This window comes from Simochromis diagramma, unplaced genomic scaffold (assembly GCF_900408965.1).
Source record: "Simochromis diagramma unplaced genomic scaffold, fSimDia1.1 OVJJ01000596.1, whole genome shotgun sequence".
Lineage (NCBI taxonomy): Eukaryota > Metazoa > Chordata > Actinopteri > Cichliformes > Cichlidae > Simochromis > Simochromis diagramma.
This window is the reverse complement of record NW_024387245.1, coordinates 9033951-9157831: the sequence shown is the minus strand read 5'-3', so window position 1 is coordinate 9157831 and position 123881 is coordinate 9033951. Positions and strand designations below refer to the sequence as shown.

At 38.1% G+C, this 123881-nt stretch overlaps 1 protein-coding gene across 1 annotated transcript; it reads right to left on the bottom strand.

Moving 5' to 3' along the window:
* Positions 1 to 2294: 2294 nt before the first annotated feature.
* brinp1 (bone morphogenetic protein/retinoic acid inducible neural-specific 1) lies at positions 2295 to 105117 on the bottom strand. Its single transcript, XM_039999951.1, has 8 exons — positions 104681 to 105117; positions 77877 to 78144; positions 52333 to 52523; positions 44514 to 44683; positions 29566 to 29671; positions 12480 to 12716; positions 8399 to 8621; positions 2295 to 3301 (listed from the first exon to the last, which is right to left on the bottom strand). The coding sequence occupies exons 2-8, from the start codon at positions 78092 to 78094 to the stop codon at positions 3289 to 3291; spliced, it is 1158 nt and encodes a 385-aa protein (XP_039855885.1). The 5' UTR covers positions 78095 to 78144; positions 104681 to 105117; the 3' UTR covers positions 2295 to 3288.
* Between the last annotated feature and the right edge of the window lie 18764 nt (positions 105118 to 123881).

Below are 123881 nucleotides of genomic sequence, written 5' to 3'. Positions count from 1 at the left end.
CGGGCGGGGGAAGAATGTTAGTTATATAACAGAGGGAAAGGGGAAAGGTACCAGTTTTTAAGTGATGATGTATGAACCCTGCGCCCAGGTCCAAAGTACTTTGCATCTATTAAGGATGTTGTGTTTTTAACATGTTTTTAACATAATGCTTTGTATTTTGTTCTATTTAATCTGTACAAGCCCCTAAAAAAAGTCAGTGATCACTGTCGACCTCCCTCAGGTTTTATTACCACTGTTCATCGGCAGCACGTTTTAGAGCACAGTTTTTAAAACCTAATGATTTAACTACAGCCCAGCCCATGCAGCAGTATATTAATGACTAACCTCGTATTGTGGGTCGATTATCTCAGTTGTTTTCCTGACTGAAGTTTGGTCCGTTCAATTGCCATGCAATTGCATTTGTCCCTAACCATCAAGAACCATCCCGTTAAATTTTATTGAGTGGAAAAAAGTTAGCTTTCATCCTCCAGCTTCACTGTGCTAATGTTTTTTACTATGCTAACCATAGCTCTGTAGCTAGCCACCACGTAGCACATCATTATATAACAGCTAGCCCAACTTCAGTAATCCTACAAACATCACTACTGTTTAGATTTGTCTTTATTTATGTCGAAAGTGATAGCAGTGCTGTACGTTTTAATTTTTCTGAAATCCCTCAGTCAGAACATGGTATGTCATCTTTAGATGAAAACTAGCGAGCTAACTCCCTGTTAACTTCAAACACCATTAAACTCCATAAATTCTGTTTTGGTGGATTCCTGGATGTTAAACTTTATTGTTTCACCTGGTAGAGCAGCCACACTGATCAAAATAAAATAAAATGTCAGTAACTTAGGCTCTAGAAACTGCCAAACAAAGAATTACAGCTCTGCCTGGAAAGATAGAACAGAAAAGCAGAAGCCAAGACAATAGATGGCCTGTTATCCAAAGCCCATCCAGGATCTCAGCTGCAAGAGAACAATAGCAAAAAGACAGACCCAGAGCTGAGACTCATCAATACTAGAACAACACACAATATTAATGCCAAGTGTCTGGTAGACTTTGGAGCAGACCCCAGCAATTAACTAAGTACTATAGCCAACATGTATTAAAAGACACAACTTTTACTTTTAATGCAAACCTTCCCTGTTTCCAAGAGTTTTTCCAAGTTTCACTTCTATTCAAACCACAACTGCAGCAATATGGTAGCAACAATACAAATTGCATCTAGATTTTGCGAACAAGTTGGAGAATATCAATTTTTCCTTACCAATAGTTGGTTGCCAGCTGGTTGTGGACTAGGCCTTGAGTGTCAAAAGCTATATAAGATAACTTTTCAACATCATACACAATGCACACAAACACACACACAGATAGACTTGGATTACTGGTACAGCATTCAGTATTTTCAAGCACTTTTGGAGCATATGTCTTTCACATGTTCTGTAAAGCCACGGTTATCAAGTTGTTTCCTCTGTAGTCTTCTCATACCTTGTGTCAGACCCTATGACATTAATAGTCCTTTAAAAGCATAGGAGAGATGTGTTCCCTTTGCTCCCTGACAAAATTGAGTAACAGTGGTCAGGACCCATCTTGTCTCTCACTGGCCCTTCCCTCTTTCAAGAGTGCTATTTTAGGTGTGCTGATATAGAGTGTTTCTTGATTCACAGAGACATTATGCTGCTCAAAACGCTTCATGTCATGCTCTTAATCCAAAGGTCTGTAGTGAGCGATTGAGAATGTGCATCTTTTCTTCTCTATTTCCCCACTGTGTCCCAATTCCCAGAGCAGAGATGGATGAGGCAGATGCCATAAAGAGGTGACACAAAAAACGTATCTACCACCAGGTTTGACAATGGGAAATTAATTCAGTCCTATTACCTCACTCTCAAAAGGTTTATATCAAAATGATTTACGAATATTTGTTTTAAATCATGTACTGTGTATTATTCAATTTCCATATAAAGGTGAAATTAAAACTTTAGTTAAGTGGAATACGCTTGAAAAGTGTAAAATAAAGGTTTGTATATTTTTGTTCATTTTTTTAACTCGCACAATAAACCAGACTTGTGTTTGAAAACCTGTTTGCTATCAAAAAAGCACACAATCTCCAGTAAAATAAATAGCAGTGCTTCCCCTCTGCTAATCTACCAAACTATGCGCTGTACATCCCTTCCTCAGGACAGACTCTGAGATGGGTAAGGATTGACCCCTAACAGTTTCCCACAAGGTTAGCATGCCCTCCCTACCATGTTCATCCAGTACCCTCATATATCAGCAGTGACACTGGAAAATTAATGTCACTGAGAGATTTCAGAAAGTATTGCTGGTCAAGGTTAGTTTGACAAGTAAATTATTTTAAGTACTGACAATGATATGTGACATTGCCACAAGTGATACCATAACAAGAAAAGATCAACCAAAGATAACAATGGAAGCACATACTTTGATTTCTCTATAATGAGCTCCAAACTGAGATATGGATAGACAGACAGACAGACTTTATGGCAATCCCTCATCAACATACAATGACACATAACATTTCTTTCCTGAAGAATGCTGTAGAGGCATGAACACAAAAGTAGGTGAATGGGTTAGACAAAGGTGAAAAGGAATAACAATATCCGGTCAAAATGGCAGAGTAAAATAAAGAATACCAGATATAATAAAGAATACTTCTGACTAAAGTCAGAAAACAAACCCAACAAAGACCATGCAGGTGGAAAACCCAGGATCTTCTTCAAAGCAGTGAATAACCTTACTTGTCGTTGCAATTCATACAGCATACTACTTCCTTGATGATGTTTGGCTGAATTTTTTAAGCTCTCTTACTCACAAAATATTCTGCATGGTGCAAAAGGTTAGCTGAATCTGTGTTATTTTGATAAGAATGCCTTTGTTTTCCTAAAATACTATGCCTGTGTCAAAAATCTGTATAAACTCTACATTTGTATATCGGAAAAAGTCCTTAGTAACTCTTCGTTTCTTCACATTTTGCTTCCAAGAAAGCAGTCTTGAGCAACAGTTCTTCAGGCTTCCTGAAGGTCTTTCAAAGGTTTATCTGTAGACATTGCCTACTTTTTCGATCAATTTAGTACTTGGACCTTTATTTTATGTACCAATTTCAGAGAAATATTTCACTTTGTAACTGTCTACAGGAGATGAACAGCAGCTATAAGCCATGTCCCTAAGAAATAGGAAAAAATCCAGCAAAGACACAGGACCTGAGAGATGCATCTGGCCCTTCAGCTGATCCAGCTACTGGTCGCTGAAGCCTCATCAGAAATGGCCTCAGTGGAAGGGTGGCTGTCAAGAAGCCATTCTTCAGGAGGGAAACAGGGAGAAAAGGCTGAGGCATGCCAAATTACACAAGATCGGTGGCAACAGGTCTGATAGAGTAATAAATCAAAATTTAAAATGTTTGATTCAAAGTGGAAATATGTAGAATGGTGGTTGTCTACAGCCATATGTAAAACACAGTGAAGGCTATGTCATGGTTTGCACCTCCAGGCAGCTGTTGTGATTTGGTGCTATATAAATAAAATTCAATTGAATCAAACTGAATGGCTTGGGGCTGCATTTCAGTCAGTGGTGTTGGGAATCTTGTCAAAAATTCCCCAACACCACAGAACACAAAAAAGCACCATCAGATTTTAATTCACCATTTAATACCATCTGAAAACATCTGACTGGCAACAGCTTCATTTTTCAGCATGACATTGATCCCAAACATACTGCTCATGCAGTAAAAGCATACCTGGATAGATAAACACACAATAGAACAGTCAAGGATTGGCCTCTCCAGAGCCGGACCTCAGAATTAGCAGTGTGGGAACAGCTTGACAGAAAATGGAACAAAAGGTAGCTGACATTCAAAGAAGAGCCTTGGAATTTCCTTCAGGAAGCCTGGAGGACTATTTTTCAAAACTGCTTAAACATTAGAAAACTTGCCTAGTCCAGGTTGTGTTAAAAAAACTGTACAACAATACAAACTCTATTTTGCCTTGTTTACGGTATTTTTCATGTATACATATTTCAATAAATTGTTCCAGGTGTTTCTTGTTTTCCAACCAAAATATAAACAAATGAGCGTTGGGTCAAAACTTTAGTACAGTATTGTATACTGTATAAACTCGTCATCTCAAATAAAAATCCTATCAGATATTCAGGATATCTGTAAGTATATGTTAATAGGAAAACAGATGTGTTCATTTTCCTGTCTTTCTATGTATAAATGTGTTTATTGTTTGGGTTTATGTAGCAAGCACTAGTAAAGGGACAACGCAGATTAAAATGTATTAAATTGTTTGGTAAGTTAATATTAACAAGTTTTTATTATCATTACTTGGACTCAGAAATAAGTATACCTTCATCCTTTCAGACTGATTATCACCAGCTATAGATAAATATTCCCCTCTCCTTTAAGTTATATATGTATGTGTTATGTTTGCATTTCTGCACTATGAATGTTTGCATGATCCCAAATTAGATTACAGATTTTTACTTCACCTTTTCACATCTAATCTCCTTTTCTCTCACTCCACCATATTGCAAAAAACACGCAGCCACAGCCTTCTCATAAATTACTGATCTAATATCATCTTTGTATTACATATTGGTATTTGCAGCTAAGATCCTGATATTAGATTTGTCTTATTAGCGTTAACAAATCTAATGGAATGATTTCCCTTTCTCCCTTTCTAATCTTTGTTTCACTGAGATACTTGTAATTTAATAGCATTAACTCTGCTGTCACATTGTTGTATTTCTCCTTCCCAACAACAGGTAGCACCTCATAATGCTCAATATTAAAAAGTAGTTTATGAAACTTTTGTCAGTAGCGTGTCATTTGTTTTAATTGTTAACAGACAATAAAATGAGAATGAATGTTTAGTCATTTGTGATGTTCGAATTTATGCTTACTTGTTATATTTTATGATACAAATTTACATTATTAATTATATATTATCAGTTATAATCAGTGTTGGGCAAGTTACTTTGAAAAAGTAATTAATTATAGTTACTAGTAACTTCTTCAAAAAAGTAACTGAGTTACAAGATTCTAAAAGTAATTAATTACTTGAAAAGTAACTATTGCGTTACTTCAAGAAAAATGTTTAACCCTCTGGGGTCCAGAGTATAATTGGCCATTTTTAGGTACTTTTGATTTGACCTCTATATTTCACCTTTAAAAACTATTTACTTTGCCTTGTTTGGTATCATTCTTTTCAGCACAACCTCACGTGTCTGAATTTACAGTTATGTTTTCACTTTGACATACTGTATTAACACAATTGATCTAAAATCAGGCAAAAAACATAAAATCCGAGTAGAAAGTTATATTTTTGCTGTAACAACCACAAACATGTTTAATGAATCATATTTTATAACTTTAAATGTAAATATAAATTGTCAATTTTAAAATCCTATGCACAGGTTTTGCAAACAACAAAGTTGTTTGCAGCCATTTACCTTATCCCTTTTTAATAACCATTTCAAACTATTTACAGAACAATCAGCTGTTCTGCATTCAATAAGATGCCACACAAACTATTTGTGCCACTCCAAAAAATAATTTCTGTCCACTATAAAGGAGAACATCACAGCCTGATGCCTGCAAGTCTGACAGCAGCAGGTGTATCACTCCTGTTTCTACCTGGAGACAGCAGTCGCCTCATTGTTCTGACACACAACACAAAACTATCCACAACACTACACACTAACTACACAAGACAACACATTAACTACACACTCCAAACACGCTAAACTCACAAATCTCTCACATCTCCAAATTCACTCTCTCTCTTTTTCTGCTGTCTCTCTCTCTCTCTCTCTCTCTCTCTCGCCGTCACTCCTGAAACTTCCCCCTCTCCCTAAACAATGTCATGTTGCTATATAATTTTTTGATTGGTCGACATGGTGCATTTTTCCACCAACAGGAACGGGCTGTTTTTTGGTTCATTTGTTTTTTTAATTTTTTGCTCATAAGCAGAGAGTGTCTGCTAGCCCTGTCCATAGACAGTAAAAGTGATGAAACGATTGAGGAAAAAACGCCGCGTATATATTGTTTATCATGACTCTGGTTTTACGTGGCCTCTCAACACAATTTAAAAACTGGTATATATCACCTTGTTGCTTTGTCATCTTGAAGTGGTCATGTGATTGGCTTACCACGACTACTTTATTCTTCCTCAGTCAAACAGAAGCACTCATGCGATTGTTTTGCCCCCTAGCTCGAGGTGTTGTGCCAAAAAGTAATTGTCTGCCAGAAAGTGATAACTGCCCACGGGAGCGCGCGCAGCTGCTTAAAGCTGTAGCGTCCAGATTACTTACAGCTACTTCCGTGCAACTGATATAAGATGCGGTATGCTGAAGACAGCTTCAACCGTCTGCTTGTTGAAAAATAGTAACGGACCGCGTTTTCTTGTTAGTAACTGTAACCGCGTTGTAATGATAGAAATAGTAATTAGTTAGATTACTCGTTACTGAAAAAAAGTAACGTCGTTAGTAACGCCGTTACTTGTAACGCCATTATTCCCATCACTGGTTACAATGTATCAGGTATTGCTTCATAATCCTGATAAGCGACAGTAACAATTACCTGAAGTATATTTTTTGTCAATTTTATGCATTTCACTGTTATTAAGGCTTCCTAATGAAGATTTACATGGCATGACAAAGAACAAAAGTGAAGTCTGAATGCACTAGATAATCTTAAGCCATGCAGGGTTAAAAACCATTAACCATGATCTTTTCCTTAACCTAACCAAACAACTAAACTAAAGAAAAGCAAAAGTGAATCCTGTATATAAAAAAGAAATACAATAGTAGTGGAAAAAGCCGTTCCAGGTTTATTCAGGTTCACAGTCCAGCCACCCGCTCATATGCTTTTAAACAATTGTAAACTTTAACTTAATATCAGCTGAAATAATGTTTATAGGATTTGTTAACCTTTCGCAAACTATTAACTGTTAACCTTAATTTATCAGTTACATATTGATGATGGGTATTATCAAGGTTTACCTTCGTTACGCTGAATCATAGTTTGGTAAGGTTAAAAACATTCTGGGTTAAAAGCAAGCCTGTACAAATACAATTCTTTCTTCAGTAAAATATCTCGGAGGTTGATGAACACTACTCTCAAAGTAGAATAATGCAAAATAGCAAGTGGATCCTTCTCACTAGGGGTCTGATATACAGTATGAACTGGAGAGGGGCCAAATGATCTCTCACAAGGGATGTGTGTTGCTGTCATTTCGAATCCCGATGCACCAGTTTTTCATTTCTGGAACCAAGCAATATAGTTTTTTTTTCACATCTTCATCAACTCACAGCCTCACTGACATGAAGATGCGTTGGAACACATCTTAAACACACAGGCCTTCAACTTTGCCTCAGTCTCTTCATTGACTATCTGTTATAGTTTGACTGGAAAAAATGGAAGGACTGGAGTCCTTGTTGGTAATATCTTAACGGAAAGGAAAATCTTAATGTTGTACATATATATGTACTGCAAATGCACACGGTTATAATAAAACCAAATAATTCCTTCATCTGATGCAAAGTTGTCTTACACAAGCAAGCAAATAAACATGCAGCTCTTATTTCCAGTGCCATCAGGCACTCTTGATGCATACTCCATGGACGGGGAAGCGCATACTGCAGCTCTTTGATAACACTTCAGAACAAACCTTTGCCAACTCTCACGCACAAATGTGGGTGTGCTCTTTTTCTGTCAGTGACAGTTGACAGCGGCTCATTTTCAGACCACTTAAATGAATATTTTACGGATTCTGTTTCCATTTATGTGGTGACATCCCCTACACATAACAGTTTTGGGGGTGTTTCATGTGGAAGCCAGGAACTTTGCATATTTTGCATAGTGTTTTCTGATATTTGCTAGAGTGGATGGTTGAAAATTCCTGGCATTTCATGCAGCGCTGACACAATGGCACATCCGCAGCAAGGCTCTTAAGCTGCAACTGCAGTAGGTGGTGACAGATGTGTGCAATGACCTATCAAGAAAACTCCCACAGCTATTTTTTCCCCCCCTTTTAGATTGCAAAGTGAAATACAAGAGTGAGGTAGAGTGTTTTCGGCATGTGCAAGCCTCAGCACTAAGTTGACTTGATGGACAGAAACAACAGAACCATAAGTTAAAATGTATAATGGATGTCATCCTCACTGTGCACGCTTCAAGGAGCACCAAATAAAACAGAACCCATACATCAATCCAAAAGGGAAATTTCCCTGAACGATGTCACTCCTCTGCAAGATACATTTTAATATCTTCTTTTACTTTTAAAAAAGCAGATATCCCAAAAATATTAAGACCAGAAACAGCACATTAGGCTTGTCCGAGTAAATTCATAGCTAATTTTGAACAGAACATTGAATTACGTTTTTTTTTTTTACCCACCTCTCCCTAGGCATCTGGTGGTTGGGATTGTGGTGACAGCGGATACTGAGGCTGAAGAGCTTGCGGGCGGTGCGCTGGATCTTCAGTCGCTGCACCTCCAGGGAGCTCTGAAGAAGCCTGTAGCGGGCCTGCAAATCCCAGTCGCTGCCCCAGAGAAGATGCACACTGCTGATGGGGAGGAAATGAGTGGAGGGCAGCCTCTTCAGAAATGACTTGAACTCATCTAGGTGACAGAGAGGGAACCGTTAAAAGAGCAAAAATAAACAAAAAAACAGCTGGAGACAACTGTTGTTGTAATATTTGCAACAAAGTACGTTTTATAAGTTATAGTTTCCAAGTTTATATCTTCAAACGTGAGCTTTGACATGGTTTTTTTCATGTCTGTACTGTGCTTTTTGTACTTCGACTGCTGTGAGTATCTGAAGAGAAATGAGACTCTCAGCGCAGTAAACACCCTCTCACTCTGTGCTCCCCGACACCTTTTCAAGATTGCTGCCTCAACAAATTTGTTCCAACCAGTGGTGATGATTGTCCTTGTGTCCCTCTTTCTGCCTCTAAAAATTCTTGTTTGTCTCCTCCATAGACAACTGCTGTTTTCAATGATAGCTTCAATTTTTGGCAACAATGAGCATGAAGATGCTTGAAAAATACAAATGGACAAAAATACACATGGACAAAAAGGCTTTTATTTGGCGTGCTAATCAACTGAGTCGGTTAATTCAGATTAACTCATTGTTCATCCATCCTTAATACTAAGCTCATTAATTAAACATTTTAATTCCTACAGTTTAAACTGAATACAGTTCAAAAGTAGACGAACAACAAGAGCAATAATTTTGCATTTATAGTGTTTGTTATAAATGCAAAAAGTTTGTTAAAGCTATAAACTTGATGCAATAGTCTACCATGAAAAGTATGACATAAATATTATTGGACACAGTTAAAAACTGCTCCACTCTGTTCGTGAACAACAAATCCCATATTCAAGAGATGCAGTTGTACAGCCGAACCCTCCTGCAGTCCTCCTCAAGACAGTTTAACAGAATTAACCACAGTTGAGAACCCCTTTTCAACCATTGCTGTGAAATGTCAGAATTTCCTCCACCCTCCGCACAGGCATATCAGAGCTCCTTTCCTCTTCTTCTTCAAAGAAGCCAGATTTCTTCTCCTCCCCTGTTTTGAACTTGCCATATCCCTCCACCCAGCTTTCAGAAATGTCAGGTACCTCCCTTTTCCTAGAAAAGCCGGGTGTCTCCAGCACTCAGTATTCAGATATATCTGATTCTCCCACCAAAAAACATCGCTTTTATTGAGTCACTCCCAATGCCAGTTTAATAGTTGCCAAGTCCTTTTATACAGGCTTCAAAGCCGTCAAGGACTCCTTCCTTGAAAGTGCTTCCACATAGTCCTTATCTTAAGCCATCCAGCACACCTTATCTAGAGATTAAAGCTCTCACAATGTAACCATACTTCACCCATTGTGCCATTACATTTCACTTTGTTGTTTTGTATCACATGTATTTTTCACCAGATTGTACGGATATCCTATGCCATTTGTATAAAAAAGTGAAAATAAAAAATAAAAATCTGAGACAATCAAAGAAAATCAATTGATGTGGCATTAGATAAACTAAACTATGTAGCAGCAGCTTGTAGATTTTAAAAAATGACCTTAAATTATAGTCAGATGTAGCACTTTATGGTACTGTAAAAAAGTATTTCCCCTCTTGTTGATTTTGTAGTTTTAATATATTTGTCACACTTAACTGTTTCAGATCACTGGGTAAGTTTAATTATTATACACAGATAACCCAACTAAATTAAAATGTTTTTAATTCATGATTTTCATTTATCAAAAGGACCTAACAAGCCCTACATAAAAAAACAACAACAAAAAAAAAAACAAATGTCCCCCTTTCTAGCCAGATTCAGACCTGATTACTACCAGCACGTTGAATCAAAGAGTCAAATATAACCTGCCAGACAAAGTGAAGTAGATTTAAATGTCTCAAGAAGCAACACATCATGCCACAATTTAAAGAAACAGCTGAGAAGCAAAGTCATTGACATTGACATCTAACAATTTGAAAAGGGCTACAAGTCATTTCTAAGGTTTTTGGACTCAAGCAAACCATGATGACAGCCATTATCCACAAATGAAGAAAACAGTGGTGAAGCTTCCGAAGAGCAGCTGGCCTACTGAAAATATTCCAAGACTACATCAACAACTCATCCAGGAGGTCTTAACAGAAGCCAAAACAACAACTAAAGAACTGCAGGGCTCTCTTGCCTCAGTTAAGGTCAGTGTTCATGATTCAACAAGAAAGATAAGAAAGAGACTGCGGAAAAATGGCATCCATGGGAGAACTCCAAGGTGAAAACCAGAAGACAAAGGCTCATGTCACATTTGCCAAAAACTCATCTTTAGGATCCCCAAGGGTTTTCGGAAAACATACTTAATTTTGTAAAAAATCATTTTGCATTTACTTGGGTTGTCTTTGTGTATGTTAACATTTGTTTTGGATCCCACAGGACAAAGTTTACTTCACACTAAAATTGCACTTTGCAATAACTTGCGTATTGGCCCATTGCCTTCGTTTTATCTTCAGCCACAATAATGTCTGCATAGCCTATTTCATAAGGAACAGGTGTAACTTCGGGAATCACTGTAGCTAAATAAGTAGATAAACCAGTTTGGTCAGTGCTCTCACTCAGTGCTGAGGCAGTATATACCCAGATAAACTACCTACATACTAACCACATACAGGCATTGTTTGATAGCCTGACTGTTGTTTTATGTCTGAAAAAAAAAACTATTGTAAAATCCAAGCATGTATTGCATAATTATGTTTTTCTTGACTAAGTTTAATGAGAGAAATTCACTGAATACATTCAACTACAAATGTAGCTGAGTCTGAGCAATATCAACAAAGCAACAGTCACAGCTTCAATGAGCATAAGCAGAGCAGCTGCACCTTTTCTCACAGCCAGTAATGTTATACTGCCACAGCTCTGTCTTTTGAAAGGAATGCTAAGCAATAAATGAATCATGTAGTGTCACATCAGCTCTCTTTTCTATAGTACCTACAGAACATTTCCACAAACCAATGTTGGTGTACCATTTAGTTTAAGCAGCAGAATACTCCAGTGCTGCAAATATTAGCAGGCACTGAATGTGCCCTGTCATTACATTTACACATGCTGAATTATACAGATTGTCTATATCGTATGTCAATCTGATGCTTTGAGGTTTTTGAACCTGTTCTCAAGCATTTATTTTTCAAATGTTTAGCAGAGGCCGCACAACTCTTTGTGCTTTGGTCTGAAAAGAAGTTATGTTCTTTTATTTGGCTTCTTCCAGTGTTCTTTCTTTTCAAGTACTTCTTTGAAGATGTACTGCACTCAGTGACCTTCATGACTAACATTAACTTACCCCTATGGTGCATAAATATATTTATCTGTTGCTGGCAGGTTGTATCAAGACACTTTTATTTCATATTAATAATAGATATACGTGGTGCCTTGCTATAAAACAATAAGGCACAATATGTGTTTTTTCTCTGCTGTGTCCAAAATTCTACTGTCGCCTTTGTGCCTGCATTTGCACTCACTTCTACAGACACCTTTACATTGTGTAATTAGCATCTGGTTACGTGATCATTTTGCTATTTACTGTCATTAAAAAAAAGAAGTCACAGTCCCATGTGAGTGTTTTTCTGATCTCCTCCTAAATGTATGGATTTAGTTGAGGATGAAGACTGATCATCAAGATTGCCAAGGCTACTGACCCTTTGCAGCGGCATAATATAAATGTATGCTAGTTTTAAAGGTGCTCATTATTTTTCATTAATATGGGTTTGGGGGGGGGGGGGGGGTTGGAAAAAACACAGAGCTGCCTCAGCTCAAATTTTGATAAGCACTTCAGAATTAAAGGGGCTAAATGTATGACAGTTTGTCTCTCATAGAAAATTTTAAAACTGAACAAAACAAAAAAGAATAAATTTTAAAAAGATTAATTTTTAAATGCATGGACATGAGATCTGATGATTGTTATCATATTTAGAAGGATATTCAAGCTTACCAGAGCTTTCAAAGTCTTTGTAGGAGGCTGCCCATGACTCATACATCCCCAGCAGGGTGTTCTCCATGATCTGGATGTCGGTTATAGGACAGTTGCATTGGGGATACTCCTCGGCACACTGACAGATGCATTGGTTGTTATGGCACACATATTCCCCCTCTCCATTGCACATAATGTAGCTCAGAGCTGACTGGACAAATTTCTCTTGCAGGTATTCTGGGAAAATAACCTGCAGGCCTGAAAAACAGATAAATGTGAAACAGTGGTTTTTTTAAAAAACACAATGGGATAATAAATAAAATACAGAAGAAAATATAATAGAAGAAACCATCTTGAAAAAGACAATATCTAAAAATATGCTGAAAAATATGAGGTAAATGTTGTCTGTCATGCTGCTGTATCTTGAGATGTATACGGCATCTCTCCACAGACCAAGTTACCAGAAAAGAGGGAAAAAGCAATGAAATGACTGACTGCTCTACTAAGATTGCTTTGTGTCATAAGTACTCATTTATTTTTTCTAAAGGATGTGCTCCAGCAATCTTCTCTGTTCAGCTAGAACTGCTTGTTCTATGGTGGGTCGCTCATGATGACAATGTATAAATCCTTGATTTATGCCTGCTCTTGTGTGTCATATTGGTTCGCATATAGCAGTGAATCTATCTCCCACAGCATTCGTTTTCTAGCATGCATGCATGTACTTTACTGTGTCTTATCATTCATACTTGCTTGTGGTTTGCATACCCAAACTATGCAGCATTCTGCTAATTATAGAGAAATCTCAATAGCTGAATGCGTGTTCTTCAGCCCAATTTAGAGCTGAAGCTGAACCTCTTCAGCCTTCACTATCACTGACAAGGTATTTATAATTTCTAGACTCCAAGCCAATCCATATCTCACCCTGGGGATCTCACACAACTGAAGCCTGGACAACTAACAGTACAGGCTTTCTCTTCAGTCCAAGCCTGGGGAAAATAAATCCCTAGCTCTACAAGCCACTGGATTGGAAAAGAACTAAATAGATTTTTTTTCCTTCTTGTATGAAACAGAATCTTGGCGAGGCCATATTTTCTTAATGGCTTTTACTTGAGCACAAACAGCGCTTCAGCAGAAAATATGCAACCAGGAACCTGAACAAAACATGTTATTGAATGATGAATGATTGCATTATTTTTGCCACACGCATATTATTTTCACCTTTCGGTGAAAACTGAAATCCATTTATGCAAAGTCAACATAATGTTGCTAAAATGAAAGGGAAAGTAAGCATATAATTTCATACTGTGCTCATGAATCATTTTCAATATGTTGTCAGGGTGTCAAACAGTGTCCCTTATTATGTACGCACATGCAGCAATTAATCCTCCTTATTTCTACCTGCAACATACTCTACAATAAACGTATAACTGTGTGCAATTGAGAAACAGATTAAGGCCTTAATAAGTGGGATCTAAAACATAAGCTGATTTCAGGTAAAAGAATTAAAACTAATGCACGCTGTGTTTAGTTATTTCAATCTGCAGTGTTTTATAATTCGTATAAAGGTTGATATTCAGGGATATTTTTGTTTAGAAACATGATGCGAATGCAGTTAAATAAGATTATGTTACTTTAGATCAAATTTCAGGCTTCTGCAAGTAGTTTTACCTTTTGCAACAATTTAATTATTCGCATATTCTTTGTCCTAGAGTCTGTACTTGTAATATGTACCTATTTAATAATAAGTGCCTTTCTCCTGCACAGCTCATCAGAACCACTGCCTATCAGGGAAGAGGAGAACAGAAGGAAGAAGGGATGGTGGGAGTAAAGAGGATGAATAGATCATGTCTGACCACAAAAGAGCTGGGTTGCACAGGGCTTTTTCTCCATCAGGCCTGTCTGGATCCAATATTCATTTAGCTTGATGTATTCCTGGGCTTGAAACTTTAATGTGATTTGTGGGAAAATCCAGATGGCAAGTTCACGGATCAACGCTGCTCACTGACAGTGCTGGTGCCAGCGGCCGGGTGCACAATAACACCGAGTGCCTCAGCCCTCCCCCCTTCCCTCGTCTGTCTAACCATACCTCATACCTCAATCTCTGCATCAACATGTACATATTTTCTTTTTCCGATATCACTCTTGCAACAGGACAATTGCAGCAGGAACTATTTGTCTTACAGTTTCTTGTTTTCCAGTCTCTTCTTTCACTGTTTATGTCCCGTTCTCTCTGCCTCCCACAGATCTCCACTGTCTTACTTCATTACACTCACTCCTACTGGCCACACACATGCACATACCCTTTGACTCTTCTCCATCATCCTTTGGCTCGCATTCACTCCATCAATCACTCTCCTCATTCCCGTTTCTTCACCTCGTCTGCTCTCCTCTACATTCTCGCACTGAGCATACACTCAAGAATTGGAAATGTGGTGTCTTGTCCTTCTACTCATGTGCAGAATGATGTCATGAACAGAAAGTAAATCCATCAGCGTTTGTTAGTGCATTGCAGAATGAGAGAGAGAATTAAGACCCGCAGGCCAAAAATGAAATGAGAAACTAATCAGAGTAAAAACATTTATCTTTGTGACTTACTCGGCTTTGCTGTGTTAGTGCAACAACACGTGAATACACTCAAAATGAATGAGGTTTAAACCTTCTCTCTATGTGGCTCTGAGGCAGGTGCATGTCAAGGAAAACACTACATACTGGAGCTATACTTACCATGATTAAGGAGGAGATGCTGAAATGAAACTGTACTGTATTGGAATTCCTGTGCAGCTCTTTGATAACCCCCAACTTCATGCTCTGTCAGTGCAAATAATTCCCTGCAACCTATGTGCCTGGCTTGCTCTAAATAAATAAATAGCACCTCAAAATGGCAGTTAATCTCATTGCATACATCCGAGGCTGATATATTTTCTTCACGTAGTTTGGAAGATATAGGCCCGCTACCATTCCATGAATGCTAAAATCTGAGACTCTGCAAGTGTGACTTCGCCTTTTCATTGTGTCTTTTTCGAGAGTGCTCTATTTTTACATGGTGATAGATAGGGTGTGTAGGCCGCAACTGAGGCTTGTAACTGCTTTGGCAAGCAGTTGCCTGCTTATTGGAAAGCCACGCTCCGCCTCATAAGTTACAGTTTCATTAAAGATTAATTGACCATTGTGTGGCCACAATTTCACAAAATAATCATTACTTAATCCACTGGTGCAATAAAGTGCATTACTTCAATGGAGGCATTAAATTACCATTGGAGGTTATCGGTACAGCCATGATACAAAACCAAAGACCTCTGAACTGGATAAGAGTCTGTTTCTCCTCAGTATAGGCCTACCCAGCCATTCTTGCTGATCCTATATACTTAATACACCATATGAGATTTGCTGCGTTTGCCTATTTCTTAGCAAGCTATGAGGTAAAGGTGCAGCTGAAGTAGCTATTTATCCACTTTTCATTTCTTTGCATAAAGCGCTTTAGGTCTCTGCCTCTGTGTGTGTAGGTGTATGTGTGTGCTGGGCCTGACAGAGGATAACATGTTCCACTGGAGCTATTCTAAGCTCTCAGAATATGTTAGCATTTTTTAAAGTTCTGAATGAGGTGTACTTAGCATTCAAATGGATAATGTGTTGGTGTATCTTTGGTGAGTAGATTATCACAGATTATCGTAAGTGTTCTAAGCATTTTAGAAGGAAGCAGCTTGAGATGTCAAAATTTAGCGTTACAGTACGTTTTAAAAAAAAATGTTGTGGAAAATAATTGTTTGTGACAGTTTAATTAGTATTTACACATTTGAAATGTTTTTCCTCCCTTTCCTCCCCAGAAGTATACAATAAAATGTGTATATTTGAAATAGCAAAAAAAGATATTTCATGAAATGACAACATATCTTATGATGTACTGAGATGCAAGAGCCTGCAAATCCATGATATGTGTCCGTGAAAAGACCAAACATATGTCCCACATAATATCTCTATATAAGTTTAGCTTTGATGAAAAGCCACCTATTTAATTTTAACACAAAAAGCAGGCAAGGACGCAGGTGCAGCAATCATTGTAAAAGCATAAATTACTTATAAAAATGGTCTTGGCCTTCAGAGCTCGCTGTCCCTGCTATCTGAAAAAAGAGGAATTGCTGAAATTGCATGCTGAAGCAGTTGCTGAATTGAGCAGGGCAGGCGGTCTAGAGAGGTGGATGAGCTCGACATGATGCTGAATTATTGTCAGTTGTGCTGCACACAGAACACAGATATACATGATGGGTCAGAGTAAAAAGTAATTTGGTGATTGCTTTTCTCTGCCCACCTTTGACTTTGTAAACCATCACAACAGGACAATGCAGACTTGTAGTGTTTCTTTTTTTTTTTCACTTTAACACTTTAACAGTGTTCATCCATTTAAGTAGAATTTAGAAATGATTTTTAGTCCTAATACAAAATCGGCTTCAGCAAGTAATTAGATAGGTGGTTGCTGTTGGCTGCATGTGCACTTCAGCTGCGCTGTTCAAGCTGTTCTGTCATGTGCTGCCTTGTATCCCTGCACAGCAGTTGTAGTAGTAGGCTTCGGCTGGTGAGATATTGTATTAGTCACACAATCGTGCGCATGCACACAGAGAAACGCATACGCCCATGTACATGCGCACGTGCACACCCTTTGCAGCCTCTTGCAGAAATCACATGTTTTACAAGAACCCCAGAGAGGAGGGGGGGCAGACATATGACAAGCTCTGACATTCCCATTTCAGTTATAAAACATGCAACTGCCCTCAAAGTGTCACGGTGGGCTGTGTACACACATCAGATCAAAAGTCCAAATTTTACATCAAACGTCCCTAAACGCAGACATATTGTTCATCTATTTGTATTGAGAAATGCCTTTTTGCTTTACATTCTTCTTATTATAAATAAACCTGCTGAATTCTAGACAATCTACTGTACAATAACTTAAATGAGCCATGTGTTTTCAGGGCTGTATTTTAATTATTTCAAGACAGCTTTCAAGACAGCCGAGATAATATCAGGAAAATTACAGTTATATGTACTCCTAATAGTCTAACAGCATTAACACAAATGGACATTGCAGTTTCTGACTTCATAGGAAATCATTTAAAGTGTTCCTCATTATTATAAAGTAACTACTTTTCTGTAAATGCACATCAACATTTCTTTCCATTTGAGCAAATACAAAAAGTGTTTGCAAAAGCACTTCCCGTGCTGCATGGGTCTTTCCAAATGCAATAATAAATAAATAAATGAATAAATATATACATAAAATTCTAACTGAACTGATGAGAAAAATTCTTTTTAAAAGAATGACTGTGTGGAAAACCACAGCATTTTCAAAAGCGGCAGCTAGCAAGACTAAGCAGAAAAGAAAAAGAGATTTATGATCATGCTAGCCCAAATCGAAACTTTCTCCTGAATGGCCACTTCCAATTGAAAGCTGACCTCCAGGTCAACATGGAAAGATTTCATCAGGTTTGGGGTTTTAGCATGTTAGAGAGAAGTGAAAAACGTGTCCGCAGCCATCCACTTTTAAAATGATCCTATGTTATAGCTTGTCTTGCCAAGAAGCATGTGTGTTTTGACAAAGGAGAGAGTTGCCTCAGGAAAAATGCATGGGTCCTTCTGAGAGGCAATTCAACAGACATTCGTGACAAACCATGGGGTATAGCCAAAGTTACCCTGTAATTTCTAAACGTCGTCAAATAATTTTAGTTTTGCAGGACCCAGCGAGAAACAGATGAATGTAGCAGGACTACTATCTCTGTGCGTACAGAAAAAGAAGCAGAGCAAAGAGAGAGAGGCTGACTGAGTTGGGGGGGAAGATGATGAAAACGCCTCTGTAGATTTATTGTTGTGCTCCTCTCTCTTTATGATTTACATCAGATATTTTTCTTTAGTAAATTATTCACTGGTAACCAGAACAGTGTGTTTACTAATACACTTATAGTCCCCAAATCAATTTCTCAACAAGTCCATCATCATAGAAACTTAATTGATTTGTATGCTTGTTTGTCTTTCCCCGTTTGCAGCATTTTCACTTGAAAAGAGGGACAGGCATCGAGCGACAGAGCAATGAGTATCTAATTCATCACTCGGTGCACGACTTGCCTACAGGGCCAGTTTAATTTATTTTCACTTCACCACTTTGAAAACTGTTGGCTCAGGCTATTCTAACATATTCATAAATCTTCCAAGATAGGCTCATGGCTCTTCCAATTTAGGCTCTTGAGGAAACCGGAGAAAGAGAAAAGCATGCAGTGGGGACTGAAAGAAGCAAATTAGTTTGCTTTTGTTTTGGTGCTAATTTATGACAGCCATACTGGAGGTGATTGGATCCTTGCAGGGTAATGGGTTGTGGAGGTTGCTGGGCCTTTTATCGTTCGTTGATGCAGTTAATATACGTTACCAATTTGCAATTTTCAGCCCCAGTACATGTTTTGTCGCTCTGTGTAGGATATCACATTGCACAAACAATATTCTATGACTTTGCCCTAATGCATTTAAAGCTCCTACTGGTTTGCCACTTAAAAATACATTTTCTCAATTAATAAACTATAAATACTATCAGGTGGCAGGGAATAGATTTGTTATTCCTGTCTCGCTACCTGAAACACACTCTGCAAGAGTTTAAGAAAACCATTCAAATCTAGACTATTTACCTACCATGTGTTAATCCCCTCTTTCATTTAATTCTCATTCCTCAGTAAGCTATTTTTACTTCTAGGTCCCAGAGGAGGCTGAAAGTGAGAATTCAGCCAAAACCAATATCATCAGGTTTTTAAGCGTTAGCCTTAAGAGAGGACGAACAAATAAAAAACAAATTGATGAGGAAGAATAAAAGCATATTTAACTCCCAGCTGTAGTAAAACTAAATAGTGTGCATCTTTCAGTCAGATCTAAAATAAAAATAAAAAAAACAAGCCAATTCCTAAAAAGTGTATGTTCCAATCATTCAAAAGATTCATTAAAGGTGAAAGCCTTTGTAGGTTTTATGTTATAATATTATTATTAATTATAATTGATTAGGTTGTAACAAAAAATACAACTGTATCATGCCAAATATTATCACTGTCTGCAACTTAATACCATAATTTATGTTGAATCTATGATTTCATCATGGGTGTCTAGAAAAAACACTTTTTTTTATAACTCGTCCTCCAAGGCCAGTAAAATACTCTATATAGCATGCACTCAGATGCCAAACCAGGCAAAATGTAATACTGAAACCTTCACAGTGATATTACATTTAAGCAATGGGAGGGTACATATTTAACAGATAAAAGCTTTGCTAAGTCATGCATGAATTTTAATTCTGGTGATTGCTGAAAAGGAAAGTGAGAAAATAAGGAGAGTGAGTACAAGAGTTATTTGAAAAATATTGTACAAAGCAAAACTGTGGGAGAAAACTGAGTTTAGGCTTTGATAGGTAGCTGCCTTGATGTGAGATTACACTACAACATTCTAATCTAAATTTAAGTTAAAGCAAAGGGAATATCCAGGGAGTGTCATATCCGCAATGTGTTATCTTTGGCTCACAGCCCCACAGCTTACAAAGAGCAGACCACAGGGGTGGGAAGGAGGGGAAAAACATTCCCCCTTGAAAATTCTTTTATTTTGGAAAGGCAGTCTAGGTGTTTTTAGGAGAAATTTTGACCACAACTAGATTCACTAGCTTGTATATTACTTGCTTCCTTTTGTTTTTTAAACTTTTTTTTCCAAGTCAGAGTGTGGTTCTGGACCAATTTAAACCTAATCCTACCGAATAAAATTACTAAAAAAAAAACTGGAAAAAAAACAGATCACAGGTTTGTGATTGGTTATTTGTACATATGGCATGTATGCCTGTAACCTGATAAAGTACAGAGGTCTGGATTTAAAAAAAACAATAGTAAAACCAGAAAAAAGTCATGATTAAAAGTTTAATTAGAAGAATGAAATAGAGTGGGTTTTCTATTAATGCATCTGTGTTGTAACTCACGTGGCCCTGCATATTAATACGATCCCTTTATTTAATTCATAAGCAATTAAAATGGCTGGTCTAGATTACCCTTTTTTCATTTCCGTCTATTCATTCACATAAAATGAAGAAGACGTGGCATAAGCATCACACATAAATGCCCAGTGTACACAATATGGAATATGATTTGGATTGCTGAAGAGTTAAATTAAAAAATAGCATGAAAAACAATGGTAAAAAACACAGAGTGGAGAAACTGAGAAAAAAGGTGAGTTAAGACAAATGAACACAAATATAATAATAACACAAAAAAAAACACAAAACTGAGAACAAAATGTACTTGAAAAGTCTTATTTTGGATCATCACAAATGACTACAGTTTCATCACTTACATACTAAATAGACCGCAAACAGGAATTCTGGAGGTGTACCATCTAAAAGTGTCGTTCAGAATTGCTTTCTGTAGCCAGCTCCTTCAAAAGCACTTTCCCCATGCACTTCTAGTGCAGATAGTAGAGAAAATATATGTAAACAGGAGAAGCTACAAGGAAAAATCATAAAAACTTGAATAATGGAAATGAACCACTTTGCGTATGTTATCTTTCTTACCATCCAGACTTCATCAGGATGCAAAAAGATTCAGGCTGAGTCAGGCTCTTTTTTTTTATTTTTAGAGAGAAGAGATTTTCTCCTGGCATCTCAAACTAACAACTATGCTCTTTCAGTCTTTTTCTAACTGTACTGTTATGAACTTTTAAATTTAACATGCTAACTGAGGCCTGTAGAGTCTGAGAAGCAGCTCTTAGGTTTTTTGCAATTTCTCTGAGGATTGCAGGGTCTGACCTTGGGGTGAATTTGCTGGGATGTTTACTCCTGGGATGAATATTGTGTTAACACACACCTGAATGGTTTAGGCCAGCAAACTGTCAAAATGTCTGCTTTTATAGAGGTGCTCACACTTCCCGCTGATAAATGAATCAAGTACGTTTGATTAAGAGCACCTGTTTGCTACTTCCTCTGGAAGCAATACCGGTATACTTAGTGTCCCGTGTCCTTTGAAGACTTATTTTTTTAATGACTGTATGCATGTTCACATACTACTGTGATATTCTTATTTTACATCATACAAACGAATATTTTTCAACAAATGTACAATAACAAATACACTTTTTAACACTATATATATATATATATATATATATAAAAAAAACACCCAGCACGCCCCTGCGGGCGGTTTATCCTTCAAGCTCGGGTCCTCTACCAGAGGCCTGGGAGCTTGAGGGTCCTGCGCAGTATCTTAGCTGTTCCCAGGACTGCGCTCTTCTGGACAGAGATCTCCGATGTTATTCCCGGGATCTGCTGGAGCCACTCGCCTAGCTTGGGAGTCACCGCACCTAGTGCTCCGATTACCACGGGGACCACCGTTACCTTCACCCTCCACATCCTCTTGAGCTCTTCTCTGAGCCCTTGGTATTTCTCCAGCTTCTCGTGTTCCTTCTTCCTGATATTGCTGTCATTCGGAACCGCTACATCAATCACTACGGCCGTCTTCTTCTGTTTGTCTACCACCACTATGTCCGGTTGGTTAGCCACCACCATTTTGTCTGTCTGTATCTGGAAGTCCCACAGGATCTTAGCTCGGTCATTCTCCACCACCCTTGGGGGCATCTCCCATTTTGACCTCGGGACTTCCAGGTTATACTCGGCACAGATGTTCCTGTACACTATGCCGGCCACTTGGTTATGGCGTTCCATGTATGCCTTGCCTGCTAGCATCTTGCACCCTGCTGTTATGTGCTGGATTGTCTCTGGGGCATCTTTACACAGCCTGCACCTGGGGTCTTGCCTGGTGTGATAGACCCCAGCCTCTATGGATCTTGTACTCAGAGCTTGTTCTTGTGCTGCCATGATTAGTGCCTCTGTGCTGTCTTTCAGTCCAGCTTTGTCCAGCCACTGGTAGGATTTCTGGATATCAGCCACCTCCTCTATCTGCCGGTGGTACATACCGTGCAGGGGCCTGTCCTTCCATGATGGTTCCTCGTCTCCCTCCTCTTTCTTGGGTTTCTGCTGCCTGAGGTATTCACTGAGCACTCGGTCAGTTGGGGCCATCTTCCCAATGTATTCTTGGATGTTCGTTGTCTCATCCTGGACTGTGGTGCTGACACTCACCAGTCCCCGGCCCCCTTCCTTCCGCTTAGCGTACAGCCTCAGAGTGCTGGACTTGGGGTGAAACCCTCCATGCATGGTAAGGAGCTTTCTTGTCTTTATTTCAGTGGCTTCTATCTCCTCCTTTGGCCAGCCTATTACCCCAGCAGGGTACCTGATCACGGGCAGGGCGTACGTGTTGATGGCCCGGATCTTGTTCTTACCATTCAGCTGACTCCTCAGGACTTGCCTGACCCTCTGCCGGTACTTGGTGGTTGCAGCTTTTCTAGCGGCCTCTTCATGGTTCCCATTCGCCTGCGGGATCCCCAGGTACTTGTAACTGTCCTCTATGTCTGCAATGTTGCCTTCTGGTAGTTCAATCCCCTCAGTTCTGACTACCTTCCCTCTCTTTGTTACCATCCGACTACACTTCTCCAGTCCGAACGACATTCCAATGTCATTGCTGTATAGCCTGGTAGTGTGGATCAGTGAATCGATGTCTCGTTCACTCTTGGCATACAGCTTGATGTCATCCATGTACAGGAGGTGGCTGACAACTGCTCCGTTCCGTAGTCGGTATCCGTAGCCAGTTTTGTTAATGATCTCACTGAGGGGGTTCAGGCCTATGCAGAACAGCAGTGGGGACAGAGCATCTCCTTGGTAGATCCCGCATTTGATGGTGACATGTGCTATGGGCTTGGAGTTGGCCTCTAGTGTTGTACGCCACATCCCCATTGAGTTCCTGATGAAGGCTCTTAGGGTCCCATTGATCTTGTACAATTCTAGGCATTCCAGTATCCAGCTGTGGGGCATTGAGTCATAGGCCTTCTTGTAATCAATTCAGGCAGTGCACAGGTTGGTCAGTCTGGTCTTGCAGTCTCGGCTGACTGTTCTGTCTACCAGTAGCTGGTGTTTTGCGCCTCTGGTATTCTTGCTAATTCCTTTCTGTGTCCTGCTCATGTATTGACCCATGTGCCTGTTCATCTTAGCCAATATGATGCCTGACAGGAGCTTCCATGTAGTACTGAGGCAGGTTATTGGTCGGTAGTTGGAGGGGACCGGTCCCTTCTTGGGGTCCTTGGGGATCAGGACCGTCCGACCTTCGGTTAGCCATTCCGGGTGTCTCTCGTTAACTAGCAGCTGGTTCATTTGTGCTGCCAGACGCTCGTGGAGTGCAGTCAGCTTCTTTAGCCAGTAGGCGTGAACCATGTCGGGCCCTGGTGCTGTCCAACTCTTCATACTGGAGACCCTTTCTTGGATATCTGCCACTGTGATGGTTACTGGACCCTGTTCAGGGAGGTCGCTGTGGTCTGCCCTCAGATCCACTAGCCACTGAGCATTGCCGTTATGGGTTGCGTCCGTCTCCAGCCTTGGTGGTGCTGTTCTCTTATTATTATTGTTCCCTTGCCACTGAGAGTACACCTTTGCTGGTTCTGTGGAGAACAGCTGGTTTATTCTCCTGCCTTCTATCTCTCTGGTGTACCTCCTCAAGCGGCTGGCCAAGGCTGTGAGTCTTTGCTTGTCAGTTTCCAAGGCCTCAGGTTTGGACAGCTTGCTGTATTTCTTATGCACCTTCTTTGCCGCACCTTTCTGCAACTTCGTTAGTTGGCTAACCTCCCTCCGTGCTACTTTGATCTTGCCCTCTAGCCTCCTTCTCCATGGAGGGTACTGCCCCTTGTGGCTGTTCAACTTGTGGCCCACTGCTGCCGTATTGTAGATCAGCTTGTTAGTGTCGGTAATCGTGGTTGTAGGTATCGTCCGTAGTGCTGCATTAACATCATCTAGCAGCCCTTCTGAGGGTACTTCACGTAATCTTGGTAACCGGCTACGGGGGATCCAGGTTTCAAGCTTGGCCATGTTTTTCAGGTCAGTTCCTCTCGCACTCAACGATCCTTCTCCTATCGCACTTGGGGCTATGTACCCAATCTCAGGTAGGGGTGATGATATCTCCCCCCTGACCTGGCGTCTTGACTCCTCCTTGCCGTAGCATTTATGTTGTACCTCGTCTATCTCTAGCTGTGATAGCAGTCCCTTCTTTCGAATGTTGGAACACTGAGCTACTAGTTGTTTCGCCGTCACTGTGGATGTTGGGTATCGCAGAATCCATAGGTCCCTCATCCTATTCGTGTAGCCCCTTCCGCCAGGGTTACTTGCGTAGTAGCATTCCAACAACGCCCTGTTTTTGTGTCTTGCCCACCGATGCCTTCTTGTTCCAGTAGCCCACTTGTCGTCAGGTGTTGTTCCTCAACATATATAATATATATATATATATATATATATATATATATATATATATATATATATATATATATATATATAAGGATAAACCACCCGCAGGGGCGTGCTGGGTGTTTATATAGGTAGTTTACCATTTTGTTTGACCTTCAACTATTGTCACATCAGGCGACTAGGTATAGGCATGAATGCATTAAATTAAAAAGAAACTACACTGTTAATATTACTTGTTGAAAATACTTTTAGTAATAACTTTAGAAATAAGATCATTTCAAACTAGATGTTGCATGGTGATGTGTATTTTCATATTAGATAGCAGGCAGTGATCTGCGATCTTCCACATTAGCCACTTGTGACTCCTCCCCACAGTTTAAATGCCAAAAGTTAGCATTTTAGCTAATTGTCTGGTAAAAGGTCAATAGGCATTTGTAAATGAGACACATGGTGGGCGTTCATTAGATGTGCTGAGAGCTGCTAGTGCTTATTAGAGTAGCACTGGATCCAGCCAATGTCATCTTCCTCAAGGGACAGTCTGAGAAGTTCATTTATGGTGTATTGTAAAAAGAGGACAATGCTGTCAAAGCTGTTATTTTTTGGGCCACTCAATGTAAAGGCCAGTCTAGGGACACAGTAAATCTTGCAGAGAATTGAACTGTGTTTGTCTAAAGAGGAAAAAAATGCTTTTGGAGCCACCATGACACTTACAGTCCTCCCTCACAGTGGAGAAACAAGAAAAACATGCTGCTGAGATGACAATTTATATTTCGTGTGTTCTGATTATGTATGTCACTTCCACTTATCTAAATGTCATCAGTATCGGTTTAGCTGAAGGAACAGCAGAACAATGAAAGCAATTATCCCACTGAACCCATGGGGCTCCTGGATTTTATATGCATTGTCGTTTTTTTTCTGCTGAATATGTTGTTTGCTTGATGTGGGTGGTGGGATTAGGAGAATCCAGGATCATTTACACATTCATTACCCCTTCATTTATTAAGAGTTGGTCCGAGACAGGCTAAATCACGGCTACTCACTCAGCTCATCTCTTGAAAACCAGTGTTCTCCCCACCGTGTGGTACTTGAAACTAGATATAATTCATCACTTCCCACCTGCAGTTGAGACCAAAGCCAGTTCTAAGTGCCTACTCTCCTTCACAAATACTCTTTTGGTCATGATAATGATTTTGGTAATTTACACCAAGACCTTTCTTCTTTTTTTTTTTGATGAACCCTCCACCAAAGAGAGATGTCCATAAAGACTTCCCTTTATATTAATATAACCTAAACTGTTTGAGTTTTAAAGCAACACACTGGCATGGTTTTTGTTTCGTTTTTAATCTGACCATCATGTGACAAACATTTAAATGACATAAAACAATCCTCGCACTAGCAGCAATGTGAAATAACCTAAATAGCCGAACAATAAGTAGTATACCCTAGCAGCCATATATTAGTCACAAAAATATGTTCAGCCATTTATTTGCTCAACTATTAATCAGCTACAGAGCAACACTCCTGGTATTGTCTATTTCTAGCTATACATTTTTTGCTTATTGACTTCTTTTATAATTGAAAAAATAATTTTTTTTTTATTTAGAATCATACATGAGTTCTATTACAATTATGGATTGATTGTTTTAATCCCTACACTTTATTTCCACTGTAAAATTACTTTATAAATCCATAATTTTCCCCACATTAACTGTGCTATCCCTGCGTGTACAACAAGTTAAACATACAGTCACTGTGCATGCATCAAGCAAAGGGCACTGTGCAATGACATCAGAAGACCAGTTGCTGGACTTTTTAAAGAGGAATGCCGTCCCATTTATGTTTGATAATTCTAGAGGCGCTATAGTCCCGAGTCTTCTTTATCATATATATATATTTTTTTATGATGCATCGAATGTTTTGAGTCGATAAAAGTTCTGGATTGCGGACAGATCAGTTCAGCACCTGGACAAAGCTACAGTGGTGTAACAGCTGCACCATGTATTTAGCATTGTCTTGCTGAACTATGCAAGACCTTCCCTATATAAGACATTGTCTGGACGGAAGGAAGTGCTACTTTAAAACCTGCATACGCCTTTCAGCACTGATGTTGCCTTTCCAGATGTGCAACGCAACAGTACCATAAGCACTCACTTTTATCTTTGGGGTCATCTGAAGGCAATTGTCTATGGTGTGAAGATACGAGATGTGCAGCACCTGAAACTACGGATACTGGATGCCTGTGCTGGCATTTCTCCTGCGGTGTTGCTATCAGTGTGTGAAGAGTGGGAGAAGAGGGTTGCATTGACAATCCAACACAATGGGCAGCACATTGAACACATTTTATAAGTGGTCAGAAACTTGTAAATAACTCATGAAAGAATAAAGTTACGTTGAAACCAAGCACACCATTGTGTTTCTTGTGACATTAGCAATAAGTTTGATGTGTCACATGGCCCTCTTCCTATTGAAAAAACAAAAGTTGTATTCAAGATGGCCGACTTCTAAATGGCCACCATGGTCACCACCCATCTTCAGGAGTTTGCCCCCTCACGTATACTAATGTGCCGCAAACAAGACTTTAATATCACCAACCATTCCCATTTTATTACGGTGTATCCATATAAATGGCCCACCCTGTATTGTAGAAGACAATGGTGTTACTGGACAAACGGCATCTTCTTTGCATGAGAGAGCTTTAACCTGCATTTATGGATGGCACAGCAAACTCTGCTCACAGAGAGTGATTCCTGATAGTGTTTTCTAAGCCCATGCAGTGATTTCCATGATAGAATCATACATGTTTTAAATGCCATGCTGCTTGAGAGACTGCAGACCACAGACACCCAACACTAATTTTCCACTTCATCTCTCAGAAAGGCAAAACTCTCTTGCTGAATTTCTACATATTCTCAGCATCTTTTTATATTATGGACTATAGATGATGAAAGTCTTTGCAATTTTACACCGGGGAACATTATTCTGAAATTGTTCCACAATCTTTAAATGCAAATCATTGCATTCTGCATTTATTTGTATTTTCCTCCGAGTCCAAAGTTTTTCTGAATTAGGATGGCAAAGAGTCCAACTTTTTTGCAGCAGTGCCTCACAGATCAAGATAAAGACTACCTCGATGTTTGTGTTTATGTTGTTAATGACGGAAAACGGCATGTAGGCATGTAAAGTGAAGCCATACCGACTCTTAGACTGCAAACAAATGTTCTTTACAAAAATAGATGGCTACTCTAATCTGAGAAAAATATATTGTTTAATAAGAGACAAAAAAATAAATAAACTACAACTAAACTAAAAAAATAAAGTCATCTAAACTGAACCATTTTCTTGACAACTATAAGTTGTATTAAATGGTTGGGTCTCATTATTAACATATTTGATCAGCATAGACCTTAAAAGCTCTCTACTGGCTACATCCCTCTTCATGGGCTGAGTGAAGTGCCATCACTTTGAAGAGCACCACAGTTATTGAAGAAGTTACACCATCAGCTGTCCTCTAATTAAAAGCAGAAACAATGATTGCTCTCCAAAGAACACATTTTCAGACAAACTCTTAACACCCCCGCCTCCACCACCGCTCTCTGGTACACATAAGCATACACACTACACACACACACACACACACCAATATAATTTAGTTTAATAAAAATTGCTAAGCCTGTAACCAATCATAAAAGCATTCGCTTTCTAGTGGAGTTATTATCAAACCAAAAGAAAGAATCTTTTCCGGGCCTGTCATCTATCAATTCCGTGACAAAGCACTCTTCAAAGCACAAGGCTAATACATTTGGTGCATGACAATAAAGCTTTTCCCAAAACCTATAGAGTGCTTTGAGTAAGTGGCAGCCAAGGACTTAAAAGTGTTTCTTTGACAAACCACTTAGTTTTCTGACTTTGGAGAAGGAATAATGATCCCTTCTGAGAGGGAGATGGAGATGTGTGGATTAAAAATAGGCCTATGTGATTTTCAAACTAGTTCTAATAACCTGCATAAACTGAAATAAATCAAAGAAGCAATCACACTTCTCAAACACTTGACCACAGTTACAGAGTCTTTCATCATTCGTTTTCCCCTGGGTGACTGACACTGCATGTAATTCCTCTCTTAAGCTAATTGTTACTTCTGTTAGAAAGACAGACCTATTTTAATTTAAAAGAACATTCACCATTCATAGGGAAAATTTGCTGTGTGCACTGACCAACGTATGATCCATGAGCAAAGTAGATTCATTTTCGAATACTGACAAATCCTAATGAAAGAAACTCCTGTATAAATAGCGAGCTTGTTCCTATAAACCATAATATGGCTCTAGCACTGTCAAACATAAAAAACACTGTCTAAACACCTTGTTTCATTTGTCCTTTTACACATTGCAGCTACACAGAAAGTGCTACTTTGTACTCTCATGACTGATTAGTTTGCACTGTTCAAACAACTGTTTTGGAGACCTGTCTTTGATCAAAGCTTAGAAAGACTTAAGACACAATCACATTAGAACACAAGCGCACGTCTATAACCAGAACATTGTGCTGAAATCCCCAGATGGGAATGGGGAGCAATTCTATCCCCATCCCAGTGCCAATTAAAAAATGCATTGACTTTCAATTCTTCAGAAACCACAAGCCATTTCTTTAGTCCACCTCAGACTATTTCACCTAAGTGTATAGATGTCATTTCATTTTAGAGGTCAAGCGAGAGTTTGACCCTCCTTCTTTGTGACAGCCAGCATTCTGGGGATGAATGTGGGCAGTGTTTACCTTGTAGATGAAGCTTGCTCTCAGGGCTCTGCAGAAGGATTGAGCTAACTGAGTCCAGATTGTCATAGCTACTGCATCCCAGCGGGCCCGTCCGTGTCTCTGTCACCTGCAAGAGAATTAGGACTCAAATGAAAAACACATATCAGATTCACTTTCTCTACTTGTGTGCGTGCGGTCATGCAAACGTCTGCGTGCCCGTTGTGTTCAAGTATTACTACACTATTACACGACTACATATCTTTGTTTCATCTATTGTGCTTTCACTGTACTTTGCTCGATGAAGTATTCCTCATTTAAAAGCAGCCATCACACAACAAACCACCCTTTAACAATGTTTAGGTGTATTATTATGTTTGAGCTACTTAGACTCTCATATGTACAGACTGTACAGCATTCACACTATTGTTATTACACCAACAGGCAAATAATGTATTGAGAACTAACTGACTTAGTTATTTTTCCACGAGGCGATGTTCATCTTGCCACAAGGATGTGATTTTTTTTTTTGTGGGGAGGAGGGGGAATTAAGCTGTTTTGCAGGAGGAATATTTTTGAACTATGGGATTGTTCTGTTCCAAACAACAAAACAATAAAAATCTTTATCTATGACAAAAAAAAAAGAGAACGGAACAAAAATAAAACAATGTAAGCATAACAGAAAGTATTGAAATCAGAAATCTAACCAGGCTTAGTCAAACCTGTGTCAAGGATTTTGAAAGAATCTTTTTATCTCAGAGGCATAACAAATGAATCAATAAATATAAAGAAATTTAAACAAAGCAACAAAATTTGCAAACAATGATCCACATGTTGCAAGTCCTCAAATTAGTCATTTTTACACATTCCAACATCTGAAATGATTGAAGGGCTTCTGAAACTACCCATTTAAGCAAAAAAGATCCCTGAAATTCCTGACATAAAAGACTGTTTCCAGTTTTAAATAGTGCAATAATATTTGTTAGGAGCTATGTGGGGTAGAGGAGGCGCAGACAAACCTGCCTTTGAACAGTGAAAAATATTTGGATTGAGAATATATCACAGTTTGGATTGAAATGCAACTTTTTAGAATATTTTACATATTGTATCAATGCTTCATTTTTAGATTTGGTTTGAGATTATGCCAATTTAAAAAGCTTTGTGCCCTTACAAGATTATATACTGCAAACAAAAATGATTTAAAATTGAACTCATTAAAATGTGTGAAAAACAAGGTGAGCTTTTGTATCCACAGAGGGCTTTAGACAGGCTGGGGAGGCTGAGGGAACGTTGAAGACAGAACACAGAGACAAAGGCTACGAGATGACATGGCATGACAACAAGACTGACATCTACAGGACACACTGAGGACAAAACACAGGCAAAGGGAAACACTAATAGGAACTAAACCAAAACCACAGAGATAAACGCAATAATCGGAAAACTCATAAGTGCAAGAAAACTAAACGAGGAAACATAAGACACTCACACAATAATGATTAAACAAGATTCAAAACACTGGGTCAAGACGCAGAACCATGACATTCATATCTGTTGTGAGATGAATTTTCACCACAGACAGCTTCAGTAACTTATATTGCACATTTGTGTGTGTGTGTGATTGACAGTGTGATATCATTTTTTCCTGTCTTTAATTTTGATACCATACCAGATGGTGGGCTGACAAGCACGAAATTAGACAGATGTAAATCTACCCCTGGCATCAGGCGGCAAAATCAGAAGACAGACAGGGACAGACTGGAGGAGAACTATATAATCTTCATATTCAATCAATATGCTCTTGAATAAATCTTGCTATATTAGGGCACATGCTAGAGATGCAATAGCTTTTTGTTTTTGCTTTGTTTGTTCTTCATATTTGACGATAACGCTGACATTCTTTATCTGTAGATTACGGTATGCCACTGTTGCATATTATTTGTTAAAAATATACAACATTTTAATGACTGAAATTAAATGAATGGAGTGTGAAAGAAACATACAGAGATTGGAAATACTATTTAAAAATGTCACGCTAGCATTCTGGTATTGCTACCACCAAATGTTTTACTGGTCTTTTCCTTTAAGATACAAATGGGAAAAAGTGGTTGATCCACTGAAGCTTTACCATTTTAAATTAAAACGCATACAGTACCTGCTGTTTACAGCACTGTAAGTAACTGAACTCCTGCTTTCCAGATTAGAAATTCACATTTTACTGTCTTCATAATATAAGGGCTTATTCCAGTTTAATTTTAATCACATTCAAAGAAATTTCCTTTCAACAAAGGTTAGCATGTATGACTTTTAAAAACTATTAATGAGGTAATAATGATCACCTCCTTGCAGTTTTTAGCCACAATTCATTAGTTTGGTTAAAAGAAATAAAGAATTGAATGGCAAAGGTTTTGAAGTTTTGAGGTGCTGAGGTGCATTTGACTAATGTGTGCATCTGAACTGATAACAGAACGACGCAGTCACACTGTGCCATTCACATTTTTGCTGACCGAGCTCTTTTCCTCCCTTTTTGTTGTTCTTATTGTGAAATGAATGACCTCCTTCAAAAGGTTGTCTTGCACGACCCAGGGTGACTGAACAAAGGTGGATATCTGTCCCTTGTCACTTCGGGACATCTCCCATGTGACAAAATAGGTGATTTCATGGGCAAGCTAAGGCATATTTAGATCTTTACTTTCACACAAATTGTGTGCATATATATGAACACTTGCTTCTTGCCATTTTTCTTCACAGCCAGTTTTCTATGGAGTTATTTGCTCCAAGAATTATGGTTCCAAATTAAGAGCACACCCGGCTTTAAGGATTAGAGACTGACCCTTGTAATCTGGATGACCTTAGGAGAGCGTAGTGCATTACTTGTTAGGCTCTGTCTTTTCATTTTCTCCACCACACACCATAAGAATGCTCTGCACCAGATTATGAAAATGGAGTGTAACGTAATAAAAATACAAGGAGCAATCAAAGGACTGAAGTGGGCCAAGGGGGACTTAGAGGATTTGGATTATTAAGCAGAACACAACAGTGGAATCCCACTGGGCCCGGACTGTATAACAGTCCACAGACAGAAACCATAGTTCTGGAACAACCATCTAATTGTCATCTGTCACCAAGAAAATCATCTAACCAAGTAAATAAGAGATGATGCACAGGAGATCTAAAGTTGCAGGTTCTGTTGGTGACTTAATGCACATATATTATTCCCCGAGCCCCATATAGTTAAAAAAAAAAAAACTACGTTTTTCCTGTGCAAAGTTCTCTGTATTTCAAAATGCAAAATATAGCTTCATGATATACATACCAGGCAGCTGCAGTACATCAGGTGCATGTAGGAGTATGTGTGGGTACTTGTGGGTAACGTGTGTGTTTGCATACAGTGTGTCTGTGCATTCAGACTCAATCATGTTGCTTGTTTCTTAGGAACCAGTTGCATATGTAATGATCAGTGGCTAAGTAGCTACCCCATGAAACAATTTGACCTCAAGCACATCTGAAAATTTTGATTTGCACGTTTACATCTCAAGCTACGTATTTATAGTCCGTCATCTTTCTCACTTTATTTGATTTGAATTGGCCTAGTTAACTTGCTTTAATTGGGTATCTGCCTTTCCAGCACACAGGCCCATTCACTTCACATCTATAGCTGACCTTTCTAATGTACCTGCCTTTCATTAAGCGCCAATTGGAATTTCTTTAATACAAAGAGGAAGATTTGGCAGTTAACATCATAAGTAAAGGTCATTTCATGAAAACTGTGCAATGGAAAAAAAGAATCTCATATAAAATTATTATACAAAATAGACTCTAAAGCACTGTGAATTATTAGGGATAAAACACGGAAAAGGTAGCTGTAAAACTGCTATTATGTGAGCTTTGCTCATAGTTTGTGGACACATGTATCAAAAGGTAAATGCATCCATGAGTTTAGGCCAGTGTATACCTATCTTTTTATTAATACATCTCTCCAGATGTATCATAATACAGTCCCCTTATGCATTGTATTAGTACTTTGTCATTTGTCACCTAGAACATCTCCCTATCTCTACATATGATTCAGTGTGTATCGACTGCTTCAGCGTGCAATAAAACCACTTTTTGTCAGGTTCATTAAAATTACACAGCATAGGAAGCTGTCATTATTTCTACAATTCCTTGAAGTTGTCATGGGAGTAGTATGATCTTACTTCTATACTGCTATACTGAAAAGGATGTTTCTCTGAAACCAAACCACACATTATTCTAGTCTCCGTTGCAAGAAAGAACAAGGAGAAATAAAAGGTGGTTTGAAACTATGTGAGATAAGGAAAACAATGTATGAGGCAATAAGATGGGTGAGTGGGACAGGGAAGATTACTGTAAGGTTCAACTGTCTTCATTACACGTCTCTTCTGCTGCACCATCCTAATCTGCCCATCACATGCCATTTTCTTAATGACTTGCTATTTATGGCTACATAGAAAAGAAGAGACGTGCTCCTCTGTAATTCTTCACCCTGGTAGTGAAAACTCTCTCAGGACACTTTTCTGCCTTCTTCATATCATTTTTCGTGTGGCTAGAGTGTTCCTCTAAGTCACACTGGAGGCACGGAGCAACCACAATTTTTGTTTCTGTAGTAGCACATTTTCCCTTGAACATTTATAAAATTCTCTGTATGAATATTTAAATATCTAAATGTGTCAAGTGTAAAAGACATTGTTAATGTAACTCTTTAGTTTTAAGTGATATGGAAAAAAAAAGATCAACTTTAGGGCATTTCTAATTATAAACTTGGCACCCTCGAGTGTTGTAACTCAAGCAACACTGAATATAAAATCTGTCATGCTTGCTTGTGGCAAATGCAAATTAGATGTAAACTGCTCCGAACTTGGCTTCTGCAGACGACAGAAATCTGGGTCATATTGTATACATGTTAAATTTCTCTTGCCCTACACAAGGCTCACAAGACTAGACTGAGAGATGAGAAAAAGGATCATATGACTCTTGCTGGTACACTACCACCACCCACAGCACTGCAGCATCATCAGGAAATATGCATATTGATTGCTGGTGTAAATCTGCCCAGAGTAACTGTATGGATAGGTGACCTTGTGAGGGATGCAGTAAGCACACCCTGTAGGAATGCACACTTGCACACTTCATGCATGAATGACTATAGAGTACGCGACACAGTCAGCCGCTCAGTCACATGCAGACTCACATACAGTCAAGATAGCATGCAAGCACACATTCACACAGCCAGTTTCTCATCATACGTCTTGCTGCATAATCACACATTTCCACGGGAACACACTCATTCGTAAAATTGACATTTTCTTTCTATTAAAACACTCCATTGGGTATCTTATTTTCATTCCTAAATGACCCTCCCTCCCCACTGGAGTCCTAGCTTGCAGCAATGAAGTTCAGCCACACAAAGACAAACAACCATATGTCATTTTTGTCTATCAGCAAGGTATGATTTTATGCACAGTGGGGAAAAAACCTCACTAACGTTTTGTAAGAAGGTCATATAAATACATATAAGTACCTTAAAAATAATGATAGTAATGCATTGATATATGATTGAAAAAATGTTTATATCCATTAATGGCAGCTTTTAGCAAAGTTTTAATAGTGTAACTGGTTGAAATAACATATGTATAAGTTTAGCATTGCAGTGCTTTTAGCTAGCATTATTCTACATATGCAGCAATTATATTTATCATATAATTGCTAATAACCCTTACATAGTGCCTAGAAATGTTTATATAATAGCATTTTTAAAGTAATTCATTAGAATCGGACTTTACTTTCAAACTATATTGCTGACTTACACTCATCATAAAGTCTCATTAATGATCACAGGGCATTACAATTACATTAACCAAAAGTATTTTAGATGCCATATAATATCTAAAGAATGAGCTTAAATCTTCAGTATAGCCATTACATTTTTTATGAAGACAACTCTTTGCACTGAAACATCCCAGTGGATCACAAACTAAACGATAAACCTAAATAACCATACATGCTCAATGTATGATACAGTTAAACAGTTAACATTTGGATAGATGCTGTGTCATGGATGAAATGCTTAGCTGCCCAAAGGGATTCTGGTCTTGTCTCAAGATGCAAGAGCGAAAGACTTTGAAAGAGGGTTTATTGTTGGGGCACAGATGGCATGAGTTTCAATCACAAACACAGCTGGACTGGCTAGAGTTTCAACTTGAAAAGCGGCTAAATTAAATCTGCAAATAGATCTATGGGAATTGCTTCAAGGGTTGGATGTTGGAGATGATGCTTGTGTGAAAAAGAACAACTGAATGAACTCTGTGCAGCGCATGATCAGATGACTGCCAGAAAGAACAGTGTCGACACTTACATAGAGGGAAATGGTTAGTAGTGAACAACTTATGTATTGGGGGTTTGGCTGGCATGAACTGGATTCGCTATCCCTTTAGAGGAAATGGTTATTACAAATTAATAGGATGTTTTTCTGAGTTATCACCTGTATCCTATTTCCTGTCTGTGTGCAGGTATCCCATGCAACCGCCTGTATGCCAGGGTATATTTCAGAAGATGTAAATCTCCCACTTACTGGCTGCACGGTCAAGAGCTGCACTCACATAGCAGCAAGACAGTCTTTTGTCATCCAAGTGTTGCAGGTCATGTTAGCAAGTTTCCATTGCTGTAAGCATGTCATTGTCTAACAGGTCATTCCCCTACTGCTTTTTGTCCAAGATTTGGTGAAAAGGAACCTTGACCCTCATAGTAAATCCTGTGAGAAATGGGGGCAAAGGGAGGAAAGCAATTTAGTTTATAGCACAGCGTATCTGTGGGATGTGGGATGACCAGCACAGTCCCAGGGCAGGTGTATGGGGTACATGTCTGTATGTTTAGCTGATGATCTTCTTGGGTAAACGGCTAATGACACAGCTAACAGTTTGTCCACTGTCAAAGCTAACAAGTCATTAATAAGTTAATAAGCCCCTCTGTTTGTTGATGACATCTTTGGCCTTTCTGGCAAACAGAAGCTAGTTGTTTACTTTGAAGTGCTTGATAGAACAGTCATCATTTCCCTGATGGTTGTGATAATGCATAGCCATTAGCTATGGAGTATATATAGGGCACCACCTGGTGAACACATATTCCCAAACAGGAGGATCAACTCACACACTCTAGGTAGGAGAGTCTCTCACACCCAAGAAATCACTATATAGGCCGATCTTCAGGCAGCAATCTCACCTGATGAAATACTTCTTTGATACATCCCCAGGAGATGGATGGGCCTGGCGATAGCTGCTCATTTGGGATTTGGTGGTTATAGGTGAAGGAACACTAAAACACAACTCAATTTTTGCATGTGCCTTGCAGTTCTTTCAGTGTCTTGGCAGTAAAGAGATTTACATTGTGGAGCACGTCAAAAGGGTTTCCCATGCATGTACTACAGTGAATACTCAACCAGTAATGTGTGGTGGTGCTAACCACAGTGCCAGGAGCAGTTGTTCGTCTTTACCTGTGTAGTCTTCTGCTGTCTTGCCAGGTGCCTTAAGTTCATGCAATGATCCAGAAAGTGCTGTGTATTGTAATGATAATTAGCTTTGAGCTTGTTGAGAATTTGGGGGGGGATTTGAAGAATCATTAGGATACACACTGAAGGAGTGGGGGGGGGGGATATCATGTCTACCACCCTGCGGTCTTTTTAGTAGCAATCTTATACCGTTTCCATTGCTTCTTGAGTGTGTTTCTCTTTATTTGCACAAAATAATCGATCTTGTTGAGCATTTCCCCACCCTCTTGATAACCATTTCATTCACAAGTTGCCACTTTGCTATCTATGTTATAGCTTGTAGTCTGTGGTAGGTTTGTCCCCTTTAATCATCTATCCAAGTCAACATATTTTTCTACATCTTCACTTCAGGGAGTATAATCCATCTCCAACTCATAATAGCTGCATTGCACTCAAAGGACCGGTTTGTGGCAGAGGCTCTAAAATGTCATACTCACTGCACTATGTCACAATTGCGGAGTGGGCATCTGTAAGAATTCAGTGCCTATGTTCCTCTAAGACTGGATGTATACAAAAACCTCTGACACAACTGACACAAGTAACAGGCTAACTGCCAAAATAAATTGGCAAGACAGCACTTAGCTAAGCCGCCAACCATGCCCCTTTACAGCTAGGCTGGCAAACAAGTTGTCCTACTCTATCTTCTAAACATTTGCAGTTACTAGATCTCAAATTAATTGAACATTTTGAGCTGACATGTATGTAACAGCGGTAACCTCAGCCAAACCCAGCTAAAAGACCAAATGAGTAAAAACGTCATGGAAACATGCTCAGTCCATTCGGTAGAGTTTTAGAGACATATAGAATCAGTGCCATGCTGTTGGGCTTTTTTTTTTTCCTGTGATAAATTTCACCATTAGACCATGTCTACTTTAGCCAAATGTAACCATTTTTCCACCAGTGATTTTGATTACCAAATTTTATTTAGCAATACAATCAGTGGTCCTAGGGAAATTTTCTTATTAAGGATTAATAGTGTTCTGTGTGTTTTGGTATTCCAACCATTGTAACTTGCACAGCATGTGCAACCTGTAGGAGTCCAATAACAATCAAACAACTGTTTGTATTTCTCATTGATGAAAAAAAACTACGTTTATAATGAGGAAGCTTTGCATTAGTGCCTGCACAGATGTCTGATGTCATCAAAGATTGATTGTGATATACCCTGCTGGCTGTCCTGATGTTCACGTGCTGTTCTGCCGCCTCATTAGTAGTCTGATAATGACACAGTTAATCAAGTATTGCTTGCCAAAGTCATACACAGCATACATTCTGATTTGGGGTGCTGCAGATCATTGATTTTCTTTTTCTTTCTTACTTAAAATCATATGAGGATTTAGGTATGGAATCAGTGTATCTGGTAGCATTCTATATCTGTATAATGTGTATATACCTGTATAACTTAATAGAGAGTGTATTCAGAGTGTATAAGAGTACGGTGTTCTAAAAATGTTTGCGTCTTATTTCTCGTAGTAATTCTGATTTTTGCAAGTGATTACATTTTCTAGAATACTTTTGTTACCTTTCCTGTTGATATGAATCCTATCAAAGACAATGTGAGTGAGAGTGAAACAAAAACAAAGAAACAACAGCAATGAAAAAGTAGGGAAGAAGAAAAACAACTTTTTATCATCTTGATCAAACTAAATTAAAATATACAAGGTCATGTTCAAGGTCATTTGCTGTCTTCACAGGGAAATTTGTATTTGACTCATATAATAATATGTCACGGTAAGAAACACATACAAGACTTTAGAAGCTGTCGCACTTCTCTGGTGATTCTCTGAGCAGGGCAGTCAGGGCACCAGCATCTTTCTCATGAATGCCCGTCACAACGAATATCCATATAAACACTGTTGATGGAGCTGTTCTACTGCTGGCTGAGGGTCTGTCTCATCCTCTTTGTAAAATTGGCTATTCGATTAGGCAGACAATTGACAGAAACATGGTTTTCATTTTAAGAAAATTCTTCATTCTCCAATGTGGAGGACAGTTCTTTCAGTAGAGACACATTAGTTGTCTGTAGCTTTCATAATCATTTCAATTGTGTCTTAAGGATACAGTTGTTTTGCCATCTATCGTTCCAGACTTATACACTGTGGAAATATGTCACATAATACAAATACAATACAAAGCTACTTATTTATTTTGCCCTTCACATTAGAAATTTAAGTATAATATTAAATCCATGAATTCATAGTTCAAAATAATTGATACATTTAAACATGTTTTTAGTATATACAGTGCTTTGAAAACATATTTGCGTCCTAAGATTAGATATTTTTCATATTCATTAAACAAATTCTAATATTTGTTTGAATTTGCGTGACCAAACGAATTCTACTAGTACAAAAAGATAACCCAGGTAAGAATAAAAAATACGTTTTCATGAGACTGTGTGTATTCAAGCTACTATAAATCCTCTGGGTAATAAGAGTGTTAGACAGATGCTGAATGAACTAATAGTGAATAAATGTATTAAATATTGAATCCCACAGAGGTCAAATTTTGAACATTTTACAAACTATTTCAACGGAACTGACTTTCAACCTGCTTACCTGCAGATGGGAAATGTGGAAAACATTTCTGCTGTATTGATGCATGTTTTTTATCCTGATTGTAAGTTTGCACTCCAAAGCAGGACTTACAGCCATACTAAATCAATATTGGAGGAGCAAAGCCCTTGTTCTCTGTGTTTATAGATCCGTGCCTTCTGATGGACTTTGCTTCCACTGCACATTTTGATCACTGTCTGTCTGCAGCCGACGTGACTGGAGAACTGCAATTTAGGCTGCCTTTATTTTTAGTCAAGTAAAAGGAAAATACAGATTCATCCTAAATGCATTTTGTTTTGAATATGTTTTGCATTTTGAATATCAGACAAGGTTAACATATATTACCAATGTTATTAGTATTACTAAAAATATGTATAATGCTGAATGTGTTTTTACATTTTTTAGCACATGCTCAGCCACTGTTTTAGGTGCCTTTAACACAGATTTCCCTAAAAATAATACAATTAAGTATGCACCTCTTTACTCTTAAAAGATGTGCAAATGTGTGTGCATTAAAAAGCAAATAATAGCATACAATAGAATATAGTAAACAGCTTTCATGTGAGAGAAAGTGCTCTCGATTCTACATGGGTCCATCAGAAAACAGTCTGCTACTTCTCAAACATGATACTAGTATCATGTGCCATTAATAGGGCTGCCACAAACGATCATTTTGATAGTCGACGAGTCACTGATTATTTTTGCGATTAGTCGACTAATCAGATCATACATCCATTGGATGTAAAACGTACAGCTTATTGCACCAGCATGCATCTGCTCTTATATAACTATCATTAGCTTACAGCTTGAAGTGTTTAAGGTATGTGCCAACTAAAAATAAAGACAAGATGATAGTTTATTAAACTTTTAATGAAATTTGCAGATTGTCTCTGTTGTGGAGTTTAATAAACTCGGCCGTCTGTTCTTTTTATGTAAAACATAACAGGACACTGGAGTAAATTCTCTACCATTTCACACTTCTGTTTAATCAGTTCTCTGTTTGACGTTTATTCAGCTGTGTAAAAACTATAACTTTAATCTCAGCCAAACCGATTTACTCAGGAACAAATAAAACACTGAAAAAAGCCAAACAATAACATTTTTAAATTATCTGAGTGACTTATATATCATGTTTACCCTGAGCAGCGAAAGACCACGGGGGGGGGTGAAAATGATGTGCCGGGAGTACGCTGTTCTCGCCGGCTCTAGTGAGCCTCGAACCCTCTAGCTATCGAGCTGGTGGGTAACAGATGTCTCCGAAAACGTCAGAGCACTTTTGCAAATATGTGATGTCTTGATAAACCGAGCAGATATTTGAAGTTTACAAAGCTACATTCTCGCCTGAAAATGTGTTAACAGTTTATTTTGTGACCCAGAAAGAATAATAAGAGTAATATTAAAACTAAGTAGCTGGCCTACAAATGCGGCCTCCGAAGGATGCGGCCGCTAAATTTGGACACAGCTATAAAACCGGACACTGCTTCTTCTTCTTCAGGGTTTAAAGGCAGCTGGCATCCCTGGACATGCAGTGCTGCTGTCTTCTGTTTCAGTCCGTTATTACACTCTTAAATCCTAGTTCTTATTCCTGCGTCTTTCGGGATCTTACAAAGCTTCAAACAACGCGTCGACTATTAAATTCGTCGTCGACGATTTTAATAGTCCACGTAATCGTGACTAGTCGACTAATCGTGGTAGCCCTAGCCATTAAGACAAGCTATCCGGACACTGTCCAGTTATAATATTCCTAAACAAAAGTACAGATTATACCCAATTCCTACTCTATGAAGTAAAAAAGAAAGAAGTAGATATTCTTAAAAAGTCTCCCCCTCACACCCCAAGCACTCTTACTTGCTGGGTGTAACACACCCACTGCAGAAAGGCTGATGCCCAAATAGTTCCAGTAAATCAATATAATAATAAAATAGGAAACTACATGCAAAGGGCAAGAACTCTAATCTAGTAATCTAGTCACCACATATTTCGATTGGGGAATAAGTGATAACTGAGAAGGACTACATTGAATCTATGCATTTTTTTGTTCTTTTTAGGATATATATATATATATATATATATATATTGACAAAACTTAAGAACATCTGAGCTGAGCTGTTGTTCTACTTGATGATAAAGGTTGAAGATATTTAACAGTACAAAGAAAGCATTGTATGTTCAAAAATACTAATAGGTATGAATGTTTTAACCCAGACCTTCCCAAAGTGTGTTATACAGTAAAGTTACAGTGGGATCCAAATAACATCAGGCTGATACTGCCACGATTTGTCCCCTGGTTCAAATCACAGACAAACAGTATCCCACAGCTGTTTATGTTTTTGAACCCATTTTGCTCTGAGAGGCATTTTTTGAAAAATGTATTGATAGCAATGTTAAATATTATTACACAGGAAAAAAACAACTACACATAAAATAATCACATCGTGACGCCTCTGCCTTTGTAAATGGAGGGACAGTAACTGCGTGTGTATGTAAGCATGTAATACCTGCAGATAGTCAGATTAACAGTATTTTGTCTCTATCTGCCATTCTGCAATTCATCTCATGTAAACAATAACGTGGCGCACAGCGTGACGTGAAAAAAAGCACATACCTTTGATGTTGCGTGACGAACTCTGTATTCCTCGTCCACACGTAAACGCAAAAAAGGAGTTTTAAAAAATCTCCGTTTTGGTGATTCGAAACGCCGTTTACGTGTGGATGAAACAGCTGCGTTTCGGGGGGACGAACATTTTTCTTGTAAAACAAAGGGGGGCCTGGCAAAAAGAGCTTGGGAACCACTGTTTTAAGTTAAAACAGTGGTTGGTTAAAACCTTTAACCAATAAAAGCATGGATTTGTGTTCCATTCTTTTATGTAACTGCTGGATTGCACCACCCACGCTACAAGTTCACTGCCATTCTGACTGTGCACAGCCATGTTTGTTTCACTTGATAGAACAGACCTATTAGGTGGCTATTTTATCCTGTTAAAAAGCAAAAGACATCAATTTTGTGTCTAAGACAACTCATTACTAACCCTCATGCAGTACGTGATAAGCACAAGAAACCCTTCTTGCGTGACATTAGCTCCTTAACTTACCCATCACCAATCCATTCCCACCCCTTTCTCAAGTTAAAAAAAACCCCTCTCCTCTTGAAATACGCTATTGGTCCATCGGTTTGGATCAGAAGACATGTAGCCCTCTCAGCTTTCGATGTGTGTGTTTGTGCGTGCGTGTTTGTGAGTGTGTGTGTGTCTTTGTGTATGTGTGCTATATGGATGGTCTCTCTTCTCCACACGCCCTGCCTTCCTTTTCTGAGAAACTGACTCAGCAGCCACTGTCAGGTCTGCTTAATTTTGTCATGCTTGACTTCCTGCTACCTGGACTCTCATCTGCCAAACCCCCTTAATCCACTTGTCACTCACAACAACAAAAAGCTCGGGATCTGCTCCTTGAATGAAGATAGGGAGGTGGAGCATTGGTGGGTGTATAAGAGAGTTATCCTGCAGATTTTAGTGCAGGTGTGCAAGCACAGGTGCATCACAACTGCTGTGGGAATTTTAGAGTTACGGGGATTTCAACACTATTTCTAGCCATTACCCAGAATAAGGCAAAGAATCTGTCAAAGAATTTATATATATATATATATAGATAGATAGATAGATAGATAGATAGATAGATAGATAGAATTTGTCCAGCTGACCTTGTATAGTTATATATTTGATGACATTGCAAGACAACATCCTATTTATATATTAGGTAGCATTCGCTGCCTAATTTCTCATCTGCAAGCTTTTTTTTCCACTAAGAATTGTGTGATTGCAAATGCCTGGAAAACTAGAGAAGTCTAAATAATTATGATCAGCTGGGCTTGAAATTAACACCAGCTAACTCACTCAGAGTAGTTAATATTTGACTGCAGCAGACACAGTTTTACCTCAGGGCTTGTTAGCTTCCTGCTCTATTTCCAAACAAACACAACTTTTCTCAGTTCTTTCTCAGATTGGTATGATTTTATATGGTCCTTCCCAATCTACAATTTCTGTTAAATAAACATACGTATTTGTACAGCTGTCATTTCAGGGCACATCTACATGTTTTTACAACCGCTGCTCCTAGCCCCCTCTCCTCACTGAAAGGGTGAATCAGTCTGAATAAACAGTGAGCAAGCAGTTGCATGCAGCAGGCTCACACTACAAATACAGTTGTGTGTTTGTTTTTCCTTTGTTGCTGTTGTTTCAGTTATTCGGTGAACACTGATGAAAACAAATATATTGTCTTTAGCAGTAAAAAAAAAATCATTCCTGTGCACTAATGCACATTATCATGTGCGTATGTGTTGCAGATTATCATCTGACCCTGACTTCTCATAAGCATCCATATAGGAAACTTGTCTGTCCAATCAAAGTGTTTACTACTGTATGTGTATAGTATATCTACTTTCACTCTTCAGCCTGTGGTGCCATCATTAACACTGGTTATCTATCGTCGTGCTTTCTCCTCTATACTTTGGCAAAATATGCTAATTAAGACACCCTGTATTACATTCAGATTATTTCCACCATCCTTACAATGGCTAATGTATATTCATGAAATGCACTGTGTTTGTGTTTTTGTCTTTTCACTTTAATTTATTTGTATTATGCAACATATGTCTCTCTAGAGGAAGAGAAAGTAAGTATTTCTCTGACTGTCTAAGTGAGCACACATGAAATTCACTTGTCAATTTCACGCACTTCCTTTGCACTGAATATCACAATACATCTATACATGTATTATGAAAAAGCATAAATTCATGCACAACAAATCAGGAACCAAAAATATTTGTATGTGAATGTGCATGTTTAAAATCTGCTAACCTTGATGGCATTGGTGGAAATCTGGATCTCATGCAGCTTCCTCATTGTACCGTCACGGTCAATGAAGTAAGACGAAGCCAACTGATGAAGGGCTTCCACATTCTGAGTAGCGTTGGCAAGCTTTCTGTCCAGCTTGTTTTTGGCCAGGTACATTGTCAGTGCCTCCTCCCCTGCAAGTGGCAAAAAGAAATGGAATTATATAAGCATGTTTTTTAAGAACTTTTTAAGGCAATGAAGACATTATTTTTTAATCCAGTGTACTACAAAAGCGAAGCAAGAGCTGTACATATATTGAATGTAAAAGTTGTCATATTCAGTCTTATCTTGGTTGCCGGTGGAGCACTCAATATAACAGAGAAGTCAGAGATGAATACCAATGCTAGGAGCTTTAGCTTGAGAAACCAGATGCCTTAGGTTTCCCAGAACAGTCACATATTTGCTGCTTCATCCCCAGCTGGCACCATCCCCGGAAAATGCCCTTAGATTTACCCCTATTGGGATTGCATTATTTCCACAAGAGGTGTAGTGATATAGAATTTTTACCACAATACCACAGGAATTTCATCCTGTGGTATTGTGGTAAATATATCACATCCGAATTTTTCTTGGAAAGGAACCCAGAACGGGAAAAGAATAGGCATGATACAAACACACAAATAATTGATTTGAAATAATTGAATGCAAATATTTTAAAAGAAAAATACGAAAAGGGTAAAAGTAAGTAGTGGAACCAGTTTAGCTACCTCAAGAAGACTGCACAAATCCCAGATCCTCCCCCAGTTATATATTTTTACAAAAATACTGTATTCAGTTCAATCACATTACTGATCCTATACTGATTACATACTTCATAATTTAAATGCTATTATTATCAAAGGTGACAAAGTAAGTCCGTCTTTACACTTCAGAAAACACTTGAAAAAGAGAAGTACCGGTAAGTGTGTCAACTCACTGAATTCAACCTGATCTTGCAGAAAGTGTCTGTAAGGTCAAGAATATGAAAGTCTAGATCAGCAAAGGGCCTAAATATTTACAGAGCACCAGACAACCATTTCAGTTTGCATGTCTTGTGCTCGTTTGTTGACTCACTAAAAAGAGCTGAGATGCTCAATCAGTACACATCATATTTCTCAGTCTTTCATTCCCACAAGGAGAAACAGATTCATAAAAAGCAAACAAGCAAATATCAGTTCACTTCTGCAAGCTCACACAATCTATCCTGCAAAGATTACTGTTCAAATGGCAAACCATATGCTTGGAACTATTTCAAGAGCGTGTCACATATGTTCAGGTTTACAGTGCTGTGAATGGTTATTTGGCCCCAAGCGATGCATTGGAATTGGTCATTTAACTTGTGGTGACCGTGACTAGGGGTGGGTAGCAGTCAGGGCCAATGTCTCATGCCTGGTTAGAGTACAAACACTGAGGGGACGAGGGCCGATTCTCCGATGCTGCAATGCTCTCTGTCCCTCAGGGGTTAGCAAAGTTACTTACATACACTCGACTTACACCACTGCACAAGAATAATAGTCCCACATTAAGCCCTTGATCTGCCATTTTTTATCACTATTTCAACTTAGTGTGGCATAAAGGTCTTCTATACATAAATATTTTGTGGTTATTGCTAGCTGGCCAGGAAAAATCATTACCTCTCTGGCCTTAAAAAAGTCATTTGTGTGCACCTTTCTATAAGTAATACATTGTGCTACATTATTGCGGGGCACCTCGCTGGCACATTGCCAGAAATAATCAGCTCGTGTAGGGTGTACGTGTTTACAGCTGAGAGGTATTTTAAACTGTTTCATCTCAAATCAGTGTTTCCGTACATGTTTACAAGCATGTTTTCTGAATATCTTTTTCTTTTTTTTCCCACTTTCCTTGTGTTTGCATGAATGTAGAGGTCATGGAGGATATGTGACTGCCTAGTGTAATGGAATGGTAGGGAGAGCCCCATTTTATGCCAGTGGTACATGTGTGGGAAACCTTTTCAAAGAACCTAAGTGAGTGCTTTCAAATGACTTCATAACCTAGTCACAGATTCACAGGACACACACACACACACACATACACACAAACATACCCTGCATTTGCTGTTTGGTGCTGCTGTCTGCAGTTACTTTAGTTACTTCGTTACAGAAAAATTACATCTATTTTTTGTACTTAACTATATATACATATGTTTGATGACAAAAATTGTGTAAATAATAAACCAATATAGGATGAATTCTATTTCACAACCCAACAACTACTTAGCTCTATTGTAAACATCTTACTTATCTTATGAATATTCTCGTCATTAAAATAGGCTAACGCTTATAATAAAATGTATATGTAACACTCACAACCAATTTTCTACCCTTCTCTTCAGCGGCATAACGCTATTGCCAGTTACACATTTGCTTCGGGTTTATGCAAGATATATTCTGGTATAATGGAGTAAAAGATATTGTTGTTGACAGAAGTGTTGGCAAGTTTCACTGGGCAATTTTACTCTACAACCAGAGGCACAGCCATAGTTCTGCATATGAACTTTAGCCTTGGGCAACCACAAGTCATTTCAATAAACTATTTCTTCTTTTTCATGGCAGAAGATATGAGACACTGAATAAGTCTCATTCAGTCAGTCTGTGTAATCACAACAGAGTGTTGGTGGGCAAAGGAGTCTCCTCAGCTAAAATGCAGTTATTAGCGCAACAGCTCTAACAGAGCGTAAAGTAAATGCACTCTTTCTCAGTTAACTACAAATACATTTTTAAAAAATGCACTGTGGTTGTTGTTGTTAATGTAGATTAGTTCTTAGTGGCAAAAGCTAGGCAGAAATGAATGTTGTCAATTAAAGCGACAGTGTTTGCTGTTTTGCAAAATGTTTGAGCAGAACGTGTATTTTTTAAATCCCTCCACACAGATGTATGTAGGACAATGAACTCTCCAAAGTAGCTATAGTTGTCTGCTGAATTTAATTGGATGTGTCTCCTTTTAAGCTTTTTTTCTCTATTCCCTGACTCGACTCAGATGCTCTATAGTTGGCTGTACACACACCCATGGAAGTCACAGTGAAACAGCAGTTCTCTCACTTAAAGTGGAAAAATGATTTCAAGCATGTGAAGGATAGAAAATGACAGATGTGCTAAAATATATTCCTTACAGCTTTAGCAAAATGCAAATCTGTCCTTCACATTCCCTAAAAGCAATACCTCCTCTAGCATTTATATACAGCCTTACTTTCGCAGACGTCTTCACTACTGACACACCGAAAGGTTGAACTTTCCTGTCAGCAAATGTGCTTCACTTACACTATTGTTCTCAGGCAAAAAGCCTGAGGTGTTAAATATTTGTGCCAACTGTTTTATGTACATATTATTTACTTAATTATTAATTTATTTATTTCATCTTCAAATTCAGTTAAAACATAAACTGAGGTATATTTTCACTTTAACTGCTTCAAGTCTTTTAACCACAGTGGGCTAAACTCAGATCTAGGGCTGCCACAAACTATTATTTTGATAGTCGACTAGTCACCGATTATTTTTGCGACTAATCAGATCATGCATCCATTGGACATAAAACGTATAGATTATTGCACCAGCAGCATCTGCTCTTATATAACTATCATTAGCTTACAGCTTTAAGTGTTTAAGGTATGTGCTAACTAAAAATAACGACAAGATGATAGTTTATTAAATTTTAATGAAATTTGCAGATTGTTTCGGTGAAGTTTAATAAACTCCTTGCTATCTAAAATATAACGGGACACTGGAGTATATTCTCGAGCATCTCACACTTCTGATAATCAGTTGTCTGCTGGACGTTTATTCAGCTGTGCAAAAACTATAACTTTGATCTCAGCCAAACCGATTTACTAAGGAATAAATAAAATACTGAAAAAAGCCAAACACTAACATTTTTAAGTTATCTAAGTGACTTATATATGTTTAACCTGAGTAGCGAAAGACGGCGGTGGGTTTGAAAACGATTTGCCGGGAGTCCGGTGTTCTCACCGGCTGTAGTGAGCCTTGCCCCCGGCTAGCTATCGAGCTAGTGGGTAACAGACGTCTCCGAAAACGTCAGCGCGCTTTTGAAAATATGTGGTGTCTTGATAAACTGAGCAGATATTTGAGGTAAACACAGCTACATTCTCACCTGAAAATATGTTAAACGTTTATTTTGTGACCCAGAAAGAATAATAAGAGTAATATTAAAACTAACTAGCTGCCGCCATTGTTGGAAACTGAGCAGGGCTGCGCTATGAATTCTGGGACAGAGCTACTTCTTCTTCTTCGGGGTTTAACGGCAGCTGGCATCCCTGGACATGCAGTGCTGCCATCTTCTGTTTCAGTCCGTTATTACACTCTTAAATCCTACTACTTATTCCTGCGTCTTTTGGGATCTTACAAAGCTTCAAACGACGCGTCGACTATTAAATCAGTCGTCATCCATTTTGATAGTCGACGTAATCGTGACTAGTCGACTAATCGTGGCAGCCCTACTCAGATCATATGCTACACTTCAAAATACACATAACTTGATACTCATTAAGAAAAGTCAAACAAACGAACAAAATGTAAAAAATGTGCCACAAACTGAGATCTAATTAAAACATTCAAAATGTTCAGACAACAAATGTTTTCCCTTGACGCTGTCAGTCAGTGCTCAGATAAGAATATCTGCTTCTTAGAATACAGTTAACCCTGTCATTACCACAGCACCATATTTGCAGGCAATTAGTAACATAGAAAGCTAGTTCATTAGCATTCATTAGTATAGCATTGATCCTACCTCTTTTACATGAAACTCTTTAACAACAACAAATATAAATGACAAACTACCCAACTGAATTCATTTTGCCTTTAATTTAAAAAAGTAAAAACAAAAGATATTGAGAAGAGGCTGTAACTATGTACACCTTTTTATTAGCTCTTTAGAGCTCAAAGACAAAGAAAGAAAGAAGTAACGACTCATGCTAGGTGACATAACAATGGTAATTCATTGTAACATTTTCTTTCAGTTTCCGGGTGGGGCGGAGGGGCTCTAATGGCGCTTTTCACACTTGAACACTCAACTTTAAGTTGCCTGGGAGAAGGAGAATTTATTTCTTTCCTCTCAAGTGTATAATGACTCATGAGACCACAAAGTGTAGGTGGCTAAAGAGAGAATTAGCCTCCTCTTCTTACTTCATCTCTAGTATTGAATGCACATTTCTTGGTTCATATAACCATGTTCTTTAATGGGCAATTCCAAGATTGACATAAGAGTGTGCTGAACCATAAATTGAAACAAAGGCCTGAAGGTTAAAGAAAACATGATGATAACTCAGGGGCAAAGTAGATGAGCTCGGGGATATCTGTAAAAATATAGAGGAACCACATATGGTGATGCAATTCAATAACCTTAAGGAGGATGCTGTGGGTGAAAATGATACTGTGGTTATTTTCAACTGTTTTAGCCATCTGATGTACCTGGTGTATTAGGATTCTTCCTAATTTTATTTCACCCCCATATGATGTTTCAGCTCAATATTGTATTTCCAATTTCCAAAAAAAAGGTGTTGCAGGATGAATCACTTTACAGGGTGGGTTATACAATATCCCAGTTCTAACTCTTCACATCTAATATTCATCTGCACAGTGTAACTAAATAATTAAAGCCGACTTTATATTTGAAAGTAAAGAAATCTGCTACCAGATTTATTTTTTTCCTCTTAATGCTTAAGCATCAGTTCCACTTGAAGATATCACTTCTGACATACAAATATAGTTTGAGGTTACATAATTAAAAATTAAATTAAAAGACACCAGTTCTCTCTGAATAATCGATACTGGGGTACATAAATGCACATTTCCCAAGCTTTGTCAAGTCTGGAGCAACATGACCCAAGCCTGTTGAACAGCATCATAATAATGACAAAAGTATAAAGAATATTTTTCAGAGGCATTCGATCATGAGATTACAAAGCTACAGTACAAACGGCAATCTACACAAGTGAAGCGACTACTTGGCAATGTTTCATGCATGCAATTATATAATTCAAGGTTTGAATAACAGAGCAGATTATCTTACTAATTATATCTTTAAAATGCAGTTGGGAACATAATCAGAGTTAGCTGCCTTCATCCATCCCTCCGAGCTTGTGATAAGATAAGAGATAGCGAGGAGAAAGCATTTATTGTTAGGCTAGGAGAGCACAGGTGCTTACCTTTTTTTTTTTTTTTTTAGGGTGAAGTACATTCAATATACTTTTGATGCTTTTATTCTTTTCTTTTTCACTGTAAATTAATTGAATTGATTAATTCTTTAGAAATTTAGAACAGTGTTGATATTCATAGTAACAAACAGTAGCTATAGAATGAATCTTCTATAATATATGCAATCTACACTGAAATTTGATGATCTGTCATGCTTATAGATTAATCACAGAAGTGCACACTGTGTCCCTTAAAGTAAAGGTAAGTTTGAAGATCATATGTAAGTTGAATTATACTTTTTGCAAGGGTTTCTGATTCAGCTACACCTTCCCTTACACCTCAGCTCTTGCTGTGTTTATTTATGTTTTTGGTGCAACAGCAGCTTACCTTCCCTACTTAACTTCTTCGGGATTCCTTTACTAATACCTTTCAAGTGCCCATGTAAAGCATCATCATAATCACATTTATTGGTTTTCATACAGACTGATAATCTGTTTTCTGAGAAAAGTGTTCACTGAAATGATCAGTTATCATGAACTGAAAATAGAAATAGAAATGTGTCTTTGTCTCTCTACTTAATACATGTTTCTGAAATTGTTTCCAGATGAAAAATCTAGCAGACAGCATGCCATTTCCATTTGGTTGATTGCCTGCAATTCTGTACAAGTTACTAACCATGGACAGCTGACAAATCAGGACACCTGGCAATTTCCTGTAATTTTCTCATTAATGTTTTGTCTTTCATATAGTCATAAACTGTTTATATATATTCTTAACTCTTTCCCCCCTGGATGCCTACTAGAGTAACCCTTGTTTCTGTTTTCTGAACTGAGCGGCTACTGTTCAGACCTGCCTCCAGAACAAAATGACTGGGTGCACTAGTGAAAGTGATTTCTGCCTATACAGCTTACCAGGGCTACCCTTGGAAAAACCTTCTCTAGTGCTCATCAAACCATGTCTTTAATGACACATTCTGAGGTGTCAAAACTCATCATAAAGGACACAGGGGAGGTCGTCAAATGCCATGTTCATGGGAGAAAGAGTTAAAGGTTATATTTTCTCTGTAATGAAACAGCTACACTTTAATGGAAACACTTATGCTCTTGTTTGTTAGTCACTTGAAAATCCCAGCTTTTTTGATTTGGTTGGAGAACATTTTCACGTCCGCTTTCTTCTGCTCTTTTGTGATGTAGCTGCAGCTGAGTTTTTCAAAACCATGAAGAAAGAGTTGGCCTCAAGCTGCTTCACTGAGTTGATGTGACATTGTTAGCAAGCTGGTAAATAAATAATCCTGGACAATATTAGGTTGAATTTTCACAGTGGAAATCATGCAGGGGCATTTGATCGTAATATTAACAAAAAGGAATAAAACTTACCAAATACTTGATTTTTTTTTTTTGTTATACTGTGTATCATCAGATTTTTTAAAAATACATTACATATGCATGTCCAAAACTCCTAACAGACCTGAAAGACTTTTCTTGAAAGAAATCCTCCCTTACATATAAATTCTTTCATTGACATGAACCATTTAAGCAAGCCATGTGTAATAAGCTTTTTCAGCCAGTCTGGAAAAACAAGTAATATTGTTAATCAAGCATGGAAGTGAGCAAATGAAACATGTGAACCTCTCTTACCTCCCAGGGTGGCTGAGATGAGAATGTGAGTTCCATATTTCTTAATGATAGTGTCAATGAACTGCTGAGTAGTGGGCCTGCGTCCCAGCAGGCGTACACTGCGCTGGAACTCAGGCATGAGTGGCACAGGGTTCCGAATAAGATCCCTCCTTTCAATTGCAGTGTTCCTCACCTTCCAACGTGCAAATTCCCTGCAAAACACCAGGAAAAAATTGCTCTCAACAACATACCTTATATTACACTACTAACATTAACAATTAACATTAACAGTGCAGCTACATTACTTATAGAAATTCTATCTGAAAAGCTAGTGCACACTGGGGTCTTTCATGTGAATACAACTGTATGAGGCAATAAAACATTTAAAAAAAAATTAAAAAACAGAGGCCAATAATGAAGATGCACTGTATTCTCTTGTGTTTATTCAGTCTGGCACAACCATGCATAATCATTGTTGCTTAGTTTGTAATCTGACCAGCTTCCTGCGATGTTCCTCTGTAATGCAGTATGTTTTCCTGAAAACTGCTCAAGGTCATTTCCTCTTCATCATGCTCTGACTTAATTCTCAAGAAAGAAAATGTAAAAATACACAGTGCACTATCAAAAAAAGCAACACTGACTTAACTACAGCTCATTCTGCCCTTGATGTTTTCATGTTTTTGCAGTGTAAAAAGATCATGGAGAATAAGTGTGAATGTTTATGAAGCTTGTTTCTGTCCATCGAGACCCGCATCAAGAAAAGATTTCACTGAAAACATTACAAATACCTCTATTCAAGAATTCCTGGTGTATTTTTAACTGTAATTGATTGTTTATTGCTATTTTAATCAGAAACTGCCATTATCATCTTCTTTCTGCATACATTTCTTTTATGTGAATGTGTATCTAGAGGTTTATTTAGAATTTAGGAAAAACACTTTTTTGATTACTGCAGTGTGTTCTAATCGTCAAATGCTGCAAATTTCCATATGGCTTTGACAGATTACATCATTACATAGTTATGACCTTATTTTCTGTTCAGTGCATCTCTGAGAAACAGCAGCTCTGCCGCCGATTTTGTTTGTCATATACTTCATCTTAGATTATTTAAAAACCACGTGATAATTTGATTGGTCTGACATCCAGCTTCTCTCTCTGGTGGAAAATATACGTCTAATGAGGCCACGTTTGGTCCCAGTGCCTCCACCTGTTCCTAAACCCATGAGGATTTCCAGCTTTCTCACTGGATCTTGGAGAGCAAGTCCCTGCAGGGAAAACTAATGTCACCTCATTTGGTCATTACCAAATTTCACGAGATCCTAATGACTAAGCTTTTTTAAAAAAAAAATTAAAAAACAAACAAACAAAAAACCTCTTGGGTCCAACATGTCTGTGAAGGTTCTCAGGCATCCAGGTCATCGTAGTCTAAGCACCTTGGAAAGAGATTTGGCCTTAACTCCCAGACGCTTTAACGCCCACTCACATCCTGGACCATTTGACCTCAGGAAATCACATGATAGGGTGGGAGGCTAGGTTTTCACTGTGGGTTCACCGGAAGCCTTGGCTGATTGTGACCCACGCCCGTTTTCACACCTTGGCTCGTGTGATTAGGTAGAGGATCAATAGGGGGTCCACGACCCCCTTGGGGACATTCCCATAGGACTTAAAAATCTTGGATTCTCCACCAATTGCTCTTAGAACTGAAGACGCTTCTCGGATGAGAGTTGAAATGTCTTCAAGTAAATTAAAGAAGTCCAGTTGCTTTCCTTTCCAAGCTCCTTAGACTCTTTGCTCCGACACTTCCCAAATGAAATCATGGAATATAAATGGCAGAAACTGTCCTTAGAAAGTAAAGTATTACAAGCTTGATATTAGGAACCCAGGTTTTTGAAACATGCAGATATGGCAGGTGTGTGTAAAATGATGTCAAAATGTTGTCTATGTTTTTTTTGTTTTTTTTTGTTTCTTTAGATTGAATACGATAGTATACTGCTTTGTTATCACATTTGAAAAATGCATTGTTGAATGTTCAGTTAAAAAGTAAGTGCTATGAATAAAAATTACTCAAGAACGCTTTATAATAGCCTAATCACAAGCTTTCCTCCTGAATACGTGGGCCCACTCCAATTGATCGGTCACTTAGTTTGATTTTTCTGACATGTAGTCAGCAATGTGTCTGGCTTGATGGAAGCAATTTTTACTACTCTGTTCAGCACTTATTAGCATTTAAAGTTCAATTTCTTTTCTGCCAGTGGACTGTTATGTTATGTAATTCGTAATGTACCAGACATTTCACAGGTAATATCTTGACAGTGTCCTCACAAGGCACATTTTTTTTATACATTTTGAACGCTTCAAACAAATTGAAAAGCATTGCTAACCATATATGTTTATGCATTGTCTTAAAGCCAGAAATTAAATAAATAGAGGTCTTTGCTGCTGATTTGCAGAAGTCTTTCTCATGAACTTTGCAATTCCTTTACGCAGCAAAGACACAAGTGCTCATCTGGCAGGACAGGACACACCACTCAAGCTAGTACATGCTGATTCAGCTTCCACTCTTGTTCCATGACTTAGCTCTTTAAGGGGTACACGTTGCTGTACCTCAAATCTAGAGCAAACTTTTAAGCTGAAATAACTGCAAGATTTTATTTGTAGTTATGCAACTGTGGTACCAAATTTTATCTCTCTCCACTGCCTGCTAGGCTCGCTCACTGTGTCTGTTATTCGTTTCTTTCTCTCTGTCAGTTGATTGTCACAGAATGTCTCTCATAGTTTGGTCACTATCCATTTTAATATAAAACTATATAAGGCAGCCATATATGCTTCAGCCTTTCTGCCCCAGATAAGAAATGCCAGAAGATGGAACCTACAGCATGACATGATTCAGTGCTTTGTTTCACAGCTCCAAGACCGGGTTTAATGACCTATCAAAGAAAGTTAAGAGGAGATAAATGGTATCGTAGCTGCATGGAAGGAAGACAGGGATATATGTGATTATTGCTTTATGGTGTTTAAGTAACTCATTTGGGAGGTTGGGTAGATTATGTCTGGCTGTATGAAATAAAAGATAAAATATAAGGGATAATATGGACATCCACAAATAAATACTTAATCTATGTAAAAACACTTAGATTGAATGAAACTATAAGTCCAATATTTTGAGTAAAAAAAGAGCATACATTGAGGCAAGAAAAGGATACCCAAAGGTTGCACAAGTAGCATTGATTTGTTTGGGTTTCTTGCCTGAAATATTGATATGTCCAGTATGTTCTGTCTGTAATATAGCCTGTCCTTGCTACAGCCAAGGTATAGAGATTGCACACAGACATGAAAACCATCATTTAATGATCAACTGGATGGGAAATATAATGTGCAACAGATTTACACAGAATTAGAGTAAAAATTTAACTGAATGAATTAATGAATGAATAAATTTCGTCCAGCAACAGTCATAATTTCTGTCAGTTCAATTATATCTGTTTGCTAAAGAAAATAAAGGAGATTAATTTCTCATACGTTTGGTCTATGTTCAACCTGAAATATGTTCACATAAACTAATAGTAACCAATTCAAACCAATCAAACAACTGATTAAACTTTATAACTGATGGCTTTTTTCCCTGTAAAATTGGTGCTATTTCACTGCCATTTTTCTGAAAAGTTGACTTTTCTAGCTCTCACCTACAGAGGCAAGTTAATCCAGTCAAGGTGTTCAACTGGAACACAGTTGATTTTATTGTGAAACAGTAAAAGGAAAGTGTATTGTATTTTTATTTGTTAAAAAAAACATTTAAATGTTCTATAATGTTTACAGAAATATAAAAAAAATGGTTTTGTCCATATGGAGAGAGAGATTGGTAAGAACAATGTTGCAGCTGCATTTCTGTGTCCTGTTTTTGCCCAACTTGCAGTTTCCAGGAGATATTTAAATATTGTTTAATTCATCAGGTGGTACATTTAACATTTGATCTTTGTGAATTCAATACTAAATGCCACGAATAAAGCCTCTACAAAATGGAATGACACCACAAAATTCAGCAAAACTATCCTATACATAGACAGCTGTTGGGAAATGTAGAAACAAATATAATTGGATCTAAAAGGGGAAGAAGAACTGATCCTTTTATTTGTCAGAGGACTATCAAGCTGTAACTTTTGCTCGTTTGTGTTGTTGTGTTTGCACATCTCTGTTGCTTGTGGGGCTCGCACACAAGAATTTCACTCGCATGTGCTGTGCCAATGTGCCTGCACATGTGATGTGACAATAAAAGTGATTTGATTTGATTTAATTTGATTTGATTTGAAATATCAGGGGTTATTGCATACTTTTTAGCCTTGTGGGACTTGTGTTGTTTCATGATGTGTCTTTAGTTTTGTTTTTGTTTTTTTAAATATATATGTTTGTTTGTTATTGTTCCTTTATCAGCCTGTGTTGTTGTTTTAGAAAAAAAGAGGTCAGGTTGCTACCATAACTCACAACCAAAATTAACAAAAATTTGCAAGCAAGACCTATTTTTGTTTCAACCTGGTGCTTCAAGATGATAAAGCTGGCTAAATTGTTACAAATCAATGCATGTTGGGCTTCACAACAACGCTTTTATATGTAAGATTTATTTGCAGTGCTTACTGTAATTGTTAACATAGTATTTATATGTTTTGAATGACTATTAGTGGTATGACTATTATGATGCACCCTGAAAACATAGTGGTGGAAAGTGAGAATATGGCATGTCATAACAAGTTCCAGGCAGCATGTCGTCTGCTTCAATTAGAGTTGGGGGCTGTATTGACATCCACTGAATATTTCCTAAAGCTCTCGCAGGGGCAGGAAAAGACCATCATACAGTGTGTCACCACAGGCACTTAGCTGATTTTGATGCTGTAGCCCAGATTAAAAAACCTTGAGAGAGCATGACAGACATTCAAAGTAGAAGTGTAGAAGCAAAGAATAAAGAGAGACACATCTTTGTTGAAAATATCTAACTAATTGAGTGGGAAACTGGCAAGGCCCATACACAAAATGTTCTTTGGTGCCTCATAAATGACATGGAAAAAACACAACAAAAAGTAGGACTGTCAGTGAAACACAGAGCTTGTCATGCCGAGCTTCCTCTTTCCCTTTGCCCTCCTCTAATACTATAGATCAAAGCCTTTGCAGTCAAATGCATTCATCTATATTTACATCTTGACCTGTGTCAGTGTGAGGTATAAATCACATTTACATCTGTTCTGCTATCTAAAACAAAGTCTGTGTCATTTTATCTTCAATTAAAGCAAACGATACTGACTGATCATGAAACAACAAAACATCCGGCACCAACTGTAAAAGTGTTATCAACAACTTTATTTGGAATAGATATGATGCTGTCAGAAAGGGTAGCACTATGGCCCTCAGCATTTGACAAACATGCTTTAAACTGCAACGATAAAAAGAGGCCAGAATATTATTTTTGACTGGCTATAGATGTTTAACAGTTGCAACTGAGAGTAGTGTGGTGTTTAAAAGAACCCTGCCCACGTAGATATGTAAAGCCTATTATATTCAGACTAATGTCACCAATTAAAATGAAATATAAATAATTCATAGGCAGCTGTGGCTGTTTACGTTGCTGGGTATGTCAAATGGTTGCAATGCCCCCAATTTCTTGACCCTACAGTTAGATAAGTATGTATTCTGTTTAACCTTTTCAATTTGAACCAGATCATAACAATGAGAACAACGAAAAAATGAAGATGATCACTAATGCAAGTAGGCAATAACAGGGCAAAATCTTGGAAGTCTGTTTGGAAACTGCTCCTCTGTGTTTCAGAAAGTGACTGGGTTTGTTGTTTGATGGAAAAAGTTGTTTGTGGCACCATATGGATTATTTTATGTATTCCACTAATGAGGGATTCCAGACGTTAGCATCCGCCACCGTTACATTAGGCTACTTTATAAAATACAATTTTTTTTTTATTGGAAGAGAAACATGCCACAGCTTTTGTTTTGTGTTTATAGATGAAGAAGAATTTTTAGGCAGATTTGCCACAATTGTGATGTTTTATGGGTTGATCTCATCAGTCTTCATGATTGGGAGAATGCAGGCCTACAACAACACAAATACAAACACTATTGTTTAGAGATTTATGTTATAACAGAAATGGATGGATATTGCTAAAGAAAACTGCCAAAAGTCAGTTTCACTCTGTTGTGGTCCTACTCAGAATAGAGTAGGACCACAACAGACCATTTGCCATATCCTAGGATTGGAAGTCTGCTCTACTGTTTTAGCCAACTCAGTTTCATGTTCACATGTGTAACCATGGTCCATAATTACCACTTAATGCAAATCGCCTGGCAATTGTATGGCATCTGACATGTCTGTAGTCATCTCTGTCTAGCTGTTGCACTAAGAGTACATTTACATACAGATTGCTGAGCTGACTAAACTGGCAGATTGTCAGGTTCCTCATGTTATCGTGATCATTGGTTCACTTTCACAAACACCAACTGGCAGTCTACTGTTTGCAGAACATCAACTAATATTTTCTGTCTTTCATGTTTCTCAAAGTGATTTTCAATTACTCCCCCCTAGAGTGCTTAGAGTTTTTTGACAATTTTAGGCACAGTGTTGGTTTAGTTGCTGCCTGTCGTGAGCAGCGTTTGAGCTCTTTTAGTGGACTAAATGCATCAGATGTTTTGGAAGAGAAGTGTCGAGAACGTAACTGCAGGTCTTTTGGAAGTTGTCTTTGTCTACAAGCACTTTCCCACTCTTTTCTCCTCTCCTCTTCAACAGTGAAGCCATTAAGCCTAATATCACTTTCATTTTTAACTTTCAACCAGAAATTACAACCAAACAAGAGACTGTTATTTTTTTATTTTCTTTTTGATACTTTGTGTTCTCTGGGCTTTAAGAAATAAAAGCTTTATAACATAAGCAACCAGTTTAATAAGGACATTTTTAGCACATTAAGTCACACCGGTTAGTGCCAGATCAGAAAATTGTAATTAAATTGGTGTTTACGATGTTAAAAAAAACTACAATTTTACAGTAAAGTATATTTAACAGCACTGTTAATGTGTTTGGTTGTGTTTGATGTATATTGTTGCTTGACATATGAGGTAACCTTTTTTTTTTTACTTAAAAATGTGTGAACAGATTTTACTTTATTGCATTTGTTAGATACTTACAGCCACTGAACTAAGGCTTTATTTCAAACCTTGTAAAAGACAGAAAAAATGAAATTGAATTGAATCTCAAAGTACAGGTCTGGGAATACCTCGAATGTCTTTCATCAGTACTTTCAGAAGAATGCATTGCTGTGATAATCCCTCAAATATGACACAGATGAGAGAGCAAGGAGAATCAGTGTCCTGTACATCCATACAGCGTTTACAGTTGTGAAGCTTATAATGGTGATTTTTCAGCAGAGTATGTCAGAGAGGTGATGATTCAACCCTTTGTAATTTCTGTAGCTGCTTTTTGAGGTTATTGTACTGAATTACATCATAAATTAGCAGTAGCTCTATTTGTAGTAAGTCTTTCTATCAAAGACATGTGTCATTTAGTACACGTCTATTTTGTTTTGAAAATGTAATATTTAGAGTGCTTTGATGCTGCAATTAAACAGCAATAATCACTGCATGAAAGATGCTTCAATCTCTGTCTGTCTGATATTTTTAAAGGGTACAATGTAGATGACAGATATCAGCATTTGTTTGAATAATGAGACATTTGAAATCATCTTTAGTAATTATTCAAATATGCTCAATAATAGAACAAATATTCTGTTGAGTTCCGAATATTTAGAAATCAGTCAAACATGTCTACAAAAAACTCCTTATTTTACAAAAATATTCTAAATGTTGTTAAATTACACTCAGCGGCCACTTTATAGGTACACTTTGCTAATACCAGGTTGGATCTCCTCTTGGCTCCAGATATGCCTAAATTTGTGGTATACAGTGAACAAAGTGCTGGAAAGCATCACGCAGGTGCTGCAGATTCATAATGCAAATCTCCTATTGCACCACAACACAAATATGCTTTATTAGATTGAGTTTTTGTGATTACAGAGGCCATTTGAATACTGTTAATTCACTGTCATGTTCCAGAAACCAGGTAGAGATTATTTGAGCTTTGTAGTATGCTGTGTTCACCCCACGAAAACAACCATAAGGAAATGGTTATGCCGTAGTCGTAAAAGGATGGCCAAGGTCAACAACAATACTATGGTGTTTAAACAATGCTTAGTATTAAAGAGCACAAAATGGAGAGGAAAATATCACGAGCACCATATACCACCACCAGCATCCTGAATTATTGTGACGAGATAGGATCAATTGATGGGATCCATTTTTTCATGTTAACCCTGCCATCTAATGCTGCAGCACAAATCAAGACACATCAGACCAGGCAAAAGATTTGCAACCTTCCATTGTCTAATTTCGATAAGTACGAATGAATTGTAGCCTCATTTTCATGTTCCTAAGAAGACAGGAGTGATGCGCAGTGTGGCTGTAGCTCATTTGCTTCCAGGTTTGATTTGTTGTGTATTCAGAGATGCTCTTCTGCATACCCTGGCTGTAACAAATAGTTATTTGAATTACTTTTGCCTTCCTATCAGCTAGAAGCAATCTACTCATTCTACATTTACCTATAGCATCAACAGAAATTACTGCCCAGAGAACTGCAGCTCACTGGGTATTTTCTCTTTTTCTGACCATTGTAGATTTGTTTGTGTGAGAAAATCCTATCAGATGAGTATTTTTTCAGCAGGGCATATCATGTCTACATGTCTAAATGGTTGTTGGCTAATTAGATACTTGCATTGAACAAGTATACGTAGCAAAGTGGCTGGTGACTGCATATATACAGATTTACATGATTTTGTAAATCCTTTTGCTCCTTTGCCTCTGCTGTAATATCAACTGAAAGCCTCCACAGACAGCAATTTCCTCCTCTCACATTTATTCTGGACTTGTTTCTAGTTTCTCACATCACCTTTAACACGCTGCTTTGTTTCATATCTGGTGAGTCAGTTGCTTTGCTATTGTTATCTATAGCCTTGTGATACATGCTGGAATGGTTACCAAAAAAAAAAGAAATTCAAATGTGTTTGCACGATGAATAATTGTCATCCAGTGTTCAGATGTGAACATGAAAGTAATGCAATAGGCACTGGAAAAGGTCACTGATGTCAGAAGTTACTGATGAGTGCAACGATCAGCAGAATCAGTAGACATCAGAAAAATGTTATTTTAACACGTAACTGAAGAGGGCTTTCTCCCTTTAAGAATTCACTTGTTTTCTTTGTACCTGTCGCACACAACATGAATGAGGTGTGTGATTTTGGGGCTGCTGATGCAGTTTTGTACAAGTTCTTCTTCCTTCTGATGTGAGAAGGAACAGACTGTTTTCAAGCTTTGATAAAGGGTGAACCTTTCAATTTCAGCCGTTTGTTGCACTACTTTGTTTGTCAGGGATGACTTCATATTTGCAGTTGAAAATCATACGTTATTTTGAATTACCTACTTAGGTCTAATTCACTGCTATAAAAACAAATCACTCCAAGTAACAGTCCATTTCTAACAGCCAATCAGAGCAAAGGTATTAACTGCTATCTATCAAATCACTGACCTTAAAGTCTAACTCGAGTCGAGTTATATCAAGATACTTTTGCATGTTAAAAAGAGATGCTTCCTGAGGATTGGAAGGCATGCATACTTACTGTTTTACATGAGAATTTAACAACTACTTTTAAAAATACAGTGTTTATGCAAATGAGCTCCTGTGCTGATAATGAGCTATCAAAACAACCATTAAATGAAAAACAGAACACCAACAGAAATAGCAGTGATCTGTGCTCCCAGTAAAAGGAGGCTCTGACATAGGCGGGTCGTTTTGAATTTTGTATAATTAAGAGTGATGAGACACAAGTGAGAAATCTTATCACGTCTTGCAATGTATTTACCTGTTTACACTTACTCTGAACAGAAAGGAAACCCCATATGATTGATGTAGCTTCTTCTTTTTTTTTTAAATGATGGGGTTTTGGTAGTATGAGCCAAATGACTGAGAGTGGAATAATGCTTATTAAAATTAATGAGTAAATTGTCCTACACACTGGGACTTTGTTTTATAGCATTCTACGCTGTTTTTTTTTTACGCCCATTAAACATTCCTGAGACATTGTTGATTGAATCTTTGCCACACTGTCTTTACAGAGCCATGCTCAGCTGAGTGATAGTGGTGCACCATGAGGGCTCAACAGAAAATGCTGGCAAAGTGCTAGGACGGGGGGAGACTTTGATCCAATAATGGAAATTCCCCCATGAATGACTTTGTGAAGCGATTCTGTCTTCCCACACAGTATTGACTTATTCTCTTTTATTCTGTACGTGGTGTTCTCACACAGTAACAGTGCTGCATGATCACATCCACTCAGATATGATATATTTTCAGTGATATAGGATAAATGTTATTACATCTAGACCAATATGTGGCCCAGAAGGCTTTATGAATGTCCATATTTCAGAGACTGTCTTCTTTGAAGACCACTTGTCGAAGCTATGAACAAGAGGCTTTCATGAGTTACAGCTTGCGGCTTATTTAATTCGTCTAGTTCATGTGATTAACCAGTGATCCACACTTTAGAGTTGATATTGTTGGCGTTTGACCTCTAAAAGGTTGGACACCAGGGTTGTTGTCACCCAAAGCTGTCTGTGTCCCTTTCTCTGTTATGAATTTGCTAAGAGGCTAACTCCATTAAGCTAGCCTCTTTACTGTACTTCACTAAATCTTTGTGCTTACAATGCTCTCACTGGCCACTTGTGCCAGCAGTCCCAGGGTCAGATCTACATGAACTGCCGAACAGATCGGCTATAAAGTATAACACTGTTACCATTCTGAACCTATGTCTTTAAATTGTGGGATAACTAATGGACAAGCAAAATCATGTCTTAACAGTTTAATGTTCTGACAGATGAAGTGCCTAATAGGTTTTATCTATATGATCCAGCTAAACTAGGGTACAAAATACACTAATCATCAGCAGTGCATTAACTCAGATTTCCATGTTTCCGCTCCCTGATGGGCAATGATGCCAAAGTATTATGTAGCATTTTGACAGAATATACGGGAAAAAGGAGGCAGAGGAAGGGGTAGGGAGATATTACCGATAATAAAGAGGCAAAGCTTGGCAATAAATCAAATAGACAGAGATACAATTGAAGTCCTGCATGAATTTCAACCACTGAGAATTATTCAGAATAGACAAAATCTTAATCCTATGCTCCAGTGCACAGTGAAGGACTATGCAGAGCTGTTTGCTTGTTCTTGATTTATTTATTTACTCTTCAGTACAGGCATAGGCTGGATTTTTCCCTTCTTTTTTAATAGAGTAAATAGTGTGGGGAAATTGGAGGAGTTATACAGAAATAGTGGTATACCATCAGAGAGTTCATATAAAAAACCCAAGAGACTTTTCCTTGCAGATAGATTTAGATACAATTAGGTGTTAAAAGTGAACCACTTAAAATTAACTGTCAGTCTTCTACCTTCTCTTAGGGTAGTTACAATGCCTGATAATCCAAATGTACTTATGTACTATTCTATGAATGTATATGCCCTCTCACTGGCTGTGGTGTACTGTAGTACAGCTCTAAAACATTATTGCTGTATTGTAACTATGGTTTTGAATACAAAAAGTATTATTATTTTTAAAAGTATTAAAGTAGTTGTAATTTGTTGCTATCCTAACTGAATAACAGTAATTTTGTTTTAGGCCAAAAAGCCACAGTAGTATATGCATACAGCTAGGTCCACATATTATTTTAGATTCTTTAGACATTTTAGTCACAATTTCTGTTATTACATATCCTAGTTACAGTTAGGAGTAGTACAGCAGACTCTCAGCATTAATTTGAATATTGCATTAATTATAGGGGAATTAAAGTCCTTTTTTATGCACAGTCCCTTAGTTCCAATTCAAATACAATTGGAAAAAATTAACATAAGCGTAAATACAGTTCTCAGTTTTTTAATACTTTGTCAAGCATCCTTTGCAGGTAAAACCTGCCTGAACTTTAGAACCAGTGGAGATACCCACAATGCTTTTGCTGTCAGCTGTCAGGTTTTTCTGTAGTTTTCAGTCCTGTAAGTCAAATGCATGTTGATTGCATGCTCAGTTGTGTTAAATTAAATACTTCAAGTACTTAACTCCTGTGGAATAGCCCACTTAGTGACCTTGCAAAGTTTTGAATTGCTTTTGAAGAACGCTTTGGCTCATTTCCCTCCTATGCTATGAGTCGATGTCCAGTCGGCTTACTGCATTCGGTCCATAATTATTGTAGTGCAGGTTGAATATGTTTTGGTAAAATAAAACCAAAAATTCTCAGTCTCCAAAAGAGGAATGCTTCAAGATGCAACATCATGCGTGTTCCTGTAGAAGTCATCTGTGTGAAATGTTTGTATTTGACTGGTATTTGACAGTGAGATGAAAAAGTACATAATCAGTTGTGAAGGAAAATTATAAAATTATAAAATTATTTAAATTATTTAAATTATTTAAATTATTTAAATTATAAAATTATATCAGCTGTGATGTGCGAGAGCAACACCCATGCAGTGTTAGATTTTTTTATTTCTTCGGGTAGATTTTGCTCGAGCTAACATAATTCAGTTTCACTGTTATTTTTTTCTTTTTTCTAAAGCAAAATCAGCAGTAATCTGCACAGAAAAGTCAGAGAAAGGGAGGATAATGAAATACATGTGTTTTTCTCAATCATTCTTACATGATTGTGGAAATGATTTTTCATCCATTCTTTCCAGTGAATGTGCGGCTGTTGGAATAAAGCCTCTCAGAAAATCATTTGACTCGGTCATGATTTTATTCACTTCGGCGTCTGCAGAATAATGGGCTGACCCTAGAAAAGAATCTCAATAGTTTGGGTCAAAGTAAGGGGGAAATAAAAACTATAAATTGAATTAACTTGTGACCACAATAACAGTTAATGCAATGAAGTCTGCTCAGTGGCAGCATAGTGAGAATGTATACAAAAGTTATTTTTAGTTGTTTTTTCATAGAAATAAGTTTCGAAGCTATGAAATCATACTCTTTATTTACTGAAAGACAAAAATAAATAAATAAATAAATACAAGCTTTCGAGGGCTATGCCATGATACCTAAATTCCATCTCTGTATTCACATGTAAGCTTCTCTGTTAATAACTATTAATTAGAGCATATCAGCAAATGGAACATGATTGTCTAAATGGAATATGATTGCTGGTATAATAGCTTTGTTAGTACACTTTGTAATTGTGATGAGGCAATGAAATGAAAATTGATCTAATCAAAAACAATCTCTTAATTCGCTTTAATCTCAAGAATTTGATGGGACATTGTGCCAGAAGCGAATGCATGGGTGAGTGACATGAGCATGCGTTTGAATCTAATTAACTGTGTAATGTGAGAAGTACTGCTGATGAACTAGTCTCAATGTGTGGGCAGGGAAGAAATGGAAATTATTACTAGCTCACGCAGCATACAACTGGATGAGAGAGAGAGCTTGCACAGAAATGAAAGCCACATAGAATCTCTAAATATCTTCATAGTCTTATAAACACATTTTCTAGATTGCTATCCTTTGTTTGCATATGTATCCACCTGACATATAAAGTCCCTTTGTATGCAGATAATAAAACACTTCATCATCTGCTCTATCCTGTAAACAGTGACAAACAGTGCTCCCCCACTCTACGCGTAATGAAAACCTTCAAAGGTCAAAACATTCATGCAGTAAAAAGAATCAGCTGGTATTGTTAGATGCCGCTTACTGTATCATATCCATTTACTGCTGAACTCAACTGACCCCATATTAACTGTCAGTCACAGCTCAAATTAAAAAATAAAAGCATTATGTTGATGGTTTTTGTGGACTGCATTTGTTAAGAGTGTAATAGATAAAATTACTAAGCTAATTCATTTCTGTAATCCCAATGATCTTTTTACCTGCTGGAAAAAAATATTGCAATTTACCTTCCTTATTCCATCTTCTGTGTGAATGAAGAATTTGAAACCAATTTGAATACGGTTTAGATTTTGCCTTGCAGTGATATAAATAAGTGATAAACTGTCGCCTTTATGAGAACTGCAAATAAAACTGTGACAAATTTTGAGGCAAATAAGATGTTTCAGGATATTTTTTTTAAGCACTTTGGCCACTATTACGGCTCTAAAAATAAAATAACTTTGAATTAATATCACCAGCATTTAGCATTTTATATCACGTAGGTTGACAAACAACATTCTGTGACCAAGGGGGGAAACCGATAAACAAAATAGATCACGGGTTTTATAGCGACATAACAACATGCAGGAATTAATCCTTCTGTGTCCTTTTTTAGACACTTGACCTCCAGTTAAAAGTACTTTTCTCCTGCGCTTTGAAATCATACTTCAGCTAGATATCATGTCACAAGCATGCGCTTGTCAGTAGTCTTTAATATCATTGCTGCTTCACTGCTTCAAGTCTGAAAATGAGAAACATGTCATTACTTGTTAAACCCACTTATCAGGCCTTTGCTATGTGAGCCCCAAGAGATGAAAACAACCTTCCAGAGGTTGTCAGGTTAGCTAACTCGGTGTCCTCCTTCTAAAACTTCCCTTACACACACATTTTAGTAAAAGAACTATTCTTTAAAGCAAATTGGCTTTGGTTTTATATTTGTGAAGAATATGTACAACAGCATGCTTTCCCTGTGCACAGATGCTTCAGCACCTCAATAAATGCATGAAATTAATTGATTTCCCTTAGGTCAGCTTAATCTTTAGACTCTCTAACGACAAACAGCGCGTACGGTTTTATCTACAAACGACAGAGAAAATCTGAAGGTATTTATGTTTTCTACTGATTATAAAAAATAGGCTGAATGTTACAACATTAGGAGCATTTTAATATAAGAAATAATATAAAGACTAAGTACTGACAATATCTAAACAGACAGTTTCATTTCCCAGCAGTATATCCAGTCTTTGAATGATCATGAATCTAATTTGCAAAACGGCTACTTTAAAAATAAATTGAGTACATGCGTCCACTGGTGGCGTATCCCCTGGATCACCATGCAAACTGACACAATATTGCAGTAGGTAGCAAATAAAAGCCCACTTGAAAATAATTTTAGACATGTAACACACAGTATAAGAAAAACCTGTGATGCTACATTTCTAAGACAGCCCAGATAACAAGCCCAACAGATTCAGTGTTTTGCTGCAAGTGAACTGACTCAGATGTTCTGCAGGAGGCTGAGAATAAACCTTTTTTGTGTTTGTGTAGGTCACAAAAAAAACAGTGAAAAAAAAAACACCAAAGCCGTGTGCTGACTACAGGACAGAGGGGTAGCAGAGGAAAGACACCTCTGATGAGGTGTTTTAGAGAGGCGATGCTGTGCACTGGAACATATTGAGGTTGTGTATTTCAGATATTCAGACTTTATCGTACAGTATTTATCTCTTGTTTGTTAAGTGAGTAATTCTGCCTGCGATTATTGTTGATTAGAACTATTATTTGCAAGATAAATGGCAAATAATCTTGAATTCATTCTAGCATTTGAAAAATGCAAAGATACAATGACGATACCAAAATATTATTTAACTGAGTCAAATTCCGGTTCACTCAATAGAAACAAACTACTGTAGAAATAAACTACTGTCTCTGTACACACAAATGTTTTCTGTTAGTTTGCTTGATTAGAGCTTTAGAGCTTTTCTCTGTATGTTGAAGGCTCTTTGTAGACTTTATATTTGACTAACATTTCTATCTTAGCTTGATTGCGCTATCCATGTTTGCTCTGTTGCATATATGGAATTGGATTTTAAATTCTTAAAACACGAATGAAATGTTTCAAAATGCAGTTGGTGAATACTTTAAGTTTATGAAGTTTATGAATCTTACAGCCAGCATTAGTGGGCCGTGTGCTTTAAACTGAAATCCACTCCCCAGAGTTTGTGTCCTGGAACTTGTATTAACCAAAGTGAGCAGCTTTCTTTGAGCATCTAGTGTGACTAGGCAGCGTGGATCACTATATCAGAAAAACAGTCATTCGATGCATGGTTGCGCTGTTATCTCGTCTTCAGTGCTTGTTGCTGCCTGTTGATGTTATATTGCCAGTCTCAAGGGAGAGGGGCACAGGCGTCCCACACAGTGAATTAGTCAGTACTTAACCCTGACAGTTTCTTCTAGCCCCCTGTTTCTCCTCTAATTACCATCCCTTCCTAGCCAGTAATTAAGTCATCCCACAGCGGGGGCTTTTTACCACTAGGTTGGAGAAGGAAAGTGGCATAAAGTCCCTCCCCAGATCAGCTCCTGTTGATTTTCCCAAACCTATATAAAGCTGAAAAATGCAGATCAACGCCCAGTTTCTGCAGTACTCCAGTGATTGTAATTGCAATAGCCCCAAGATGACTTTGTGTTGTGTGTGTATGTGTGTGTTTGTGTCTTCCAAGTGTGTATAAAAGAAACAGATTAGAGTAGAGGGAATAAAAACAGATTAAAGTTAAACTGATATTTTCTGTGCCCCACAGTAAACAACGCTTCCAGTGTGTCTGTCACGTAAAAGTTTTTCAAAAGAAGTTTTAAAAAGAAAATAATTGCTCATTCGATGCACAACAGTGATAATGGCAACTCGAGAGATTTTAGCAGTGCTGGATTTTCAGCTTGCCTGATTGGCTGAGACGAGTGCTCGAAATCCAAGTGCTGGAAGTCGTTACTGCTTCAGTCAGCAAATGGGAATTCGTGTATGCTGCCAAAGCACGAGAAGGCAGCCAAAATCCTTTTGGTGACAACATGTTCGTGAGTCATCTAATTTGCTCAATCACTAAAGCATCACTAGGAAATGTGAAATATTTATATATACATTACAGCATTTATCTGTGATTTTTTTTTTTTTTAACGTAGGCAGCCAACTGTGGAGAGCTGTCAGAAAGTGAGAGATGACTTGCAAGTGGAATCCATGGCTGGACTTGGGGACATTGCAATTACATGGTCAGCATCTTAAACCTTGAGGCCACCTGGATGCACTTTTACTGTGTTCTGCTCAATGACAATACAATAGAACAGGTGACATACGGCTTCAGACTGTACACAATAATACTGCAAAGGTGCAATATAGTGCTGTTCAATTGTTGATTAACAGAAAAAAACAACACTAAGCTCTCTTTTTGCTTCATATTGCAGGTGGCATTGTTATTTATCTTATTATGTTTTCTCATTACATTCATTCTGTCTGCGCACACAGTCTGTCATTATTAGACGGTCTCTGTCACTGCCTCACAGCTAAAAACAATAAATGAGTAGCAGTTACATGAAAAAAGTGTACGTGTATTGGTAGAGAAGTGCATGGATGAATAGAGATAGCCGAAACTACGCAATTTTCTCCTGGTCCACAGAATCTGTGTCTAAGTGAATGTAAGTTTAAAAAATTTTGGCAGAAGAAAAACCCATCATTTTCTAAGTAGAACCATGATTAGATGCAGAGAATGTGTTAATAATGCAGGCTTTGGTTGTTGTTGGGGTTTTTTGTTTTTGTTTTTTTGAGTGCTGCACTTTGCTTCATGGTATTTGTGAGTCATCTGAACCACTCCAGTGCGTCTGTGTTCATCCTCACCTTGACTATGACCTCACTGCCAGTTTACCTGTCTGCTCCCCTCTTCCTTGTTTTGATACTGAACTCAGCGGATCCCCTTCAGTGTCTCTAACACTTATATACATTTTCTTTATCACACACTTTTAGCACCTTCCTGTCTCCCTGCCTAATGGCAATCCAGACCCCTCAATGTCTCTGTCCTCTTTCTTCAGTCTGTTTCATCCTTCCTGACTTCCCGTCTGCCTCCCTCCATCACTTCCTTTGGCTACAGCATGCTGAATTAAACATTTCTGCAGCCTCTCTCAGCAAATCTGCCGACTACATCAAATCCTCCTTTGCTCACTCTATCCAATTACAGATGGCTCATCCAAACTAATTCGAAACCTGAGTCGGACAAATGTAACACCTTTATATCTTTTTAAAAAACAAATGAGGTACATATCAGCACATTTAAATATTCACTCTTGATGTATGAGTTAAGTTTTTCTTTTAAAATGTACAGATGTTAAGATATTGCAATTGAAAAAAAAAAACGTAGGGGTGGGAGTGTGGTCCGAGATTCAGAGCTTTCTGTTTGATGAACTGTTTAATTTTAGAAACGGAGGAAAATGAGTTTGGACATGCAAATTAGAATAGCAGATTATTCATTTTAGTGCTGATCAAGTGGTCGTCTAAGAACTGATTACATTTAGGAATAATTAACACCATGAAGGAAATTTCCTTTGAGAAGTATTCCTGGTAAATTTAATTAAATAAAAGCCTATCGTGGTTGTAAACCCTAAATCAAACTAGCCAAACTGGGGAACATAAACTTGAAAAAAAGAAGAAAAAAGCCAAACAAAAACAAGCTATGATGGTGATCATGGCTCAGTGCAAATTCTTTTTAGTTGTTATGTTTGGTATGGTGAAATACATGATATTTAATGATAACACAGTTGAGCTCCAAGCTACTCATATCATTAAATGTGTATCCTTCTGTTATTAGCTAGGATTAGTAAACCATTAGTGACCTGACATTAGACCTCGTATAATTCAATAACATTTTTTTCACTCAGCACTCAGCTCTCTGAGATTCCTCAAATTATTTATCTGCTTTTGTAGAAAGAGTTTCGTACAGTATGATGGACAAATGCTTTAGTGGGAAATTTTGTCATATTTCTGTACGACCTTCTAGTCAAAGTGTTGTTGCAGACTCACTGTGGAGATGTGTGTTTGTCTAATTGCCACAGTAACATGAGAGTGCTGCAGCTGCGTAACAAAAACAAAGCATGGAAAATAATAATGTCATTTGGAGTGCACAGCACGTAATATTGTCTCGGAACAGTCAAAATATGTGTAATGAGTCGCCAAAATGGAAATGAGACTCGGTGAGGAAATCACACATGTAGCTATGACACTTTGGCGCAAGTAGTTCTCCAAACCAAATTTCCAACTTGGAAAGCATGAGGATCTCTGGGAAATTATTGCCATTGAGCTCCTGTTGCCACAGGTAAGGAAAAGAGAAGAATTGCTACGTCTACCAGATGCTGGTGGTTTGTCCAGATGTCCAGATTTACAAGCAGCTTTTACTGCTGGATTATCTTAACAGTCAAGAATCTCATGAATTAAGGAACAAAGGAAAAACACTTGCAATAAGAGGCAAATACTTTCATGTTTTCACATGAACCCAAGCACACAACTTTGGACAATGTTGAAAAAATCAGGTCAGGACACTGTTTGAAGTTGCCCTTTTCACATGTAACTCACAACAGGAGATAATGTGCTTCAGAGGCATTCTCACTACTGGTTTAGGTGCCCACCAACAAGCTGTAAATTCTTTAGACACTGACTCAATAGGGTATTGCGCAGACTTTGTAGGCAGCCGAAAGCAAGTTTGATTAAGATTCAATCTGACTGAGCAGGACATTTCTTAAATAGAGCTTTGACCGATGATGATGAGACAGATGTAGGGCTGGAAGGGACGAAAGTACAGTGAAAGTGGGTTTTATAGTGTTTTTTTCAAAAGGCTTTACTAAGTCAGTATAGAGACGGAGTACAACAGAGGAGTGCAACAAAGAAAATCTAAATTTCCTTTGTGAAATAAGTTATAATACTTGTGTTCAACATTTTTGAATCAAAGTCCAAAAATTGAACTTCCTTTGTTATGAGATTTTAATTTAATTTAGCATAATATTTTCGCAGGTCATTGCAGGATTTTGATCGGATCCTTGGATACATTTTGAGGGTTGCTGAGCTCTGACTTAGTGACAAGAGAAGCTCTATCAGACCTCTCTATTCATCCTGCACAGCTTTTCAGAGTACAATCTATGAGAGCCATGCATTTTAATAAATATTTTTTATTCTAAATAACAACCCTCATCCTGCTTCTTTGATTACAGTGCAATGCTGATTTGAGGCCTTTAAAATGCATTAATGGCTACCAGATTTGCATTTATATTGGATTTTTTTTCCCAAACACGCAAGAACCTGAGATTGAGCTCTGCGAACAAAGACCAGACAGAGAACACGCATCATCTGAAACACATTCGACCCTATAATAGAGTACAAGCAGGAGCACGAGTGATGCTAGTGTGAGCAAAACAGGCCATCGAATTTCACCACTAACACCTTATTCAGCTGAGCTCTGATATAAAAAAACTGTATGCAGCCAGCAGTTAAAGTGGCTTTTTTGACCAAAATACAATAAAGGAAATATATATGACAAAGAGTAAGATTCTGTTTAAAGACTGCAATCAGCAGGGAGAGAGTGGTGACAATTACTCATACAAAGAACACTCCAATAATTTCTTTAAGACACATAAGTCTAGAGGGAGCGGATAATTGGTGCCTTCCGGTGTGTGTGTCTCTCCCCTTGAAGCGGCAATGACCTTTTCAGAGCACTAGACGCAGGGCTGGAACCTTCTAATTCCGTGTTTATCCTTCAAATTAGGCACACTGCCCATGTTATTAAAGATGGGGGAGATTTGTTTGTTGCTGATCAGGTTGGCATTGTCCACACCGCGTGCCTCCGGGGTAATCTCTCTTGATAAGTGAACCCGAAAGGAATGGATGCTTTGTCTCTCTGCAAATCTGATTCAACCACTTTCCACCACTAAATTGTTGAGGCAGAGAAAGTCCCCGGGGAAATTTACAAAGCGATTCAGTCCTCATTGGTTGTTAGAGCAGAGCACGCCTGGGCAATCATGTGCCAAGCAGGACCAAGGCTATGTATGATTTCATTCCAAACAAACACTACATCAGTCGATGTCACTCCACCTTCCTGGTTGAAGATGCGCTAATCACTGAAATTATCTGAAGGTCGAGGTTGGAATGATTAAAAGCTCTTGACTTTTGGCGACAATTTCATGCATTCCTCTTAAATACTTTGGTTTGTTTTTTTTTGCAAAATGTATATGCTGTACCTAGAAGTATTTCTCATTTTTGTACACTAATAGACAGCACAAGATCATTTAAATGTCAGACGGAAATAAAAAAGATCTATCAAAGTTTGAATTGTTTACAGATGCCTCGTATAGGTATGGATAGTTGATTGTTTTAATGAGAAACACATCATTTTTTCATACTTTAGGTTTAATTGACTTGTCATGATGAAGGGGATATCTAGAACTCATGGCTGAATTTGATGCCACTAATGGTTTGTTAAGTGTGAAAAACAACAGGAACCACCTGGGCCCACCAATAGTCCCAGAAGCACCTGACGTATATACACACACTCTGTTTTAATAAATCACTGCAGCATCACAGACAGGACTCGACGGCTGTACAGTGTCTGCGGAAAGCAGCTTCTGAAGTTTTGCCTCTGAGATTCATGTCTCTGTGCAACATCCTGCTCTGTCAAGTTACACATTATGCAAATGCATTGTTTACCGTTCATGTGACAATATCAAGGAGTGAAAGTCAGTGGGGACCAAGGGCTGTGGCAAGTTACCAAGTGAGACGAAGGAAAGCGAGACAAGCAAGTCTGTGAAAGAACTGCCAAAGAATGAGGCAAATGATTCTCTTACTCTGTTTGCAGTCTTTCTATAATTCCGACTTAGCAGACTGTAGGGGGATGATAGGAAATCAAAGCACATCATTCTGAGAAAGATAGATTTAAGCCATCCAATTTTTGTACTTTTGCTTCTTTGTGTGAGCACTGAGGAGGCTGGCGATGTAAAGCAACAGAATGTATGTTGCATGTTATGGATTATGTTGGAACTAATGAATGTCAAACTCTATGATTTGGGCATAAATAAGTAAGTGGTGCAAAATTAATATTTAATTGAACTGAACTGATTTGAACTGGGCTGAATCAAAGTGAACTGCAGTGCAATGAGTTTAATTTAATCGAGTGAATAATACATTTTTGTGGGCCTAATTGCTCAGTCAAACTAGAATAAAAATAGAATATTAACATTCGTGAGAGTTTGAAAAATTAGTGGTTGTTTACAGAATTGCTGGAATTGCTGAGGTCCTGGGACAGATTGGCAACTAGTCCACGCTGTTCCCTCGCCACGAGGTTAAGTATGCAACACCCTTAATTTCTGGGTGATTGCTTTTGATCGCAAGGTGATTGCCCAAGTCACCTTTGTCTGAGGCATCTTGTCTCCAAACGGCTGCGGTCTAACTGAGGGTAAATGCAGCAAATAATGACCATCTAATTCATAAACACAGACAGATCTATCAGACAATCGATGAGTCCAGCTCATCTGTGACATAAGTCTTTGCAATAGGGGACTCGACTAACCTGGCTGCCAACTAGTTGTATACCGGTTATACTCCTATTTAAAGCAAGCTTGCCAAGCACCTATGTCCTTTTGCAGTTAAATATTTTTGCAGTTAAAAAAGAAGTTGAAGAAATTGAGCTGATATTTCTCTAATTATGAATAAGATTTGACTAAATATAATGGGGAAAATGATTCATTATTCCCCTACTGAATTTGTTAGTTTGCCCACTTACAAAGACATGAACAGTCTCCAATTTTTATGGCAGTTTCACTTTACTAGTGAGAGGCAAAATATCAACCACAAATCCAGAAAAAGCACATTACATAAAAATTATAAATTGATTTGCACGTTATTTAGTGAAATAAGTATTTGGTCTTTAAGAAAACATAGCTTAGTACTTTTTGGAGAAACCCTTGCTGGCAAGCAAAGCAGTAAGCCATTTCTTATAGTTTGTCACCAGGTTTGCACATATCTCAGGAGGGATTTTGGCCCATTCCTCTTTTTGATACTCTCAAAACTCTCCCTTTAGCTTTTTGGCTGCCCCTTGTCAACTTCAAGCTTTCACACCCTCCTTTTGTGTTCTGGCTGAGAGAAATAGGTTTGTCATCCAGGATTTTATGGTAGATGGCCCCATCCATTGGCCTCTCAATGCAATAAAGTTGTCCTATACCCTTATAAGAAAAACAGCATAAGGTTTCCACATTTGTGCTTGACTGTGAAGGATAGTATTCTTTGGGTCAAATTAAGCATGTCTCTTCCTCCCAACATGGCGGTTCAAGTTCAAGCAAAAGAGCTCAGTTTTGTTTTCATCTGACTGCACCATTTTATCCCAGCCCTTTTCTGAATCATTTAGATGTTCACTGGCAAGCATAAGACAGGCCTGTACATGTGCCTTCTTGAGCAGAGGGACCTTGTGGACTTTGCAAGATTTCAACTAATTATGGTGTTATGTGTTATGTAGTTCTGGGATAATCCAACACCTTTCTCACATTCTCATGATCATCCTCACCCCATGAAGCAAGACCTTGAATGGAGCTCCAGAATGAAGGTGATTGACGGTCATTTTATTTCTAATTCTCAACAAGCTTTTTGCTGTCTTTCAGCACATTACAGCCATGTGCAGGTCTACGGTCTTGTCTCCGACATCCTTTGACTGCTCTTTGGTGGTGGAGAGGTTGTAATGTAAGAAACTGAATCTGTTCACAGGTTTTCTTTTATGGACATAATGAGTTATGAATCAAGATGATGAGTATCTGTATTTGACTGATTCTTTGTGATCTGTTTATCACACGGGCACACAGCCAATCCGTTGGAGCCAGAAATCTGTCTGGTTTGAAGGGGATCAAATACTTACTTCACTCAGTGACATGCCAATCTCTTCATAATGTTTATGGAGCGTTTTGTCTGGGTTTTTGGTTGATGTGCTGTCTGTCTCAATTGAAATGAAACTACAATAAAAAATAGAAACTGTTCATTTTTTGTAAATGAGCATGCTTACAAATTTATCAGGGGATTAAAAAATCATTGGAGGTTTTTATTTTACCAGTTTTATAAATTATTTCGATTATCATAAAGTTAAAAATTTGTATTTCAATTTACTAATAAAAATGGCTCGCAACATCACACAATAATTTCACTATTGCAGGAGAACAGTATGGAAAACCTAAAAGATTATTTTTGCGACACAGGTGGTATTAGTTACATTAAAATAAAATAAAAAAGTGCTCACTGTGAAACAGACTGAACCAGCCATTGCCTACATTTAAAAAATAATCACAGAGTTACTGTAAAAGTACAGCAGTCAAAGTCTATCACACCATTCACATCTGCCTCTACTTTACCTGACCTGCATCTCTGTCATCCACTGTCCACACTGCTCAATCCACACCCCTCCTCAGCCAGGCTCATCAGGCTGAAACCCATCCGATTCGGCTGCTCTGCTCTGGATTTCACTCTCTATTTCCTAGGATTAGTACTCCACACTCTGGACTCTCTGCTCAGTTCAGCTACAGTTCCCCTGCTGCTCTGCACAGCCAGTAACTTGCCCGGTTCTCCATGCGTACCGTCACGCGCTCCCCCACTCTGACCCAGCTCAACATCCCATCGGTGACCTGTTTTGCCCTGCAGTAATTATTCTTCTTTTCTCTAGATATACACTTCACACAGTCTTGTAAGTGTATGAGTAAGCAATATATGTTGCTAAGCAGTTTGGCATGCCACAATGCTGTTTTAAATTAATTTCTGTGGGGTCAAAATAACGTCCTTGAAGGTTCTAGGTATATGTGGCTGCATTTTTTCTTTTTATCCCACAGACCCCAAAAATTGACCTAATGATAAATAAACTAAATTTAGGAAAAGTTGTGCAGTATGTTGATGGACTAATTTTAAAATATCAATTCCAACCCAGTTGGTATTCCTATATATGTAGATGACAACAAATCTACAATTTCTAATGATTTATCACAATTAATCACCATGTGATTCAATTCAATCCAATTCAACAGTAACCTCATGACCCTTTATTTCTTAACGCAAAGACATAAATATATTATAGAAAAAAAACAACATTCAGATGACCCCCTGTCGGCAAAAACTTGGTGATGATGGGAAGGAAAAACTCCCTTTTAACAGGAAGAAGCTTCTGCTAGGATCTTGCTCAGGGACGGCCAATCATATACTGCATTCGGTTTGCGGTGAAAGGAGGATGACAGGACAAACAGACTGGATGTAAATGCCAAGTTTTGCCTATGTTATTGTAGGGTCTTTGCTTTACAATATAAAGCCCCTTGAGACAACTGTTGCTGTGATTCAGTGGTATGTAAATAAAATTAAAATAAATTACATTGAAAATTTAAAATAAAAATTCACCAGAAACTGATAGCTGACTGACTCCATTCTCTTGCCTTTTTTGGTGTCTTAGCACTAAAGTCATTTTAAGAATACTGCTTCAACATTAAAAACCTACTCTGTTGTCTACAGTGTATTGGTCTACAGTAGCAAGCTAAAGCAAGGAGTCTTATCCGCACTTTATTAATATAATAAAACAATTTCACGGGGGTGAGACTGGCTGCATCTAAATATAAAAAAGTACACTTAATGGGTTAAAGATGTACAGGGTTCAGCTTTTTGCAACTAAAATCTCAAAATCTGAAAATAGCAAAGCCGTAAAAAGACATTCCCCTAAAAAGCATGAGTGGCATCAGTACACAGGCTGAAAGTGAACTCACCTATAAATTTTATATCTAGTCGTAAATCCTTGGCGGAATCTTTCCACAAAGGACAGATAACTCCGAGAGTGGTGGAAAGGTCCGCGGTCAGAGATGAGCCAGTCATATTGCTTGGTGACATGTTGTTCAGTGGCCAACGGATCCTGGCGGGAAGACTGAACTGTTATATGGTCCCATATAAACAGGAAGCAGATGACCTCAATAAACCTCCAGTTCATGCTTTTTTTTAAGCCGCTCTCTGTTCATTCTCGCTCCATTATGTGGAGACCTGATGGGAGAGAAGAGCAGAGGGAAGGGGGGGAAGGAGATGCAGAGAAAGAGAGTTGTTACATGACAAAGTCTATTTTAGCGGTACAAGAAGATGTCATAGAGTTAGGTTAATTGTCTTGTACCGAACAAATAAGACAGTGCCCTTGTCATTGTCACTTCACTGTGACATGGTGTATATTTATTGTCTGCTCTTTCTTAGCTTTGCGCCCCCTCCATGTCTGGATTTTTTTTTCTTTGTTCTTAGGAAAACATGCACATTCTGCCTCTTCATACATAGACTGTTTTTTGTTTTTGTTTTTTATTAACACTTTCTCCAGTTATGTAATGGCTATCATTATAATTTCTGACAGGGTTAGAGGCAACTTTATGACTTGTTATGATACTCATCCACTAACATGCAAGACCAAAATCTCCCTTTGACCAATGGTGGCAGTTATTACCAGAAGAAACTTTCAGTTAGACCACTGCTTTTGTCATCACAAAAATCTTATTATTACATATAATGTTGTTCTGTAAATATATCACAAACAATACACAATAAAAGCAAAAGAATCAATAGGAAAACTTCTAAAAGCACCAGCCAGAAACCTGCCTCTCATTGGGAAGCATATACATAACATGTGCATGCTATAGCATTACTAACCCAGTTTAATACTTAAATACTGCTAAATTAAAAGTGGAAAAAAAAAATTTGGACATTAAAAATTATTCATTTTCTCCTTGTACTCCTTGTGCTTTTGAATGAAAATATCTATTTGACACTGAAATTATGCCTTGCGGTTTCCGATAAGAAAAAAAAAGATTTTCATCAGTAATTGCATTTAAGAACTCTGGCCCCTGGCCGTGGAGCAACAGTGTGCTATTAAGTGCTACTCTATGCAAAAATTTCCCCTCCCTTCATGGTTTATTACACAATAACACATCATAAAAGAGCAGGGAAAATTTAATGGGCCTAATCTTTTCCAGTTAAATACATGATGAACTGCTTGATTGCCAAAGTTAAACTAATCATAGTATACGGATGGGGAAGGTTTTTTCTTTTTTTTTAAATTATTATTATTGTATTTCTTTTTCTTCTGTCATGTCATGGCTCAAATTAGCATGTCAGTTAAATTAATTCTATATTTTTTATTATTTAAACAATGTTTCATCTCCTTGCAAAAATACTTGGAAGAATCAGAGATCATTTGAATATCAACTTATATAACTAGCAATAATCACACTGCCATATTTGAAGTATAAGCTGATTGTAATGAAATTTCAACTTTCCTCCAATAACACTTTATTCCCGCTTTAATAGCAGTCATGTTTTATGTTAATTACGTTAGACTAATTTGAGCTTGGCTGTCAGAATGAAACAATATAATGAGACAGAGAGAGGAAATACTGACCAGGGTTTAATACTTTTGTGATTGTGCTAAAATGGGCAGTGAGCATTTTTGTAATGCCATGTCAAAAGAAAATGTGAGATTTTTTTTTTTTAATATATAAATTAAATTTTTTAAACGGTTTATAGGAGTGCTGTCTGCATACAGCAGTCTACTTTATAATTAATAACAGTTCTTTAATGAGTTATGAGTTATATTGTTATCTGAGAACTACATGCACATCCAGTACAACAGGCCAATAAATAATGGAAATGACAAATCAAAGTTTCTCCATTTTTAATTGCTAATGTAGAGACAAATGCTGTTTGCATGATGCATTTTCATGAAAGTTTGTGCGTAGCTCTTTGTGTACATTACCATGGTTGGAGAGTGCATTGCTTCCTTCACAAATGTGTTTGCTTTTGAGTTATTCATATACATAAAATCAGTGGATATTTCTCCTATAAAGTAGCTGGTATAGTGGTTTTCAGATAAAGGCTGACCTGCTGTGACGGCTCTGTGCATAACGCTCATGGATGTTTTAAAGTTTTAATTTATTACTAATTATTTAATTAGAATTAATTATATATTCTGGTCATGAATGAATCAAAATGCAACTAAATTGAAAATTGGTAGAAAGTAATATTACTATTATGTAGTTAATAGGAATGTTCCATAGTGTATAGCATGTGTATTTTCTGTATACTGTATATACATATAACATTTCATACATGTGTATGTATATGTTACATACACCAAACACAGCAAGCATAATTTGGCAAATTGGGGATTTATGAAGAATCACAGGATCACTGTACAGTAAAAATATACATCTTCTTCATGTACAGAATTCGCCTTACACGTCCCTATGTGCCTATTTATTATATTAATGACTAACTGGTCGTCTTTCTCACTATTACTTACTGACTTACTGCAACACTTGATTTAGTTACTTTGTGCTCTTAGCAGTTGCACTACCATAAAACCCATGTCTACAGCTGACCCAGTACTCTGTCATTTCCACCACCTGGAGCATTAGTCTGAAACCTCTTAGTGAGCGCATTTACATTCATATGGCCACCTGACAGAGTAAATCCTCAGTCAGGTTTATTCATACGTAGATGGCTGTCTCTCTTGTACTGCCAAAAAAAATGATCTCACGACAGATTTTTTTCCCTGCTGGCTTTGTGAGTTTCCCATCTGAACATTTTCACACTATGTACCAAAATGTATTACCTGATAAAACTGAGTCTCGACCGAGCACGAGTAAGTGGTTATACTAAATGCTGAGTAACTGTGTGTAGTCGGTCAATTTATATTAAATTTTTTACGATGCTTTTTATTAGTAGTACTGTGTTAAAATAATAGTTTACGCATTGACTGTGTGAAGCCTTTAAAATGTGAGGGCCGCACCTTCATGAATCAGTGCTCATTGGTGAAAAGCAATGTCCACATGGGGCAAGGTGATGGACTTGTGGTATTTGAGGGGCTGAGCCATGTGGTGCAGTGAACCAGCTGCACAGCTGGAAATGTGATGGGATTAGGAATCAGATACACTCTTTTTTGAAGGTTTAAAAGTCTTTCAGTTTATATATGAAAGCTACAGAGAGCATTTGCCACACAAACATTTCTCCCATGAACACGCTTATGCTCACGTGCATGAAATGCTGATTCACAAGGAGCAAATCAAAGTAAATAAGCCACTAAGGACGGTGATGTTAAATTAGCTTGGGAGAAGATAACATACTTGGTTAATCACTATTACCCAGGTCCTAAGAGAACTGTTCAGTGTAGGAAACCGATGAATGTCATCACAAGGAGAGCCAAATAATTTGGAAGAGAACCACAGGGAGGGTTTAACAACTGGATGGGGTGTCAACCATCCAGTCCCTCATTGACAGAGAGATACTGGATGCATTTGCATGCACTAAATTCTGTGAGGGAATATGAGGATTTTGAGAACAAATATCAGAGATAGCCTTAAGGCAAGAAAATACAAATGGCACGTTGTCATACATCACAGAGGTCTGGCTCTAATAACTTACTTTTAGGATTATGTTAGACTGTATTTAAACATTACCCACAAGAGAAAATAAAACATCATGGCCTCACTGATGATTTTTTTCAAACATCTCATAACGATTCTCCACGTTTTGATGTAGATAGATAGTAGAGGTGGGAATCACCACACATCCCACGATACGATATTATCACAATACTTAACGCACGATACGATATTATTGCAATTTTTAAAAATATTTTGCGATATTCAGATTCTGTACATAAAGGTAAACTTTATCAATATTCATTTTATCTAATAACAAAGTCTCGCACTCAGTCTTTCTCTCATTTCAGTCAGTTTTATTGTTGACAAACTGAACGGTTTGTATTACAGTCTAGTCCAACTTACTATCTGGTACAATTATAGCTATTCTGAACTATGAAATTTGTGAAAACTATGCAGCCCCTTCAGCAACTGAAGAATTTGAAAGTAAATTAAAACAAAATATAATTTTACATTAAATAAAAAAGTTTTAAACTTAATTAAAATACAACATGTCTTAAATGAAAATAAGTAAACTGTCATGTTCATTGCTGCCATAAAAAAAAGTTAAACACATTTGGACAGTGAAGGAATGTCAGGATTCTTGCTCAGAAAAAGGATCAACATGCTCTGAAGTCAGAGCATGTTCCAGTCCACAAAAACTTTTTTTGTAACAAAATATCGATTTCTGCTGTCCCTGTATCGATACATTATTAGCAAACAAAATATCACGATACTACACAGTATCGATTTTTTCCCCCACCCCTAATAGATAGATAGATAGATAGATAGATAGATAGATAGATAGATAGATAGATAGATAGATAGATAGATAGATAGATACTAGTTTCAGCCTTCTGAATTGGTTTATTGATCTGGTATCTCTACAGCTGGTACCATAGCAGACAAAAACAATGCAGACAGAACTACAGATTGTTAGTAGATTTCCAGCATCCTCGTGAAAACACCAAAAAAACTGAGTACATAGTATGCATCTGCACAACCATGGTGTTGCTCCTTCAATCCTGTTGATTGTTCAAATTGAATCCCAACCACTAGTAGCTCTGAATTATTCCAGCCTCCTCATCTGTGCTTTTCATGGGCTTGGTCACAATTCTTTTCCCCCTAAAATCAGCCATCATTTCCTCTTTCTTGTTATATTTAGGAGCAGACAATCATACTGTCTGAGTCAGCACTTTAAAATTGTTAAAGAACTTCAGCAGATTGGGGAGTTATAATAGAAATCTGAGATGTACAAAGAAATAGAACCGAGGATTGAGCAGTCCCAGTGGCACTCCTGTGTTACTAACCACCACGTCAAGCTGGCACTTCCCCTGCCACACAATCTGAGACCTGTCCAACAGACAGTCAGCAATCTACAAGATAGTAGATTCACTGACCCCTATCTTGCGTAACCTCTGACTCAGTGGAAATAAAGGCACTGAAAGAAAAAAAAAAGGTGCCATCGTTATCACTGATGTTAGAGTCACCATGTTGCTGCATGTGACAGGCAAACCGGAGATGGTCTTTAGCATGTGGTCCAAGGTACGACAATTTTAGTCTCTTTGATACTTAAATTACATTTGACTTTAGGGCAACTTGATGCAGGATACCAGATATCTACGCAGCACAGAAGTTTAGGACACTGGGACTGATAGAATAAGGGCCTGTAGCCACGTGCCTGAGGAGGTGTTAATACAGAACCTGAGCTGGGTCTTCTTGCACTACTGCATGGGAAGACCCAGTTCAGGGTCCTGTGCCCTTGTAAAACAGACTCAGCTCACTGATTCAGTCCAGATTGCATTGCTGACGCTCATACTCACAAAAAGAAAGCCATATGAAAACTGTTAAATGGCAGAGGTCACCCCAACTGTCCCATGTCACTTTGATTATATATGTATGTATTTCTTTGTTAAGAATCTGGGCCTCACATGCTCAATACACATGCAACTCTATTCCTGTACCAAGGGTCACAATTTGCAGGGCTGGCCAAGTCAATCAATTTTAATCCATGAATGGGAGCAAATTACATTTGTTCTCATGTCAAGAGTGCTTGTAACTGATGAAAAGATGTGTGTACCAGCAATGCACAACAACACACTATCCTTGATAATGCATTTATGCAAAGGTAGAGCATGAGATCAAAACAAATGGCAATCTAAAATCATACTCACATTTGCTTGGTCATCTGCGCAAATATATGTAGGGTTTGTTTTCACTTTCTGTTATATATATATATATATATATATATATATATATATATATATATATATATATATATATATAGATCATTTGAGGTATTTATTTTTGGGGTGGATTAACAGAACTGAGAGGGGAAGAGACAGCGAGTGGATCACGTTTACCCTTGAATAGCAGGGTAAAAAGGGGAGGATGTCTGCTTCAGGAAATCACAAGACAGGACAAGGGAGGCTTGTTTTCTCCATCCTCTTTTTAAACAGCCTTATTCATACTGCAACTCCTCCTCCATTCTGCTTCTTTCAAGGGGATTCAATCCCCATTCTGGTCCCGTCACTAGCTTTGCCAATCAATTCCTCTCTCCCTAGTGTGGGGCCCTAAGTGTCTCTCTTTATTCTATAAAGTTCATAAGAATGGGGAGGCTTGTTCTGCTTATTTGTATTCTAAATCCCAGGGAGGCAAGAGATCAGGATAGAAAGAAGCCTACTGCAGGGAGACAGGTAGACTCACTGGAATTAGAACAGATAGTGTATTCTGCATTTTTACACTGTCCATTGTTCATATGTGACATCTTGTCACCAGTATGTAATATTTATTTTCTACATTTTCAGTCAGAGGAATTGTATGGATATTAGCAGATGGGATTCTCTCTGAACTCTTATCAGCACAGCTGCCTCAGAGTGAATTTATTCCCAGTGATACAGGTATAATGCGCGTAGTGAAGCAAAACCTTTGACGCGAGGTTATGGATGGCTGGCAGCCTATGAATTTTTATACTCCTCTGGGTTATTTTACCATAGTTCATATTAATATGACCTCAATGGGACCAAAGGGTATGCAGGATTCATGCTGGGGAATGACAGAATGAGGAGTGAGAGAGCAGAGTTGCATCTATATGCCAAACCAGTGTCGTCTGAATTTGGAGAATTATTATTGCAGAGCTCACAGTCATGTCTGGAAAGGCGTGGTAATGGTCTGCCACTTGCAATTGCTGGGAAGCAACAGAGGAATGGGAGGAGCAGCCGTGGCTAACTTCATTTGTACTGGATTCTTCCCCTCACCCAATCTCTCGCCTTGGTCCTTCCGTTTCTTTAAAAAGGACTGCAGTGGCACCCTGACCTTCAGAAAACATGGCTGAGCAAGCAACACTCTGTTTGATAATTAAATTCTCTGGTTGGTCAGCAACCAATCAGCTCAGCTCGGGGATCAATGGCTGATTTTAAAGAGCAAACTAATTCACTAATGGTCAGAGTTATTCCAATTTACCTGGCTGCTGAATTATTGTGTCCACATCTATTCTGGGAGGGAAAGGATCAATGCAAACAGGGGAGAGGAGTAGCAGAGGAGAGCATCCGTCATGTGATGTAGTGCACAGAGCGTGCATCGAGGTTGATTTGATGACTGCCCAGCTGAACAGAAGCTATGCGGGGGCAGTTTATGAGATGTTTCTAAACAGGGAATGTCTCTGTCATAAAGCAAGCTAATTAATAAGGTTTCAGTTTAAGTGTGAGCGCGAAGACCACGGATGGTCTTAGACACTGGGGTGTGTGATTGGGGTGTCAAATAAATTAAGCAAGCTGGCAAACCACAGGGCATAGAAATTTAGCATGAAATAAAAATGGAATTCATTTACATCCTGGGGGATTTCTGAGCAATGGAAATAAAAATATTGTGACAGTTGAATCGTTTTTTTTCGCTCTGGGTTTTTTTTTTTCCTTCACTCATATTAATACCTTACCTTTCTATTAACATTGCGAATGGGAGTGCTAACATGATTATCAACAGAGTATGTCTCTTAAATAGCACTTTTAGACAAAAAGGAGCATAGCATTACTGATTTACTTCCATGTTCATCTCATTCCAGGAAAACGTGTTTTAAGCTGATAGGGAAAAACAGCAGGATTCTACCTCTTTAGCCAGAATCACAGTCGTTCACCAAAGAAAATTAGATGGTACAACATGCGAGCCATTTGTCACCACATCCACCACTGATGTTGCTGGCTACTGTGGCTGCATTACAGATGAAGATTGATCATTTGTCAACTTGCAAATTGGCTTTCAAGTGCTTTCTCTAATTACTCTGTGGTTTTATTGATGAGAAACCACTAACTGCTTTCCTTCGATTTACCTCGCTGGGCACAGTCGTTGTTTTGAATATGTCGTCTCTCACCTTCCAATAAGCCTTTAAAGGGGGAAAATTAAAAAGGGCGCAATCCTCCAAGCGTAACAGAATTTGTATGCTACTTCTTGTTCAAAAGTTCGACTGAAGGGATATGAGAATGAAGGCAAAAATGCCAGAATTAATTTCAGTCCCCGAGCTGGTCATACTCAAAATGCACCCAGAGGAGCCCCTGACATGAATCAGAGCCTGAACAGGAGTTGCTGGGAGGATGTAAATGACACTGTTCGCACTGCAGACCTTCCATGCTCATGCATGTAAATGTCAAGTGATGTTATCCACTGTGTGGTTTCCAGTGACTAGCCCTAAAAGGTCTAGACCAAAGCAATGGACGAGCAGGGAGGAAAAAAATCTCTTAGAAGGCTGTTTATCTGAGATCAGCTCATATAAGCTGCTCTAAGATAAGAGTGATGTAAATCTACCTAACCTGCTATCGTGCTTTACTGTTTTTTCACGTATGCACACATTTGTTTTACTCAAAAATCTGAAACAATTTAATTTATGCATTTATTTGAAGAGAATGACCGTAAAGTCTCACTGAATTAAACAGCTGATCCTCCTTCGTTGTTTCTTCGTCCTGTGACTGATTTGTCATAATTGCCAGTGACTGTAACATTGTTTTTTTCCAAATCACACTATGAGGGTAGGGTGCGAAGAAGTGTTGTTGCGAGGCAACTGTGAGACTGCAATTGGATCTCAAAACTGCATTTTATTTTAGAAAGACATATGTGAGGAAGTATCATCTTATCAAGGTGAGAGCATGATTTCCTCATCCCATTTCAATATGTGTGCTACAGGACTCTGGCAGGAAAAGTAATGTTTTCTATATACTTTATCACTGTGGTCCTTATCAGCTCTAGCAAAAGATTAAGCTCAGACAGAATGATGTGTTTCACTCTTAGTCCCGCCACCCCACCTTAACCTCCTAAAACTGTCTTTTTCTACTTACAGATGTCCATATATCAAGTTTGCAACAAAAAAAAAAGAAAGAGAAGAAAATGTTTTGCCAGCCTAGTTCTAAGAGTTAATGCTGTTTCACCTTTTCACATCAACATTCCCCTTTTATACTTTTTTTTATGGGGAGCTTCTTCTGAGAGAAATACATAACAGCTGCTGTCCTCTCAAGAGAATGGACCACTGGCATTATGTGGAGAGAGGTTTACTCCAGCTGCAGTGGGTTATTTTTGCTCTTGCAATCCCCATTTGCTCCCTGCACTCTGATGCAATGCCATCTCTGAATTTATTGACCTCATTTTCTTTCCATTTTGATGTCGACTTCCTAATTCAGTATTCGACGAATTGTAAATCACGAGACTTTGGCAAGAGTTCCCTCTCTGACCGGCAGCCTTGCTCTTCAGCAGCAGAAGGAATGGGACATTTAGGCGACGGTCACCGGTCCTATTGTTTCTAATTCAAATCCATATATTTGTGTCAGGGAAGGGGGAAAAAGGAGGAGGAAGCACAGACTGTGTTCCATAAATCAGCAAAATCTGCAGAGACGTAGAGCAGATGGTGAAATTTTATTTTAAAAAAAAAGTTATCCCATCTCAATTCATTGCAGATTAAGCACTGCAAAGCTAAACTGTTCCATATTATGCATGGCTTGGGTCAGTACTATTATCAAAATTCTAAAGATATTTTTGCTCGGTGCCAAGCTCGTTCTCCCACACAGTTAGAACGAGCCTACCCACTGCTGAGTGAACTGTATTAATCTATCAACATACATAATATATGGCTTTTGTTGGATTCTAGCCTCCAGATGAACTGGACGGATTTACCATTTGACCCAGGGAGTATTTATAGTCACTGTCCTCAAGTAGGGGCGCTTAAGTGAAGAAACGGACTTGAAATATTTGATATAACTGCAGAACATTTCCATTTGCAGATGTGAATATCGTGAAGCAATAAACAGAAAGGGAACATCACTGGTACGAATGGGGTTAAAAGGATATACAGCTTCTGTATTTATAACATTTCAGTTTTGCTCTACTTCAACCTGTGCTGATACTTGTTGTCACATGATGTGTTTGGGGAATTTGCAGGGGGTTACAAAAATGAAAGAACGAAAGGAGTGCTTTGGGGAATGCTCTATCACATACACACACTCAGTCATGCAGTGTATACAGCAGATCCCCATGCACAAAGGCATCCCGAGCAGACATTTTCAGGACTGATATGACTAAAAGGATAGTGGAATTTTGCTGAGAAAAGCAATTTTCTTTCCGCACCATACTTCGTCTGCTCTTCTTGGGAGGTTATCGTTTGCAAAAATGTGCCCTTGATATGGGTTAGTGCAGCCAACATGTACCTATTCCCCATGTTAAGTTTGAAAATAGAGTGCTCTTGACCTCTTGCCTTTGAAATTCTTCCACTGTCACTATATTCCGCTCGTAAGCTGTCCTCTTTTTATGCCGTAGCTCAGAGGCTTTCGCTACAAGGTTAGCGTTTTATTTTTCCCATCCTCCTTTGCTTCTTTAGCCTCCTTCCTTTCCAAGACAGAAGCAAACTTTGTCACAAGCCTTGTAAAATGCATGGCTTTATACACCTATTCAAGTCAGCTGTTGTTATATGCACCTCAATGCATGATTGCCAATAACAGCATTTCCTTTTGCTGCTGAATAATTAACAGGCCTCTTTTGCCAAAATTGCGGTATGAGCCTCAGAAGAACAGGAGTAAATTCCTGAGGTCTTTTTCAAATGTTTACATTAAGAAAAGACAGGAAGTGCTTCTTCACGATTTAATATTTAATGAGTTGGTTTAGATATAGGTAATCCTTTCCCTATAGGGTATAAAGGATTTAACTCTGCTAATAATAATTAAATCAAGGCTACAGAAATTGAAAAGTCAGCCCTCTCTTTAGCGATGGTTGAAATTACAGATTTTTATATAAATGCATCAAAAATGTTTTCATAGAGATCAAAATCTAACAATAGACGGATTGACACATAAAATATATTTGCATATATAGAAGAAAGGAGAAGGAAGGTCAGCTGACACAAACGAGGCACTGGTAAATGTAGATGATGCTCTCATTCAAGTAATAAAATTATAAAATGTGCACTACTTTTCCACAGATAAGTAGGTTTTACATTCATACAGTAGGTTTTTCTAAAACATTCCAATAACACCATAAAATAGGCTAGTTGGAAAGTCAATTGTGTTTTCTGCTAACAACCGTATACCCAGTTAGGGCAGGGAAATATGGCCAAAAATATTTATCACAATATATATTTGAAATTTTGAGGTAACGATATAACCGACGATATAATTGAAGCAAGACAAAATACAACTCCACAACTTTATTAGTGCAAAAAACCACATCAATGTATTTTCACTTAAACAAACAGCTTTTTTATGTGCATTAAAGTTATATAAAGATTTAACAGTACAAATGCAAATTCCTTGCTGACAGTTTAACCAAAAGGCATTTCCAGTGGAAATTGGCCGACATATCCTCAGCATAACCATGTATAATATCCACAAAACTTAAAAAGAGGTTATACACACACATACGCGAATATTATGTTGAAGCACAGTACGTATCACTCCGCGAGGCTCCTGACTACGATAGCCATAATGCTCCGACAATCCATCAAGTGGTGCGGCTTCGTAGCTTAGCAAAGTCCTACTAAAACGTTTTTTGACAAATTTTTGAGCGCCGTGTACCACATAAAATTGGTTCGGTAATAACGACGGCCTGCTAGCATGCTCTACCAAAAAATGTGCTTTGGTGTGTATCTGACAGACGAAAGCTAAACTAGTTCCACACCACTGAAGTTGCACCATCTTTACAAACCAGTTCTGGTTCATCTGTTTCATTCAACGATTCGCTTTCGCCCTTCTCATTCTCCGTCGCTGCCATGCTTTTTCTGCCATGTGCGTATGTAAACAAAGGCACTGCGCATGCACGTTTTAACCATATTTTATCGCAACATTTCATTTTCTTATCGTTGCCTAACATTATACCGGTATTACCGTGAACGGTATGATATGGCCCAGCCCTATACCCAGTCATTTATTTTTACAGTTAAAAAGAAATGTTTTTACATAACTGCATATGTTTCTACATCTATGACATCAGCTACAGAGAAAACATTTTGCTTTATTGAAAAATGCTTTGCTTTTTTAACAACATGCCTAAGTGAATTCCACAGTAGCAGAAAAATGGTCTGCAATTAAAAACAAGCTTCTTTTTCTTGCAATCCTCTTTTTCGATTGAGCGCTTTTTGTGTTTGTTTTGGCTTTTGCAGGGTGTGTGTGTGTGTGTGTGTGTGTGTGTGTGTGTGTGTGTGTGTGTGTGTGTGTGAAGTGCGTGGTATAACGGTCTGGTATAACTTATGACTGGAGAAGCAAGCTTGTTTTGGTAAAGTGGAAAAGAGGACATGGTAGTCACTCGGAAGGAATGACCTCACAGTTGAACGTGTTAATCAAGAGAACACTGATTAGTGATTAGCTCCCATGTGGGTAAGAGAGAAGGAGTGAATTTTAGGCTTGCTTGATTGGATGATGAACTAAGAGGAGTTTGCCTCTTGAATTTTAAACTGATAGGATAATGGAGGGAGGTGGAAAAGAACGGATGTCAGCTGAGAGGTGTGGCTTAGAAGGAGTACTAATGAATGAAAGAGTAGCCTAGAGGTGAAAGAATTAAAAATGAAGTAGTCTCCTTTATTAAACTTTTGCTAAGCTCAATTACAGTGATGAAAGACTTCCCTGCTGAACCATCTGAACAAAAGAACGGGGGGAAGCATCAAAGTAAAAGCACATTTTGTGAAATCTCACCTAATCCCAATTACACATTGACAGGTCACAATCCACTTTTCTTTCAAATGTGATTTGTTTTCAAGAGTTATATTCAGATTAGTGTAGTCAGATGCCAGTCCAGGAAAAACTACAACGGTTGCACTTTTATTGCTCGCAAGTGTGACTTGAATGTGCCATGTTGCCTCTTCCATGCCCTACATTGTTGTCTTGTTGGTGTGCTGAGAGCACAAAAAGCACCAGAGAGGATACTGCACAGGCAAGCTTCACCTGGACTGGCCTCTCCATCATTAAAATTAACTACATCAGCTCCATCAGCAACACACCACTGAGCTGTTTGGGGATGGTATGCATTTTTCTGCTTTTTGATCATAAGTAGGTACAAAAAAGTGCTTTTTTTGCCCCTTAAGACTCAACCTTTTTTTGTGGCACACACACTGCACAGAGTGTATAGTAATTTTGTAGTTGAGTGAGCAGTGATACAAAATAAAAACGGGATCAATGAAACACACACTGGTTCATGACAAAGCATAGACAAACACCTACATGGATCATCTGATGCATGATGAAGTAACACAAATTTGAAGTTCCCATATCAATAATAATTCTGTTGTCTTTGATTACTTTAGGAAAAATTATTGCAATTATTGAAATAACCTCTAAAACTACAGCCACATAGGTTCTGAGGTTAATTTAGGTTCTGGGGCTTTGTGAAAAACGAATAGTGCCTAATTGTGAAAATAAATTGCCAAATAATCAGTGTAGCATTACATACATCACTGATTTGATGGGAATTTATATTAAAATATGTTCATATTTAAAGAGGCTAATGAAAGCATATGAGGTACTTAAGTATTTATAATGCACAGCACGCACCATCTCTTTGTCAGGATACTGTTTAATATAAACACACACACACACACACAAAAACTCCCCCTGTCTGGCTCAGGCATGCTTGTTGGACTTTGTAGTGGTTTTGTGCTAAAATTGCATTTCAGCATAATAAATAGGCCCACAGTGTGGTGATCTGGGATTTGAGATTTTTTTTTTTATTATTTTAAACACTTACTATTATATATATCTGTCTTCTCTGTCTAAAGAAAATGTTAATACTGACCCAAAAAAATCCTGGCATTGATAATTTCATGTTACTCCACAATTAGGAGAGGAGTGTTAATGGAGTGAGGTGCCAGATTGGCACAGCATCGGCAGCACTGCACTCAATTGAGGAGACAAATTATTCATAGTAAGAGACTCAATCAATGTGTATTTCCAATGTCTCTGATTTTTTTTTTCTAGAAGGCAGTAAGTGTATCGCCCTCTGAAGTGTTTCAGAAATAATCAAATTGGGTATGGTTTGATGTATTGTTTCCTGCATATGGATCGACATACCAGAGCAATTATCCTGGAACATTTTTTTAAAAACGAGCTGTACAGTCTGGCTTCTTGGGTCTGAATGTGAAAATGGTGTTTGTTTTACTGAAGCGTTCAGTCTACCAGGTGTAGACTTGAACTCAGATCAAAAGAGGTATTAAAATACAGCGTTTAGTCTTGTCTGGATCGCCATCACCTGATTATGTTATCTGATACACAATCATCCCAAAGCAAAGTATAATTACTTCCAACATTGTCTAGACTGTGTTTGACTCAGTGTAAAGCAAGCCCAGAGGTGACAGCACAAAGACCTGCTCTACTTAACTACTATAGTTCACATTTTTCACATCCTTTCCCAACCTCTCTCTTACACACACAAATATATATATATATACACACACATATATACACACACATATATACACACACATATATACACACACATATATACACACATATATACAGCTTCACTTCTGCACAAATCCTCTGAGGTTTTAAAAGCCAGTTCTGTATATTGTCGACACTACTTCAGCCTCCATCTCATGTCAGAGCCTCTTTCCCTTCCTCTTACTCATGTATCCCTATACTCACCTTTTCTGTCACCCCAAACACCCCTAAAATCAGGTGAGAGGTCCCCTTCAATTTCTCTCCACCTCTAATAGGCACTTCCTTGTGTTACATGATCACTGGGTGTCAAGATTAAAGAATGGCTACTGCTTCCCAGGGCAGACATAGATGGGAGACAGAGAAAATAGCACTCCATAATTACTGATAAATCGAGCACACAGCCTCCTCTCCTTCCACTTCCTCCCTATCCACCTGGCCCTGATGTCAATGTGAGGGGCTGAGCAAGTTAAACCGAGAAAAACTTGACCACGCCAGCCACTTTTTTGCACTGCTGATATTGCAGTTAAGTTCAGGCAATTCAGAGCCAATTGACTGACTTGGAGCTTTTATTCACCCTCCAATCATCACTTCTTTGAAGTGGGACACACAGTACTGGACTAAAACAGCTGCAGCCAAAACACAATGCCACCAGTCTACAGCCTGGGAGAATATACCACACTACACTCTCAACCAAACACAGGTAAGCTGCCATACAGCACATTTTCCTTTAATCTCTGACGGGCTTATAACCTACAGAGAATGATGAATGCACCACAGATCAAGCATTCCCCTTTACTAAGCACCACACATGTGCATTGTAAGTGACAGTCGCTGGAACCAGTGGTAAAAGAATAAAGAAAAGGCCAGATGGCTGGGTCTCACCCCACCACCAGGCAGTTGTGATGGATTCCCCAGTTGCAACCCTTTGCCATTGTTTGTTAGCAATCCTAATAGAATTGGTGGAAAGCAAAGCCTTTTCTGCAGTGACAGTGTTTTGCTTTCTAATAGTATTGTATAGTAATTTTAACAGGCAAGGAACCAGGTGGTAATAAGACTCTGGAGATTAAACATTTTTCCTGTAGTAATGATATATATGTGCCACAAAGCTTTATCCCAAATAGCTTAGTTAGGCAAAATCAGGCTCACTTAATAGGTGTATGAGCTTTATTAGACTTTATTAGACTGATCGTCAGTCTGAAGGGCCACCTCATTTCACTGTGATATACAGCTTAATTTGATATTCATCTGTGCCACTTTATGCTTAGGACAGGGAGGAGTGATCAAGACCTACATGAATCGCTGAATAAGATAATTAGATGTGGGAGGTTAATTAGCGATATGGAACCAGGCATTTGAACTTCCAAGTGCCCCAGATCTGACTGGTAACTTGTATGTTAGGAAACAATACGGCTGACTAACCCTGAATTGTTTGGCAGCATAATGATGTTAATGATAAATGATGTGATTTACTTTCATTTACATGCATCAAAAGAGAGTAAAGTGTGAACTATAAGTACTCTGGCATTTTAAAGGATGCCTCCCTTTCTCTTACACTGACCCTCTTCATTGCTATCGATTTTATGCCATGTGAAAAACTGTGCAATGGATCTGGGGAATATATGACAGTGAAAAGAGCAGTTGCTGCCGCAGAGCATAAACCTTTGACCTCAGCGCTAAGGACTTTCATGGTCAGAAGGAAATACCAAAATGACTAAGCATAGAGCTTAAAACATAAAAGAATACATCTGAACAGCTCCCCAGTGTGTCCCATAAACGTATCCTACAAAGTTTGCAGATAATTATATTCAACATCTGTTTATTATCGCTAGTTCTCTGGCAACACTTCCCTTTCTACATTTAGATACCCACATGCTTCACCCTCCTTTCCAGAAACCATGCTGACAATTGACCTAACTGTTTTTCCTGCAAAATGTGGGTGCTTATATAGATTAATCTTTGGATTGAGGGATTAGAAAGAAAACAACAAAAAAATAACACACAAAAAAAGCATTAATAACACAGCTGGTTGTATGTCTGATTGACACTCATCACATAATGATTTACGATCAGGAAACCTCATCATCATTTGAATCCATTGGCTACCTTTCTAGAGTTTTTTTGGTTAGGTATAAGAAACAAGTTTACTTTAAGGATTTGGAAAACATCATGGCTTAGACTGAAAAACAGCTTAACATCAACACTTTTCCCAATGTAACAAGCTTCTCAACTGTTGTCCTTGTTTCTATGGTGACTCTCGGAGCACCAATGATAATTATTCTAAGAGGGCGCACATTAAGCTTAAATGTGACACCAATGGCTCCTGATCAAGTGGCAGTATCTGACCAGTTGAGAGCAAGCCGAGCTGGAAAATAATACTTTTTCTATAATTGTTTAAGAAAGAGGCACTCCACCGTGTCTCAAAATGAACAGTGACTTTTTATTAGGGAATGAAAATAAGTTGTTAGATTTATGCGTTTTACAAATACGGCCAAATCAAAAGGTTGTTTTTGAGTGGAAGACTTTTTCTTGAGAAACTGTGTTGGTTTAAGATACTTTCTCTATCTCAACATCTGCCTCTTTGCTTCTTCTTCAGCAGGCACAGCATTTGGGATTCGGTAGGGATCATTTTTAGAACTTGCTTTTATAAGATGTTTAATCCCAGTTCATTCAATTTCAAATGTAAAATGTCATTAAAAACCTAAGCATTTTTTTTTTTTGAAAAAGAAAAAAGGTACAGCTTTTTGCCTTTTAACCCCAGTGCATTTCTTGTCCATTTTTATTCCGTCCCTTCTACAACTTTTAAATGTCACTGGAAGCATTTTAAAAGCAGAGCATTTAATTTGAACAAGGTCTTTAATTTTGAAAACTGACTCACTATGTAATTCCTGTGTATGATAAGTAGGAACACTGCGTAGTTTGGAGGAGGGGTAAAAAGAGCAAAGGTGGGATAAGAGGTATGACATAACCAACCAATGGTACTGTTACAACTATTTGCATCTCAAGCCACCTTCACAGTTATTTGTTAGCTTGTTAACTGAAGTGTATCAAGGAGCCTTAAAAGTAGGGCTGTTCGATATAACGATATATATGGGATGACGATATAAAAACGTCTATCGTTTCATTTTACACTATCGTTTGTTTTGTGGTGTCGCAAAAAAAACGGTTTACGGCAATATTTTTTCATCGTTTTGATGGTCACTGTTGTGGCTATATTAATTTCTTAAAGTTCTCTCTTTCTCTTATATTTTATATAACCACACTACAGACGGACAAGCGCCTGTTTTTATGCGTTGTGGTTAGCAACAACGACGGTAAGAGCATCGCGTGTCCGCTTGTTTATGTTCCACATAAACCTTTCACAATAAAGCTCAAGATCCTGTTGAGACTTTTCAAAATAAACTGAATCACGTGAAAGAGCAGATTATTTATGGATGATAAGTAAAAAAGAGCCGCCAGGTGCTAAAAAAAATAAACCTTTTTTTTCGGGGGGGTTTTCGTTACATTTTTGTGATTTATGTCGTTATCGGACGATAGAATTCTTATATCTGTATATGAGATTTTGGTCATATCGCACAGCCCTACTTAAGAGCATCTAGGCACACTACCTGCTTAACAGAATGATGTCCTGCAGCTAGTCCCCAATTTATAAATTCCAAAACATGCATTCAATTTAGCAGGTTTCACTTGCTGTCTGTAAATGTATGCATTTCAATGCCATGGTTACATGGCATGTTGGGTGTACACAGTAACCTTTAAAAAAAATAAAAAAAAAAAAAGTCAAACTATAAATAAAATATGAAGCATTTACACATAAACACAAACAGCATTTAGAGGCCAAGTAGAGACATAATATATTAGGAGGGCATGCAGACACAAAGAATCCTGAAATATGTCAGGGAAATGAAGATGATTGTTGTACTACCACTGCCCTCAAAGACCTAATCAACCGTTAAAATTGAAAATCTGATGTGGCGGTTACTACATCAGACGGTAGTCAATGTAGTCTCACAGGTTTTAAAAGCTGTGTTGAAAAATTTTACACCTCAACTTTACTGGATTTTAATGGCAATTCTGTATATGTTGTTTTTAAGTCCCAGTGACCACTAAGATATAGCTTTTTGTTTCCCATTCATTTATATACAGGCATCAAATAACCACCTGGATTCGATCCAAACTGGCTGCCGAGCTCCAGGTGAAACTTCTGGAAGGGCTTCTGGCCAAGCAATACCACCAACATATAAAGGCCTTGAAAATGGCATATTTTATTTACTAGCTTTTAATCATATTCTCCATCTTGGGGCAAAACTGGTTCATATTTAATAATCCACAACAATATTGTAGCCTTCAGGTGCAAATTTGCCTCTAAAACATAAGTAGTCATCGGAAAAGACAGGTCATTATAGGAATCAGATATTTATTTATTTTAAATTAATGCATCCAGTAAATTAAATATAAGAATTCCATGAGTGATAAAAGTAAAATAAGGCCGACCAAATGTAAGAATGCCAGTTAAAGATATGAGGTTGCAAGAGCTAACAGAGAAAATGCCTTAAAGGCAATGTCAAATGATAACAAATATGCATAAGTCTGTAGTCAATCAATGTTTTCCAAGCTAAATGTGACAGGAAGTGGTGCTTAGGCAGTCAAGCTCTCATGCCAGGAATGCAAATGTATGCATTGGGACATGTAAGATTGACATTAGTGTACACAGAGCTTCAATGTTTAGAATTCTAATTAATATACATGCCTGCTGTTATACCTGATTTTGGGCCTCAGGAATTCAAAAAGATGCTTAATGTGCAAGAGACAAACACACATACACACGCACAAATTCTGTCACAGGCAAGGCAAGGGCAGCTATATAAAAAAAATCTATAGGTTGGTACTTTTGTGAAAATGCTGTGTCAGGTCATTTCATGTGCTACTTCTGGAGTAGCCCAACACCTTTTACAGCTCAGAGTTGTTGAGGAAAATGAAAGCTGTGTTATCCAACTAAATATGCTCATGTTGTTTAATGACTTACATTTAAGGGGAAACACACTAATGCTGTTATTGCACTTACCGGCCACATCATTAGATACACCTTACTAGTACTGCACTGGAGTCCCTTTGCATTCAGAACTGCCTGAATTCGTCTGCCATAGATTCAACAACGTCCTGAAAACATTTCTCTGAGATTTTGGTCCATGTTGATACAACAGCATCACACATTTGCTACAGACTTGTTAGCTACACATCCATATATGAATCTCCCATTAAGCCACAGGAGCTCCATTAGATTGAGATCTGGTAACTGTGGAGGCTATTTGATTAAGCTGAGCTCACTGTCATATTAAAAAAAAATGTTTGGGATGATTGGAGCAATCTAACTGGTTCACTATGGTCATGAAGGGATGGACATGATCAGCAACAACACGCTTTGTGGCATTTAAATGGTCATTTTGTACTAAGGGGTCCAAAGTGTGGTGAGAAAATATCCCCCACACCACCAGCAGCAGCACCCTGAACTGTTGATACAAGGCAAGATGGATCCATGCTTTCATGTTGTTCATGCCAAATTCTGACCCTATCATCCGAATGTTGCAGTAGCAATCAAGGTTCATCAGACCAGGCAATGTTTTTCCAGACTTCAATTGTTCAATTTTGGTGAGCCTGTGCAAACTATAGCCTCAGTTTCCTGTTCTTAGCTGACAAGAGAGGCACCTGGTGTAGTCCTCCACTGCTGTACCCAAGGTTTTGTGCATTCAGAGATGCTCATCTGCACATCTTGGTCGTAACAAGCAGTCATATGAAATTTAGTAAACATAACAGTAAACATTGAGTTTACACCAAGCATATTTTTGTTAGTGAATAAATAGACCTTTGATTTTATATTTTAGTTGTTCAAAATTCTTGAGTCATTGTTTAAGTATGAAAACAAACACAAATGCAGAATCCAGTAGATTTATGTAGGAAAGGCATAGCTAGAAAAGAATATAAAAAATCTTTTTGCACCTCATTTTCAATATTCTCCTCTGATCAGCGATCTGCTGGTGTGTAGGTTGCCACTGCCCAGGGCTGCAATATAGGTCAGTGATGCTGCGATCTTCTGGCATTGGCCAACAGCACATTGACTCACCAGCATCACAAAGGTCATGGGTCAGTCCATGACTCCACTCTCTCTCCAAAAAAGCCCCCACTGTTTAATTTTTCAAAATTGGGCCATGGTAAATCTACTGAGAATGGCAGCTTCTAATCTCAATTCAAGCTTCACGTGATAAATGCCAGATAATTTGAAATGCTTGTTTGAAATATTTTTTTATCTTCTTAAGAAATAATTAGGGGGTACCTAAAGTGCTCCAGTAGGGAGTACTTTACACTTGTTAGTCAGCACAAGGAAGGATGAAAAAGATTAAAACCTTCTCTGTGTGAGATCCAATTAACATTTTTTTTTCAGAAAGATTATCTTCCCGTGATTGTTCACATTTAAATTATGACTTTTACGTTGATAGGCAATTCAGTGGAACAATTGAAATTGTATGTTTGTTTATCCATGTGAATGTGAACTAGAATGTGAATTAGTTATTTATGGCAGGAAAACTGAAGGTTCTTTGGGTGACTTTAGCCTTTTGTGATCATTTTTCATGGGCGAAAATACAAGTGGTCAGGCAAGCGGCTGCGACACACTTCAAAATGACTAAGAATCTTTTTGTAAATTTATGGTCAATCAAATCTGACCTGCTCAGTCCTTTAAAAGTTAGTAGTGACAGTTACAAATGAGTCACACAAAGGTCACACTGATTGCTTTTTCAACATGGGTTCAATTTTCTCAAGATGTTGAAATCTGCATTATAAGCTTTCCCAGAATCAATTGTGAAAGACAAAATCACAGTACATTTGATTTGTAGTTAAAATATCAGCATTGTTTTGCTGAAGGTGTGACACACAAGTTATATCTGCATGCATGCAATGACTCACATCATCCAAACAAGTAATGTGGATACCTGATGGAACATCCAAGTATAATTTATATTTAATAGTTTAAGTAGTTGCTTCTGTTCCCTTCCCATGGTATAAAGAGACTCCCATCTTTTAGGCATTAATTTGTTTTGTATTCCCAATATGTGAAAATTTGGTTTTAACCCAGGTAGTGACAAGCTATCAGGGGGATATCACCAAAACCTATACTTCAGGTACCTTTCAATGCAAGTATTTAAGTGCTTTTTTTAAATCAAAAAGTAGGCTGCTTAATAGGAAAAAATTTTATTAAGCTGCAAGCTATTAAAGCAAAACAGTGAACCATATTAAGCTGAGGAGAAACGAGATGGACAGTAATTCTCTATGCCTAATGGTTTTGTGTTATAAAGTACAGGTAACTCAATCCATTCTTGATATTAAAAGTATTTATTAATGCAGCTTCATTTAGTTATCAGATGTGGCTAGTATACACCTTAGAGCTGAAAAAACAATAATTTTTGTAGGTAAGCACGTACGTAAACACATATGACGCGAGAGAGCATATGTTCTCTCACATATGAGAGAACATATGCCACACCAAACTCAATTATGGAACACACTTAACAGCAAAAGGCTGCACAGTTATGTTGCTGCCCACAAATTTACCAAGGATTTGCAAGTGAGGAGGAAAATCTCAGCAACAAAACAAAACTGCCAATTACTGGCCAGAGCTGCACATTATTGCTATACAAACCAGACCCAGAAGCTATACTGGGAGGTTTGCATTTTGCAAAATACCTCAGACACATATTCTAGACAAGAGCAGATCAAATTATATAGCAGTGGTAACATGGGAGGCTGGAGTGAAGCAAATTAAGTTAAAGGCTCTATGTATAATCGTCAACCAGTGCAGACCTCTGCAAATCAAAACATCTTTCTCCTTCTCCACAAAAAAATCAAGTAGATGTACAACACTGCTGTCACCAAGCCAGCAAAGACCAAGGCAATGTCAGGTAAAATAAATTACTGTAGTTATTACTGTGTTGTCCGAGTTATCATATTTTAGGGAGTAATAACTAAGCTTCCTGGCAGTGTTTAATGACACATGGGTCAGGGTTGCGGAGGCTCAATTTAGCATCACTTTTCTATCTAGTGTCTCCTACTTGGCAAACACCAAGTGCTAGGTCAAGATGCATGGTGTGCAGAGGAGTGAGAGTGTGTTAACCCAATATGAAAAGGCCACTTTTGCACTTTTGAAGGCAAAAGCACTGGGAGCAAGTATATGAGAAAAACTGTTATAGGGATTTTTATGCCATCCATGCTAACATTCCACAGGTGATCTGCAGAGAGTGAGACATCTTTTTTGTGAAAGCAGCTTGTGCAAATAGAATTGATCTGTAATGATTGTTAGAGCTGCTCAGCTGGTCGATTGGCTATATCTACTAAATTATAAGTGGCTGGGAAACAAATGCTTCATTAGCAGCCTTTAGAGTGGATCCTTTATTCTGCAACTTTACCCAATGAAATATAGCCAGATAACCCCAACTTCTTTAGTGTTTATGTTTCCTAAATGTTTATTCAGACTTGGCTCTAAACTAAATGACACCAGTGTTAAAAGAAGACGCTTCAACCATCCACATGGAATATCATCTAAAAATGGTAGGCTCACTTGTTTACATTAGGATAATAACAACTTTAGTTTTTGGTACATGGGGCTTTGAGTGTGAATGTTTCAGAATTAGCATATGTCAATATAGTTGGTCTAATAAATGTTTTATAAGGCAGCTTCACCCGCTACAGCAACAACCAGTAGCAGCAGCTACACCCAGACCAAAGTCGATGTGGAGCCTCCTCTTCCCTCAGTGCATAAAAATTGTATCACATTGGATTTGTCAAATTCCTTGCTTGGTGAATGAAGTTAATTAGCATTACTATTCAATGGTGCTTGTGCACAGCGGCTGATTTAGGTATCTTTTCAGAATTTATATGACTGAAAGCGGGTAATTTGCTTCAGGTCTGTTGTTCATTTTAATATAAAAAATAGGTTAAAATGATTTTATATGCTGCCAACACTAATTTCTAAAAGTTTTAAAAGAGCACAATCAGTACACGTTAACTAGTGAATTAAATCAAAGGATGATGCCCTGATTTTTTTTGCTCATCACCCAATTTCTTTCTTTCAAAATTTTATGCAATCAAGATACTCTTTGGTATATCTATCTATCTATCTATCTATCTATCTATCTATCTATCTATCTATACATCTATCTATATATATATCTATATATATATCTATAATATAGATATATATATAGATATATATATAGATATATATATAGATATATATATAAAATTACCTCCAGATTCATCAGTAGTCAGAAAGCAAGCCACATTACACTTACATTAATTTAATAAATAATGTTTTCTGTTTGCTTTTGAGGTTTTGATGTATTATTTAATTCTTGAATGCAACATAAAATGGTATTTGTGTTCAGTCACAACTATTCAGACTCTGGCCCCCTGCTGTGAATAAAGCAAGAAGGAGATAGAGAGAAACCAGAGACAGGCCACTTTACTTAGTTGAAGAATTACGTGTACTGAATGCCTAAATAGTTTATAAAAATAAAACTGTCACTGTTATGGTGCTCCCCTGAGGCTTTGCACAACACCCATATTTTTCTTCACAAAACTATGGAGACCTTCTTTGCAGGTTTGTGTCACTCCATGCAAACGTTGAGATAAACGTCGTCTTTAATGGCCATCCAATAAGTAAAGTAAAAATTCCTTCTGAAACTGTGAAATCCTCCTAAGCATTAATATTGCATGACATGCAAGAATAAGCACTAGTAATCATCTTTAATTATGAGCCTGTGGCTGCGAACGGCTTTTTGAACACTGCGTTATAAGAACAGCATGTTTAGACCCATGTACTTTTGGGACTGATAGCACCAGCACACAGGTCAGAAAACCCTCAGTGGAGATCAGCTGCGTTTCCAAAATACTGTAAACGTGCCAGCATTTCTGGTAGAGTTTGTCACATGTCATTGTGTGACCCTGTTGTTTGTTTCTGATAAAAACAGATTTTCTTTTCCTCCAAACCTCTTAGGAGTCAGCCTTCTGGTCACTACAGCTGCAGCCAGCACCCACATAAAAACAATGCTGTGCCAATACAAGAATACAAAGAGAGAGATACACAGAGAGGAAGAGCAGGAGAGAGCTGGTGCCAGTACAAGACTGGTACTGTTCTCTATCCAGCACACAGACTGTTGGAAAAGTAATATCCTTATCTTTACACAGAGTGATAAAGAAATGCTGTGCACATATGGTCAATGTATTAAGTCTGTCATCATTTCCTCCTAATTATGTTCATGGGTGTTTATTTCCTTGTCTTTTAGAATCACAGTCACATGATTTGCAGACAATTTATCAGTAAGTTGCACTGCCAAGCTCTGTAAAAGGACCTCTGCTGCTGAATGTTCTCTTTTCAGTCCTTGAAAGCATTATCAACATTGGGTCATCTAAAGCCACGACACAAATATAGCTTTAAGCCACTGCAGGCATTTTCATTTTGGCAGCGTGATTTAGAATGCTTTCCCTCTGAATATGATTACATGTTGCCAGCATTTTGCCATTGAAAAGGCCACCAGATTGAATGAAGCATTCGGAATGAGGGAGCTTTTCTTCTGCAATTTCCGCTGCCAGTGCAATTTTCTCTACTGTACATGCAGAGAAGGCAGAACAATATCACAGAGTTAAAGCACTTGCTTTTAGCGTAATGCTCATTTAAGAAAAAAATTAATAAATAAAGCTCAACTTACATTTCAAATTCAGTATGCAGGGTTAGTTACAGTGGGGTGCCACACAGACCCTTTTCTAGCATGCTCATCAAAGGCTTGATTGTGCAGTATAGACTGAGATCCTGCATTGTTCATTACTCATATGTGTGACTTCAGTATTATGAAACTAATGCTTTGCACTCTCAGCCTGGTAATTATAACTGCAACTGCGTTTTTTTTCTGTTTTCTTTTTTTTTTTTTTTCTACGTACATTTGATTAAGTTCCTTAAAGCTACTTTGGCTAGCATTTCAAAAAGAAACATTGACAAACAAAGCAAAATTTGCAGTGGCAGCCGTGGAATTGCAGATAAATGTTTCCGGACTAATTTCAAACAGAAGCTGCTCCTCTAATTTCATAGACTTGGTATCAGTATCACACACAGTAATCTTGCCTTTAGCCACACAATGACACCTATAGTGTAAAAGAGCATGAGCTCCCCTCGCAGTTAGCCGGTGGAACAGCAATCAAAGCAACTTGAGGGAACACGGAACGGCAACTTTGCCTCACTGGTGACACGCGCGCGCGCACACTTACAACAAAACAAACACGTACGTGCTGGCTCTCATGTACGCGCACCCTCATGCGTCCAAAGCTACGTACAGGACGGGCCATAGGCGCGCACAAACACTGATCCGTCTCATATCAAGCAGTGAGACGAAACAATGGGAAAATATTCATAATAATTATTAATAACATGCAAATAAAAACACTAGTAATAACAGAAAGAATGGACGCGATTGATTTACTCTTTATTATTATCATTATTATTATTTTTAATCCGGGGTGACTCTCATTTAAAGTTAAGAGCAAATGCAGCTTTCAGAGTGAACTAATCATCGATAGATCTGGACTCCAAAGAGAGAGAAAAAGAAGCTTGAGTACAAATGTTGATGCTGACTACTGCAGGCCTGATTTACACCCCTACTCTGAATGTTGCCCCCCGGACTGCCACTCACTGAAACAGGTCTGCGTAATGTGCCAACCCCGAATACTGAGATCATTGATTCCCTCAGTGTTTCGTGCTCCTTTTACATCCGCACTTCTGCAGCATCACCTGGGGAAGATGCTGCCTCACAACGTGCAGCGAGAGCGCAGGCGAACGCATGCAATTTGTGAGAATAAGTCATTTTCCTGGTGGTCTAAAATGAAGGCTTTATACGGCAAATTGTATCAAATTTAATACCCTCCGAAGGGCTACGTCGACATATAGTCCGGGCGGAGCTTGAAAGGTAGCTTCGCCGTGAGGAAGAAAAGGGGGAAAATTACCTCCATCCTGAAAAGGACACCACCGGCCACCCTAGTTACATGCTGACCACGCAACATCGCCATAATTGTGCCACAATATAGCCCTGCCTACCAGACCACTTCCTCGTGGTTAGTGATAGACAGGAAAAAATATACATAAGATACCTTCACATTCTGTTAGAGGTCTAAGCCAGCATATACCGTACTTACCTAAAACTGACTCTCCCCTCTTAGCTGTATTTGTGGTCCAAGATTTCTTAGTTCTCTCGCCAACAACTTCTGCTGGAGCATATGTATCCAGTGCTCATGCTGGTGGCTCAGTCGGTGATGTTGGATTGCGGATGATTTGGCAATCCTTTTCATGCTCAAGGGAAAAAAATCCTCCGTTTCTGCGTGGTCTCGGGCATTGGCGCGCAGATGAATAAAGTAATGAAGTCCGTCAGGAGGGAAAGGAGAAAAGGGAGCTGTAGAAGTGGGATTTATGTCGACGTGTTTGAAACAGTTCTGTTCTCTTTTTTTGTCACACTAGGAGCCGTTTGCGGGTAGAGAGGTGTGGATGGATATCTAGGAAGGGAGGCTGGGATCCACAGACGGAGGGCGAGAAAGGGGAGGTACAAAGAATACAGTCTCGTATTGTAGAGGACGGTCATGGCAGGCAGTGAGGGGTGGGTCTGGACTGTATGAGGCGGAAGGCGAGGTAACTGAGGGTGGATGAGGATAAGAAGCCGCGTCGTGACTTTTTTCAGCTGATAGGTATGCTAATTCTTTACACCGAGGCTACAGGATGAGCACCATAAATAGCCTGGTCATTGCTCATTAAGGTGTCAACATTTGGGTACGGTGTGGGCTCAGAAGGACACAGGCTTATTAAGCATACAAGGATTTTTGTTGGGTTTTTTTTGGTTTGTTTTTTTGAGACAACTGAAAGCGCAACAAAGTGAGAAGGCGTTGAGTTGCGCAGAAGGTGTCACACAATGCCACGTGTAGGCTGTGTTCTTTACATAAAAAAACAACGTGACTGTATGTCTGTGTTAATGTGAACTTATGATGACTTGCTGAGAAACTCATCTTCATAAAAATTCAGCATAGCTCTGTGGACCCCGTTTCACGTTGCATTGGAAGCGAAACCTTGGCAATTTATGCACACATTTTTGTGGAGCAAAATTTGCTCTGCTGTCCCAGGTGCTGAAACACAACTGAAGTGAAGTTCTGGTTACTGTCCATGGTTCTGAAAAGCAGCAGGGGAGATTCTGTTGTTCTGTCGATGGCTGCGAAACCTGCTCAGTAGATCTGTGGTGATGTGTGTCAGGTAATAATGTTAACTCAAAGTGGCAGGTGTCATGGCTGCTGAATTCATTAATGCAAACACTGTATTAAACGTATAAATTCACTTCATTAATGACTGATAAGGTCACGGCTGCTCAATGTAGTGGCTTTAACAGACAGTTAGGGCTTATATTCTATAATAACACTTTGGGGGCTACATCAAATTTGTATAGGCATGTTGGTGTTAAACTAGGGAACCTCTGGCATCATTCTAAAATCCTTGCTATGGTGCTGGTGAGTGGTGTATTCTGACAACATATGGTCAGCATACGCATGACATAAGATCATATTTCCTTAGACCAAAGGCTTAGCCAAAAGCGCTCTACTCTACTGCGTTAGATATTACATCAAAATTATATCAGCTTGTACCTCACTTCATGAGGATATCTCCAGCACTGCAAAATGTAGTGCAGAGTAATAGGTAGAATCTGCAGTCAAATTTCAAAACAAAGACTTTTGAGAGGTTTTACAAGCCATCTACAATTCTTAACATAAAAATGCAACAAATCCTCCTCAGGTCATTATGTATTCTTCTACATCAGCATTCATCTTAGAACAGCTTGCTCTGTCTTTCTGTCTCCTTCACATACAGTTTTACTGCTGAGATTCAATAAATATAAACATGAACTGTGCATTGAAGCTGGTAACATAGCTGCTAAAATTTTGCCTCAAACCATCTTTGGTCAGGTCAGCTAAGGTTACTTAATATTTAAGGTACCTTGTGGGCAATTTTTTTCTTTTGAATGTTAAAGGTTCCATTAGTTTGGCAGTATCATCCTGATTTAGTGGAAATATGTATAGGTGTGAATAGATATAACCTGAAAAACCACAGATGGATTATGCCTGATTTATTCGGTTGAACCCACCAGTGTACTTATTAGTTAAGTTTATTCTTCCTCTCCCAATGTAATAGTTTTCAGAAATGCAAAGCACAAACAAACAAACAAACACACACACACACACACACGCACGCACGCACGCACGCACGCACGCACGCGCACACACACACACACACACAAAAGAAGAAATGGATAGTAGACATTAACAGCTTGGCATACTACAGTGTGTCATGGGAGCTAATACTCTATTTAATAATCCAAAATGGATACTTTAAAAGTATATCTTTTAGGGGGGGGGGGGTAAATTTTGCAAGCTCACAGTCTTTATTGTAGCTCAAAGCTGGAGCATGTCAAATGGATAACTTTTGAACTGATTTTGACATCACTATATCCACTGCTGTCACAGAGAGTTTTGCAACTCACTAGCTCTCCAATGGTCCACTTGCAGTGAAGTACTTGAAGCATCCACCATCGGCTAAAGAACCTGGCGGGTCCAACATTGCGTGGAACTCAATGAGGCTAAATGGATAAATGGTGCCATTACAAAGTCATTAGCCTGGAAGTGGTGGTGACACGTGACAAGTTTCTTTTGCAGTTGCAGTCATAAAATGCTCCAGGGATCATTGATGTTACATTTCACGATTCAATTGATAATAGCTTTTAATTTGAAATTTCCCCCCTTTCCTGCCAAGATTTACTGTCACCAAGGGAAATTACTGACATGTTCAAGACGGCTCTTACATTTAATTATTCTCATTTTGTTTTGAAAATCTGGATTCCTGCTGTCTGCGGTGGAGTAACACTATAATATCAAACAATAACTGAACAACTCACACCTTTTGTCAGTGGTTACGTTCCAACAAAGTAAATATCAGCCAGTCTGGGATACATAAGCCACCTGATTTTCAGTGGTACTTACTGAAAGTGTGTAGTTGCATACTGTATTGCTGTCAAAGCTTAATCAAACACAAGAAAGCAAGCAAAGTGCTTGATGTGGATTTGTAGGTATGCGTTATTCCATGTGTTGCTGCAATACTGCAGACAAAAGCTGTTTTGTGAATGCTGGTCATGAATACCACACAAAAAAGTACCACTGTTGCTTTGGGTTTACCTATGATGAAATATGTACTACTCTAGAGTATTTGTGTGACTGGGTCATGGCAAGAGTGTTGGATAGATGCATATCTTGAGTTTCCCTACGTCCATAGGGTCAATGCTAGCAGAGCTGTTGGCCTACTGTAAAGAAAGAGGCAATGAAAGAAAATCAATCTTTTATTTGAAATCTGTGGTCAGAAGAAAATTGTGTCCAGCACAGTAACACAATATCTTGGAATCAAAATGCTTCTTAACAGACTTTATGTCAAAAGTAGTTTGATTGAAGACTCAAATTAAACCGAAATCCAAACAAAATTACACTGTGCAGCATTTTTCCATCTGCTTTCTTGTTTCGTTTTATTTGTTGACTTCAGATTTTCTCAGTAAATTACATGCAATTTAAGCATATTCGATAAATCCAGGCACTTTTGGTCTCAGACTATATAAATCCCACAAGAATAAATATAATCAGACTTTGAAGACAAACACAAACACAACATACTAATATAATTATTGGGTCACAGAAAATCAAAACCGTGGATACTCAGAGAGAAAAGTCCCCTTTTCTTGGTGTATTGAGATCAGTTTTGTTTTTGGAGAAAAAGCAGTTACCCAGTTAAGCTTTTTGATAAGATTGTTGGCAGAAACTAAACTTAAGTTATTGCCAAGTGCAGTTCATAAAAGGATATCACTCAACATTCAATTCCTTCAACTCAGTCTGCTTTAACAGTCTGTAATTATGAAAGTTATGGAATCACTGACACATTCTTCAATAATGAATGGTGAAAATAAAGAAAATTTACTTAAGGCTTTAAAAAATGTTGTAATTACACCTTTGCCTTTGACTGACATTTAAGCTTCATTATTTAGGTATAGAGATTGTGCCAATGTCTTTAAAGTTTGTTTAAGTAATCACACTTTTAGAAGAAAATCAGCCCTCTCTATTGTTTCTAACTATTGGCTTCATTGGTTTCACTTCTTCCTTTTTTTTCTCCACAACATTAGAAAGATAGTTTTCAAAATAATGGAAAAATATATAATATGTTAATATATTTGATATATTTATCATTTATTATACAACTAAATCTCAAAAATGTGAATATTGTGGAAAAATACATTTATTTTCTGGATTTAATTAAAAAAGGTAAACTTTCATTTCACTTTACCTCATTAAACTAAAAAAAACTGTTTCTCTATTACAATATTTCCTAAGATCAATCAAAATCATGTATAATAGGGATATGTCCACCTTATGAGAAGGATGTTTATTTATACACTCATTACTTGGCTGGGGCTACATTACAGCAAATTACTGCCTGAGTGCAGCCTGGCATGGAAATGATCAGCTTGTGGCACTACAGAGGTGTTACTGAGACCCAGGTTGCTTCAATAATGGTCTTCAGCTCGTCTGGAATTTGGGGTCAAGTCTTTCTCACCTTTTTCCTGGCGAATACCCCACAGACTCTCTGAGGCTCACATCAGATGAGTTGGCTGGCCAGTCAAGCACAACAATATCGTGGTCAGCAAACCATTTGGTCGTACTTTTGGCACTGTGGGCAGGTGCTAAGTCCTGCTGGAAAACAAAATTGGCATCTCTATAAAGCATTACAGCAGATGGAAGCATAAACTGCTCTGAATCTTCTTGTAGACAACTGTATTGACTTTGGATTTGACAAAACACAGTGGACTGACCACCACCAACTTCAGCAGATGACCTGGCACTCCAATTCCTTGCAGACTGCAAAAGCTTCACACTGGACTTCAAACACCTTGGATCGAGTGCCTGTACAGACTGCAGTAGCCTGATTTCCAAAGTAAATGAAAAGTTTTCTTTCATCCGAAACAGGCTTTGAACCACAGAGCAACAACTACAATTTTCTTATCCCAGGTAAGACACTTCTGATATTGTCTCAGTCCCAGGAGACAGCTGATCTTGGAAATGCAACAATTGGGAATGCAACAGTTGTAGGCACCTTCCTGAAGATTTCTTTGAATCGTGGCTTTTCAAATGGAAAGGTCGAATCTCCAGCAACACTTGAAGTATAAATAAATCCTGATAATCTATCCAGGTATAATGGAAATAAAATATAGTTTAATAGATGGGGCGATCGTGGCTCAAGAGTTGGGAGTTCGCCTTGTAATTGAAAGGTTGCCAGTTCGAGCCCCGGCTTGGACAGTCTCGGTCGTTGTGTCCTTGGGCAAGACACTTCACCCGTTGCCAACTGGTGGTGGTCAGAGGGCCCGGTGGCGCCAGTGTCCAGCAGCCTCGCCTCTGTCAGTGCGCCCCAGGGTGGCTGTGGCTACAATGTAGCTTGCCATCACCAGTGTGTGAATGTGTGTGCGAATGGGTGGATGACTGAATGTGTAAAGCGCTTTGGGGTCCTTAGGGACTAGTAAAGCGCTATACAAATACAAACCATTACCATTTAGATTTACATTGCAGACAGAACTGTGATGTACTGCAGATGTCATTTATAAAAAGTCTTTCACATCTGTAGTATAACCTGCGGTGCCTTTGCGGTACTGAACATTGTACATGCAGAGTTACATAAAATTATAAAAAATATTACTATAATGATCGTAACGTATGTATATCTCTTCCCTAAATCCTCCTAGGTTAGTCTGTCTGGATGAAACTTACTTATTTAAACTGCCTAGAATAACAGGATTATAACCATCTATATAGCTTTTGGAAATTATGTTTATAATATTCAAATCCTTTCTATTTCTGTATATCAAGTGTAGTAACTGATCTCAAAACAAACTGTGACAGCACGTGTAGGCGCTGAAATTACATGCATGTAACGTGTATGTTGTTGCTGTTTGTAAATACATTTTGCTAGACAAATTTTGATTCCAGTGGCACTTTGGGGTAACTGGAATGTGTTTTAATGCATATCTCTAAATATAAGTGTTAGTCAAACAGTGATTCTAATAGTGCCTGTCATTGATTACTTTGTCTTATACAACCAATATTTAGCTTAAAATTAAGGAGACATATACTTATTTATTATTCTTTTGTTTGGTGTTTGTGAACAGTCATTTTTGTCATCTGACTAAATACAGTAAGAATGAAGATAAAAAAGAATAAAATGATAAACTAACATAGATATCGGTCTTTTAATACATGAGGGAAGCCAACAAGCACAATAGGCCTGGCAGAAAGTGCCCATAGGGCACGTTTTTACAAGTAATAATAATGTTATCAGTTATCATTAGGATTAAGCGTTATTATAATACTTAAGAAAAGGCAAGTGTGCTCAATTCAACAAAAGCCGATGACCTCTCAAACATTTTGAAATTGATGAACTACATCATCAGCACTTGTGCATGATACTATTAATGTGTAATGTTCACCTGTTTGACTGGACTGTTTGATTATTGATATTGAAACAGGTTTTAATCAGGTTGGCACAGTTGCTGTTCTTAGTGGCACTGCAGCATGTGACAATTAAAAGCTACGCTTTGGCTATTAGCAGCGGGTCATGGTCGAAGTAGCCATTCATTCTACCTGAGTCCTTGAATCTCTCCCTTCCTAATTATCTCCCTCCATCTATTTTCTTACCACGTTAATTTCACCTTCTCCACAGCTGGTGGTAGCAGCAGAAGCCTTTCGTGACTGTGAGGCCTGGTTACTGGTTGTTGCTGGTGTTACTGGTGCAGCAGCCCCAACAACTAACATGCCGGTTAATTTGACACATTCTGCTGCATCTATTTTTCATTGTTTTCTCTCAGCTTTCCAGCTCCACATTCTCGCCACTTCTTCCATACTAAACTTTTTTACAAGGTGCGAAGCTAGGGTAGGGGCTGGTCGTGTTAAGAGATTTGATTGGGCAATCCGCTGTCAATCCATCAGCCCAAAAGTGCGTACCGGGTGTGCCAGATTACCAGTCCTGCCCTGATGTTCACTAATTGGGAAATGGTCTGGTACCTCTATAGCACCTTTCCAGTCTAAATAAACACTCTATGTGCTTTTATCTACAAGACACATTCCCACAATGCAGTGCTTTTTGCATCTGCCACACACTAATGCTTCAGTGGATGCATCAGAAGCAATACAGGGTTCCGCATTTTGCCCAAGGACACCTAGACATGTGCACCGGAGGAGCCGAACCACCAACCTTCCAATCTCTACACAACATGTCCTGCATCCTAAACTACTAATTCTACTGCAAAAACAAATAAACAAACTACAGTCTAGAATAAAAAAAAATAGGATTTAATTTGGAATCACTCCATTGCAAAAACTTTCTTGGATATACACGTTTAATCTCTCTTAATAATATCCTTAAAAGCAACATGCTTCCATACACCACTACTCAACATTCAATTATTTGTCAGCATGAGTTCCTCATTGTCGAAGTTTACCAAAGTTTGTACAATGCAGCATCATGGGTGTGAAGGATATCACTGTCAGTTAAAAATATACTTTGCAGATTCGACTCCATTAGCCACATAACTACAGTAATTGGGTCATATTCAACAGCAACCCAGGCACAAAACCCTTACAGGTGCTAAATTTATCAGGGCTGTAATGATTTCACATCTACCTCCTTGTTGGAAGCCATGGGTTGAATCTTCCTCCTAGCTGCCCAGAAGACTATTACTGCATGCTAGATTGACAACTTACTAATGGCTGATCTCTATGGCTTAGGCCACAGAAATGTTTCTACCCTGGTGTTAGTACACGCTGTTGCGGAAGCCTGTCACACTGTACCCAGACCTCTCCCTGCCAGTCCTATGAAGGAGAAGACAGATGTCCAAATAGCCAGCAGGTCCATCAGTCATGAGTTTGTGTTTTTTTTTCTCGAAAGGCCCAGAAAAGGGGGGTCAAATTGGAGAAACACAGATGAATGAAGATGACACCATTCGAGCCTTGCTGCTGCTATAATGAAAAACATACTCGGTTTTTGTGAAGCTTCTAGATAATAAGACAGCCAGATGGATTCACACACAATAGCAACAACTTTTAATACTTTTACTTACATGAAAATTGATGTAAAAATCTGTATAAGAGTGCTTATTTGTCAATTGAACAGCACTTCAACTTCACCCAAACACAACAATTAAATCTATTTATTAACTGCAAAAGAAAGAAAATACCAAGAAACATAAGTACAGATTGGTGACTTTAGTAGGGTGTAGCCCAGCCTTCTATTGTACAAACTGAACATAAAGAATTGATTAATGGCCAATTAAAATGAAAGAAAAAAGAGTAGCTAACGTAACACTAAAGCCTTGTGTTTAAATGTAAAGCCTGGCAAATGCCGCGCTAAATACATTCTGTTACAGAAAGAAATTCAGCAGGGACACATATGTGTTGTGTTGTACTTTATAGCTATATGCAAACATGATATGGAACTGATGGCACTTCAGCGTTAGACATCCTTCTGTGGTATGAGGCATCACCAACACAGACGCGTGGTATTTCATTTCAGTTTGTCCTTATGATCCATACAATTAGAAAAATGTTTCACAGAGATCCAAACTAATTGACATTAAGCTTCACTCTAAATGGCAGTGTATTGCTTCAAATCAACGTTGGTGACGCATCAGTTGAGCGTGTGTGGTGTAGAAGGCTGCAGAACTTTAAACAATTTGCTTCTAGACTGATTACCTTTCACAGGAAGGTGGATGCATGAACTAAAAGCTACTGTAATAAGGTTTTTTTTCCTACGCAGTGTTTAATGTTAAATTGCAAATCAAAGAAAAATATATTTTCATCCAAAGTAGCATCTATTTAAAACCTGCTGTGACAATTCGAAGAAAGTTTTAACTTCGTTCCAAAGACCTTGAATGAGGCATAAAATATAGTAAGAGTGCTGTTACAGGTTAGCTCACCACATGTGGCAATGTTGCAACCCGTATGTGGGTGGCTGCTCAGCATGCACTTACCATACATCTAATTGCCCATCTGGCACAAAAGCAAAGGACTGAGCACAGTGTGGGTGCTCGCCACCTTAGGGTGTTGCAGATAATTAAATGAAAATTTTAAGGGCTTCTTTGAAGATGTATTTTTGAATGTCTGTCAGAATTTTAACAGTTAAAATAAAGTACATGGCTGCTCAGTTTTCATGTCACCTTAAAGTTATCGCTTGGTCGTGCCATCGCTAATTCCAGTCAGTTTCCACAGTACGTGGTTTCTGTCACTAATTAGCAAAGGAAAAGGGTAAAAATGGTATTCATTTTACCAGCTCAGCAGAGTGGTTAGCACACGGAAGATTGCATTTAGATCAAAAGGGAGTAATTTTATGGGATTAGTAGGATGAGACAAGTTCACTAAATTGTTCATTTGAATTCACAGAATTTCCCCTGATGTGCAGCAACAGCAAGAATTATGTAAATAAAATGAATTTTGTATGATAGAAAATTACTGCTGTAAAAAAATTTTGTTAATGTTTTAATCAAGATGAGCAGGAATAGAAGTAATAGTTGTCAGCAGACATCTAACACTGTTATAACACCGCAATAGTCTTAAATGTAATTTAATGCATTTCAGATGTAATTTTCACGTGACCGTAATCTTCAGATAATGTTTTACATGTCTGAATGTTTGATGTTTTGTATATAAAAACAGGCACTAAAAAGTTTATCACTGGGAAACTTCAGTACAAATGGGGTCCAATTTAAAAATCCAACTCCTTCAAATTGCTGACTATAGGGAGTTCTCTGCTCTTATTGCTCTTGGCAAACCATGCAATTAAAAAAAAAAAAGTAAAGAAAAGAAAAAAGACAAACTGGGCTTTGTTTGTTTCTCACGCCAGACAGAAAGGAAGAATAAACATATGCAACAGAATTCCAATTGAAAAGAAAACAAAGCTGCCTTGAGAGCAGTTGTTCACTCTAAATAATTAAACAGTGATTAGGATGTGACCAGAGGCTGTCTAAAGGGCTCAGTAGCATGCTGTGGACTGGTCTGAAGCTCTCTGTTCTCAAAATATGCGTTATTCTAGCCAGCAGTGACGGAATCTCACGCCTCCCACTTTTCCATTTTCCACTTGACAGCAACTCTTACTGTCCTTAGCATTCTCTTCCCCCACTCTAACTCTATATCTGCAGTATGTATCTCTGTGTGTGTGTGTGTGTGGTTTTTTTGTCTCCTTTTTCAGATTGGATTTTGCTTCTCTGCCCTTTTTACCTGTTTACTCGTTCATCATTTATGTTTTCAATGTAGCACTGTGAAAACATCCTCAGATTTGAACTCTTCTTGAAGCGTATTGCTCTTTAGTCTCCTTATTCTTTAAAGTCTAGTGTTTTATTTTTCTCACAGAGTGCTCCATTGTGAAATTACCAGTGTTACTAATGAAGTGCTAATTTAAGCTGTGATGATATTTTAATCACCCAGTGCACAAGGATGCTTGTAGATGTCTGGTCCTTGTGGACTTTAACACATCACAGAAGCTTTGGCCTTAAGTTTAGAACATTTTTGATTAATGTGCAACTAAGAAAAAAACTGCATACGCAAATCCCTGTATCTATGTACTTGTGCTTAGTCCCAGATTCACAAAACACTGTGCACACCTGTTTCTCATTACAAATCACAGCATGGAAGCAATCAAGAGATCTGCGTTCGAGATGAAAATTTGAGAACAAATGTGGACAGTGAAGGAGAACTGCAGTACATTACTGAATGTGAGAGAGTAAATGAATCAGGAGGGGGAAAAAACATATATTGTGGAAGATTGAATTTGTGGATCTCGGATAAAAGAGTTATAGAAGGTCAACGAGACTGCTTGCTCAAAGTTGTGTGCTGTTAAAAAGAAAGAAAAATAGTGGCTGAAGCATGCACAGAGCCAGGCCTAAAGGGATTGGGGAAGGTGTCAGAACTCCTTCCATTTGACTGAAGCATTGCCTTCATTCTGGGTCAAATGGCTGTCAGTTCCATTATGCCTGAAAGAAGAGCGACAAAAAAAAATGCCCACATGCAGGTGTAGTTGGTTCAGTGCCAGATTGATTAGATTTTCCAATTTAATAAATAGACAAATTTGCATGGCGTTCCCATGAAAGACAAATGAAACCTTTTGGCACTTTCTTTTGTTTTGTTCTCGTTTTTGCATTTATAAGTCATCATGTAGACCTTTATGGTTTTACCTCATACTTCCACCAAGAGGGGATTGCAACGATAAGGTTGCCAGTCTGATTCCCAGACAAGTCACAAAAATATATTTGGGCAGAAACGAAAAACAATCAGTGCTTTTTTTCTGCCTTATTCTCCTTGCTCCAGTGGCAAACAGACTTGGGTGTTCTACTAGGCAGCTTAGAGCTCCCATCTCTGTGATGTGCAGCGCGACTATGTGTGAAAAGGGCCCTCCTGAAAAATGAAGCATTGCTCTGCATTTAATTTAATTGTCCTGGCTTTGTGGTTTATATTCACGATGCTTAATAATGCTGTGCGAATGTGCAAATAGTGTGTCTGAAGCAGACGTCTGAAGGAGAAAAAGTTCACACCAGATAGCAAACAACATGTCATAAATATTGACATCTCACTGTGACAGCTGCAAACTACTAAGTTCCTGTCTGTATCCCCTCAGTAAACACTGACGAACACACAGACGCAGTCAAAAATACACACTCACAGACACACAAACACCCTTTTGTGTCAACAGAAGATTCAGAGTTGTGTTGAAAAGCTTGTACAGTAGTAAGAGCGACACTCTGTCTTCTAGGGAAAATACTGCCACAAAGCGATGCTGGATTTGCTCTCCGGGACCTGTTTGAGCAGCCTGGTATTCCTGGAGCTCACTGTGCCAAGCATCTGGAGAAAAAGTAGTGCAGAATACAAACAGAATGGGGTTTGCATCATGATGAGAGTCTTGTGACAATATTAAAATAGCATGGGAGAAAAGTCAACTCCAAAGTCTGTAGTGACAAAAAAAAAAAGACTTTTCTACGATGTGTGTTTGCTGTGGGAAAATTCCTAAATACAGTACATTTGGATTCTGTTCACGGACACGTTAATGCTCTTGTTACTTGACAATTTTTCACCCAGTCCTCGTCTGATATGATTTACTTACTCAATAACATCTGCTGCTTCATGATTTCACTATTCGTGTTAGTAAGGGTCTGTAGCATAAAGACTAAGGCAACATCTTAAATGTGACTGATGTCTGGATGAAAGCGCAATCTCATAAACAGCTGGGATGGGCTTGAAGTTATTGAGCACTGTCAGTAAGGCTGAGAGTTGCCAAATCACTTCATCCCATGTGCCAGTCTTCCTCCAGCTCTAATGTAATTAGTGTGCATCTCCTCTGCCTTCTCTGGCCTTTGTTGTTTGATAAATGTAATTAGATAAAATGAGCACGAGTAAGCTAAGACCCCAATAGTCTGAAAAATGTGGCATGAAAGTCATTGTCATTAACAAAGTGGTTCAAAACATTTCTCTTTGAAGTAAGGTTAGAGCTGCATGTGCATGCAAATTTTCCAAAGTTGTTCCAAAAATTTTCCAAAAGATGTAATTCCACATTCCTTTTTATGTACAATACATTTAAAGTACTTTGTTTACTTTGATTTTTCTTAAAAATGTGTTATCATCATCAGAGTCACAATAATTAGGGCTGTACAAAAATCTTGAACCACCTTTAATTTCCCCATATTTTACTTCCAAGAAGATGTTGTTCTTCAAGTGATGAGCAATGATTCTCCAGGCTCTCTGAAGGTTTTTCAATAATTTTCTTTTGTATCTTTAGGCACTTTCTTACTCGCAGCATGTTTCAAAAACACATCATTTGTTCAGATTTCTTTTTTTGAGTCTATGAAAAAAGTCAAAGTTAACATAGATAAAGTCTGACGGGCATTAAATAGTATTTTGCACCAACAAGATGATTCCTAAAAACCTGGGATAGCTTAGCATGTTGTGCAGAGTATCTTTAAAAAAAAGGTGGAGGACAAAAAAAGTCATGTCCTCATGTGTCAGGTGTTCCACAGGACCTGAGAGAAGCATCCTGCGTATAGTTGATCCATCTACTGTTTGCCAAAGCCTCATCAAAATGGCCTCAGTGGAAGGGTGGCTGTCAAAAAGCCATTCTTAAGCAAGGGAGAGAAAAGGCTGAAAAATGCCAAATTACACAAGACTACAGGTCTTATAGAGTGATAAATCCAAATCTGACATTTTTGGTTCAAATCGTCTGAGGCTCGGTAATGATTTGGAATTTCATTTCAGGATATTGAACCATGAATCCAAATGCAAAGTTTGTGTTTGAAATGGTATGTATGGAGGCGATTAGAAGAGAGATTTAATAGTAAGTGTCTACAGACAGCTGTAACACACAGATGGGGCTGCATTTCAGCCAGTGGTGCTGGGGATCTTGTCAAAATTGATGGAATTCTGAACACAGAAAAGTACGATCAGATGTTTATTCACCGTGCAATAACAAGCATGGATTGACAACAGCTTCATTTGACAGCATGACCATGATCCCAAACACACTGCCAATGCAGTAAAAGCATATCTGGAGAGAAAAACACACAAAGAAATAGTGTTTTAATAGCATACTGCACCTATTTCCCATTTTCCTAATACTAGGTAGCTCGAAACATTTGCACAGCAGTGTAGAAAAACACAATCTGACTAACCTAAATAACACAGAGATAGTTGTACTTCATGTAATGAGTAGACCTGGAACGTTCCTCTGTGGAGAAAAAAACATATTTTTGTTCATCAATATGTCTGAGAGAGTTTTTTTTAAACAGCTTTCCTCTAGTCAGACCACAGCTTCTAAATCAGGTTAAAGTCAGGGCTTTGACTTGACCTATCCAAAACATAAACTGTTTCACGACTATTCTTTTGTTCATTTACTCAATGCTTTGGGTCATTTTCTTGTTGCATCAGACGTCCTCTCCTAAGCTTTAGCTCAGGGACTGTTGAACTGAAATTCTTCTTTAAGTCTCATAATGCAGTTTGTTTTGTTGTTTTTTTTTATTCATTGTTTGGTCAGTCATAACAAGACACCCAGGAACTGAGACAGAAAAGCAACCAACAATAACACTCTCTCCACCATGGTCATGACTCAATTTGGACAAGGTTTTGTTGGTGGTCTGCAGAGGCTTTTTTTCCCCCTTCAAAAGCAGTTTAGTACATGCCAGAGGATTGTGAATTTGTGTAATTTTCTCTTAATGGATGAATAAAAAAGACTCAAGCAAATTGTAGGCATCTCTTGCTGTTTCACTTTATTTTGTTCAGCATTTCATGTTGAGTTGTTTGTGTGATCTCGCAGGATCAACAGTCCTGAATTTCCTCCATTTGTAAATAATACCTTACTGTGGATTGGTGAACACCAAAGTTTTTGTAAATGTTTTGGTAGACCTTGCCAGCTTTTTACATTTCGGCTTCTTTAAGGGCCTTCAAAGTTGTGATTGGGGGATGGTTGAGAACAGCCTCTAATTCTAGAGAAATATAGACCTCCCCAGTAACCACACTTTCTTTGCCTTTATTTTCAAGGAAACATGCACTTTGGGAAAATAAATGGAAAACCATGAGGGTAGGTAATATATATTTTGACTTTAAGCTTCTGCCAAAAAAAGTGTGTTAGTCCCCCCCTGAATGACACTTTTATTATGTGCATGCGCCAAATCCAGCAGCGATATAGTACATTCAAAGCTGTTCCTGAGGATTAATTTGACTGGGTGGATAAACCTGACTGTGCAGTTACATAGATAGCCAGCAGTGAAGTTGGAGGGTAAACAGTGTGTGAGGGACGAACTCAAAATGATCCCAACAGAAGATAGTAAATTAATATCCAATCGGAAATAACGCTATGCAGGATTAAGCTAGTAAAAGGTTTTATCCTTTAGACTAATGCAAGCAGCACCACACAATTAGCATCTGTGTTATCTCTGTATTAATACCATTTATTTTATTTTCATTTCACATATGTTATAAATATTTAATGTGTTCATTTAGCTGTGTTCCTACTGGGACTGGCAAAATCCTAGGAACATGCAGTAAAAGCATTATTCCCAATACCACTAGCAAGACTTGTGAAACAATGCAATTAGATTCAAACAACCCTATAAAGAAAAATAAATACATTTCTATATTTTTTTCCTAAATTTTATCCAAACTGTATGATTGTTGTTGGTAGGCTCTTCACCTTCACTTTAAAGAAACTAAAGTGTTAGCTATGTTTGAGTGTCTATAATCTAGGACAGTGGTTCTTAACCTGGGTTCGATCAAACCCTAGGGGTTCGGTGAGTCGGTCTCAGGGGTTCGGCAGAGCCTCCACCGTGACATGCATGGCTCATTTTGTGCACCAATAAAAAACATATATATGTCTTGAATTTGAAATAAATCATATTTTATTTTTCACTAAAGAGGGGTTCAGTGAATGCGCATATGAAACTCGTGGGGTTCAGTACCTCCAACAAGGTTAAGAACCACTGATCTAGGATATGTGGGCACAGCTGTAATAAAGCTAGCAGGTCTGGTAAAATATTGGAACTTGCATTAAATTATGCTGCGGTGAAATCAAAATTGATCACCCTTTAGTTTTAAATGTTTGTGTGTTTATTTCCTACTAGTATGCTTACTTGAAGAAAATACCTTTTTTCTGTGACATTCCTCAGGGCATTGCACACAGTTTATATCCATAACAAGTATAAATTACTGCAGGGACTAGAAACTGTTAGGCCTCCCCGAATTAGTTTCTTTTTGCATTTTTGAAAAGACAGAATTGCAAGACATGTCTTCAAAAGTCCTTCAGCATTACCAAAGGTGATATTCAAGATTACCGACCAAATAACTATTAAAAAGCTGAGAATCGAATTGCTGAGAGACCCTCATCTTATCAGAGACCCCCTCTACGGTTCAGATCCACTATCTTCCTTTCTCTCCTCTACCCGCGCGAGAGGTTTACTTGGATTACCTCCTCCCAGGAATACACGTGACTGCCCCATGATGATCTTCATCAACTATCACCAGCAATATATAACCCTGATTCTCAGATTATTAAACTATTCAGTGTGGCAGTGTAATTAAAACTTCTTGGTTTGAGCCCTTGCCTGCTAACCTGTCAACTCATGCTCTGTGCTTACATGATCTATCCTACATTGTTTCAGCTTCTGTCCTGGTGTGCCTGTCTGCCTTGTTCCTGGAGAAAACAGCCTGACCCATTCCTGCTCACAAAGAAATACTCACCCAAGTTCAAACCTGTGGATTTGGAGAGACCTTACCTGCGTGTGAGCCTGTGGAGAAAAAGAGAGTCCCTGCAAATATACAGTGCTGTAAAACAAAGTATTTCCCCCCTTTCTGATTTTTTTTTCTCCAACAGACCACGATGAGAGTCATCATTAACAAATGGAGAAAACTTGGAAGAATAAAGAACTTTCCCAGGAGTTGCTGGCTTTTGAAAAGTTACTCCATGAGCGCATTAACAGCTCGTCCAGGAGGTCACCAAAGCACCCATCCACAGTACGACAGGCCTAAATTAGCTTACAGTTAAGATCAGAAGAAAGAGAAAAAAACACAAAAACACATCCATGGGAGAGTTTGAAGGGGAAAAAGAACGCAAACGCTTGCTCAACATCATCTTGATGATAAAATATTCTGTGGACTGATGAGACGAAAGTTTTGGGAGGCTTAACTCACCATTACATCTAGCATGAAACTAGCACAACATTTGATTAAAAAAAAAAAAAAGCAACACTGGTTGTGTGATGGCCTAGGGCTTCTTTGTTCCTTCAGGACCTGGACAATTTTCTGTAACTGATGGAACCATGAAGATCCAGAAGGAGAATGTCTGGCCATCAATTTAAACCCTGAAGCTCAAGTGCACTTGCATTATGCAGCAGGATAATGATCCAGCACACCTCTGAATGGAAAAAAATGAAATAAAACGGCCCAGTCAAAGTCCAGACTTAAATCTGATTGAGATGTTTTGTTATGGCCTTTAAACAGGCCGTTCATGCTTGACAACTCTCCAATGTGGCTGGATTCAAACAATTCTGCAAAGAAGAGTGGGCCAAAATTCCTCCCCAGCGATGTGAAAGACTCATTGCCAGTTATTGGAAATGCTTGACTGCGGTTCCTGCTGCCGAGGGTACACAACAACCAGCTATCAGGTTTAAGGGACAATAACTTTTACACACGGGTTCAGGTAGGTTTGGATAGGCTTTAATCAGTGAAATTGTTATTTTAAAAATATATCTAGCATTTATTCAGGTTATCTTTGTCGGATATTTATTTATTTATTTTGTTGATTTGAAACATTTAAGCATGAGTAATAAAAAACAACAACTGAGAAATAAGAAATCCTAAAGCAGTAAACACTTTTTCATAGCACTTTACCTGTGGAAGACGAAGAAGTCTCAGCTGCAATTCCGTCTGTGAAAGTAATAACCAACTAACTAAACCCCCAAACTGTGAGGATAGTGAATACTTACCTGCCATGTCACCTTGTGGTAACTGGACTTGAACCTGCAAAAAGAGAGAGAGCCTTGAAAACCCCACTTTTCAACTTCAGTAACATTCTGCATTTTTACGATTGTGCATTTAAGGAGGTAAACAAAGTCTTTAAACGTTTTCCAGAGTGTCCTGTCATTGAGTCTGTTGCATTGACCCTGACGCATATTTTAACTTCTCCACAAATATTGGGTGCAACAAGAGTAATGGATAATTCTGTCTTCTTAAGACTTGCGTGATATGAATTTACATATAATACATTTTATTACTTGAAGAAAGGAAGAAACCCTTGTATTGAATGCAGTTTCTGGCTTGAGCTTTTAATTTGCATGTCAGTCCTCTTCAATCTTATGCATAGATTGCTCTGATATTTCTTGCTACTTCTATTAGAAGTCACATCATCAATAAATACTAGTGGTCTGCTTCTACTGGCAGTGAGACATGCTATAACATTGCCTTCCCCAGACTTGACAGATGATGGGATATAATTTGGATTGTGAGCTATTTTTCTCCTTCTCAATGCTTTTCTATTCCCATTACTCTGATACAAGTTCTACAACCTCAAATATAGATTCTTGGTCTCATCTGTTCAACGATGTTTTTCCAGAACTGAATAACATCATTTAGAGTTTTTCTGGCAAGGTCTTATTTGGTCTGCATGTTCTTGAGTGTAACCAGTGGTTTCCATCTTGTTGTAAACTCAAGAACAACCAAATAACTGTATTTACATCAGTGATGGTGTTTCTTGGTTGCAGACTGTGATAATGATACACCTACCACCTTGAGACTCTTCTGAAATTGGTTAGATGTTGAGAAGTTGTTTTTCTGAACCGCTGAAATATGTCTGCAATCATCTACTTTAATTGTCTTCTTGTGGTCTAAAGCCCTTTCAGTGCTGCTGAGCTGGTGCAGTGCATTGTTTCTTTTTAAGAATATATCACTCCTAAAGTTTTTTTTACGAGTGAAAATTCTATTTTTGATGATGGCCTCACTTCTATTCAGCTTATGTCTAGTCAAGAGTTTATCAAGTTTATCACTCATCTGCTTAATAATAAGGTGTAGCAGACTAGGAAGGCAAATATCCAATCATTTTGATGCTTATTCAAATTATGTACAACATAAAGTAACAAAAAGTCCAGACCTGGAAAATGTTTAAAATGATTATTTAATGCTAATGAATCTAAAAGTTCAGTCTTTTTTTTTTGCTATTAAAAGTGTTTAATTACATACTATTTTTATTTGATTAGTGTTTATTAACTCAAATTTCATCTTAGCCTGCCCAGTTTTTATACTCTTTTTTTGATGATTAAAAACTGCTATGTTGTTATAAACTACTCTTAATCAGCAAGAACAGGTCATCTTTCTGCTTAGTCCATGCTCATTCATATTAACTATGAACTCGGGACCGAGCTTCAATAAATTTGCTATTTCAAAACTGAAAAACATAATAGAACAAAAATAGAATAACTAATTATGGTAGAGTAGACGAAATATTTATGTAAATTTCAATAATCTGCCACCTAGAACTGTGAATTTCCCTGACACACCCACTCATATGGTACAAAATAAACTGGCTAGTTTGTAGACTATAGCAAAGTCACAATGAAAGAATAAGTACAATGAAATGAAACATGTTAGCGTCTACTTAATCCACAAAATAGTTCAATTTAGAATCACCAATTAACCTAGCATGTGCGACTATGGGAGGATGCAGAAATTAGCAGGCCAGGAGCTTCAAATCCTTCTTCGTACAGAC

Bases quoted from the DNA above. Each gene is read 5' to 3' on its own strand.
- brinp1 (XM_039999951.1), bottom strand. From the start codon at position 78,094: ATGAACTGGAGGTTTATTGAGGTCATCTGCTTCCTGTTTATATGGGAC. The intron at 44,684-52,332 runs GTAAGAGAGGTT...TGCCACTTGCAG, and splicing joins CATCTCAGCCACCCTGGGAG to GGGAGGAGGCACTGACAATG. The intron at 12,717-29,565 runs GTAAACACTGCC...TCTGTTTTTCAG, and splicing joins GAGCAAGCTTCATCTACAAG to GCCTGCAGGTTATTTTCCCA.